The following is a 144179-nucleotide window of genomic DNA, read 5'->3' on the forward strand; positions in this document are numbered from 1 at the left end:
AATGTGTAGGCCTAGGTTGGCTTGACATGAAGCGAAACAAAATGGGGTCTAGAATGTTGTCGACACCAATGACCAAGGCATACTTGTCTGAAGACATACCGCTGTGCTGTAAGGTTGCGACGGATGACAACCAAAGGTCCTGCTATGAAAACAAGTGGCACCACAGGTCAGAACTCCACGTTGTCGGGCTGTATGGTGGGTGACAGTCAGGCTGGTATATCACGGCTCGCGAACCGCCAGACAATATATTATGTAAAACAAAGCCGGTATCGGCATCAGTGCACGCAACATAGCTACGAACTCGTAAACACTCTGAGCGGCTGAGTGTATAGGTTTGTTACATACGCTCTTGCGGATACTGGTTCGCTTTTATATGATATTTTGTCTGGCAGTATAAGCTCAACTACAATGTTACCATAGAGGACCTGCTCATGGCATAACTTAATGTTGAAACTGGGTGCAACTGAAACAAATGAGAGATGAAAATACAGCTGTTGGTTTTTTGTTGCTGCTTACACTTCCTTTTTTCCTTTTTCCTGTTCCAGACGATGAACTCTTGCACTCCCCGTTGTTTCTTTGCGACGTAGGCGACAACAGCACTCAAGTTGTTCTGCGTGTTACATTCAGACGATAGCGTGCTGTGCATTACGGAGACGGGCAGTACTAAGCTACAGCATTCAGGATTTATGGCAGAGCGCTGGTCGCTAGCCTTGTATCGGCCTAATTCCATTGTACATGATTTCCATTCTGCCAGATATGTTCTCTTTGTATGAGCGAAGTCGGCCGCTGTGGCCGAGCGGTTCTAGGTGCTTCCCACCGGAACCGCACTGTTGCTACGGTCGAAGGATCGAATACTGCCTCGGTATGGATGGGTGTCATGTCCTTAGGTTAGTTAGGTTTAAGTAGTTCTAAGTCTAGGGGACTGATGACCTCAGATGTTAAGTCCCATAGTGCTTAGAGCCATTTGAACCATATGTAGGCGCGATTATGTGTAAGTGACCCAGTCGAGTCTTCGTTCACAGTACAAGGATCAATATCGACTTTTCATAAATACATCCATGAATATAGATAGTGTGTCACGTTACTTTTCCGCTCGTTTAACAGTATTATGTACTCCGTGCCCTGCACTCGCTAGTGACACACTGCGTCCTGTATTCTTCCCCCGCGACGCTAAGGGTCACAGCAAGTTATTACACCTGATGTTGGGAATATGAGTCAAAACCGGTCGGATGTAAAAAAATGAACCCTACAACATAACTGGCCTTTTTAATCTATGCAATATTGTGGACATTCGAAAATATATGGGGGTCCTTTTCGGTTTTTCGAATATGTCATATTGTACAAGGTGAACAAAAAGTTCGATAAAAATTGAAAATTCAATACATCAGGGAACAGCGTAGTAAGAGAGGTAAAAATTGCCACTTATACTTCAGATGAGGTGGGTTGCAGTGACACAGAAAAAGAGCACGAAGTGACCAACAGGCGCTCCATGTGTTACAGAAGCAATCTACATCTACATCTACATGGATAATCTGCAAATCACATTTAAGTGTCTGACAGAGGTTCGTCGAACCACGCTCACAATTGTCTATTATTCCAATCTCGTATTGGGCGCGGAAAAACGAACATCTATATCTTTTCGTACGAGCTCTGGTTTTCTATTTTATCATGGTAATCGTTTCTCCCTATATAGGTCGGCGCCAACAAAATATTTTCGAGTTCGGAATAGAAAGTTGGTGACTGGAATTTCGTGAGAAGATTCCTCCGCAACGAAGAACGCCTTTGTTTTGATGATGACCATCCAAATCCTGTATCATTTCAGTGACACTCTCTCCCCTATTCCGCGATAATACAAAACGTGCTGCCCTTCTTTGAACTTTTTCGATGTACTCCTTCAATCCTGTCTGGTAATGATCCCACACCACGCAGCAGTATTCTGAAAGAGGAGGGAAAAGCGTAGTGTAGGAGGTCTAGTTAGTAGATCTGTTGCATTTTCTAAGTGTCCTGCCAATAAAACGCAGTCTTTGGTATTCTTTCCCCACAACATTTTCTATGTGTTCCTTCCAATTTAAGTTGTTCGTAATTTTAATTCCTAGGTACATAGTTGACTTAACGGCCTTTAGATTTGACTGATTTATCATGTAACCGAAGTTCAACGGATTCCTATTAGCACTCATGTGGATGGCCTCACACTTTTCGTTGTTTAGGGTCAACTGCCAATTTTTGCATCATACAAGTGTTTTTTTCTCAATATTTTTGAAATTAGCTTTTATTTTCTGATACCTTTACCAGTCGATAAACGACAGCATCATCTGCAAACAACCCAAGACGGCTGCTCAGATTGTCTCCCAAATCGTTTATATAGATAAGGAACAGCAAAAGGCCTATAACACTACCTTGGGAAACGCCAGAAATCACTTGTGTTTTATAAATTATAGAGCGCAGCAATCAGTCGTCGTTTTTTTTTTTTTTAGGTTTTATTTGGAAAATCCTGATTTTGGCTAGTGCCTAACCATTATCAATGCACTATTTTCTAGTCTCGATGCTTGTCACTTCCCTGTTGTTCTGACATGCATGGAGACTAGAAAATAGTGCACTGATAATGTCTAGGCACTAGCCGAAATCTAGATTTGCCAAATAAAACGTGCAAACAAAAAAGGACGGCTGATTGCTGCGCTCTATAATTTATAAGTCATATAACAGTCGCTGGGGGCACCCACTTTCCTAATGGAAGGTAACCTGACTTCTGTTTTACTCGATGATTTTCCCTCAATTACCAACTACGAACTTTGACCTCTCTGACAGGAACTAACGAATCTAGTCACATACTTGAAATGGTATTCCGATATGCACGCAATTTTACTACAAGCCGCTTGTGTGGTAGAGTGTAAGAAGCCTTCAGGAAATCCAGAAATACGCAATCAATTTGATATCCCTTGTCAATAGCACTCAACACTTCATATGAATAAAGAGCTAGTTGTGTTTCACAGGAACAATGTTTTTTAAATCCGTGTTGACTGTGTGCCAATAGACTGTTTACTTCGAGGTAATTCATAATGTTCGAACAGAATATACACTCCTGGAAATTGAAATAAGAACACCTTGAATTCATTGTCCCAGGAAGGGGAAACTTTATTGACACATTCCTGGGGTCAGATACATCACATGATCACACTGACAGAACCACAGACACATAGACACAGGCAACAGAGCATGCACAATGTCGGCACTAGTACAGTGTATATCCAGCTTTCGCAGCAATGCAGGCTGCTATTCTCCCATGGAGACGATCGTAGAGATGCTGGATGTAGTCCTGTGGAACGGCTTGCCATGCCATATCCACCTGGCGCCTCAGTTGGACCAGCGTTCGTGCTGGACGTGCAGACCGCGTGAGACGACGCTTCATCCAGTCCCAAACATGCTCAATGGGGGACAGATCCGGAGATCTTGCTGGCAAGGGTAGTTGACTTACACCTTCTAGAGCACGTTGGGTGGCACGGGATACATGCGGACGTGCATTGTCCTGTTGGAACAGCAAGTTCCCTTGCCGGTCTAGGAATGGTAGAACGATGGGTTCGATGACGGTTTGGATGTACCGTGCACTATTCAGTGTCCCCTCGACGATCACCAGTGGTGTACGGCCAGTGTAGGGGATCGCTCCCCACACCATGATGCCGGGTGTTGGCCCTGTGTGCCTCGGTCATATGCAGTCCTGATTGTGGCGCTCACCTGCACGACGCCAAACACGCATACGACCATCATTGGCACCAAGGCAGAAGCGACTCTCATCGCTGAAGACGACACGTCTCCATTCGTCCCTCCATTCACGCCTGTCGCGACACCACTGGAGGCGGGCTGCACGATGTTGGGGCGTGAACGGAAGACGGCCTAACGGTGTGCGGGACCGTAGCCCAGCTTCATGGAGACGGTTGCGAATGGTCCTCGCCGATACCCCAGGAGCAACAGTGTCCCTAATTTGCTGGGAAGTGGCGGTGCGGTCCCCTACGGCACTGCGTAGGATCCTACGGTCTTGGCGTGCATCCGTGCGTCGCTGCGGTCCGGTCCCAGGTCGACGGGCACGTGCACCTTCCGCGGACCACTGGCGACAACATCGATGTACTGTGGAGACCTCACGCCCCACGTGTTGAGCAATTCGGCGGTAAGTCCACCCGGCCTCCCGCATGCCCACTATACGCCCTCGCTCAAAGTCCGTCAACTGCACATACGGTTCACGTCCACGCTGTCGCGGCATGCTACCAGTGTTAAAGACTGCGATGGAGCTCCGTATGCCACGGCAAACTGGCTGACACTGACGGCGGCGGTGCACAAATGCTGCGCAGCTAGCGCCATTCGACGGCCAACACCGCGGTTCCTGGTGTGTCTGCTGTGCCGTGCGTGTGATCATTGCTTGTACAGCCCTCTCGCAGTGTCCGGAGCAAGTATGGTGGGTCTGACACACCGGTGTCAATGTGTTCTTTTTTCCATTTCCAGGAGTGTATGTTCCAAAATCCTGCTGCATATCGACATTAATGATATGGGCATATAATTTAGTGGATTGGTGTGACCTGTGCAACTTTTCAGTCTTTGGTACGAATCTTTCGTCGAGCGAAGACACATTCAAGTTTCTTTTTTATTTTTGTACTCAGCGAGCATCATAATTGTAAGCTTAGGCACATTTCATAAGCGTGCGCATTCATTCACACATTGATCGCCATTCAGATTTATTGTGACTACTAAAGGCTATTCACCTGTGATTCATTTTCCATTACGCGTTTTTGCGGATATGCTGCAGTAAAAATAATTATTTCATTAATAACTCAAGATAAAAAACGAATTGCGAAATTCAACTCATCCAGGTTAAACATTACGTTGCACTAATAACACTAAAAAAAATTTTAATGCTCAGTATACGAAATAGTTTCATAAATTGTTCCGGTACAATATCTGAAACATACAGCCTAGCGGTAACTTAAAGGCAGGGTCGGGATATATTTTCTTAGCGACTTTCCTACAAACGAATTACAATGAACACAAATTCTTGATTGTCTGTGTGGTAAGGTTGTTTCAAGTACATTCACCCATAAATAAAGCATTGCCTTAGCACTTACCTGGTAACTGTAGTTCTTCTGCCACGTGCACAGAAAGTTAGATGAGTTAGTTGAAAACTGAAACAAAACGAACGCTGTCTTTTGGCTCTCTGTTCCCCGACACACAGAACTTATAGCTGACAATCTCGCTACAAGTAGCACTTAGTTCACGCTGACATTCCTAAATGTTGGAAATACAAGAGACAGTAATTTTTTAAAGTGCTACAAATTAGGAGCCTGTGAGGTATAGGCAGCTCTCCCCTACTAAGAATGCACATCTGTATCAGGCTATACTTATTATACTCATAAGTGACTCACTTTCGAAACAGTGTCACTATTATACATATTACAACAAAACGATACTGAGCAACTTCGCAATATTGTAGAAGGCGTCATGAGAAACAAACTGTGAGGTTAACCCATGTCCGGAAACGCTATCCCATCCCCTCCATCCCCCCTCCCCCCGCCACTATCATCCCCTGGCAATAAACGTTCGTTTGCTCAACAGCGTTGTTGTGACAAGTGAGGGCGTGTTCCGCGCCGTTTAACCTTTGACGACTGTTGCGAGAGGTGTGTTTGCAGTCCGTCACATTTGTTGCCATAGGAGTACTCTGGCTGAAGGCAGTTCGCCGCTATAATTGAAATGCTTTGTATCGCCGTTAGGTGACGTTTCTATTCTCAGTTTGTTCCTGAAATATCTCTCGCAGAATATCGATGTCAATACGTCACTAGGAACTTCATAATTCTCGAGTACAAAACTAATAACTGAATAAACTACTCCCAGAAGGAACAGTGGATGTTAATACAACAGTATCTGACCAGAAGAACGGATTCATAATTGTGAAACGTTAGGAGTGTATCCAGTTGTGGCTGAAAAACATATCTCGACCATTAAACTTTGTATTTCTAACGTTTCGTCCGGAGATTCGCGGGACATTACCAGAGGTTCCGATGCCTTGCAGACTAACGGGGCCGGCCGAAGTGGCCGTGCGGTTAAAGGTGCTACAGTCTGGAACCGCAAGACCGCTACGGTCGCAGATTCGAATCCTGCCTCGGGCATGCATGTTTGTGATGTCCTTAGGTTAGTTAGATTTAACTAGTTCTAAGTTCTAGGGGACTAATGACCTCAGCAGTTGAGTCCCATAGTGCTCCGAGCCATTTTTAGACTAACGGGTCGGACGTCACGAGCGACATAAATATTGTGAACAAATAGGCGTGGTAGAAGTGTACATGTGACCGGAAGACTTAATTCATGTCAGAAACAAAACTAAACTAACGATTGTCATCTATCATATATAAAATTCAATTATCTATGGATTCTGTAGAGCTACTGTCCCTACATTAGAAAATAAGGTTTCTTTCACAGTACTTATGTGATTCACCAACGTGCGACTCGTCAGTCGGGAGGACTCACAGTAACCAGATTCACGTTTGATGATGTTCAGTGTAGCTCTAGGCGAGACGTCAGGAGTGGAAACATTTCATGTGCCACGACCGTACAACCTGGAAGACTCAGTAGCAACTAAGACAGCTGGTCTTGAAATCTTCATTGCACGATGGTACCAACAAGCCTAGAAAAGGCAGCTTCCCACACGCATTTTATGAATATTTCCTTATAAGAACTATTAACATGGTCAGCTGTAAGGATAGTCAAAGTCGTCAGCAAGTGGAAGACAGGGCATGAAATCTTATAGGCCTGCTTTTGCCATTGGAGGGTAGCAGCTGTTTATAAGCGGCCCCTTCTGGTTACTATACTTGCTAGTGATAGAGTTACATGCCTGCACGACACGTGCATCTAACGGCTAGGCAATGTGTGCCAGGTATGGCATATAATCACTTGTTATTAAAAATAGCTCAGCAGTAGATCACAAATGAAGCGAACTTTGAAAAAAAAGGGAGTGAGAGAGAGAGAGAGAGAATTCCTCTAGCTAGATGCTGATAAAGGTTTATTGGAACTCTTGCCCTAGGTTACGGTATTATTTTTAAATTCTCTTCTTTAGAAGCTGTAATGGACATTGTTATATTACATGTTGATTGAGTGCGTTGGATAAAGCCAAACAACTCTTCTCTCATACGACAAGGGTCGTTTCACTTTATTCGCTGTAATGTAACAAGGTTCATTATACGTTCTGAAGATGACATGAAGATGACAATTAGCAAATTGTCGAAACCTAGATCAAGGACTCCAATTAATCTTTAGCTGCAACTGGTTGACTAATTTTTTTCGACCTTACCCAAGTTTACTGTTATACACTTGCCGAAGTTACAGCCATGTTTACGATTTCCACATACTAAGTTATCTATTCCACAACCGTAACACAACTTAAATGGGCAACAATAGATCTGACTGTAATTTTACCCAGCCTCTCATAAGACACATCTAGTGGCTCTCGTTTGCAAACTCCACTCCAAGCAGCTAACACTGAGAGAGAAAGATTACACCAACTCTACGTATGTTAATTACAGATGGACCTGTGCTCTACCCACGTTTTGCCAGTTTATTCTTAAACTTGACTGGTATGAAGTATACTTTGCATTTATCATCTGGCTATCATCTCATACCTGCAGCCTGTACAATTTTATAAACTACCCTCATTTCCTCCCTCATTTCGATTACCTTCGCCATAGCAAGGTGTCCAAAATTCTTGAGCACACCATTTTACTGTATACCTCGCCTAAAGGAATCTTGTACTGCTGCGATGTCTTTATCAGCAGATCTCACAATCCTTACATCTCCCAATCTACCATATTCTTTCCCTGCACATGTTTATCAGTCACCTTTTCCTAGACCTGAGATCCATCCATCCTCCTACATAAAGTGTCCTGTCCCTTTAATGTGACCATCTGTCAAAAGACTGAATAACCACCCTTTGCAGCGCGGACGGCTGCAACACGTGCAGAAAGAGAATCAGTGAGGTTCTGGAAGGTACCAGCAGATATGTGCATTCATACCGACTCCATTGCCTTGGCCAGCTAGATTTCTCGGTTGAGGTGCCACGGCCGGAACAACCGGATCGAGGTGGTCTGTCCTCCTGGTAATTTTCATCCTGCCGAGGAAGAAACCAAACTGTTCATAAGGATAAACATTATCCCCCAGGACAGATGCATACTTGTGTTGTTCTACTGTGCCTTCCAGAATCACGAGATAATCTAGGAAATGCCTCCACCCTGGCCTCTTCTGGCGATGGTTGTAGAATGTTTGCTTTCAAACATTTCACACCGTACACGACAACGGCCATCTGCCCTATGGAGCATAAAACATGATTCAGTTGCGGTATTGGCGTGCTATTTCCAGCGTTCGTCACGTGTGAACAGCAGTCAGCAAGGATGCAGGAAGAGAGCGCCTCTGCAGAGGACAATACAGAGCAACGTTCGTTGAGGAGACACGGTTGGTAGCTCCTAGGCACATCGGGCTTGTCAGTTCCTCAACAGTTACACGTCTATTCGATTGTATTCGTCTCCGCAGCCGTCGTTCATCTTATCGTCTATGACCCGTGGTGCACCACTGTTACCTCGACAACGATTGTGTGAAGTGCCATATTGCCAAGCATTGTATACTTTAACCACTGTAGCACGTGAACAGTTTACAAGATTATCCATTTCGGAAATGGTTCCACCCTTGCCCGAAAGCAAATTATCCGGCACTTTTGGACGTTAAACAAATCGTTCCGTTTCCTTATCACAACTACGGCACAGTTTTCCTCGTATCCTTTATACAACTCTCGTCTATGTGTGGTTATTCCATGTTGACGTAATACATAGGTGGTGGTCACATTCATGTGACTGGACCGTGTATAAACAGTCCAGTAAGTCCTATCTGAATTGAGTCTCCATCCAAAATTATCCTGCTTAAGTGAAATACTAGCTTCTTTAAATAACGATTCTCATTAACATCACATCTGAGTTTGAAACAAATTACTTCATTTGAAACTATTCGAATGACTTGGGAAGGAAACTTGTGGCACGATAAGTATGAATTGAAAAAGTATTAAAAAGAATGGGATAGGGAAGAAAGAGTTCCATTGAAGATACTTGTCAAAAGAAGGGATAGGTTATCAATACTTATTCTGCGGCGTCATGGAATGATTAAACTCAGTTCCTGAAGAAGGAGTAGAGGGTAAAATAAGAAGACGATATATGAAGAATAGAATACGCAAAACAGATTGTAGAGGTTGTTATTTGTACTAGTGATGTAGAGATGCGAAGACTAGCTCATGAAAAAATTGCAGGATGGTAATAAAATAGTTCCAAGATCGTCGTTGCATTGAGAGTTCAAGCTTGTGACGTACTGTTGCAAAACGTAACGAAGGTTTTATATCGTATGAGTCTATATACTTAATAGTATTGTCGATGGACGATCGTAGAGAACTGCAGAAAGACTTGAACAAAATTTTCACTTCTGTAGTAAGTGACGATTCCCTTTAAATGTGGCTAAATGTAATATACCAAAGAGGAATGAAGTATAAATATAACGCCAAACTAGTGCTGAATAATGTGAAGACATCATGTCTTATAAGTACTTAGGGTAACGCTAAGAAGTGAGGGGAAATGAAAGAATGACGTAAATTCAGTGTTGGCACGGCCATTTGTTTACTTACATTTCTTTGAAGGCTTCTGGGAAGGTGCAATGCATCTATAAAGGCAACAGCATACAGAAATATTCTAGAATATTGTTCCAGTATTTAGAGCCCTTATCAAGTAAGCACGACGTGCTGTTTCCATGGCCCATTGCCCATACGAATGTACATCAGAACTGCTTGTGGAACTTAAGGAGACAGTCTTCGCGAAAATTTCAAAACAACTATTTTCTCTTTTTGCGCTTAAAAGGTTCTCTGACTTGTCCACTCTGTTGCAGCGTTCATTTCAAGTTCGCCAGCAGCTCCATTATCGAGATACAATGCGATATCTGGGAAAGCGTCTTCGAAAACCATTCACAGCGGGAACAACATTGCTGAGGTACAATTTAACGACGGCCTTTGAGGCGTTACATGTATTATGCTTGTGCACGAACTTGAGATCGGACCACCTGGTTACTGCTTCTACACAAACGCCGACGAAAAGTGTATCGAGTTAGCTGAGCAGCGAATGACACAAGCTGCCGTACACGCAGGCGAGACTGCCACGGTCGCAAAGAAGACTTCCTATCGGACCTGGAAAAATTGCTGTATTGTCCATGGATTGTTGTTTAGGGGTATGTTTCACATAATCAGTGGTAAAGTATAGGATTGGTAAGCAGGTACATGGGCTAATGGAGTGGAATTCTGACCTCATTTGAGGACACTAAAATTGATTTTCACCGCGTTAATTAAAACAGAGCACTGGTAACAACACAATGATTAATTAGAATTTGTAAATTGCAGTGATCTACACCGATTATTCAGTTATATAGAAGCACTGAGATAATTCAAAAAATTGTAAATGGATAACAGCCTTATGGCCCCAACTTTAAATTAATAATACGTTACTTGACACAAATATAACTTTAACATAACTGCAGAAATTAAGTCAATTATCAGGCCTTATTCAATATGAAAAATAACAATTTGTAAATGCTAAGGGTTTCAAAAAATACTCAAATAGCAAGATCTCATAATACGTGATTGAACTGTTACGAGAAACGTTCGGCAATATGATGTCATGATAGCCTGAAAGATCTACGCAGCAATCACCACATTCTCGAAGTTTGGTTTTCACATTGGCCGCACGTCTGAATTCTGTGTTCGAGAGCTCAATTGACAACAGGCAGGAGGGCCTGCGCACTCCAATAACGGCTTCTAGAACACACAAACTCAGTATTTATACTCAGTTTAGTAAAATACTAAAACCAATAGCCAAGCACTGGGTAGCGCCAAATGCAGGAAGAGATGTTAAATGTTATAGTGTGACAACCGCAGTTACTACTAAAGCAGTAGTTGATTAAACAATCTCCAACGACGTGAAAGTTCACTTGATAATTTTATAAACCACAGCTCTCTCAGGGTGATAATGACCAGACAATCTGCACACAAAATTAAATAACAAAGCCCCGTTTGACGGCGCAAAGTTTTTAATGTTATAGTTGCCAACAAGGAAGAAGTTGGCAATTCCACTTTAAATTAGGGTCTAAAGTTTTATACAGAAAATAAACTTTGATTCATAAAATTGAACAGTTAACAGATTAGCAATAATAATAATAAAAAGGAATCACCGAATATCGGCCACCCCTGTAATTCAAGATAAATGCAACGGAACCAGGCTACAGCGCAGTTAAATGGACTTGCAATACCAAGTATCCGGACTCTTGTCCAAGTGGTTTAAGGAATGACTAGCGAAAATCAAAGTGGCTGCACGGAGCAATCACATCCAAAAGTTCCACCACAAAATGGCCCACCATTTCTACATCTACATCTACATCCATACTCCGCAAGCCACCTGACGGTGTGTGGCGGAGGGTACCTTGAGTACCTCTGTCGGTTCTCCCTTCTATTCCAGTCTCGTATTGTTCGTGGAAAGAAAGACTGTCGGTATGCCTCTGTGTGGGCTCTAATCTCTCTGATTTTATCCTCATGGTCTCTTCGCGAGATATACGTAGGAGGGAGCCATATACTGCTTGACTCCTCGGTGAAGGTGTGTTCTCGAAACTTCAACAGAAGCCCGTACCGAGCTACTGAATGTCTCTCCTGCAGAGTTTTCCACTGGAGTTTATCTATCATCTCCGTAACGCTTTCGCGATTACTAAATGTCCTGTAACGAAACGCGCTGCTCTCCGTTGGATCTTCTCTATCTCTTCTATCAACCCTATCTGGTACGGATCCCACACTTGTGAGCAATATTCAAGCAGTGGGCGAATAAGTGTACTGTAACCTACTTCCTTTGTTTTCGGACTGCATTTCCTTAGGATTCTTCCAATGAATCTCAGTCTGGCATCTGCTTTACCGTCGACCAACTTTGTATGATCATTCCGTTTTAAATCACTCCTAATGCCTACTCCCAGATAATGTAACTGCTTCCAATTGCTGACCTGCTATATTGTAGCTAAGTGATAAAGGATCTTTCTTTCTATATATTCGCAGCACATTACACTTGTCTACATTGAGATTCAATTGGCATTCCCTGCACAATGCGCCAATTCGTTGCAGATCCTCCTGCATTTCAGTACAATTTTCCATTGTTACAACCTCTCGATATACTACAGCATCATCCGCAAAAAGCCTCAGTGAACTTCCGATGTTATCCACAATGTCATTTATGTATATCGTGAATAGCAACGGTCCTACGACACTCCCCTGCGGCACACCTGAAATCACTCTTACTTCGGAAGACTTCTCTCCATTGAGAATGACATGCTGCGTTCTGAATCTAAGAACTCTTCTATCCAATCACACAATTGGTCTGATAGTCCATATGCTCTTACTTTGGTCTTTAAACGACTGTGGGGAACTGTATCGAACGCCTTGCGGAAGTCAAGAAACACGGCATCTACCTGGGAACCCGTGTCTTTGGCCCTCCGAGTCTCGTGGACGAATAGCGCGAGCTGGGTTTCAAACGATCTTTTTCGAAACCTGTGCTGATTCGTACAGAGTAGATTTCTAGTCTCCAGAAAAGTCATTATACTCGAACATAATACGTGTCCCAAAATTCTACAGTCTGTCATCCTCTGTTTCAGTACCATTTTGGTCACAGAGTGTCTGGACATTTTGTTTTGCTCCACCTATCGCTTTGATATAAGACCAAAATTTCTTAAGATTTTCTGCCAAGTCAGTGCATAGAACTTTACTTTCGAGTTCACTGAACGCCTCTCGCATAGCCCTCCTCTCACTACATATCGCTTCACGTAGTTTTTGTTTGTCTGCAAGGCTTTGGCTATGTTTATGTTTGCTGTGAAGTTCCCTTTGCTTCCGCAACAGTTTTCTAACTCGGTTGATTTTGTCACTTTTGCTAAACAGAACAATCTTCCTACCTTTTTTAATATTTCTATATACGGCTGAAATCATCGATGCAGTAACCGCTTTATGATAGCTGACTGATTCCGTGTTCTGCGTTAACTGTTTCAAATAGTTCGGGTCTGTTTGTCACGAGAAGGTCTAATATGCTATCGTCACGAGTCGGTTCTCTGCTTAACTGCTCAAGTTAGTTTTCAGATAATGCACTTTAAAAAATTCATTGGATACTTTGTCCCTGTCACCCGTTATAAACGTTTGAGTCTCCCAATCTATATCCGGCAAATTAAAATCTCCACCTAGAACTGTAACATGGTCGGGAAATCTACTCGAAATATTTTCCAAATTTTCCTTCAGGTGCTCTGCCATAACAGCCGCTGAGCCAGGGGCCTATAGAGACATCCAATTACCATGTTTGAGCCTGTTTTAACCGTGACCTTCACCCAAATTATTTCACATTTCGGACCTCCGTCAATTTCCTTCGATACTATTGCACTTTTTATCGCTATGAACGCGCCTCCCCCTCCACTGTCCAGCCTGTCTCTGCGGTATACATTCAAATCTGAGTTTAGAATTTCATTACTGTTTACATCTGGTTTCAGCCAACTTTCAGTCCCTAGTACTATGTGAGCACTGTGACCGTTTATTAATGAGAGCAGTTCTGGGACTTTTCTATAGACGCTCCTGCAGTTTACTATTACCACATTAATATTGTTATTCCCTTTTGATTTTTGCCTAATACTACCTTGTCGCGTCTCAGGAGGTGTCTTGTCGGGCCTAGGGAGGAAATTCTCTAACCTAAAAAACCCACATATGCACTCCACACGTACTCCGCTACCCTTGTACTCGCTTCCTGCGTGTAGTGCACGGGTGACCTATTAAGGGCGCCTGTACATTTCTCCACCCGATAGCAGAGGTTGAGAAATTTGCACCCCAGAACGCCGCAGAATCGTCTGAGCCTCTGGTTTAAGCCTTCCACTTGGCTCTAAACCAGAGGACCACGATCGTTTCTGGGAACGATACTACAAATAGTTAGCTCAGATTCCACCCCGCGAGCGATGCTTTCCGCCTTCACCAACTCCGCCAACCGCCTGTATGAACTAAGGATGATCTCTGATCCCAGACGCCAGGAGTCGGCCACATGTCCACTCACAGGCAGAGCGGGCGATGCCACCCGGCCAGGTTTCAGATTGACCCTCCGCCTCGTGCGCCGCGAACGCCGCTGAACCCGCCACTCCCCTTGGGGAGAGGGTGGCCCATTCGCGCCCGCTACCCGCGAAGATGTCTCGACAGCAGGGATCGTGGCTGAAGCATGTAACACCTAAGGTGTACCATGCGACGCACCAGACTCCCCACTGCCGCTACGCTCCGAGGCAGCAGCCTGAAGACGGCTGACCGCGGTCATCAACACTTTCAGCTGTTCGCGAGCAGTGGCCAGCTTCTCCTGCGTCCGTACACAGCAGTCACAGACCCTGTCCATCCTAAGAATTCAACTGTTTACTGTAGAGAGTTGATAAAAAAATGGTTCAAATGGCTCTGAGCTCAAATGGCTCTCAGCACTATGGGACTTAACATCTTAGGTCATCAGTCCCCTTGAACTCAGAACTACTTAAACCTATCTAACCTAAGGACATCACACACATCCATGCCCGAGGCAGGATTCGAACCTGCGACCGTAGCGGTCACGCGGTTCCAAACTGAATCGCCTAGAACCGTACGGCCACACCGGCCGGCTAGAGAGTTAATCAACTTTTAACTAGACTGCTAATTCACTAAAGGCGGCTGATAGCTGACTAAACTGTGGTTACTAGACGCTCCTTGTTGAAAACAATGAAAATACGCACTACCTGTCTCTATACTGTATTCAAAACAAACACTAGCACTACTGGCACTACATCCGCCTAAAGGGACTCTCTCTGACTGTATTAAAAACAAACACGAAATCTATAGAACACTATTACTAGTACTGGAAAATCAAAGCTTCCTAAAAGCAAAAAGACACGGAAGAGGAAGTGACAAGTAAGAAAAATGCAGGTAATACTTAAATTAACGTAGCTCGCTGCACAGCAGATGTGAAGGAGACGGCAGTTACGACGACCATGTTAGTCCAGGAGCTCGCTGATAACATGCACGCCAGGGTAAACTTCCGCGTTATCCTCAGGATTCGAGGTAGGCACGACTCTTGAAAAGAGCCTATGTTGACCGGTGACTGTTTCCGCACTCCAGTTGGTTCAAATGGTTCAAATGGCCCTGAGCACTATGGGACTCAACTTCTGAGGTCATTAGTCCCCTAGAACTTAGAACTAGTTAAACCTAACCAACCTAAGGACATCACACACATTCATGCCCGAGGCAGGATTCGAACCTGCGACCGTAGCGGTCTCGCGTTTCCAGACTGCAGCGCCTAGAACCGCACGGCCACTTCGGCCGGCCCGCTCTCCAGTTTCACTCGCCGCCAGACCCAGGCGCCAGAATGTCGACACCGTGCGTCCTCGCAGTACGCCAAGCGCCGACTGACTACTCGCGATGCTGCGTCCGCTGTCTTCCCTCTGTCACTGCAGCCTACCGAGTCCCCGTCACTGAACCCCCACCGACTCTCCGTCACTTCCCCGAGCTGGTCTCCCGTCAACTCGCGAGTCGCGGCCGTCCTAAATAGAGGGCTCTAGTCAACCAGAACGTCGCAAAGACGCTTAACTTCTACAGAGAAACTATCCTGTCAACAGCATCGCAGGAAGTCACGGCGCAATCACACTAATGTAACCTAAAAGTTTAAATACCGTTTTTCTCACCAAACAGCATTTTGCAATTGGCGTGAAACAATCTTGAGAACAGTACGTAGGAGTTTGAGAGGACTGTGATGCCGGAATTGCAAACTGAATTCCCTACAGCGTACTTAGTCAACTGCGAGATCTTAAAAAGTCCATTTCCGGTTCACGCTTTTGTCTCGATTTCGTGGGGCAAGAAAGTGACATTAATTTGTGTCACCACACGCACCATTTTGATAGTACTTAATTTTTTTTCTGTTATCCTATGTAGGACCCTAGAAAATGTATTTAAAATGATTTACACAAAATTACTTTATTACAGGCCCATTAGGAGGGCTTCGGGAATTCCTGACGGCGACCAGTGTCCGTCCGCAAGAAATCACTCTATCTGGTGCAGTGGTTACAGATAGCGTCCGACATGGACACACAAATGATTTCTTAAAGAAAAAAAGTATGAGGGATGAAACGATATCATCAAATTTAGCATTACTTCTTATTTAATTTAAAACAAAAGTCACGAAAATCACCTATTTTTCATGCCTTCGAGGAGGGTTACCACCTCAATAGGAAGCATTTGAAGAAAGACGACGCAGTAGGTGCTAAATACACTGGGGTAATTTTAAAGCTGTATTCGGAGATGACCCTGTGATCATTATGCTTGCAACAAAGCAAATGTCCCGTAGGTATCTCGAAGAAAAGATAAGAGATTTGGGCGTGTACAGGGTAATTTAGCATCAGCGAAATCAGCAATGGAACTGGAAAGAGAATGAACAATATCGGTGCCGTCTATCCTACCTCTTGCGGTGTACTTGTGTGCATGTAGCAATAGCTCTTGGTTGCTGGTGCGTACTTGCAGCTTGTCCACCAGACCGAGACTAGAAGCTGCTTTCCCGTGAGGGGAGGATGCGCTCCCTGGCCGGTGGTCATAGGAGCTGAGCATTCAGCCTGAATCAAGGTGGTTCCCGGCCGTCCCCAGAGACTGGCCTTGAGGTTTACTAGCCGGCCCCAGCCGCGCCGCCGCCCCGGCCTAGATGACGTGCGGACTGTCGCTGCGCTCTGTACTAAAACTTTGCAGCAGTCCCCCGGGAAATTAGGCCACCGCGACGCTCCACGCCAGCGCGGGCGGCCGTGGAGGCGGAGGTGGAGGCGGATGCGCCCGGCAGGCCGGTGGAGCCGCCTCACCCCCGCATCCAGCTCCGCCGTCCATTCAGGCGGGGCGGCGGCGACGGCGGCTGTCCGCCCGGATGACGCGCTGTCTTGCCGCAGGTAACACGTGTGGGCGCACCAGCCAATCTCCACCTCACCGCCGTCCTTTATCTGCCTGCAGTCTTATTCTTTTTCGTATTAGGAACGCTGTCAGTTCTTCAGCAAGACGCGGATTATCCATCAGCTCAATCTCTTTAGCCAAGAAGAATGCCAGACAGTATTGTTCATGTACAAACTAATTAGAAAAAGTATAGAATTACACTCTTAGACAAGAAAAAACGGTGCACCATGAAGCAATTATCTGGATGGGGCGGATATCAGTAAATGTGAGGTACGTGTACAGACAAACAAATAAAGAATTTCAGACAAATTTGAATGATTTGTTCAAGAGAAAGTTTCACAAATTGAGCAAACAATAACGCGCTGGTCCACCTTTGGCCGTTAAGCAACCAGTTATTCGGCTTGGCATTGACTGACACATATGGTTCCTTGCCTCATGCCAAATTCTGTCCTACTGCCGTGATAGATCCACAAAATCGGAAGGTGCTTGAAGGACCCGGCCAGTAATGCTCCGAAATTTCTCAAATAGGGAGAGATCTGATGATTTTGCTGGCCAAGGTAGTGTTTGGCAAGAACGAAGGTAAGCAGTGGAAAGACTCGCCGTGCGCTGGCGGACGTTATCTCGCTGAAATGTAAGCCCAGGATGGCTTGCCATTCAGGGAGAGAAACCAGGGTACAGGACATCGTCGATGTACTGCAGAGCTGTAAGGGTGCCGTGGAACCCTGCTATGAAATGAAATGTCACCCCAGACCTTCACTCTTGGTTGTTCGTATGGCGGGCGATATCCAGCCACATCTTCGGCCTGGAATCTCATTGACTGGAGTAGTATTCAGTGATGTGTCCCGCTCCGGATTCAATCCGGATGACCAATATTCTGAAACTGTGTACATCTGTATCTCTGTAAATGTACATCACTTCTACCAGTTCCCGTTCCATTCGTACAATTCCATGGTTTTTCTTTTGTTTATGTATTTATTTCAGTATTTCATCTATTTGTGTTTGTGCATGTGATATCTTCCACGCATCCGTCACTGACCACTACGATACATGAATTTTGGTGCAGAGTTGGAGTAGCGTAGAATGACTGCCATATCATTCATCAAGTTCATTACGATTCGACTGACCCGGTTTGCGTCATTGTCGCTCCCACTGTCTCGGCATCCCAAGACCAAAAATTTAATGCATGAATGATCTGGAGAACATGGTGTCCAGCGAAAAAGTCGATCTCTCTACGTAACGAAAGCATTGGCAGCATGTAGTCTTACATTATCTTGTTGATAGATGTCACGTACAACAGAACGCAGGCCACAGCCACTGGCCTTAATATGGAGCAGATGTGAGGTCCGTTTTCAAAACTACCAGCTGTGGGTCGGTCGCTGTGGCCGAGCGGTTCTAGGCGCTTCACTCCGGAACCGCGCTGCTGCTACTGTCGCAGTTTCGAATCCTGCTTCGGGTATGTATTTGTGTGATTTTCTTAGATTAGTTAGGTTTAAGTAGTTCTAAGTTCTAGGGGACTGGTGACCTCAGATGTTAAGTCCCATAGTGCTTTGAGCCAATTGAACCAGCTGTGGAAACCGGAGAGGACTTTGTTGCCAGTGCAACCATAAATCATACTGTAAACCTGTACAACAATGATGAATGCAGTCTGGCAACATTCGTTATCCATGGAGCCTGCACACTCGGATAGATCTAAGTCCATCGTGATGCTGTATGGATAACTGGGTTCAAATGGTTCAAATGGCTCTGAGCACTATGGGACTCAACTGCTGTGGTCATAAGTCCCCTAGAACTTAGAACTACTTAAACCTAACTAACCTAAGGACAGCACACAACACCCAGCCATCACGAGGCAGAGAAAATCCCTTACCCCGCCGGGAATCGAACCCGGGAACCCGGGCGTGGGAAGCGAGAACGCTACCGCACGACCACGAGATGCGGGCATAACTGGGACGACACGTGGTCACTCCTCTATCTTTTCTTGTCTTCAGGCGTACCGTAGTCCTAGCAGCTTTCTCTGCTGCCGTGTCATGAGAAACCCGCACCAATGAAAAGTTATGCACAATTACTTCTTTTGCTAATCAAATCCAATACGTTTATTTACTCCGGAAGGATCCGGATGAAATTAGTTGTTAAGAATTCAGGAAATTCGTGACAATTGACTGCAATAGTTTATCACTTTGCATCTGCTTCGAACATTGACCATTATTTGGCACCTGAAGATGGTGAAACCTTCCCGTCTCCTCTATATCTCTTTTGTTACCCAACCTTCCTTTCCACAACAACCTATGAAACCTTCCCTTAGGATTTCTATCTCTTGCTTAATGATAACAAATGTAATCTTCCCTTTGAAATTAATTCTCTTTGCCGGCCGCGGTGGTCTAGCGGTTCTAGGCGCGCAGTCGGGAACCGCGCGACTGCTACGGCCGCAGGTTCGAATCCTGCCTCGGGCATGGATGTGTGTGATATCCTTAGGTTAGGTAGGTTTAAGTAGTTCTAAGTTCTAGGGGACTGATGACCACAGATGTTAAGTCCCATAGTGCTCAGAGCCATTTGAACCATTTTTAATTCTCTTTCTCAATAATAACAAGTGGAATCTTCGCATAAAATTTAATTGCTGCTTATTAAAAGTGATTTTCTGATTATTTCGACGAAACATAGAATATGTGGTCGTCGTGGCCCTCAGTCGTTACCTGCAACAACCCAAAACTGTTCCTCACCTGTTTTACTGTTACTGGATCGCCGTCTGACTGCTACATCTAACAGCGACATGAATATACTTACTCTGTTTTACTATACTCTATTAGCTGCTAGTGGGCTGTCATAACAAGTGGCTATATTTATCACCAAAAAAAGCACTCCGTCTTCAGGCCACAAGTGGCCCACGGGGACCATCCGACCGCCGTGTCATCCTCAGATGAGGATGCGAATAGGAGGGGCGTGTGGTCAGCACACCGCTCTCCCGGTCGTTATGATGGTTTTCTTTGACCGGAGCCGCTACCATTCGGTCGAGTAGCTCCTTCATTGGCATCACGAGGCTGATTGCACCCCGAAAAATGGCAACAGCGCATGGCGGCCCGGATGATCACCCATCCAAGTCCCGGCCACGCCCGACAGCGCTTAACTTCGGTGATATAACAGGAACCGGTGTATCCACTGCGGCAAGGCCGTTGCCTATTTATTACCAAAGCCGACGTTATTCTTTAATAGCAAATCTGACGTTATTCTTTAATTAGTTTGACTGAAGTTACGTAATTCATAGTTAAATTTTTTCTTGACATCAATAAAATTTTGCGAAGTTTTACGTTGATGGTTTTTGAGATGGATTGTAATCAGTAATGCAATATTGCTGACAAAAATTAATTATATTCTGAAAACGATTCTTCAAATATTTACTGTTGGTAATGAAATGATTTCACAAACGTTCAGATGGGACTTACTTTTTACAATAATCTTACAACTAGCATTGCGCAAACATACCTTCAGTAGTCTTGAGTTTCTCAAAAAAAATTATTTCATTAATATTAGTTCCTCTTATCATAATAGATAGCCGATGTCTCTGTACATCCGTTTATGATCTCTTCTAAATCATAGCTGGTGGCTTGCAGGCACACCGCTCCTCTCAACCTCTCGCTTCAGACCTGCTACCGACTCGCTTCACATCTCGCTTACTAGTGACTTCCTACGAACGCTAAAGTGCGGTCTCTCCCGCCAACAATGCTTTCTGTGCAGACAATCCCTGCTACCATTACAAAATGTATCAATGCGAGGTCTTTCCCGCTCTTTTCTTAAAATGTATCCATACGCGGTCTCTCCCGCCAACAATGCTTTGGTGCAGACATTCCCTGCTGCCACAATTATTTCCAGAATGACAAATATTAATTATGCCTACTTAATCCTATTAATAAAATATAAAAATCTTTTATAAACTGTGGTTTGACAATAGACAATAGAAATATACACGTCTTACAATGGTCAATAGATTGTAGTTACTATACAGCCTCTGTAGTGAGCGACGCTGACCCTGGAATCCAGTCGGATAGATGTATGGCGAATACTGTCCTCGGTTACGACATTCCACGCCTTCGCCACTTGTTCACGTAGTTCTGTAAGGGTTTCTGGTTGACGAATCGCACGACTCACTTCTATCATATCCCATACATGCTGCATTGGAGACAAGTCCGCAGATATCTCTGGCCAGGCAAGTTGCTGCACGTCTTGCAGATTACGTCCAGGTTCATGAACAGTGCATAGACGAGCATTATCCTGTTGGTACAACACATCACCTACCTGTTGCAAGGACAGCAAAAGAACGGGTTTTAACAACATCTTGCACGTAGCGATTGCTGGTTAGCGACCCCTCCAGAAACACCCTATACCACAAGGCTTGGGATGGGGCCAGTGTGTCTTACCAGGTCTACGTCACAACGCAAACAGACATCGTTTTAATGCATTCAGAATCTGTTTTCATCGCTGAAGACCATCTTCCAAGTGATCCTCTGAAGGCTCCAGTCGAACTATGCCCATCGATGCTGTGTTGTGAGTGGAACACGGGTTAGAGATGTGTGTGCCCGTAGTCCCACAGTCAATAACCGTTTCGCAACAGTTCGTGTTGTCACATCTCGGCTCACACGACTTCTTATTTGTGCTGCGGTAGCTGTACTACTGTGTCCAGACTACGCGCCTGCAACTCGCGCTACCCGCGAAGCAGACCGGTACAGCGGGCCCCGGACCGAGTAGAGGTCAGCCTGGCCGGTCGTCCCGGAAACATAGACGCTTCCCAGAGACCACCAGGAGGCGTCCACGGCGCCGCAAGAGGTCGCTACAGCCGCGGACCTCTTTCCTTCCGCTCGACACGTGACTGCAAATAGAGCCAGCCATATCCATGCCCCGAGCAGTATTTAGGCTGGCGCAGGAGCCTGCAGAGGTGCCTTTGGCTCGGGAGTCTCAGCTTTATGCCGCCATTTTGGTGCAGTGTTTTACAGTGAGTGTTCCGTGTTTTGTCTTTTGGGAAGTGTTGTGAACGGCCATCATACTGTCGCTGGGTGTGATTTTTTACCTCTTGGGAACAGAAACCAGACTGCCGCCATGTTTTTTAATTGTGTGTCTACTATGTTACTTGTCTGATTCCTGTGTATTTTATTAACATTGCCAACCCCTTTGCTTTCTGTTTTAACTTTCCGCATTTTTCCGCCATTTTACACTTTAAGTCACCGTTTTATCGCCTGTTTTTCTTGTTTCTCTTTTTCTTCCGTTTTTAACAAAGTCTGTAGGCTGTAGAGCAGCATAGTAAGTTGCTGCCAGCCCGCCACCTTCGGGGGGAAATTGAAAATCAATAAAGAAGAAAAACCTGCAGAGGCAGTTCACGCCGAGCGAGCCCACTGGTGTCATCGTAGCCGCCGCGTCGTCGTCCACCGCCGCCAGCGTACCGGAGCCATCCTCACAGGACCTCTACTCGACCTCGGACTCAGGTGACGGCAACGTGGACTGCGCGCTGCTCTTCACGAGACGCCCGGGGCTTGGTTTGGTGAAGTTGCATGGTTACTACAGACAGTTTATGTTTGGAAGGATCTCTGATTTAGTTATTGGTAGGCTTGGAGGATCAGTCCTACCTCACGAATATTGTTTTGTAAATTTTGAAAGAAAACTTCAGTGTAATAAAAACTCTATAACTCACACTCTGAGATTTTCCTATCCGCAGACGGCGGATATGTTATGTACAATGTTCCATTGCTGCCCTTAAAATACGACGAACCTGGCGGGCATCTGCGCTGCGTGGACTTCCAGAAACTCGTCTACAGGTGACAGAATGTTCACACGACCACAGAAACCAGCATCGTTGCGCAACTGATGCAGTTCGTCCAACCTTTTTCGGTAATTCCCCGAAAGGAATATCCCGCCACTTGGAAGGCCACAGTCCGACCCTTTCAAAATTTCTCAGTTGACTATACGAATTACGAATCCATCTCACTGGCAAGGTTACCTGCTTCCTTCACATATCTGCATCACACTGAGCCTGATGGCTGAGAGCATTCCCTGTTAATGGGTAAATACAAACGGGGCTCTGATAGCTATGCCACTAAGATATCAGTTGATGGACGAGATAAAGCCATTATCAGTAGATGTACTAACCTCCTGGCATACGCTATCATCGGATTAAAAATCGACGTCGTCTTTCCAGGTGTTCCAGCTTTCTTGTGATCTTATGGGTGACTTCCTTGCATAGCACTGTCCTTTATCTAAATTCCATAGCCTGCCACCAACTGCCCTTTTGCATGAAAACTTGTCCCAAAAAATTATTTTGCTCGTTATAGCTAGGCCAGTCCTTTTGTAGCTGCGCTCGTCTATTTAATACGGTCGTTAAATGAAAGTGGAATTTTCCTTGTTAGTGCTCTGACAGCAAAGAACAAACCATCAACTTAATTGGACGGACTGTGACTTCCTCATTTAACGAATGTCTTTCTACGTTTTGTTGGAATGGATTTACCAGTCCCTATCTTTACCACTAGACGTCGACGGGTGAGAATACGTGGGAAAGGAACCTATGGTAGCGCATTGACATCTGCTGGAGAGATAAAGGCAAATGAATCTCCAGTCTTTGAGGGTCTCCTATTTTTAGCACCAAGTGGAAATATTATTGAACCGCTTACTATATCTTTTTGATTTTTCCGATCTAAGGAATGTTGTAAGGGTATAAATATCAAACTTTTACCTCTCTTTCAGGAAAAGGAAAGGAATATTGGTGGTTAACGCCACATCGACAGTGAATTTGGTAGAAATTTTAATTAGAAAAGGGTTGGTAAGGGAATATGCAGTGTCTTTTATAATGTAACTATCTCGTCATTCATATTAATTGGTTTACGTAAACCATGGCAGTCGTCGAAAATATGTGATATTTGTGGTTTCTTCTTTCAAGTTAAATAAGATGTAACACTAAATCCGACGATATTGTTTTAGCTCTTGCACTTTTATCTTCAGAAAGCATTTTTGTGTCCACATCTGACAATCAATGAAAAATCTACGCCAAGTAACCTGAACAATGTTGTTCGGCGGGGAATTCCGAAGCTCTCCAATTTCACTTGTAACAAAATAATTTTGTGAACGCAGTTTTCAATGTATTTTATATCGATATACATAGGATAACTGGTAAATACTATGATGTGACATAAAAGGTGACGTGTTGAAAGAAATGTCATCTTCTTCGACAAAAAGATCGACACAAAAGCTTGCACCGAAAACAATCATTAGAAAATACCAGAAAAATTCTACGAACAGGTACTCTGACAGAATTCAATCTAATTTGCGTCAAATTCCGATCAGAAATACATTTTCCTGAAATTTGAAAAATCCCTTTCGACAAAAATACGTTCAAAACCTTGGTTACACTTTTGTAGTTAAGTTAAACATACTTCCATTCAGCGATCCCTGGACCGTGCAGCAGTCCTTCCAGATCCAAAATAGATCCACCTCCTTCTTCTGGTGGCCATGCGGGCCTTTTTTGGAGCTTAAGTCTCCTGCCTCTCTGTCCACTCTATACGTTTTCTGCCCAATCTTGAGCAGAGTTTGTAATAGGCTGGTCCGATCTCAAGTTCGAGCACGTTCATAATTTCCATAACGCCTGTTGGTCCGTCGTTAAATTTATTTGCTATCAAATTGGCAAATATGTCGACTACTCTTTTCCTCGATGTAAACTGATTTTGGAGATACTTTTTCACAAATCACCAACGGAAATTCTGGCAAACTAGGTATAAACAATACAATGACGCAGACATCCCAGAGAACATATTAACGAAAAAAATCAATTTTGAAATTTTCAGAGAGGAGTACCTCCTTAATCAGTGCCCGTCCTCGGGCTCTTCAGCGTGCTATACATTTATCCTAAAGTAATTATAGCGTCAAAGCAATCACTCGTCATATGGAGAGAATTATTTGTTCAGTACAAGAGACTGGAAAATGTAGGAGTAGTATCAACAGGGATCTAATCTGGTGGTGTTGCTAATCTAGAATTAATTATTCATGTTAATGAATTTGAGAAGCTATGGTAAAGACGAATTTAGTATTGATCAAGAGGTACCGACTGCCTTCTGCAGCGAAATACTCTAGTATTGATCTCAGCGCGAAAGAGCAACACTTATACAGACGAAATGCATAGTTCAGTGCTGGGAAATACCGTAACAAGTGTTATTAAACAATCCAGTGCAGCTGTTGAATCACTTTTTACATGGTAGATCTGTTAATTATTAATCGCAAATATTTTAATAATGGAGTTTTCGAGTAGCGTAAGTTTTTTTTTTGTTAATAATAATTACATATTCTGTGCCTACATACTAAATCAAATAGTCCTGAAACAGAATACCATATCTCACTCACTCGGCGAGAACTAACGCCTTTCAAAATCCAGTAACAGTTATCTGAAGCTCCTTATGGTTTTCTATAAAAAATTCACTGAATTAAGTGTGAATGAATGACATGCAAAAGTTATTATAATCAGAACAGCGCATTCTTGCCTGTTTCATGACATTTGGTATGGCTGCGACTCCTCTTTCCTTGCACACTGTTTCTTCGTGCAAAAGCGTTTAACTAAGTAACTTTCAAAGTCCGCTGGCTCAGTATGTGTCCAAAGGACACGTGTCGTGTTACTTTGTTATCATTCACTCAACTTCCCATAACTTGATGAAACTGCATGAAGGGTTATGGATGGCGAAATGCGTGAATGTCCTTAACAGAAACTAAAATGTTTAATGAAACTGTGCTTAACTCTATGAGTGCATCAACAGATTATATCACATACTCGACCAAGACTGCAATATGTACGGCTCACCATGATACAGTTCAAAGTCAAATTAAAAAGAAAGAAGTCGGTTACGGATATCTTTCCAAGGTCACCCAACCTTTAGTGATAATTTGCAAGTTTATAAACATGACGCGGCCAAGCAGAGATTAACCGATGAAACTCTTCAGAAATTTCACAAAACACGAGTCTGTAGCTCAGAATTAAAGTTACGGACCTAAGCAGTATTTTTCCAAGACTAACACTACTCTGTTTTTCAGAGCTGAAGTCCACATGGGCAACTGTCGAAAATTTCTCTAAGTTCCTGAAGTCCTGAAGAAAATCTACACGTCCGTAGACTTCTTGCTCGAGTAATTTTAAGTTCTGTAATATTGAGAGTGATACAATGTTCATCAGCGAACAAGTTTTCACTCGCCGATCTGTAAAATCGAACTGATCCCCGGCTAACGTAACCAGTTTCCTTACAAAGTGTCGGTCTGTTGTTCCAAAACCCACGATAAAACCAGAAAAACTGCACACCTAAGCATTTCGCATGACACATGCTCGAGCAGTGATTCCTTTCAACAGTTAAATACCCCAGTTTTATTGTTTTTATATCAGAAAAACTAGCATAATATCTTTCTCTGTATGAACGTGAACCATATGACAAATAGTATTACACATAAATATTATACACGGATTTGTGCATTCATGAGGTATTCCGTGCTGAAGCTATAGAATTGTGTTTTGGGTTATTTTATCCTATTCTGTGAAATGTCAAAATTAGGTTTATATATACTATTCTTGAAGAATGAAGTGTGCCAAGATCGCTAGCAATTCTTTTCATTATTGTGACCCGTTTAAAAAGATCTACGCTGTCATCATTGGATCTTGCAACGTCACTAGCTGTGCACGGTATACTTCACTGTTGTAACAAGCATGTACAATTAGATGTACAATCTTTTGCTATGAAACTTCATTATTGTAATGAGCATGTACATCTAATAATGTTACATGACCTAATGATGACAGCGTAGATCTGTCAAGCCCGCTAATAGTAAAAACAAGAATTGCTAGCGATCTTGGCAAACTTGATTTTTCAAGAATAATGTGACTTTCAGACCGCCTCCAACGACTGACGCAAGTTTTATCTAGTATTATATTTTTTAAACATAATGAGAGTCGAACTCCTGCAGATAATTGTTGTATAGCCTTTTATGGAAAATTTACGTTACACTTCGTGTTTTGTAGTTTGTTTTTTAACACAATTTGTATTGCTTTTTTGGAAATTTTGAGGTCGTTTTTCGAGAGAGCTGTTCAAGCACTTCCAGTAAACATTTTAGATGTACATTTACTCTGAGTTGACTAGTGATGGTTTAGTGATATTCACATATACATATGACTACAGTATAGCGTACACAAGATATAAAAGTGCAGTCCACTGGCGGAGCAGTCATTTTTCCTCATATGATTCATCTGAAAAGGTTTCCGTCGTGATTATGGCTGCACGATGGAAATTAATAGACTTTGAACGCGGAATAGTAGCAGGGGCTAGAAGGATGAATAGTGTCATTTCTGATATCGTCAGGGATTCCATTTACCGAGCTCTACAGTGTCAGGGGTATGCCACAAAGGCAAATTTCATGCATTACCTCTTAGCACGGACAACACAGGTCCGAGAGAAACGGGTTTTACATAGAGTTGCCATTGCTAACAGACAAGCAACACTGCGTAAAATGACCGCAAAAATCAATGTAGGATGTACGACGAACGCATCCGTTAGGACAGTGCTGCGAAATCCTGTGTAATGCGCTATGACATCAGACTGACAGACGCCAAGTGCCTGTGCTGACACAACGACATCGCCTGCAGCGCCTCTCCTGGTTTCGTGACCATATAGGTTGGACTCTTCACAACTGGAAATCCGCGGCCTGGTCATATGACACCGATTTTATTTGGTAAGAGCTGATGGTAGTATTGGAGTGTGGTGCAGATCACACTAACTCAACGATGCAACTTGTCAACAAGACACTATGGAAGCCGGTCGTGTCTCCAAATTGGACTATGTTTGCACCGAATATGGCCTGGAAACAGTTATGTTCGTCTACCTGGAGACCATTTGCAGCCATCCATTGGCTTAATATTCCCAAACAACGATGGAATTTTTATGAATGACGATACTTCATGCCACCAGGCCACAAATGTTCACCACTGGTTTAAAGAACATTCTGGACAATGATTTGTATAATGCATCAGTTAAGTGTGCGACGCATGCTGCAGGCTGATGTTTAAACTTATGAAATTAGTCTTAACATATTCTTGAAGACGGAAGATGAGAAAAAAAAACAAATAATAATACTTTAACCTTTACTTTCATAGAGTATCAAATTTGGTGTGCCTTGAGCAGGAACATTCCACGTCCAAAAACAATCAATATGAGGCAGTATGTTACACTGCAGACACTACCAAGTTAAAACGCGTTGTTAGATCCTATATTACAGTATTTGGGCTGTTTTTTGTGAGCAATAGTGAAATTTCTACAGTTAAAGTCCTTTGTAAACGATAAAAGAATGTTATTGTTTCACTGAAATGATAAAGACAACTGCGATGTATCGGATCTGTACCTATAGTGAGAATACAGTTGCAAATGAAAGAAAATTAAGATTGAACCTTCTCAAAAAGCTATGCGAAGAAGAAAATTTCATTACTGCATATACATTATTTCAAAATGTAATCGACACAGTCAAGACAGAAGAGATATAATATCGTGACTATGAGGAGACGTTCGAGGAATTTTCCGCATTTGCGAAGCTAAACTCACAGTCCAATAGACTGGTAAGAAAATACGAAAATCTTTACATACGTTTAGTAAAATACGCAGGTTCCAAAATAGACTCAGGAATCACTTGTAATGAATTTTGTAACATGGGTCTGACTTTGCGAGATCAGTCTCACCGTTGTACCGCTATCTACACTGAATAATTACAGTAGACTCAAGCCTGTGTGTAACAGGACCTGTATAAAATTCTAATTATTTGCGATTTATTGGAATCATGCTATAGTTTTGACTTCGTAAACATAACATTGTGGGAACATAATTTTCCAAAACAGATCAAATGTACATGTACTGATGCCAATAATTTTTCATTTCATGAAAAACTTTTCGATGTATAAACGGAATATATTCATGTGACACGAAGAATCTTGGGAAAGTATAGATAGTTAAAGAATAAACAAGACATCCACGGGGAACTACATTGACGAACGTACTCCTCTTTGGATTACGTGAGTAAAAAGTCTGTTAATAACATCAACTGAATCTTACTAGGCACATTTGCATCAAATTTGTACAATTATTTTGAAAGTCTATTTTTATTACTTCTAGAAAACATTTTTTATTTCTTCGTACAGACAGTATCTGTTCATGTTATAGTTACATACCAGGTGTTAACAGAAACCATCCTGCCAGTAAACTACTCATATCCACAGTAACAAGTAGTTGTAAACATAGACATATCTGACAGAATTTTGCTGTGGAGAAGAGCTATATTACTGAAAAACCGGACGAAATAATGCTCTTCGACTAAACAAATGTACCCGCAGTTGATAACGAGTCGCCAATGGAAATTGCGGCGACTCCAAAAAGCACTCAAAGTAGGACAGACGAAAAATGAAAACTAGTGGTTTGTTAAAAACAGATGACGACTTACGATAAGCGGCCTTGTGGATCGACGCCCACAAGCACGTTCTCTCGCAATAGTTTGTATCATAATGATTATTGTGAATCACGTGTCTTTCTTAGTCCAGAAATAGGGGGACTAGAAATAACCACTGAAAAGGAACAGCAGCACACAGTACGAAATCGTGTGTTATCAACATGTGGGGATGACAATCATGCCCTACAATATCGTGAGCAGATACATAATCAGTTCCAACAAATATCGCCAAAGCAGATGGAACAAACGTCAGGCAACTTCAAAACAGAATTTTCGAGTTTTTAGAAAAAGTCAGAGCACAAGTTAATGAAAATTTTTGAGAACTTGTAAATGAACGTATGAAAAGAATCACAACTTTGAGAAGGTTATCCTGAAATAAAATAGTTTATAGAGAGAACGTGATATTATAGCAATAGCGGTAACTGTGTTGTAAGCCAGCATGTCAGATTTACACAATATATACATTTATTTACCGTATCAAATATAAAAAATATCTGAAGATATGGGACTTCTTAAATTAGAACAAGTTCACTTCAGTATCGCCCTACAAAAATTAAAGGATTTTGCTCATGATGAGTTACTTGACAGCGATAGTGCACTTGCAGAAAACGTGGTGAAGCAACATAGCACTCATCTTGAAGAAGTGGAAGGGATAGTAACCCAAAGGGAGAATACGTTTATTAAAAAACTTGATGCCGATCTGAAGAAAGCTGTTCACTAAGTACGTAATGAAACAGGCGTAGGAAGCATGAGTTCAAGAGAACCGTTTGTTATAAATAGCCGGCCGCTGTGGTCTGAGCGGTTCTAGGCGCTTCAGTCTGGGACCGCACGACCGCTATGGTCGCAGGTTCGAATCCTGCCTCGGGCATGGATGTGTGTGATGTCCTTAGGTTAGTTAGGTTTAAGTAGTTCTACGTTCTAGGGGACTGATGACCTCAGACGTTATGTCCCAAAGTGCTCACAGCCATTTTAGCCATTTTTTGTTATTAATAACCAAAAGACAACTGGTAAAACAGTAAATAATAATATTTCACACGATCTACACGAAGGAGGGTGTGTGGCATATGGGCAGTTAGCAGTACTTTATGTACAGCATGGAAACCATCCATACGTGAGGCTGATAACTATACCGCATACACATGACAATACTTCTCGCTCATCGACTATCTGCGGAAGCAAAGAAGGTACATCTCGCATTATTCATCAGATATTTTCGAGATATTCTACCGCGTAGCTGGAGTGAACAGCAAAAGATACGTTACGTAGTGGGACACACAAGTGGATCCCTTGCCAAGGGTAGTGGACAGAGCTGAGAATTAGGAAACCTATGATCACTGTGGACAGGCTTTTATTGCTAAATTTTGATCACCTGTAGTACAAGAATGCGTCAGACGAGAAGTTTTTGACCCAGCACCATGTAATAATACACAATATGGACTAAGAAATTATTATGAAAAATATCTAGTTGCGACCAGTTATTGGAGTAAACCTGTATTACATGCAGATGTTCATAAAATTTTAAACGGTAGTCTACCTGCATGCATTAACGACAAGTTAGTCACCGCATAAGAAAACGATTTAGAGTATTTCCAATCCACAGTTGATCTCATTGACCTCATTTATGAGGAGGGACGTACATAAACAAGAAACAAAATTCACCATATGGTTCTGATAATAGTACAGTGGCAGGTCAAATCAATAACTAACCACCAACAAGGTAAACTCTACCATCTGGTGAGCAAGATGTATGAAACAGGCGAAGTACCCTCAGACTTCAAGAAGAATATAGTAATTCCAATCCCAAAGAAATCAGTTTAAAAAGCCACAGCTGCAAAATACTAACACGAATTCTTTACAGTCGAATGGACAAACTGATAGAAGCCGACCTCGGGGAAGATCAGTTTGGATTCCGTAGAAATACTAGAACACGTGAGGCAACACTGACCTTACGACTTATCTTAGAAGAAAGATTAAGGAAAGGCAAACCTACGTTTCTAGCATTTGTAGACTTAGAGAAAGCTTTTGACAATGATGATTGGAATACTCTCTTTCAAATTCTAAAGATGGCAGGGGTAAAATACAGGGAGCGAAAGGCTATTTACAATTTGTACAGAAACCAGATGGCAGTTATAAGAGTCGAGGGACATAAAAGGGAAGCAGTGGTTGGGAAGGGAGTAAGACAGGGTTGTAGCCTCTCCCCGGTGTTATTCAATCTGTATATTGAGCAAACAGTAAAGGAAATAAAAGAAAAATTCGGAGTAGGTATTAAAATCCATGGAGAAGGAATAAAAACTTTGAGGTTCGCCGATGACATTGTAATTCTGTCAGAGACAGCAAAGGACTTGGAAGAGCAGTTGAACGGAATGGACAGTATCTTGAAGGGAGGATATAAGATGAACATCAACAAAAGCAAAACGAGTATAATGGAATGTAGTCGAATTAAGTCGGGTGATGTTGAGAATATTAGATTTGGAAATAAGACACTTAAAATAGTAAAGGAGTTTTGCTACTTGGGGAGCAAAATAACTGATGATGATCGAAGTAGAGAGGATATAAAATGTAGACTGGCAATGGCAAGGAAAGCGTTTCTGAAGAAGAGAAATTTGTTATCTTGGAGTACAGATTTAAGTGTCAAGAAGTCATTTCTGAAAGTATATGTATGGAGTGTAGCCATGTATGGAAGTGAAACATGGACGGTAAATAGTTTGGACAAGAAGAGAATAGAAGCTTTCGAAATGTAGTGCTACAGAAGAATGCTTAAGATTAGATGGGTAGATCACATAACTAATGAGGAAGTATTGAATAGGATTGGGGAGAAGAGAAGCTTGTGGCACAACTTGAACAGTAGAAGGGATCGGTTGGTAGGACATTTTCTGAGGCATGAAGGGATCACCAATTTAGTACTGGAGGGCAGCGTGGAGGGTAAAAATCGTAGGGGGAGACCAAGAGATGAATACACTAAACAGATACAGAAGGATGTAGGTTGCAGTAGGTACTGGGAGATGAAGAAGCTTGCACAGGATAGAGTAGCATGGAGAGCTGCATCAAACCAGTCTCAGGACTGAAGACCACAACAACAACAACATTGGAGTAAACCTGTATTACATGCAGATGTTCATAAAATTTTAAACGGTAGTCTACCTGCATACATTAACGACAAGTTAGTCACCGCATAAGAAAACGATTTAGAGTATTTCCAATCCACAGTTGATGCCATTGACCTCATTTATGGGGAGGGACGTACATAAACAAGAAACAAAATTCACCGTATGGATCTGATAATAGTACAGTGGCAGGTCAAAGCAATAACTAACCACCAACAAGGGTGGCGACAGCTAGTAGCATTTGATAGCAGACCCGACAGTCGTAATTTTAAAGCAACGCACAGAAAAGCGGATGCAATACATTGAATATTAAACACTGCTTACCCAAACATGCAAGGTAACAGTATCAAACCAAATAAATAAAACTGGTATGGTACAACCTCTAAGGGGTACCTAAACAATGGCAATGTTTATTATGAAATTTAAATGGTCACACGAATCCCGCTTTGAAGTATAGCGTTGGAAAAGGGGAACCAACTTTTAGTAGGAATCGAAACAAGCAGTGGCGTTGTCATGAACATCCAATTCAAATAATCGAGATAATTAATAGTATTGGGAGTATTTCGACGCTGCCATGGTAGAACCTGGATTTAGGGAGGGGGATGCATTCAGTACTTATTCATTTTTTGATATATGATAAGGAACTTGACGTGAGGAGTTATGTTCCGAGAAAGCGGTACAACAATAAAACACGCGAATGTAGACAATATAACAGTACACATAATTATGGATACTGGTGCTTCTGCGATCGTTTCATCCAAGAGTTATTTTAATGTGACGGCATAGGACATTCATGAATCCACTTTTCCTACGCAGAACTACAAATTATTAACAGCTATAGCAAAGAAAACACAAAGTGTCAAGCTGCAAGCTTGCATTTCTATTACCTTAGACAGTACTATGAAAACCCAATTTTCTTGTGGTTAAGAAATTAATAGTAAGTTTTATTCTAGCGATGGAGCTTTTCAGACAACTTAAGGCTAAACTCGTCGTGGCTATTAGTAAATTTTGCTTGCTCGTTGGTGAACAGATTTTATCAATCCTGAAATACCTTTAATAAACGAGCAACGCAGTGACGAGGTGTCGGATATCCCAGTACTGTACCACATCATGTTATCAATGAAAAGGCTGGTGAGTCTGGTTAATTAGCTGCGACATAAAGAAGGCAGCGGTGTAAATTACTCATACATTGCGGAAACAGTTGTGTTGTAAGAAACCAAGGATTATAAAAGATGACAGTAACAAAATGGACGTATATTCACATTAAACTTTCTGTCGTAATTCTTACGCCTTCCCTTGGGTGAAGAAAGAAGCCGTGAATAGGGAAATAGGAAGAATGTTACGTTGGCAAGTAACAGAAGCTTCGAATTCTTCGTACTGCAGGCAGTTGCTAGTTGTCATTTTGACAAGAGATAGGACTCGATTTGTACTTGGGTCCACACACAGATATGACGTAGTTTTTCAGTGAACTAGTGAACAAATGAAGCCTGGTATTAGATGGTTGAAGAGTACAGATATGTCAATAGTTGGTAGCGACTTTAAATATAGTTAGTAACCAGTTTAGATGATGAGAATTATCCTGAAGGAAGGCACGTGGATAAAGATCCATTTTGCATCATTACTAGGGAACATACCTGACAATTACGTACATAGTACATAACTTCGCTACAACTTTACATTATCTCAGGGTGCCTGCTAAAGACAGTAGTATGTTATGACAATGAGAGGTAGGAATATTTTATGAGAGGCAGTCGATGCACTTAAATTGTGGACATACTTGTAGGATATGGTACAGTGGATAGCATTACGTTAAGACTACAATATATATACAAGTACATATACACAACTATATTTGTGTTGAAATTTTTATTTTTGATTGTAATTATTGTATATGATATACTGTAATGCGCTCATGCAAAATTAATGTTCAAGGATAAAGAAAAGTGTGAGTGATCAAAAGCTGTAAGCAAAGGCTACGTCAAAAACCAATAGGTAAATGCCGTAGTGCTACATCAAGTGAAAAGTGAGGTGTCGTTAGAAAAAAAAAATTACTGACTGGCGCATCAGCGACGAACGAATGCACATTTTACGAGAATTCAGGAACACAGAAGACAATGATCAAAAAAGGAGAGGATAATTTGGGTACTTGCCAGACAGAGTTCTGCGGCTGATGTGCTCTGCGTTGGGTGCTCTTCGGCTTTGTAATTCCACAGAAGCCGCCGTTCGTAATTGGACGGAAAGTTTCCACTCGATGCTAACAAGGCACCTAGCTGTACAAGCTGCTCATGATTGTTAACCGTTTGCATCGATGAGGCCACCGACACTGAGAGTGGAGACATCGAACTCAAAAGTGTGAGTCGGGTAAGCAGATCGAGCAACAATAAATCACAAAGCGCTTCCGAGAATGAAAGTAGAGAAACCTGTAACAGATGAACATATGACTCAGCATACTATGTTCACTGTATGATATGAGTGTTTAAACTTGGTAACAATAACAAATGTTCAGACTTTCTGTTGTAATTCCCTTCATTTTTCTTTGACTTTGTTTCGTGTATGTAAGTTAGTTATAAGAAATTTCTGAAAACATACGTACCTTAAGAGAAATTGTGCCTAATAAAGGATTTTCCTATCCTTCGACCAAATGATAAAGAAATATTTCATATATAAATAAAATTTTAAAACACACAAAATAACCTCATAAATTTAACTGTTCAGAACTCTGTGATTTACATGTTCGTTACAGATATACCTGCCGTCTGTTGTAATCCATAAGAACATTTGCAATTCATACGGCACACATGGGGTGAATATAGTGTATCTTTTGAGTGTGGGACCCCCGCCAAAGGCTGAGGTTTAAAGTTATGAAATTCGTCCGGACCAAAGCTAAAAGATCCAAAATGAGAAACAAAAACCAAAAGGAGTATTTTAACCTTTACTTTCAGAGTTACTAGCAGGTAAAGGGTACTCACCTTTCGAACCGAAAGAGGCGGGAAGAACTGCAAGATTATACGATATAGGCGCCTTGGATGTGAAAGCAGTTCGGTTTCTTATTAATGGCATATTTTCATTAGCTCTGTAGTATGAAAAAACGATGCTAAAAAGAGAATTTTCAGAGGCTGTTTCACTGGAAGAGCCATGGATACTTTTGCTGCCTTGTTTGAATAACACAGGAAATGGACACTGCCACCACTTTCATCTCAAATTATCAGTTGGGGTACAGCATAGCTGGATGGACCAGTTATGTGGTTTCGTTTCCAGTAATAGCTTTGTGTTCTGTAAACTTTTTGTTGAGCCATTGCATTTTATCGTTAGTCGTTTACCTGGACCCAGTCCTATCCAAAATTCTACGATAAATCCGAGCATTCTAATTTATTAAACTGAAAAGAAACTATTTTCCTTAACAAAAATTTATAAATTTTTTTGGCTTGTAAAGCACATAATTATTTAGTAACCATAAGTTTTCAAACAATCCACTTAGTTTTCATTAATGGACAGTTGAAATGTATTTAAAGTACAAGTACTACGAGAAGATTCAAAGTATTTATTTCAGAGATTCTTCTTACTGAAAAAGTAGTGACTTCAATCTCGTGTGTTACATAGTTAACAGTGCTCCCCATAATCTGTTGTGACTAAAGTCTTCAGCCTCGACCTGAGCCCACCAATATATTATCTTCTGGATGACCAAGCTAATAGCTGAGATATAAATGTCATATTACAATAACACCAATCAAAAATAAGCTACTGGCTACAAATGTTCAAACAGTACTACATCCTGGTATCGTGTTCCACTTGAGGTAAATAATATAAGAGGGTGAATGTTCCCTGAGAACGCAGATAATAAGAGGTACAAAAGATACAATTACTTCATATCTATTTTAATAATAGTAATTTCCTGTAACTAAACTGATGAAGGAACCTCTTGTGTAAGTCAGTAGTGCTCCATCATTAGTAATCGTTTACCTATAGTTATCATTATTGTCCTAACGCAACGTCCATATAATAAGTGTTATGGAGGATTAGCTGTTGCCTAAACGCATCAGTACCTTACCTGCAAAATTGTGCTACTGTCTTGTATCTTGTTAGCAAAATAGAAGTTTCGTATCAAGTAACGTCAACGCCAAGAGGCGTTTGTAAGAACAATGCAAGTAGTGGGTACAAGTTTGCCCAGTTGGGCTGGCGTCCGCTTCCTTTTACATAATAACAGTTTACTTGATTCTTAATAGAGCCTTGGTTCGATTGTCGTTTGTCTTGCTACCGCCACCGTTCGATGGATATTTTTAGGGAAACAAAATTAGTAAGACACCTTTCCGTTGCACACAGTCACGAACACAACAATAAAAATCCTATCACAGGAGTTACATTATCGGTAGATTACTAATTTAATAGAAACCGGTAGTGTTATAAGGCGTCCAACGCGATACCACCAGCCTCTTTAGTAACTGGCTCATTACCCTGAGAAACCCGTGGGACTCAATTTGTGAGAGAAGCAGTTGTACCTGGCCGCCTCCACATTCTTTTAGAAGACCATCAGGCGTCGGACAAGTTCTGCACTAGACGGTGAAGAGAACCCAAAACCGTTGATTCAGGCTCCATTCCAGGTGTGCTCTTGTTGTTTCCGCTCATCGTAGCGATGAAGGTTAGCACTGCTTTTCTGTTCGTAATGGACGCTTAGAGGCGAGGTTGATGAGCAGACGATCGCCTCCTTTTTGGGTCAACGTAGGTCTCGCACTTCCCTCCTGATGGACAGTGTGCAGCACTGTTGCATTCTCTATTCCTGTCAACGAGTAATACGTAAGAATATGGGACCAGGAGATATTGTCCGCTGGCGACCTCAATGAGGCAGATCTGACAAAAAATAAAAATAAAAAATACATTTGGATATAAGCAAGTAGGTGTCGTACACCGAGGTTTCCGTACAGACGTAGTTACGTATACAACAAATAAATCCATGTCTGGAATCTAGACTATCGAAGAGTTTTTCGGTTATCAATGTCGATACTGCGAATATATCAAAATATTTGACATTAACGAACATATACCTCGACTGCATCTATGTAGAAGCTAAAAGTCTTTACACCGCCAAGGAACCGTAGACGTTGTGACATAAATGTTAGCTCTATCCGTCTACCTGTTCCTGGGAAAGTGAGGTCTTCACTGTCGGGCAGACACACAGATGGATAACAAATGACAAAAAATAATATTGTTTCATCTTATCGAGTTTTAAGGAGTGTTCTGTAATAATTACTTGAGAGAAGGTGAACTTCTTGGCCAATATCGCTTGTAAATAAATTTTACTGTCGATTAGCGATTTCGGTAAGCATGGGTACTATTTTCAGATATCTGGATACAATAATAAAGTGTACAGAGATATAATTAAATAAAAAATAGCATGTCCATTTCAATACCATATCAATGTAACATCAATTTTTCTCCTTTACTGTAATTTCAATCCCCTGCCCAATAGGGGCAGGGGAGGGCTGGCAGCACCACAGTCCACCGCTCTTCATCCAAATGGCTTTAACAAAAATACAAGGGGAACTCTTACATAAAAAATGAGGGTAAAAAGGGGACATAAAATGTAGTAAATCTAGACGATGAGAATTAAAATATACACTGATATGGCGACAGTGGGGGACAATTAAAAAGTCGACATAGAGTTAAAAGAACACAGTTGGCAGTTCGTTGCGTACTTAAAATCACTTGAGTCAAAGTTAAAAGTTGACCACCGTATAAAAATCACCCAGAGTGAGGCACTTAAGAAAACAAAACCACGGGAACTGACGGAACACTCACAAAGAATAAAAACTGCTGGTAGGGACATGACGAAGGACTGAAGGTTGGAGAGGAGGAAAAAAGAGGGGAGGGAGGATGCGGGAGGGTGGAAGAGGAGAAGGGGGGACAGGGGGCGCACCAAGAGGCAGGAGACGGGCAGGGAGGGAGATGAAGAGGGAAGGCAAGGAAGGAGGGAGTTCAGAGACACTGAAGGGATGTATATGTACTTGTATATATATTGTAGTGGGCTGTGGAAGCAGTAGTAGTTGCAGCGAGGTGGCTGTGGAAGGGGTAAAAGTCGTCTTGGCAGGCAACAGTAGTGGGGGGGCAGGAGCAGGGGCTGCAGAAGGGGAAGGAGCACAGGGGAAGGAGAGTGGGAGGAGGAGAAGACAGAAGGGGAGACCTTGAGTATGGGAGGTGGGTGAGACAGGTTAAGCCCAGAGGAAGCACTCCACAAGACTACTGTGGGGGCGGGTGAAGGGGAGGTGTAGATGATGGTGCTAGTGGGGGTGTCCATGATTGAAGACGGCTCCACTGGCGACAGGAGCCACCAAAGTGCGAAAGGGACTAAAATGGGGGTCGTCGTCGGCGGTGGCGGCAGCGAGCACCGGAAGGCGGCGGCGGCGGCGAGCACCGGGCGGCGGTGAACCCCGGCGGCGGCGGCGACTGGGCGGCGGCGGCGAACACCGGGATGCAGCGGCGGCGTCCGGGCGGCTGCGGCGACATACAGACGGACGAGAGGACGACAGCGGCTGGCAGGCGGACAGACGGCAATGGCAGGGGGCTCTTCCGAAGCGACGAGTACACAGTCAGTGTATGTCCTCGGGTGGAACTAAGGGGATCCAACCATCGAATGTGCATGTTATGGCATCCATCGATAAAAGGTTACAACATCTATTGCAGGTGGACGAGTACCCTTTCTAAATCATTACCAGCTATGTTAGGGACGAGATGAACAATCATTGGCCCCTCAAAGTTTGAAACCACAGTTCACAGAATAATTCGATAAATGACCGTTTCCCACACTGCCCACTACTGTGTATTTTGTTGCAGCCAAGGCTTCGCTAGAGCAGGTTTGGGCTAGTACTGCCCGGAAAATTGACAATTGGCACCGACAGGTGTCGCTAGTGTATCATGCACCTGTATCAGTGCGCGGAGTTTGCATAAATTTGTAAAGCGGCTTCTACATAGGCGCACAATAAAAGTAATAAGAATAATTATTTTTAATAGCTGTTTTATAATAATTTTAAAAAAGGTATTTGGGAATCTTTTATCGACACGTAACAGGAATCATGCTGTAATTAAAATGCATTAAATATTTTAGCCACGCGACTTTGGTGTGGCTCATGCTACCCGACTGACACTCCACATTAACACACGGCAGAAACAGAAATATGATTCTGTGAGCGGAAATTCATTATTAAATTACAATATGCATTAGCCTATGGTGTTGTAAAAGTATTACTTTTCACCTTCATTATTCTCTAAAGTGCTGGAGGGGACTAGGAAATGTCGTCAAGATCTTAGACCCAATGAAGGGAACCTCCTGATCTACACCTCCACGTGGTAGAGAGTGGGCAACGTCACTTCATATGATGGATAACGTAGACAGGGACCGAGGGGTGACACTCTTGCCCTGGAAATGAGAAATCATTTCCAAATGCGAAAGAACTAGCTGATGGTCAATGGCATAGGATGTGGAAAGCAGCGGGAAACCACCACATTAATGAACTACGGGTGTCCCAGGCACCAGCAGTAAACCATGGCAGTATCTCCGTAAAATTTTCCGGAGATAAAATAGTCCCCCAATCGGATCTCCAGGTGATGAATGCTAAAGATACCGATAAGGTGAAGGAAACCTATGTGAATTTTAACATTGAAACTTGGAATGTGAGAACACTGCTTCAGTCTAGCAAACTAGGAAACCTGAAACTTGAAATAGCACGACAGGATACCGATATCGTAAGTATATCACAGATGAAATGGTCCCAACCAGGTGATTTCGGATCTGATGAATACAGTCATTCACGCCAGAACTGACCAAGCTAGACCAGGAATCGGAGGAGTTGGAGGAATTTTGAGGAAAATCTATGGCTCACTTGTCAAGCGATATGTGCAATATAGCTCTCGAATAATACTAGTCAAACTTGAAACTAAACCCAAAGGAAACTGTGATAATACAAGTATACATGCCAACATCCAAAGAAGAAGATGCAGTCGTTGACGAAATATACAAGTTATTAAGTAATGCAATGAGAAATATTAAGGAAGATGAGAACTTGATAGCCATGGGGGACTGGAATGAGGTTGTGGGTGAAGAACCGGAGGAAGTGATCGTTGGAAGAAGAAATGGAAGAGGAGATCGACTAATCGAGCTCAGCTCGAAGCACCAGTTAGTTTCAAACACTTTTTCAACATCACAAACGAAGAAGATACACATGGAAGGCCCCTGGAGACCTAAGGAGACAGTCGACTGAATACATTCTAGTGAAACCACGTTTTAGGAACCAGGCAAAAGACTGCAAGAGCTATCCATGTGCAGACATAGAGAGTGACAATAACATGGTCCTGAAGAAAAGTTGACTCAGCTTCAAATGTATGAAGAAGACAGAAAACTTAAATGGAAACTAGAAAAACTGAAAACCGGGGGACTGGCAAAGCGCTATGCTCACCAAACAAACAACCTAGCTAAAAATTTTCAACATGGTGGAGTAAATGAAGACTGGGACCTAATTAAATCTGGTATATACAAAGCAACAGCAAAGATAGTTGGAAAAACTAAACCCAAAAACAAGAGTAAACGGATTACGGCAGATGTTATTGAGCTTATAGCAAACAGGAGATCACACAAAAACGCAACTGATGAACAAGAAATATCAGAAGACTAAGGAATTTAGACAATAGAAAAACTAGGAGAGCAAAAAAAAATTTTCTTGAGGAAATGTGTGGGGAAGTGGAAGAAAATATGCAAACCGGAAGAACTGATTTATCCTACTGAACAGCAAACAAATTTTTCAACAAACGTAAAACAACACTCTGTGCCACAATAGAAAATAAAGAGGGGATGATGCTGTTTGGTGAGGACATGGTGAAGAGTAGGAAGGAGTACATTGAGGAGTTCTATGCCTCTTTCGGAGGAAGTAACAGGAAAATAGCAGAAAGTAGATGAAGATGACAAGGGAGATGACATTCGGCTGGAAGAATTTGACAAAGAATGGCTCTGAGCACTATGGGACTTAACATCTGAGGTCATCAGTCCCCTAGAACTTAGAACTACTTAAACCTAACTAACCTAAGGACTTCACATACATCCATGCCGGAGGCAGGATTCGAACCTGCAACCGTAGCGGTCGCGCGGTTCCAAACTGAAGCGCCTATAACCGCTCGGCCACACCAGCAGGCGAATTTGACAAAGGTCTAAAAAAAATACAGGACAACAAAGCGACGCCTATTGATGGCATCTCTGCAGAACTAATAAAGAATGGAAAAGGAATTTGATAACGTCATCTGGCATGAGATGTTCAGAGTGCTGAGGGAAAGTGGAATGAATCTGTGTGATATACAGTTTATATAAGAATGAGGCGGCACTGATTAGGAACTGTCACCAGGAACAAGAAGCAAAAATTAGAAAGGGGTAAGACAAGGATGCGCTCTCTCTCCTCTCATATTCGACGCAAACATCCAGGAAGCTAAAGACCAAGTTCGAGAAACTACTGACGCGGCGATCAAAATTAATGGGCAGGAGATAGACATGCTACGTTATGCAGCTGATATTGCTATAGTCACGGAAACAAAAGAAGATCTAGAGGAAATCTTCAGAACAATGGAAAGGATTCTATGCAGTCAGTATGGAATAGGAATAAACAAGAAAAAGGCTAAACTGATGGTGTGCAGTACAGAAGCAGAATATGAACCTCTGAGAATGCGAATTGGAAGAGAGGAGCTGGAAGTGACAGAGGAATTCATCTACCTGGGAATGAAAATCACAAGGGATGGTAGAAGCTGGATAGAAATTGCGAATAGAATACAACAGGACAAAATTACATTTAATCTGAGGAGGAACTTACTCACCAGAAAAAATACGTCTGAAAATAAGTAAACGTATCACTAAAGCTTTCGTTTGTACTGTAGCCCTGTTCGGATGTCAAACTTGGACAATGGGAAGAGAAGAGAGAAGACGGCCAGAGGCCCTGGAGATGTGGTGCTATAGAAGGATGATAAACATCAGCAGGAGAGAGAAAGTAACGAAGGGTACAGAAAACCAGATCTCTGTGGAGCTACAACTAAACAAGAAGAGACCGAATTGCCGAGCACATCCTACGACTCAACAACATCATTGGAACAATAGTAGAAGGAGCTACTGACGGAGGGAATCGGTGGGGGTGATCAGGGAATCATAAATGCAACAGATCATGAATGACGTTGGATGTAACACATACGTGAAAATGAAGAGGAAGGCAGACAGAAGAGACGAATAGGGCTCTGCTGCAAACCAACTTCAGGGTTGAACACTGAAACAGGAAGACCTTCAATACTGTATCCTGTAACGCCGGAAATGCATATCCTCCTATTTCCATCTATTGTACTATAATTTGTTTTCCTTATTTCTGTTGCCTGAATATATGACATTTCTGTGTCTTTACATATTGTAATTGTTTTACTATTTGTATATATATATTTATGCATTTATGTCGATGTATAATTGGTTTGTTTCGTAAATATTATTTGTATTTTTACGCTGGGTCTTGCCTAGGGAAAACTGCTATCGAACGATTACATCGATAGGTCGTGTGAAGAATCAAAGTGTGTAGGATCTTTGGTAGAGTTAACTCTGCCGCGTGGAGCGCGGGCAGAACAGTAGGAGTCTGGCTGGAGTAGCGAGTGGAGCAGGTGTGTTGTGTGACGCTCCCGCGAGTTGCCGCGCTTTCGGGGTTTGGCAGCATGTAATTGCGCTCGACTCGCGATGATAGTTTCTGACATGGTGTCGCGGACGGGAAGCATTAGCTGGCGCACATCAAGAGCCCGTTTCGCCTGGTGACCGTGTCGAGAAGAAGGCGCGCCAACATCCAGCTTCTGCAACAGCGACGGCCGACAATGAGTGACTGTCGCCACCTCCTCGATCGACGGCTTAAAACCTTCAATCAACCAACAAGGAAGACTAAAAGCACGTAAAGTTTCAGAACTGTATGGCAGACCTCAGCTTTTCAAATTGTTCCATTTGCCTCGCAAAATTACAGCAACTTAGCATGAACCTTTGTTGCTCACTGTCCCAATTGCATTGCCAAGCAGGGTCCCTTCCTTTTCCGAAATGAACCCGAGTGTCGTTGAAATTCAAACGCCAGCATAATTTCATTTCACTGCTTTAATTTCAAAGTTCAATTTAAGTATTCATAGCTGGCTACAATAGTTAGATTACACAAGCACAAATTAAGAGTGCGAGTTTTGTTACCGTATTTTAGCTTACCTGTGACTGCAGCTCAGCTTGATACGTACTAAATTTTACTATTGTTAATTGTTCAGAATCGTTTAATTCAAGTTCAAAGTTAAATCTCTTCTTTCTAAATTGCGTAGATTCAAGTAGCTTTAGAAATGATTGTTGAGGTAGTCCAAGACTAACTGTATTTCGATGTGCTTCAGAAAGAAAGCTCACTATTAACTTCAGTCACTAAATTAACTTTCGATTTTCCAGTTTCATTAATTCTTTTGCTAAATTAAGTGTAGCGAAATTTATTACTTCTGACAAATTTTCAGTTTTCATACTACACGTGTCAACCTTCAGTTGCCACGCTTCTAGTGCTAATTATATGTGTAATAACCTTTCTTTTTCAGTTATTATAGTAATTGTCCATAGGACTGGCGACCGTAATTTCCCCCAAATCTCAAATATCTAATTAGCGCTAGTTGATTGTTAACGTAACGGCCGCACATTTACTTTCTTTATTAACTTTATCCCTATTTCAAAATTAATTTCCACCAGTTTCACTTGCATTTTTCCTTTCATTAAGATGTAACCCTTTCCTCCCTATTTACCGACAGGTTAACTTCGGTGACGATTGCTTTTCCAAAATTCCCATTAGGTACACGCGGTTTCATTTTTCACTGTCATTAAGGTCGATAAGTGAGGGGGAGGTTACAATCCATATGGTGAAAATTACACTGTTCAAGAATTTCAAGACTGCAAAACAAATAAAATACATTTGTGACACAGGCTGAACAGTTGCCTCACTCAAGTTGTAGCCAGTGGCGTAGCGGTGTCTGCGCCTTGTTCCAAGCACGGCATGCGTCCACTGTTTTTCGTCAAACTCGAAAAACACGAAGTGACGCACACTAGCCGCCGACCCACACAAACGGTCGTTCCCGTAGATGCTACGAAATGTAGATAACGTTGAAGAAATTGCAGAAAGATCAAAATTAGTAAACTTTTTAGGATGAGATGTATCAACCGGATTATGCTGAGCGTTTGAAAGGTAATGTTAAATGTGGACCGAAACAGGCAAAAGAAATGAAACAGAAGGTGAATGATTCGCTTGGAGACGTGAAATGATGAAGACAAGAAGAACACAGCTGGACAAAAGGACAATGCTCAGTAGGAATCCTTGAATAAGAATTAAGATATTAAATATAGTTTTTGGAAGGAACGAATTTTAATAATGTCACCGTATGAAGCTGTGAAACGGTAATGTGGACGCCTAAAAAGTGTGATTGACGGAAACCGTAAAACGGCAGAACAGGAACGGCTAGGGGAGAAATGCAGTGTTGTAGAAGTAAGCATGATTAAGAGGAAAAAGATGCCGCATACTGGAACTTAAAGAAGCGTATGGCGAAAATAGCTGCCTCTGTTTCAAAATCAAGGGCTCGACCCAGAAAATATTAGATACAGGCTCCCAGGTAGATGCTATTTTTCTTGACTTCCGGAAGGCGTTCGATACAGTTCCGCACTGTCGCCTGATAAACAAAGTAAGAGCCTACGGAATATCAGACCAGCTGTGTGGCTGGATTGAAGAGTTTTTAGCAAACAGAACACAGCATGCTGTTATCAATGGAGAGACGTCTACAGACGTTAAAGTAACCTCTGGCGTGCCACAGGGGAGTGTTATGGGACCATTGCTTTTCGCAATATATATAAATGACCTAGTAGATAGTGTCGGAAGTTCCATGCGGCTTTTCGCGGATGATGCTGTAGTATACAGAGAAGTTGCAGCATTAGAAATTTGTAGCGAAATGCAGGAAGATCTGCAACGGATAGGCACTTGGTGCAGGGAGTGGCAACTGACCCTTAACATAGACAAATGTAATGTATTGCGAATACATAGAAAGAAAGATCCTTTATCGTATGACTATATGATAGCGGAACAAACACTGGTAGCAGTTACTTCTGTAAAATATCTGGGAGTATGCGTGCGGAACGATTTGAAGTGGAATGATCATATAAAATTAATTGTTGGTAAGGCGGGTACCAGGTTGAGATTCATTGGGAGAGTGCTTAGAAAAAGTAGTCCATCAACAAAGGAGGTGGCTTACAAAACACTCGTTCGACCTATACTTGAGTATTGCTCATCAGTGTGGGATCCGTACCAGATCGGTCTGACGGAGGAGATAGAGAAGATCCAAAGAAGAGCGGCGCGTTTCGTCACACTGTTATTTGGTAACCGTGATAGCGTTACGGAGATGTTTAATAAACTCAAGTGGCAGACTCTGCAAGAGAGGCGCTCTGCATCGCGGTGTAGCTTGCTCGCCAGGTTTCGAGAGGGTGCGTTTCTGGATGAGGTATCGAATATATTGCTTCCCCCTACTTATACCTCCCGAGGAGATCACGAATGTAAAATTAGAGAGATTAGAGCGCGCACGGAGGCTTTCAGACAGTTGTTCTTCCCGCGAACCATACGCGACTGGAACAGGAAAGGGAGGTAATGACAGTGGCACGTAAAGTGCCCTCCGCCACACACCGTTGGGTGGCTTGCGGAGTATAAATGTAGATGTAGATGTAGATGGCAAGAAGGTGAAAGACTGATGGAAAATATACAGAGTCGACATAGAGAGAAGTGCGAAGACAGTATTATGGAAAAGGAAGAGGATGTCGATGAAGATAAATCGGTAGATGCAATACTGCGGGAACAATATGACAGAGCCCAAACAGCGAACCTATGGTACATATTGCCTGACTATCGAAGGAGAGACTCACTCCAGCCGCAATCGGACATCGAAGTAATTCGGTGGCGTTAGTTTGTATCGGACCATGACTCGAAACCGGAACTCCCGCTTAACGCGAGCGGTTGCCTTAGCCACGTCGGTCATCCGGACACCCAAATTCTCAGTTTGTGACACGCTACTAGCGACTACTGTCCATTGACCTGCTTCCTCGGAGGGAATCCTGTACACTTGCAAGAGGCACGGACCTTCTTGTGTATCTGCACCGCAGTTATCAAGGCAGTTATGTTTGAGTCTCGTAAGAAATTAACACACATTTTATTTCGTGATCGAATACGCATAAGAGAAGAGGTTTTCGGCAAGTGGTAGAGCGCCGAGGGGCACGTATTTTGTTTATTGGTTAATGTTTTTAGGGCTGGTATCAACGGAGATACTGAAGTAAGTACTTTTCTTTTTTTTACGGAACCCTCTACTTTTTATGGCTGCTATCGATAGAGCTTGAGAAGACAATTACAGTGATATAGCTTTTGTTAATGTTTACGTCGAAACCTGTTATAAAAGATTCGAGAGATGTCCTAGAACATGGTGACCGGCAACGGCAGTGGCGGCGCAAACACCGCCAAACTGAGCTCTCGTGCTACGCTGTGTTCAAATCAAATGGCTCTGTGCACTATGGGACTTAACTGCTGAGGTCATCAGTCCCCTAGAACTTAGATCTACTTAAACCTAACTAACCTAAGGACATCACACACATCCATGCCAGAGGCTGGATTCGAACCTGCGACCGTAGCGGTAGCGCGGTTCTAGACTGTAGCGCCTAGAACTGCTCGGCCATATAGGCCGGCGCTACGCTGTATCACAATGACAACAAATTTGCCTCTTAACTTGACCGCACTGCAGGGCGCTCAATTCTGCTTCTGTATTCGTTGCGTGCAGTTTTTTACACCAATGAGGAGAAGTTGGATATTTTACTTTTATATGGTGACCGTAAAATAAATGCCGTAAAACAGTACAGCGGTATAGGACTATCTATCCAGATCGCCAGTTTCCGACGCGCCACGCAATTCCACGAATTATTTAAAAGCTAGTGGAGACAGACTACTTTAACGTGATAAGAGGGTAAGAAAGAATACTGCAACTGGCAGACTCTGAGCACTATGGGACTCAACTGCTGAGGTCATTAGTCCCCTAGAACTAAGAACCAGTTAAACCTAACTAACCTGAGGACGTCACAAACATCCATGCCCGAGGCAGGATTCGAACCTGCGACCGTAGCGGTCTTGCGGTTCCAGACTGCAGCGCCTTTAACCGCACGGCCACTTCGGCCGGCGCAACTGGCTGAGACCCTAATGAATCCTCACAGTTGTACGATAAATAGTGCCAAGTAATGTGGAATCAGCCAGACGAGTGTCATTCGCATGCTGTATCGACAGAATTTTCATCCCAATCATCTGTCACAATACCGGGCTTTCTACGACCATCATTTCGATCGTCGTTCATAATTTTCTCGGTTAACCCTTCAGCAACTGGGAGACGGCCCTTCGTTGTTCCAGCTTATACTCATTACCGATGAAGCAATGTTTACTAACCATACTACTGTAAATTTGTATACCATGCACTACTGGGCGCCCGAAAATCCATGCTGCTTCGCCAAGTGCATCATCATCGGCCGTGGAGCGTAAACGTTTGGAGAGGCATCATAAGAAATTACATTCAGGAAGCTTACTTAATATCAGGCGTTCTAAATGGACATCCGACGCGAAATAAATAGCATTGGCAAGGTAACAACCAATTGAATACTGAAGTTACAATGAAATCCAGACCATTAGCTGCTTACATGCGTTGATAAATATCAACGGGGACAGTTCAAAATGTGTACCCCGTATGGGACTCGAACCGGGGCTTTCCTCCTTACAGGGCAGACGCTCTATCCGACTGACCCATCGAGGACACAGAAAATAATGCGACTGCAAGGACTTATCTCTGGCACGCTCCTCGTGAAATCCACATTTCCAGCTTACAGTCCAACCACTGCATTTGTAGTGCCCCTGCCCACTGTACCCATTACTTGCGGCAGTGAATCAACCGATTCCCGTGAGAGTTTGAGCAATGTGAGTGCATCCGCACTGAAGAAGATCATTGGCCGGTAAGCCTTATCTGTATGAAGATGGTATCTGTTCTTTCTTTGTATTGACAGCAGACTACAATCATAGTAGTGGAAAGATGGGACTGAGAGATATTTGCAGCTCACCCGTGCTGCATTTAATCCGTACATGGAATAAGCAGTACAGGAAACCAGGAAATGTTTTGGATAAGAAATTAAAGTTCAGCAAGAATAAACAGAAGGTTTATGGTTTTTTGATGACGTAAGTGTGTCAAAGACGGCAAATGAATAAGAACGTCAAGTGAAAGAAATGAATGGTACCTTGACAGACGTTATGAGGTGAACATTAACATAAGTGAAACAAGGATAATGTAATGTAGTAGTTTTAAATTATAGGCTGATGAAAGAGTTAAGTTACGAAATGAGACTGTAAGTAGTAGAATTTGGGTAGAAGCCAACTGATGACCGAAGCAGAGGAACATAAAGGGCAGACTGAAAATAGTAGGAACAGAATATCTGACGACATAAATTTGTTAACACTATATAAATGTAAATGGTAGATCTTTCCGAAACCATTTATTTGGAGTGTAGCTTTGTACGGAAGTGAGATGGCGTCATTATTAATAAAGGCAAAATAAAAGAGTGGCTTCTGAAATGTTGAGCTAGAGGAGACTGCCGAAGATCTGATCGATAGATTGAGTAACTTATTATGAGGTCCCGATTAGAATTAGAGGAAAGAGATTTTTTAAGTGAACTACACCGTAATAAGAGATAGGTTGTCAGGGCAAATTCTGAGGCATCTAAGAGAAGTGATGGTAATTTAGGGAAGTATATGTAATAAAAACAGAAGAAGCAAGCGAAGGCTTTACACCACTGAAAAATAAATAGAGCAATAGATTCATTTTGTGGACTAGAAAATTACATTATCCTTCGTGATTCACGACCGTATATAGGCGGGAACCAATGTTTCACACTGTCCAGTGAATGGTAAGAAATAATTAAAATTTTTATACGATAAATTGAAAATCCTCTAAGTCAAGATTGCGAATACATTTTCATTTCTGTTATTAGTACCAGTTACACACGAGCCGTTTTCAGACCATAAAAGCATTCTTGTTTAATGTAGTTATTACTGTTATTAAAATGACAGCTTCCGAATAGAACGTGTAAGTAAAATAACTTTATATCGTTCATTACCAATCATATAGAACGAAGGTCATAAAACTAAGGCGTTATGCCGTTAACACTTAATAATGGATTCAATTTAATCAGTATTTGTATTGTGTCAGTTACTAAATTATAACAGCGTTAACGCCTTAGTTTTATCAACGTCTGCATGACTGGTTATGAACGACGTAAAGTTATTTTACCTATATGTTCTGTATGTAGGTTGTTATTTTAAAAAAGATTTTAACGAATGTTAAACCATACGGCAATCTCACTGATCAAAAATGTTTTCGTGATTTCAATATGGCTCCTATGTCGCCGAGACGTGCAATAAAAATGAAAATCTATTTGCTGTCTTAAGCCAGGCAGAGTGGCTGTGCAGACCCCTTCCGCCAGAGGTTCGACTCCTCCCTGGGGAAAGGGTGTGTGTGTGTTGTTCTTGGTGTGTGTGTTGTTCTTAGCATAAGTTAGTTTATGTTAGTTCAAGTAGTGTGTAAGTCTAGGGACCAATGACCTTAGCAGTTTGGTCCGTTAAGATTTCACACACATTTGAACATTGTTTTTACTGTCTTAGCTTCGAGGATTTTCGACACTGAAAATAAAAATTACGACAGATACCTTGACAATGTCAACGAATATGACAATGATTGAAATCATTGATTGATCATAGTGAGGTCGTATTCGTCTTTAATAACACGGACGACGTCAGGCTGTTAAACTTTATCCTTTCTTCGATTTACATTTTCAGCGTCTTTTTGCTGCGTTATTAGTTATTGCAACACCACGCCAGACCATTTGGCACGAAACAGGCAGGAATTTGATGTATGTTGAACCATTATTAGCTGACCATCTGCATAATAGCTCTAGTACTCCTCCACCATTATCCAAGCCCAGCCGCATTGTAGGATGGGTCAGCATTTGGCAACACCGCTGTGGCAGAGGAGGTCGACCGGGCCGCCATGAATTTTCATGGCGGCTGGCCGGCGTCCAGCGCGCGGGCGCGCCCGCTCGCCCGCATCATCAGTCACGTGGCCGGCGGGGCTTCCCCGCTCGCTGACAGCGGCGCACCACTTATCTTGGTCCGACGCTGCGCACAACAGCTCACTCGTTAGAATGCCGATGCCACGTCAACACGGACGCAGCTGCTACCGTTTGTTGACGCGAGGCGGTACCGCATTTCGCCTCGTTGCCTTACACATCAAAAGCCAGACCAGTTCAACATATGTTAGCCACTAGTGACCAAATAGGAGCCACTTTGTCATCCTTCTTTCAGAACAGTTCAATATATCAAAATCGGGTTTGCCTCAACTTACGTCAAATTGCAGGAGGAGTCTGTTGTTAATTTTCCTCCCTACTTATTTATCGTTAGTTCAAAGCAGTTGTGCAAACTATAGTTTCACTCAGCCCCTCTTGGAATACTATCTTGATTCAGTGCATCAGTTTCATCAAACTGTCGAAGGATTAGCACTTGCTCGGCGTCGTGATGTTTGTATTTGTATGACAAACTATGTGGTTCAAATGGCTCTGAGCACTATGGGACTCAACTGCTGTGGTCATAAGTCCCCTAGAACTTAGAACTACTTAAACCTAACTAACCTAAGGACAACACACAACACCCAGCCATCACGAGGCAGAGAAAATCCCTGACCCCGCCGGGAATCGAACCCGGGAACCCGGGCGTGGGAAGCGAGAACGCTACCGCACGACCACGAGATGCGGGCACAAACAATGTGGAATGCGGTTTTTGCACTATTATACGGAAATTACAATATTGACTTACATTAAGTAATCTGCACTGTGACTTCGCTGAATTCGTTAAAACTTTCACTTTTTCAGTTCTTTCTCCTATTAGCGGACAAAACAATGGTTGTTTTAAATTATTTCAGTTACGTTTTCATGAACTTACACCACTGTCGTTTATCTTTCTTAAAGACAACATTAGTAATTATATGTAGGTACCTCTCGACTATTATTTTAAAACCTGCCTCCTTTTAATGCATTACAATTTTCAGTTTGAGTTAATTAGTTGCCTAGTTTCGATTTGGTGTATCAGTATAGGAAACGATGCAATCCTTATTTTATTAAGATGAGTCTAATTCCTTATAGCTAGTTAACTGACTGCAAACATCTGCAATATCTGTGCCAACGTTATTTTACATGATAATTTTAACATAACATTGACAAATAATTTTAAATGTGTCACATTAATAATTGTCTATCTGAAGTAAGATTCTTGTTGCTAGTAATTTACTTATTAACCTAGTTTCAGTCATTGATACATCATTGGTAGTATCTGTATTACAGAATACAAATATTTTTTATGTCATTTATAGTATTAAGTGTTTTGTGAGTAGGATAGTATGGTTTTTTGAATTCTAATAGTGTAACTTATCTTACATGTACAGCTTTAGCAGATGCCAAAGACGGTGGTTCATAACAGTCTTAACCTAACAATGTGCTTATGTGATTTGCTACATACGTCTATGCTTCTATATCCAGTCAGGATAGGGAATTTTTTCTGGGACAAATACTGCACATGTCGTGCAAACATCATTATTTACAACAAGTTTTCTGTAATGTTGCTTCTAATTTGCATTATCTCCACCTCAAAAAGTAAATTTACTGCATGCTAAAGGAAACTAGGGCAGTTTTCGTTTCTTTATTCTTAGATGTGTCTGCTTGTTTGAAATAAAGTCAGGAAATTTTATTATATATGCGAAAATACCATATTCCTTCAAAATATTTTTAGCAGGTGTGTCATTAAACTGGGCATGTACTTTGGTTCTTATGTCTGAACTTAATGAAGATAGTTTGGTGCCAGTCAGATTCCTGTATTCTTTCATTTGTAAACTGAAATTTCTTCCAGTTGCTCCAATGTAAATTTACTCATAGTTGCTGCTGTTTCCATTATAAAAACCTGAACGAGCCAGTTTATGAGAGTGCTGTTTGCTATGACAATAGTGGATATTGTATTTTTGCTATAATATGTCCCTGTTTAGAGTATTGGAGTCTTTTAATTCCTTTCATTTGTGTTTACTTTCCTGGTACTAATTTTGTTAACTAAGAGTGATTGTAATCATTTTGCCTTTCTTGCTAGTGTCTTGACCTAAGATGGTATATTCCATTCAGTCAATGGATACCTCCATGCAAGCTCAAAGAATGCTTCTTTGTATGCTTTTGGGTGACCAGAGCTATTGTGTATTACACAGCCCACGGTTGTCTGCTTTCGGAAGATGAAATTATACATCATTCAATTTCTTGTGATTTCAAGATCCAGAACGTTTATTTTATTATTCTGTTCATGCTATATTGTGAACATGTAATTTTTATGTGTGTTAATCACCTATCATTGAAAGACATCCATTTCTTTTTCTGTATCTTCTAATAAAATTAATGTATCACCTACCCATCCTCAGTATCACTGAACTTTATTATTTCATTCTGGATGATTATTTAAAAAATGTTTTCAGGGTGGCAAAGAAAAATATTGTCTAGTGAACGAACAAGTCTATTTCCCAGACCATGTATTGGTATGATTGTTGTTGAACCTAAAACAGTGACGGGAGAAAGTCATATTTAGTAAAGTAATAAGTTATTCTATTTCAGTTAGACATTGCATCTTTGAATTCAACTTGAACTCACCTAGGTCAATACTAAGTGTTACAGAAGACATTGTTGTCGTCGCAGATGTGGACAGATATGTACTAGTAATTAAAAAACCTGTTGAAAGAATAAATATTGAAACAGAAATAATAAAACAATCTGCATACTGCCCATGTGTCATCAGCATGAGTTGTTCTGGATGCAAACAACTTACCGGTGCCCCACACCGATGTGGTGCTGTGGACTTTGGTGTGTGAGCAATGCAGTCATAGAATGTTGCTGGGATCCTCAAGTGGCAGATACATGTATTTCCGGCCATTATTGTTTCGAACTAATATGAGTGACCGTTTCATTTTCGTTGTGTTGTCATATTCAACAGTCACAGTACAACCTTAAGTAGCTGTACCTTGTTTTAGTATTCTGTTGAGGCAATTTTGTTAGTTACCTGTTTGTTCCATAACTTCTATCCATAAATAACGTTATGATGTGAAATGTGCCCACAGGACAGTCATAAGCCACAAAAGATGCTGGCAGTTTAGAATTTTGTGAAAGAGTGTTCTATCCTATGACAGTTTTATAATTGTAATGTTTTGTGCTTGTTGAAGCATATTTTTATGTTTGTCTTCTGAGGTAAAAATTTGATTTTGTCTGAAGTTTTGGTTTAAAGGACATGATAGTACATTCTGTATTTCTGTTGTACTTTGTCCCTTTTAAGGTTATTGGAGTCTTTCAGTTCCTTTTTATTTGAGTTTAATTTCCTGGTATAGAGGCATTCTCAACAATGGTTTTTGTTATTTTCTTTAGTGTCCACAATAAGAGGTTACTTTCCCTTCAGTCAGAGAATACCTTGTTAGTCCCTCCACATAGGTCTGAGAAATTTTCCTTTGTGTGCTTTCGGTTGAAAAGACGTATTGTGTATGATGTAGATTAATTTATGGAGTGCGCAATTTCTTGTGATTATTAAAAGTTTCTATTCAATAATTCCACATAGTTGAAAGAATTGGTGAGGAGAAACATCTATAATCTACCTTAGAAAACATATCAGTCTGACATTTTTATTTCTGTAGATAGATTGTCACAGTGTTTGTAACTAATTTTGTAAGTGAATAAATGTACTATGCAAACGTGGCTTATTAACCTGGAAGTTGGAGATGCGTACAAGCTTTACATGTGTATACCACACATGTAATCCTAATTTCTTTCTTTTGTGGAATGATTATTTTCCGCCTAAGTGAGAGGTTACGTGAGAATGTTATCCGTAAAGACATCAGTGGGTTGAAATATCCCAAATGTGTTAACTAACATACTTGTTCATTCCCAAAGTTGGCTATTATTTTTATGGCAAACGTATACAAACCCAAACGTTTTAGCAGGTGTATTATATCATTTTTTCATTTACAGTGTTCATCAATGTCCACACCTTATTACTGAAACCCTTCCAACCTTTTTATTAATTCTTATTGGTGTGCTAGGTAAATAGGAGGTGGGATATTTTTCAGAGCACAATGTAGATGATATATGTTCTCTCAAAGTTTAAAACTAGCCCATTTGTGCAAAACAAGTTGTTAACCTTCATACAAACATTATTTGCTATTTTCTCTGTCGATACTTCTTTCCTCACCTCCACTACAATGCTATTAACATATGCCAACATAGTTAATTCTCCCTCATGGTCCCTATTAAATACTAAAACACTAACATTAAGTATGGTAAGTAGTGCACCCATGACCGAACCTTATGGAACTCCCACTGTAATTTCTCCCCATACAAATGATGTCGCTTCCCTGTCTATTTTATTTGAACACACATAGATAAAGCTCTTCATTCGGTTTCTTAAATGGGAACTACATCAGACATGTGCTGAACTATGTATTCCATAAAGACTTGGACTACTATGTGTCACACAGTCAAAGGCTTTCAATAAGTCACTGAAGATCCCAGCTTGTGGTGTTTTATCATTTAAAGATTTTATAGCTTACTCAGTAGACTGGCCCTTTTAAAGCCCAAACTATGATTGGCTAAGTATATTATCACTATATTTATGAAAAATATATCTAATTTCCCCCATGAATCATGGACCTTGCCGTTGGTGGGGAGGCTTGCGTGCCTCATCAATACAGATAGCCGTACCACAGGTGCAACCACAACGGAGGGGTATCTGTTGAGAGGCCAGACAAACGCGTGGTTCCTGAAGAGGGGCAGCAGCCTTTTCAGTAGTTGCAAGTGCAACAGTCTGGATGATTGACTGATCTGGCCTTGTAACTCTAATCAAAATAGCCTTGCTGTTCTGGTACTGCAAACGGCTGAAAGCAAGGGGAAACTACGGCCGTAATTTTTCCCGAGGGCATGCAGCTTTACTGTATGGTTAAATGATGATGGCGTCCTCTTGGGTAAAATATTCCGGAGGTAAAATAGTCCCCCATTCGGATCTCTGGGCGGGGACTACTCAAGAGGACGTTGTTATCAGGAGAAAGAAAACTGGCGTTCTACGGATCGGAGAGTGGAATGACAGATCCCTTAATTGGGCAGGTAGGTTAGAAAATTTAAAAAGGGAAATGGATAGGTTAAAGTTGGATATAGTGGGAATTAGTGCAGTTCGGTGGCAGGAGTAACAAGACTTCTGGTCAGGTAAATACAGGGTTATAAATACAAAATTAAATAGGGGTAATGCAGGAGTGGGTTTAATAATGAATAAAAAAGTAGGTGTACGGGTAAGCTACTACAAACAGCATAGTGAACGCATTATTGTGGCCAAGATAGATACGAAGCCCACACCTACTACAGTAGTACAAGTTTATATGCCAACTAGCTCTGCAGATGACGAAGAAATTGATGAAATGTTGGATGAGATAAAAGAAATTATTCAGGTCGTGAAGGGAGACGAAAATTTAATGGTCATGGGTGACTGGAATTCATCAGTAGGAAAAGGGAGAGAGGGAAAAATAGTAAGTGAACATGGATTGGGGCTAAGAAATGAAAGAGGAAGCCACCTGGTAGAATTTTGCGCAGAGCATAACTTAATCATAGCTAATACTTGGTTTAAGAATCATAAAAGAAGGTTGTATACATGGAAGAACCCTGGAGATACTAAAAGGTATCAGATAGATTATATTACGGTAAGAAAGAGATTTAGGAACCAGGTTTTTAATTGTACGACATTTCCAGGGGCAGATGTGGACTCTGACCACAATCTGTTGGTTATGAACTGTAGATTAAAACTGAAGAAACTGCAAAAAGGTGGCAATTTAAGGAGATGAGACCCGGATAAACTGAAAGAACCAGAAATAGTACAGAGTTTCAGGGAGAGAATAAGGGAACAATTGACAGGAATAGGGGAAATAAATACAGTAGAAGAAGAATGGGTAGCTTTGAGGGATGAAATAGTGAAGGCAGCAGAGGATCATATAGGTAAAAAGACGAGGACTAGTAGAAACCCTTGGGTAACAGAAGAAATATTGAATTTAATTGATGAAAGAAGAAAATATGAAAATGCAGTAAATGAAGCAGGCAAAAAGGAATACAAACGTCTCAAAAATGATATTGACAGGAAGTGCAAAATGGCTAAGCAGGAATGGCTAGAGGCCAAATGTAAGGATGAAGAGGCTTGTCTCACTAGGGGTAAGATAGGTACTGCCTACAGCGAAATTAAAGAGACCCTTGTAGAAAGGAGAACCACTTGCATGAATATCAAGAGCCTTGATGGAAACCCAGTTCTAAGCAAAGAAGGGAAAGCAGAAAGGTGGAAGGAGTATATAGAGTGCCTATACGAGGGCGATGTACTTGAGGACAATATTATGGAAATGGAAGAGGATGTAGATGAAGATGAAATGGGAGATATGATATTGCGTAAAGAGTTTGACATAGCACTGAAAGAAATGAGACGAAACAAGGCTCTCGGAGTAGACAACATTCCATTAGAACTACTGGCAACCTTGGGAGAGCCAGTCCTGACAAAACTCTACCGCCTGGTGAGCAAGATGTATGAGACAGGCGAAATACCCTCAGACTTCAAGAAGAATATAATAATCCCAATCCCAAAGAAAGCAGGCGTTGACAGATGTGAAAATTACCGAACTATCAGTTTAATAAGTCGCAGCTGCAAAATACTAACGCGAATTATTTACAGACGAATGGACAAACTGATAGAAGCCGACTTCGGGGAAGATCAGTTTGGATTCCGTAGAAATGTTGGAACATGTGAGGCAATACTGACCCTACGACTTATCTTAGAAGAAATATTAAGGAAAGGCAAACCTACGTTTCTAGCATTTGTAGACTTAGATAAAGCTTTTGACAATGTTGCCTGGAATACTCTCTTTCAAATTCTAAAGGTGGCAGGGGTAAAATACAGGGAGCGAAAGGCTATTTACAATTTGTACAGAAACCAGATGGCAGTTATAAGAGTCGAGGGACATGAAAAGGAAGCAGTGGTTGGATGGGAGTGAGAAAGGGTTGTAGTCTTTCCCTGATGTTATTCAATCTGTATATTGAGCAAGCAGTAAAGGAAACAAAAGAAAAATTCGGAGTAGGTATTAAAATCCATGGAGAAGAAATAAAAACTTTGAGGTTCGCCGATGACATTGTAGTTCTGTCAGAAACAGCAAAGGACTTGGAAGAGCAATTGAACAGAATGGATAGTGTCTTGAAAGGAGGATATAAGATAAATATCAACAAATGGAAAACGAGGATAACGGATTGTAGTCGAATTAAGTCGGGTGATGCTGAGGGAATTAGATTAGGAAATGAGACACTTGAAGTAGTAAAGGGGTTTTGCTATTTGGGGAGCAAAATAACTGATGATGGTCGAAGTAGAGAGGATATAAAATGTAGACTGGCAATGGCAAGGAAAGCGTTTCTTAAGGAGAGAAATTTGTTAACATCGAGTATAGAATTAAATGTCAGGAAGTCGATTCTGAAAGTATTTGTATGGAGTGTAGCCATGTATGGAAGTGAAACATGGACGATAAATAGTTTAGTCAAGAAGAGAATAGAAGCTTTCGAAATGTGGTGCTACAGAAGAATGCTAAATGTTAAATGGGTTGATCACATAACTAATGAGGAGGTATTGAATAGAATTGGGGAGAAGTGGAGCTTGTGGCACAACTTGACTAGAAGAAGGGATCGGTTGGTAGGACATGTTCTGAGACATCGAGGGATCACCAATTTAGTATTGGAGGGCAGCGTGGAGGGTAGAAATCGTAAAGGGGGACCAAGAGATGAATACACTAAACAGATTCAGAAGGATGTAGATTGCAGTAGGTACTGGGAGATGAAGAAGCTTGCACAGGATAGAGTAGCATGAAGAGCTGCATCAAACCAGTCTCAGGACTGAAGACCAGAACAACAACAACAACAACATATCTAATTTTACAGTTACTGTGATCTATCTTGCATGCAATCAGCCTTGTAACATTTTCACTTTTCTTCTTCAAACTATAAATATTACCTTTCACCAAATTTGTTATTTACATTTTCAGAAAGCAATATACCACATAATGAATAAAGTTAGAACTGTTTTAGCAGTTGCCGCGTACGTGATGTTTGAGAAAGAATATCTAGTTTTAAGTACAAATTTAATTTGGAAATTAATGAAAATTTATATCAATGAGTACATATAATGAAAGAGAATGCCTTCAAGTGTTGTTGAATGGTCGTTGATGTCAACGTGGGATCCATTTGTTGCCCTGCACACATCGAGACGATATTCCACTTCTCGCCACATATTCACCAACATTTCAGGTGTAGCTGTCCCTACCGCCTTGACGATTCTTTCCCGTAAATGATTCATGTCTCTGATCTTTTCATTGTACACAACATTTTTTATGTGGCCCGAAAAGAAAAAGTCCAGTGGTGTTATGTCTTGGCTTCGTGGTGGCTAAGATATAGGGCTAGCCCTGCCTATCCACCTTCCTGGAAAGCGAGTGTCAAGAGCCGCAAGCATATGGTTACTGTAATGAGGTGGGGATCCATCTGGGGAAAACACGAGTCCCTTTTCCGCCTCAATATCGTCTATTTGGGTAAAGATGTACTCTGTCAACATGTCACAGTAAACGTCCCCGTTTATTGTTTCTTCTACAGAAATGAAAGGACCAATCACACGATCGTCTATAAAACCGCACCAGGCACTAACTTTGGAAGAGTCACGTTGATACTGAATAACTTCATGTTGTGGTGTCACCGCCAGACACCACACTTGCTAGGTGGTAGCCTTTAAATCGGCCGCGGTCCATTAATATACGTCGGACCATCATGTCGCTACTGTCAGTGATTGCAGACCGAGCGCCACCACACGGCAGGTCTAAAGAGTCTTCATAGCACTCGCCCCAGTTGTACAGCCGACTTTGCTAGCGAAGCTACACTGACAAATTACGCTCTCATTTGCCGAGACGATAGTTAGCATAGCCTTCAGCTACGTCATTTGCTACGACCTAGCAAGGCGCCATATCATTTGATATTTATCTTATAAAACATGTATCAACAAGAGCGATGTACACCACCTATGGATTAAAGTTAAGTATTACATCAACTACGTACTTTATTTGCTACTATTAATTCCCTTAACTGTTCCTGACCTCACGCCAGTCAGCGTGTAATTAAACGCGTGCATTTCGGCCTCCTCTAGCAACACGGTGTTGGCTCTTCTGCCAACACTTCACATGTGAATGCTCTGCCCCCGAAATTTTGCAGTAATGACGATTAACTGTTGCACTGACATGCAATGTAGCCTCTTCACTGCATGCATGCCTAGACTGAACTGAGGGAACTGAGGAAAAAAACAGCACTGGTGCCGTCTCAAGGTCAAGAAAATCTGTCAACTGCAGGGGAGCCAAACTTTGAGACTTAATGAATTAACCACCAAAAAACTAGAATAGTGTATGTCACTTTATACAGATTCTAGACACATTAAAGCTAGGGGGTTCTTTTTCAAACACCCTGTATGATAAAGTGAAATAGCATAGCAACTCAAAAGGTACACAGCACAACTAATAGTGAATACATTGCATTCAAATCGTATAGTTTTGATAACAGTAACTTAATAATGTCTGCTCATCATGGAATCGGACGAAGCCAACTTGTTGTTGACGCAGAGTCGCACCCAGTGTTGGTATAACAGCCAGATCCGCGCACTGTCGTCTATTTACGCAGCATGGACTTCATTCCAGCACAATGGATGCGCAGGAAATTTAAGGAAGTAGTGTGAGGAATTAGTTTTTATACGTTACAGGAACTATTAAAATGCACTATACTTATAAGTTTTCGATCTCGTGTGTTGCTGAGGGGGGTGGAATATGAGAGCTGAAGTCAATGTTTTGTGACACTACAGAACGTACTAATGTACTTCATTATTCAGTTATGCTGAAGAATCCTGAAACAGTGCAGTCTACAACTCTTGTTAACTGTTCTAATCAAATGGTTCGTAAAAAGAGCCAGGTAGAATGAAGTGCACATGGCTTGTATCTATCGTTTTGTTCATTCACGACCGATCTTGCCAAATGATGCATTGTGAACATTTTCGAGATTTATTTCACGGTACTTTGATTATGAAAAACGTTTCACTGATTTCAAACACAGCACTTTCTCCCGTTAAAAATTATAATTTCTTCACATATAGTAATAATACGATACGAGTACTACTCATGATCTAATTAGTCTCCGATTTCCTAAATACCACTGGTCTAAGACTTTCTATGGATATGCAGAACAATTTACCATGTATAATGTATATAAAATCTAACTCTCGCATTCTGTTACCAGCTTCCAAAGCCTGCTGGGATGACTGCCCTTGAATGTATAATATTAAGGTCGTCATAAGACTCTAAAACAATGTAAGCAACCGAAATATGATATAACCTTAGCTGATTTGAGCGTAGCAAGGCGCTTCTGACTTGTGACCACCTGAAACGACTCCTACTACACAAGAGAGCATCAATAAATATTTCTTTTTCCTCATTTCGTAAATGACATGCGGAATCGACTCCGCACTGCACTATGTCGCAGCCGGGGAAGGCCTTGATTACGATTTAAAAGTTTTTTTGCACACACAGGAAAATTTAAATTTAACAGTTTTCAGCTTTATAGCCGAACCTTCGTTTATTCCATTCTTCGTGCTAAGTACCCTTTGTTCAGTTAACTGTCTTACGTTGCATACATACTGTTATACTCGAAACTAACATCACACAACAAATATCACAGTGAAACTGGCGATTTAACTTGGAAATAGCACGTTACGTTAAGAGTCAGAAAACGGCAGTGGTGTCATCTGTCAATGGACAGATGTTGAGTCGAGATGACGTCGTGGACCAATAAACAACGCGCTACTACCTCAGAGCCGTTTTAGAAAAGCTTTAGCTACGTGGTCGGACAGCGTGTATTTCGTGCTCATTGCAACCTCGCACGTCATGCCCGAGTGCCGTCCGCACATCCGATCGAAGCGGGTACAGAACTTCGAGGATACGGGTGATACGGTTGTGCAGACCAGAACATGTTGTAAGAGTAGAAGATGTCTTCAGCCGAAGTTCCTGACGATCTGCACGCAAACATGCATTGAGGCTGGACATACCGGATCGCAATATACGGCGAATGTTACACAAGGAACAGCAATACCACCCTTATAAAATTCAGATAGTGTGAAAACTGAATGCGGTTAACCTTCCAAAGACACAACGCTTTGCCAGCAATTCTTGTAACTCATGAATGGCAACCGAGGCCTGTGCGACAATGTGATCTTGAGGTCAATTTTTATGTGTCAACCTTTCTTTACAAGCAAAATTTTCGATACTGGTCGTGTAAAAATCCTGAAAAGCATCAACAAACGCCACTTCACAGTCAAAAAGTCGTAGTGCGATGCGGTTTTTGTTTTCTTGTTTTTTTTTTCTTTTTTCAGACGATCCCTGCAGTGCCGTTTGTGCTATCGATAGCTACGATTCCACGGCCTAGGTGCAAGTTCTTAGGTTGGCACCACGACAGCGCCCACAGCCGGCGCTGTGGAGCTCTACGAGCTCCGCTCCAGATTCAGCCCATTTGATCAAGAGCAGACGGCCGGGACTTTGCTTCAGTTTTGCGTCGTATAGAGCCTTTGCTCTACTTACGACGGGTCTAAGGCTTCGCACCTACGTGCTCATCTGTACAAAGTTATGTACGCGTCTGTATATATTTATGCACCAGTAAACCACTTTTACTTACTTGCAGTACTGACGTGTTTTACCTCACCTGCTGCTACTCGCTGCCTTCATTCGCCCAACCTTTCATTTTTCGGGAGCAGACCCACGCGCCGCCTTCCAGGCGGGATACAAAACCCTTAATGTGAATACAAAACGTATAATGTTCACTTGTTGAACCATTTTCTAGTGTGACAGCCTCTGACCTTCCCGTAACTTCACATTCCTCCAACAAGACGGGCCGATATGCCATACCTCGCGGCATTCAGTTAACGAGCTACGGAACATGTTTCCTGGTCATCCCACCTCCAAGAACGAGGGCATTTCCTAGTATCCACGTTCCCCTGATTTTTCAGCGTGTACTTTATTCCTTTGGGGTCACTTGAAATCTCACATCTTCCGGTGTTTCTCACCGCACACCATCGGGGAACGGGCAATATCAAATTCGGGAGAATGTTAATCAATTTCCAGCGACTGTCCTGCAAGACGTGATGATTAACTTCCGTAAAAGACTTTAAATAGGTGTGAAGTAATATGGTTGCCAAGTACGTGATGGCAGTTGCGAGTGATGGGCTCTTCAAATTGCAAAGATTGTACTTGATGTAGTATTTCTTTTATATCGCTATGAATAAATTTGTGTCACTGGTGGATGTTTCAAAACCGTCCGCTTCACTGCCGTACCTTATATACTACTGGCCATTAAAATTGTTACACCAAGAAGAACTGACGCTTAGGTGCCTTCTGTAGTGATTCCATTAAAAATTGCGTTATCCGTTGTGTTCAAATTTTTACCGGTTGGTTAAAGCCACCCGCTGGAAATTATTTATACCCCAGCAGTAACTCTCAGGGGCCTGTAATTTCGTGGACCACACCAGTTTGTTTAAGCATTACTACGAGGGTAGCCTGAAGGAGCTGTGGGACATGACAAGCGACGGTAATCTTCGTGCCAGGTTGAGTTATAACTATACCACCACGAGTACAAAGGTTAAGTTGCAATAGAAACAAAGTGGTGATGATTAATAACTCGTAGTTCGTGTTTTTCTATACCTGTTGGATCCAATGTCCGCAGTGATCCTAATAAATACCAGGGAGGCCCTCACCCGGGACACAGACCTCGTAACCGACCTATAATAGTGGTATTAGAATGTGGATCAATCATGGAAAGCCAACAGTCCTGTGGAGGTGCAGTGATGCGTGAACTTCCGAGAACTTCTAGTTTCTGTCATATCTCCATGTTAATCATCACCACCGTCATCATGATCATCATCATCAGCAGTATCAGCAGCTTGGACGTCATCCGACAACACGGGGTCACCCAACGCTGGAATTCAGGTTAGTCAACTTAAGTTTGGCTACAGTACCGAAATGCAGTCATGGATTTGTAAAACTTTGGCAGCAATAGAGCGATTTTGTTGGCGTGCATAAACCAGTGTGGCAGAATCTAACCCGATCTGTAGACTGTTATAAACGATTTGCGAAAAAAGATCCAGCGGTCAAAAACAGACAGAAGCGAGCGCATTATTCCACACGGCTTGCCAAATAATAGCTTTTGCAGTGGTGGCCCCATAATAATTTCTCATTATTGCCATCCGTACCAGTGTTTAGCGGTAAAACCGAGGAATACATAAAATTATTCTTTCGTAAACTCGACGGAGCTCCCTTGTTGGGTTCATGGACTGATTCACGTAAATTATCAGTTGCTAAGTTAATTATTCAGGCAGCAGCACAAGATTTCATCAGCGCAGAGTCCACTCGCGTGAAATCAGATTACAATGAATTCAAAGCTACAGTTGTTCATTGATTCAAATGCAATACTGCCCTCAGACTCTACAGAGAGCAACTCCATAGCCTGCGTGTGCGGCGGGACGAATGTAATGTCTAGTTTGCCCAAGAGTTTTCGAAACAATAACGTTCAAACATACCAAGCTGTAGATGACGAGAATGAGAATCGCATTCAGCTGTTCGAAGCCGATCAGAGAGCTTTATACACATTCATCCACGGGTTGTACGGCGAGGAAGTAAGCAAAGCAGTCACATTGGCACGATATAAGACCTTTCAGAAAGCAGTTGAAGTAGCTGTTGGCTTCGTGGAAGCATTAAGACGGCCGAATGATATAAGAAAAGAAGAGCGTCACGAAGCCAACACAAATGCAGAATGTCACTGATGTAACAACCCTAGTCATAAACGAAAGACTGTGAGGAGAAACAAATTTGCTGCAGTTGCGGGATTCAGTGCTACATATCGAGAGATTGCCGCAATAAAAGAAAAAGTAATGCGGGCAACAGACAACTTAGACTCATCGTTAAACGAGTACGGGGACGTATGTGCCACCACATCGTCCACCCACATGGTCTTCCTCCTGCCCGCGACAGCGATTCCTGTTAGCTCCACCGAAAACCATATCGAGAATGACTTCGTTACACATCTTGTAAATCGTGGACGACACATGAAGCTAGTTACTGATTCAGGAGCGCTGACCTCACTGATGTGGTGATACATTGACAAAAGGGATTAGTTCAGACTACCAAAGTTAAATGAGCGCGGATTAGACGGCGAGAAGTTACGTAACCAAGCATATGTTCAGGTAGAATCATGCTTAGGCTAATAAAAATACACACTGAGGGTGGAAGTAGTTACAGACAATGAAAGGCGCTACGAAGGTGTACTTGGATTTTATTTCTTGTTCCCTAACGAGGCAGAGGTATTTTTGGCAGATCAGACCAGGCAGTAGAAACTACGATCCAAGAAATCATTCTTCAGATCTACTCAAAGGAGGAGGAGCACTTACCTCTTTGGATCGACCAATCTGACCGACGCATGAATGTAAACCCTCCTAGTTGATGTACAGATTTATCATCATCATCAAATTACCCAGGGACCTGGAAAGAAATCTACGTCGAAATGATGTCACCCCGATGCAGAGGTGGAATTCTGTTATTGACCGTGCGGTCGGATAAGTGTGAGTAACTGGACAAAATGCATTGTTATGTTGCGAGGAGATTAGGCGTAGCTACGATGGTGAGAAAGAAAGTAGCTAGTGTCGCAATAACAATATCTAACATGAGCAACGCAGACATTGTGTAAGTAGGCTGTTTATGTTTTCTTACTGGCAACGTTACGTAGCGCTCTGTATGAAAATCACTGGCTGTGCTGTGTGCATTCTGTGGCTAGTTTGCATTGTTGTCTGCCATTGTAGTGTTGGGCAGCGGCAGCTGGATGTTAACAGCGCGTAGCGTTGCGCAGTTGGAGGTGAGCCGCCAGCAGTGATGGATGTGGGGAGAGAGATGGCGGAGTTTTGAAATTTGTAAGACTGGAAAATCATGAACTGACATATATATATATTATGGCTATTAAGGTAAATACATCGTTTGTTCTCTATTAGAATCTTTCATTTGCTAAGCCTATCAGTAGTCAGTGCCTTCCTTAGTTTGAATCTTTTATTTAGCTGGCAGTAGTGGCGCTCGCTGTATTGCAGTAGTTCGAGTAACGAAGATTTTTCTGAGGTAAGTGATTTGTGAAACGTATAGGTTAATATTAGACAGGGCCATTCTTTTGTAGGGATTATTGAAAGTCAGATTGCGTTGCGCTAAAAAAATATTGTGTGTCAGTTAAAGCACAGTCTTGTATAATTCTTCAAAAAGGGGACGTTTCATATGTCGACCCTTAGCCGAGGATACCTCACTGGAATCTTCTGATTTTTTCCTTGTAGTTTGTGTAATTAGCGTAGATTTAGTTTATCGCTAGCGCGTAATTGTAGAGAGAATCTCCGTTGTAGTTGCAGTCTTTCATTGTTGTACAGTAAAACAGTTGTGACATGCATGTAGATTTGCACCAAGTATTTAAGTAGACATTATTTCCATTTCTATTTTAATGTGTTATCTTATTTTGCTCTTCAAATTGTGCTTTTCTGTGCTATCGTGAGAAATATTGTGACAATAATGGCGTGTGAAAAACGTAACACTAGGCTCAAAAGTAAACTGAGAAATAATAGTGACGACGAGCGTAGCTTATCAGCGCCGCCGAGTAATGAATTTACTAATGTTCAAAGTAGTAATTTGGTGCATAGGGAGATGGAGCGGGCGTCAAATAATGGTGTAGACAGTGAAACAGGTAGTGAACAGGGAAGCATTACCGATCGATCGGTCGGCAACAGCTCGCCTCAGGAATCGGGAATGACAGAACACAATATTGCAAATACTGTAGACTCAGGTTTTGGATTCTCACCGTTTTCTCAAATGAGTCATGATACATTTTCCGCTTGTCAAAATGTGAATGTTGCCGGTGCAAATTCACTGCCGAAAAGCACTGAGGAACATGTTTCAGATACCAATGCATTGTTATTACAATTAATACAACAAATGGGACAAACACAGCAAAAGCTTCAAAAGTTAGACACGATGGAACAAAATCAGAGACAAACACAGCAACAGCTTCAAAAGTTAGACTCATTGGAACAAACTCTTGAACAAACACGTGAAGATTTAACTACTGAGTTACATAACATTGAATCGAAATGTCAAAAAGTCTGTAATGACGTAAAAACACAAATTTGTGACCATTTTCAACCTATTTTTTCGCGGCATGAAAATGCATTACAGAATCACGAAACAGCCATAAAAGAACTGCAAACTATTGTTCATGAAAATCATGAGACCTTGCAAGCTAAATTTGACTCAGTTGCATCTACCGATTCGGTTACGCAACTTGCAAAAACTCAGGAAAACTTAAAGGACACAGTAGATACTCTGAAACTTGGTTCAGAAAAACACACTGAGGAAATAAGTACACTATCGGAGAAAGTAGCCGAAAATTCGGATCAGTTCACTAATTTATCTACGAAGGTAGATGATAATCTGAATGACACAAAACCGGTAGTCTTTAATGACACAGAAGAGTGCGAACAAATTAGGAAATTCAATCAAAATCAAATCAATATACAGTACAAAAGAGAAATCCGGGAAGTACAAAATCAGTTGGCACAAGTAATACAAAAATTACAAATTTCAGAGGACACTCGCGCTCCAACACGGGAAGAGGGACTTAGAAATACGGAAAAGCCGCAAAATAATAACACAGGGCATTTCGGAAGTTATGAAGGAAATAGGCAATGGAACCGCCGACACGACGTAACAATGACCGATATGCTACTCGCCGACACGATGATTTTGACTATAAGCTATTCATTGTTGTTGTTGTTGTGGTCTTCAGTCCTGAGACTGGTTTGATGCAGCTCTCCGTGCTACTCTATCCTGTGCAAGCTTTTTCATCTCCCAGTACCTACTGCAACCTACATCCTTCTGAATCTGCTTAGTGTATTCATCTCTTGGTCTCCCTCTACGATTTTTACCCTCCACGCTGCCCTCCAATACTAAATTGGTGATCCCTTGATGCCTCAGAACATGTCCTACCAACCGATCCCTTCTTCTGGTCAAGTTGCGCCACAAACTTCTCTTCTCCCCAATCCTATTCAATACTTCCTCATTAGTTATGTGATCTACCCATCTAATCTTCAGCATTCTTCTGTAGCACCACATTTCGAAAGCTTCTATTCTCTTCTTGTCCAAACTAGTTATCGTCCATGTTTCACTTCCATACATGGCTACACTCCATACAAATACTTTCAGAAATGACTTCCTGACACTTAAATCAATACTGGATGTTAACAAATTTCTCTTCTTCAGACACGCTTTCCTTGCCATTGCCAGCCTACATTTTATATCCTCTCTACTTCGACCATCATCAGTTATTTTGCTCCCCAAATAGCAAAACTCCTTTACTACTTTAAGTGCCTCATTTCCTAATCTAATTCCCTCAGCATCACCCGACTTAATTAGACTACATTCCATTATCCTTGTTTTGCTTTTGTTGATGTTCATCTTATATCCTCCTTTCAAGACACTGTCCACTCCATTCAACTGCTCTTCCAAGTCCTTTGTTGTCTCTGACAGAATTACAATGTCATCGGCGAACCTCAAAGTTTTTATTTCTTCTCCATGAATTTTAATACCTACTCCGAATTTTTCTTTTGTTTCCTTTACTGCTTGCTCAATATACAGATTGAACAACATCGGGGAGAGGCTACAACCCGGTCTTACTCCCTTCCCAACCACTGCTTCCCTTTCATGTCCCTCGACTCTTATAACTGCCATCTGGTTTCTGTACAAATTGTAAATAGCCTTTCGCTCCCTGTATTTTACCCCTGCCACCTTTAGAATTTGAAAGAGAGTATTCCAGTCAACATTGTCAAAAGCTTTCTCTAAGTCTACAAATGCTAGAAACGTAGGTTTGCCTTTCCTTAACCTTTCTTCTAAGATAAGTCGTAAGGCCAGTATTGCCTCACGTGTTCCAGTGTTTCTACGGAATCCAAACTGATCTTCCCCGAGGTTGGCTTCTACTAGTTTTTCCATTTGTCTGTAAAGAATTCGTGTTAGTATTTTGCAGCTGTGACTTATTAAGCTGATAGTTCGGTAATTTTCACATCTGTCAACACCTGCTTTCTTTGGGATTGGAATTGTTATATTCTTCTTGAAGTCTGAGGGTATTTCGCCTGTCTCATACATCTTCCTTACCAGATGGTAGAGTTTTGTCAGGACTGGCTCTCCCACGGCCGTCAGTAGTTCCAATGGAATATTGTCTACTCCGGGGGCTTTGTTTCGACTCAGGTCTTTCAGTGCTCTGTCAAACTCTTCACACAGTATCATATCTCCCATTTCATCTTCATCTACATCCTCTTCCATTTCCATAATATTGTCCTCAAGTACATCGCCCTTGTATAGACCCTCTATATACTCCTTCAACCTTTCTGCTTTCCCTTCTTTGCTTAGAACTGAGTTTCCATCTGAGCTCTTGATATTCATACAAGTCGTTCTCTTATCTCCAAAGGTCTCTTTAATTTTCCTGTAGGCGGTATCTATCTTACCCCTAGTGAGATAGGCCTCTACATCCTTACATTTGTCCTCTAGCCATCCCTGCTTAGCCATTTTGCACTTCCTGTCGATCTCATTTTTGAGACGTTTGTATTCCTTTTTGCCTGTTTCACTTACTGCATTTTTATATTTTCTCCTTTCATCAATTAAATTCAATATTTCTTCTGTTACCCAAGGATTTCTACTAGCCCTCGTCTTTTTATCTACTTGATCCTCTGCTGCCCTCACTACTTCATCCCTCAAAGCTACCCATTCTTCTTCTACTGTATTTATTTCCCCCATTCCTGTCAATTGCTCCCTTATGCTCTCTCTGAATCTCTGTACAACCTCTGGTTCTTTTAGTTTATCCAGGTCCCATCTCCTTAAATTCCCACCTGTTCATTACTACACGTAAATTAAAAACATTTAAGAATTCTGGCAATGACATTCATCCACAAGCATGGCTCCATCAATTCTCTCATTGTTTTCCTCCCAACTGGTCGTTAGAACACAGATTAGAATTTATGTGTGACTATTTAGAGAATGAATCAGCTGTAAGAATGCGATCGGTCATTCACGATTGTCACAGTGAAGGAAAATTTTACCATGCCTTCCTCTCAGCATATTGGTCTCAAGCTACACAAGACTGAGTAAAACATAGCATCATGATGATGAAACACTTTGAACAATCTGAATTTTCCAGTTTTGTCAAATATTTTGAAGACATGTTACATAAGAATCAATATCTTTCAAACCCATACAGCCCTTCAGAACTCATCCGCATTTGCTTAATGAAATTGCCTGAACATTTAAGAAATATTATTTTGGCAGGACGTTGCAAAGACGACATTGAAGCTTTTCAGGGACTCCTACAAGAATTAGAAATTGACACAGACAGTCGCCGGATGCGAAAACAGGAAAACAATCACTACAGGTCACATACGTCACAATTCCGTGACGACAGAAACAATAACTGGACACGACAAGGCTATTCTTACAACGGAAATCGTTACCAAAACAGACACCATTCATATGACAACCACTGGCAGAGTAATAATAGTTACAGAGAAAGATCGCATTTCCGTAGTAATGAATATGACAGAGATTACCTTAGAAACAGACAATATGGGAACCAAAACAATTATTATCAAGGGAGACAGAATAACTTCAGACGCAACAGTTCAGCACGCAGGTACGATTCAGGAAGAAGTCCTCCACCACATGACCGACAAGAAAGAAATTATGAAATCTACCGACATGACGACAGACGAGATAATCATAACGACAGACCTGAATTTCATCAGAACTGGTGGGATTCAAACAGAGCTGGGCACTTTCGACAACGTGAATTTGTAGAAGCTAGGTCTCCTAATCCCAATAACGACGCGCGCCAACAAAGGAACAGACAATGACTCGCACCGCAGGCAGCCGCTTGCGCCGTCTGGCTCAGAGAAAAATAACATTGATGCTAACCTTGAAAAAAATTTTAGCATTCCTCACCGACGTATACCGCATGATAATTCCGTTCAAGTTGAAACTCTGCGTACTAGGAAGAGTAAAGGTTTACACCACATTTCACATGTAAAACCATCTATTGAGAGATAATCAGCTTTTTAACTTTGTCTTTGCCATAAAACTTTTCACTTCACATTACTAGTATACTTTGTCAGACTTAGAAGCTGTTAATATGCAACAATGTTTGAAGTTAAATATCCAGTCAAGAACCAAGAGAACTTATTTCAACAGAAATTATGAATGCATTGTTATAGTGAACAAACGACACAATGTTGTTATTTGTACATTCTTGCTTGTTAGTTGCACGATTACATAACGACTATAAGGCTCACATACATAGAACATTTACCAGTACTGCTAATGAGATTTTAATGCATCATTTTGGTTTACTTGAAAGTATATTCTGGATTTAAAGTACTTTCTGTGAGATACCAGACGACACAGTGGTTAGTTTATGTGACAACTACACGGTTTTATCACGACGCTACTAATGAGTGACAATTTACAATGTTGCTTTTTCAGTGTTTCTGTTTTATATCTGCACAGTTTTTCTGCATTATTCTGGAAAGTAAAACATGTTTTAGTAGCAACTTATGTGGTATAGCAACAATGAGACAGCCTTTTTCGTGGCACAACAATACATTACAGTGTAGTACTTTCTTGATCACAGTACTGTACGTAATAACTACGATATCTATACACAAAGCATTTCACTTTTGTTTATCATGAGGTAAGTACATTGGCTTTTGCAGAACTTAGCTTTCGGAGGAAAATAACTACGACACTTCCACAGAGATTATCTTACACCAAGACGCACATTTAGCGCTACAGTACACGTATTTGAGTGATTAATTTTGTACTTAAATCATTTATTTTTAAAGATATTTGAAGTACAATGATACATAGATTTTCCGTAATACATTTCATTCCATTGCTGTAATCTGTAACAGCTGAGGGTATAATTACATTAATCCTCAGGGGGGTACACGATTACTTTGTGTATCATGTGTTTGGCAAGCACAAGGAGCCCTAGCTAATATGGTATTTGCTTATGCAACTTTACACATCGGTACCATATTTCTCTAACACACAAATTACACAGCTATCTGATCATTTAACTGAGAGATAAACATTTTTTTTATTACATCAGTGACAGATGTTTATGCAATTACGCAGCTGGATAACTTCACACTTATGAAATTGTATTTTGTCTGTACTTTGTGAAATGCTTATATTTTTTCGGAACCATTGTGATACTATGAGAGCCGCGAATGATGTATTAGGTATGGGATCATGATTTTTGAAGTGTGTTTGAGGCAGATGACACTTTTGACATGAACAGTGAATTTTTTTAGGTTTTGAAATTATTGGAGGAAGCTACGACGATTTTGAGAGTTGACTGAGGTGTTATGATGTTATTATTACCATGACTATGTGTATTATGCTGTTGCGGTATGTTTATGATCAGTAAGCTGATGCTATATGAGTTATTTGATTATGCTACATATCTGTAATGATGAAATATTGAAGAAGTGTCGACGAATAAGGTAAGGAATAATGAGTAGTGGTTAGGGACCCTGGTTTGTGAAAAAGGTTGTTGGAAACCAAGAATTGTACTGTAAGAGTTATGAAATGTGTGTATGTGCGTGAAGGTATCACAATGCTGGCGAAAATTTTTTGGACGCTGTTATATTTATAGGATTTTGTTTCTACAGATGTGTAACCCAAATTCTTGACCTGTGAAATATTTTTATATGTTACTGTCGCTGTGGCGGAAACTGCCATCGTAAATATTTCAGCAAGAAAGGTAAGTGACCTTGGCGTAATGCGTTTTGGGCACCCAGCTGAGAGGTAGACGTCTGACAAAAGAAAGCCATTAGGTGCAAAAAAAAAAAAAAAAAAGGGAGGCCATTATCCTCGCTATTGACATTCCTTTGTAGAAAGCATCGCAAATACGACACGCTCGAACTTGAAAACATATGACTACACTGTGGAGCTCTTAATTTATGATATTTACTAAAATGCCTAATGAAATGATGAGAAACATTTTACATCCATTGTCTTTCTAGTTGAGAGATTGCTCATTTTGTTTAATATCTAGTTTCTAGCGGCACTACAGCATTGGTTAAAATAAAATTTTATAGATGTACTAATATAAATATTTTCTGTCTGCAGATCGAGTAAATAATAATTTTTTCAAAAAAATGAGGGAGCACCAAAAAACATTTACCTTCACAGGAACAGCATTCATAATTTTCTTTTCAAGTACTTGGTAACTTCGTTGGTAGAATAACTTCTTGTGGTGCACCACTTTAATTACTTAGACATTAAGATGTGAATATACATTTCCCTTATCTGCATTGTTATCTTTAGTGTACTATTTTTCTGCTTGAACTATGTCATGTTTAGGTATAAGTTATTTCATTATCTGCTGCTGTTTGCCAGGCATAGTGCTACTGAATTTTAATTTGTGTTACTCTGCTAAGCCACATTTATTTTTCTTGCTGGCTGCACATTGCCTTATATTAGTTGTAATATTGCAATTGCTTTGCTAATTTCTGTAATGCTGCTTCCATTGCAGATCTGCATTTTTTTGTCATTGCTGTTTGTGTTAATTGTTTTGTGCTGCTGCATTGCCTTGCCCCTTAGTTTAGCATCTGAGCTCAGTAGATTTAAGTTAGCTTAAGATGGGGTAGGCTATATGTGAGAACGAGTTGTGATGAATTGGAAGAAATGTATTGAGAAGCTATAAGAAAATGGTTTGGCCAAAAAAGTATTTTGAAAGAGGTTATGAACAAAAAAGTAGGGTTTAGGGACAACAGGTTTAGGTAGGATTTTCTTGGAAATAAATGATGAGGTAAGATAATGCAAAATAAATAATGAGGTAAGAAATATGTGAACATATAAATACAGAAAGCATGCTTGGATAGGATTTGTTTGGTGGAAACAAATGTTGAAATAAGAGGAAAGATCTATGGAATGAAGTTTTGGGTTGGACTGCAGTACCAAATGTTACACTGAAAACGAACCCGATTTTTCCTTTTGTATTATTCCGCTATGTGTTTATGTACCCCTGTGTATTTGTCTTTTTCCTGTCTTTACGTGTTTAGCTAATAAGATTTATGTTGTAGAATTTTTCAAATATTATGTTATTTTCTTTGTAAAGATGTTAGACATGATTATTTCTGTTCTGTTTTAATGCTCATGTGTGAAGTCGATGTTTCAATAATTATTCTGATCTTTTATGTATGTACTTATGTCATAATTCCTGTAACACTGATGTATATGTTATTTCGATTCTTTTGTAAAGCCCATATTACTACAAATGTTATCTGTACTATTATGTTCTTTAATGATGTATTTTGTACCTTTGTAATTGTATTATCATGTTGTAAATTTATAATTGTATAGACACCAGTTCTTCAAATTAAGTTACATTTCACTGCACACGTTTCTGTTGGTCATAGTATATGGCCAATATGTGAGAAGTAGGGACTGATAGTGTTTGCACGTGTGTTAATGATACAGCAAGGGACTGGATAACAGCATTGCTGGTTCTAAGGACAATTCCAGAAACTTTGTGAATGCACATGTGGTGGTTTATGGACTTGCTATATTGTCCGCAAGACTCTGCGATGGTGATTGTGCACCTGCCCATTTGCAACAGATGGCTGCTGGCCGTCTCTACAAGGACTACAGTGGGTCTGCGTCTTTGCTGACTCACCAGTACCATTATTTCTACAAGGACTGCAGTGGGTTTGCGCCTCTGGTGGCCCACCAATACCGTAATCTCTACCAGGACTACAGTGGGTCTGCTCTGTGATGACCTACCAATACTCTTCAAAACTTCGATTGACTCTGCTGTGGGTTTGCTCTGTTGTGGCCCATTACTTGTCTGCATGTCAAGAGTCAGCACTGTCTTTCCATTGGAAGGACAACACTACTTCTTCAAGACAGCATGGAAATCCACTACTTCTGTGTGCATTTTCTTTTACTGCTCAGACTTTGAGAAAAACACTGCTATTTTACTGTGATGAACGATTAGGACTGTCTTTATGGACTGTGAGAAAATATTAGCTTTTGACCAACAGTGTATCAATAAGTGTGTGCATTTGATATCTTTGTTATTGTAATTATGAAAAATTTTATCAAATCATTATTGGCCACTGCCCAAAACAATTTGTAAAATTTTTTGTGGGGAGCATGGGGGCTATGTAAGTAGGCTGTTTATGTTTTCTTATTGGCAACGTTACGTAGCGCTCTGTATGAAAATCACTGGCTGTGCTGTGTGCAGTCTGTGGCTAGTTTGCATTGTTGTCTGCCATTGTAGTGTTGGGCAGCGGCAGCTGGATGTTAACAGCCCGTAGCGTTGTGCAGTTGGAGGTGAGCCGCCAGCAGTGATGGATGTGGGGAGAGAGATGGCGGAGTTTTGAAATTTGTAAGACTGGAAAATCATGAACTGACATATATATATATATTATGGCTATTAAGGTAAATACATTGTTTGTTCTCTATTAGAATCTTTCATTTGCTAAGCCTATCAGTAGTCAGCGCCTTCCTTAGTTTGAATCTTTTATTTAGCTGGCAGTAGTGGCGCTCGCTGTATTGCAGTAGTTTGAGTAACGAAGATTTTTCTGAGGTAAGTGATTTGTGAAACGTATAGGTTAATATTAGACAGGGCCATTCTTTTGTAGGGATTATTGAAAGTCAGATTGCGTTGCGCTAAAAAAATATTGTGTGTCAGTTAAAGCACAGTCTTGTATAATTCTTCAAAAAGGGGACGTTTCGTATGTCGACCCTTAGCCGAGGATACCTCACTGGAATCTTCTGATTTTTTCCTTGTAGTTTGTGTAATTAGCGTAGATTTTGTTTATTGCTAGCGCGTAATTGTAGAGAGAATCTCCTTTGTAGTTGCAGTCTTTCATTGCAGCGCTTCAATTGCATTGCCACGATGAACAAAGTTCAGAAGTGTCGAGCGTAAGTAAAAGTGATGTCATACGGATTCCAAATTAATTTTCTAATGTTGAAGTACGAAGACACGTCTTTGTAACGGCACCGAAAAATTGCAGTCAGGAGTCTAAATTAAGAATGAACTACAGAACAAGTTTTGGCATAAGATAAATATTTGACAGTTGAAGAACAGAAGACTTTGCGTTTGTTATATTGGAATACGCAGATCCTTCCCGAGATCGTTCACATATACCTGTCACTCATTTGATTCAGCGTCTGCCTGCTTAGCTGGGTGATAACGTGCTCGCCTTACATGCAAGCGGGCCCGGGTTCTATTCCCACAGGGGTTAGAGACTTTCTCCTCTCGCGGACTGGGTGTTGTCCTCATCATCATTTCATCCTTATTACCGGCACGTAAGTCGCCCAATGTGCCATCGGCTGAAATAAGACTGGCATTTGTCGGCCGGACTTCCCCAGATGGGACCTCCCGGCCAACGATGCCATCCGCTCATTTACGTTTATCTGATTCAGCATGGTATACACACTAGAAATGCTGCACAGACCTTACAGAATACAATTCAGTCAAAAAGAGATAATAGAATATATGGTTTAGGAATAACTAGAAGCCGGAATTACAGAACACAGATACATGATGGTGTTCATCGCTTGTCGACGTTAGTAAGAAATCTGTTTCCGGGGTGCCTGAGTTCCATTTTTGGGCCGATTAATGGCCTCTGAAAACAGTAATCATTCATTTACCTCTTACCAAACCTAGTGTAAATCTTGAATTACTTTGGGAAGCATCGAATTTTTTCTGTTTGTGATCAAACAAGCGGATGTCATCAGCTGACGGTGCAGTCAGATAATCGAGCGAAAACTTCGTATGTTACAACAACAGGGGTGTATGAATAACGCCATTTGAACTTCGAATGCGACAGGCACCTTTTAGCACCTGATGGATTTCGTTTTACGAGGACTCAAGCTCTTGTATACCTCGATGACGTAATAATTTTCGGTGAAAACATGAAGCAGCATACTGAGAGACTTCAAGCAGTTTTCGAGTGTATAAGAAATGAAGATCTGTCTTTGTCAGTAGATACATGTCACTTTGCACAGAATCAAATTAACTGCTTGGGCATGTTATAACCAGTGAAAGCATCTGTCCTGATCAAAAATTAATTGAAGTTGTCAAGAACTTTCCGGAACCACAGAATTTAAAGGAATTATAATCATTTTTGGGATTATCAATTTTCTGCAGGCGTTTCATAGCCGATTATGCAAATAAAGCACGTCCAGTGACATGGCTACTGGAAAGGGAATTTACATTCAGCTGGTCAACAGAATGCACAAAGGCAGTGGAACAACTTAAAACTGTCCTAGCCACAGCTCCAATGGTAGCCTGTTCAGATTTCAACAAGCCCTTCATTTTTTCAACAGATGCTTCTAATTTTGCTTTTGGTGCTGTTTTGTCTCAGCATATTGATAACCATAAACATCCAATAACTTTCGCTTTCAAACAATTAAACAGAGCAGAATGTAGTTATACCACAACAGAAAGGAAGCTTTGCGCTTTTGTTAATGGCATAATACACCGCAGATGTTTTTTTTTTTTTCACAGGAAGTAAGTTAACAGTGTTTACAGACCACACCGCACTTAAATGGCTATTGAACGTAAGGGACCCATCTTCCAGAGAAACAAGGTAGGCTTTCAATTTAAAGTTATTCATCGGAACGGCAAATTACACGTAAATGCTGAGGCGATTAGACGATAGGTGCTTGTTTGTGTCACAATAAATCGTGAGGAAGAGTTAAAAGCAGCTGAGGAGGAGGATACACAAAGCAGAAATTGGAAAAATGATCTAAGTTTTATCGAAATAGATGGATTGCTGTACCAGATCAGTAGTAAAGGAGACCACCTAATTATTCCGAAAAGTATGAGAGAGCAAATGATGTCAGAACAACATATTTCTTTGTTATCTGGACACTGAGGTAAAAAAGCAACAAACATTAATGTAGCCGAGGCACATTGGTGGCCAAGATGGAAAACTGACGTTTTGAGTCTGTTTCGTGAATGTCATTCCTGTAGCAGACCGAATAATTTGGGGAAAACTAAGACACCATTACAAGAACTACAAGAGACTAGTGAACCATTCGAAATAGTAGAATTTGATTATGTTGGATCTTTGCCTAAGACTAAATAAGTGAATAAAAATACATATTGACCATGTTAGATCGTTTTTTTAGATATCTTCTCATGATACCATTGTCTAATCAGAGAGCCGAAACTATGACTAAGGTCTCTGTAAAAGAATGGCTTCTAAATCTTGGCTCACCATTAAGCATACTCAATGACCCAAGAATCAAATTTCATGAGTCGATTGCTTAACCAGAATTGTAAGGTGATGCAAACAACGCAACTCAGAATTACACCATCACACGCTAAAGGAAATGGAAGCGTTGAGCGAGTTCATAGAAGAGTAAAAAAAAATGGCTCTGAGTACTATGGGACTTAACATCTATGGTCATCAGTCCCCTAGAACTTAGAACTACTTAAACCTAACTAACCTAAGGACATCACACAACACCCAGCCATCACGAGGCAGAGAAAATCCCTGACCCCGCCGTGAATCGAACCCGGGAACCCGGGCGTGGGAAGCGAGAACGCTACCGCACGACCACGAGATGCGGGCATAGAAAAGTCATTAAGATGGTTAGCCACTACGTAAGCAGTATGCATGACAATTGGGATGTGTGTCTCCCACATGTCGTGACCGCTTACATTACAAAAATCAAAGTGCCAGCTGGACTAAGTCCATATGAAATTGTATATAGAAGAAAGATCCATTCACCCTTGGACTTTGTACGATCGTCTGCTGAAATCTGCAATGAACATGTAAAGGTACTAGCGCTCCAGCTAAAAGAGACATGGAAGAGAGTGAAACGGCGGAATCATCAATCCTTCCTGCAGCAAGCGAAACAACACGATCGCCAAGCAGTTGCGCCATAGTGTCGAATAAGAGATCTTGTCTACCTGAGATCGTAGAGTTGAAAAAGAGTCAGGTGAAAAAGTTCAAGAAGTTTTGGAAAGGACCGTATCCGAGTTTGGTGATGTTGTCGCCAGTCACTCTTAAGCTCCAAATGCCTTTTCTTTCGATTGTCGTTCAGGTCAAATGTGTAAAGTTATTTCTGGGTAGACTTCCTGTAGCATCGCTAGACGACAACGAGGAGCGATAAGCTGTTCCTAAACCCTCGACACAAGCAGTGCGAGGTCGCAGTCCAGACTTCGAGCCCGGAGTTGCTATGCGCCGAGTGATCCAGTCCCAGACACCCCTATAATATTAGTAGACGCTTGTAGTATGAGTGAAGGTAAAACGTCTGTCCATTTCTCAGCCATGTATATGTGTGATTGTATTGTGCAAATACAGCTTGCAGCAATTACATAAAGTGCGCAAATGTAACTAAAGCTTATTCCACAGATTACCACAAGAGACGTTTTTGTATTACATTCATTTTTTAACTCTAGTGTTTAGAACTAATCAACCGTGGGTACTATAATTCTAATTTTTACAAGGACGATGTGTTCCATCAATGCTATAGTAGAAGTTCATATGGCTCTGAGCACTATGGGACTTCACATCTATGGTCATCAGTCCCGTAGAACTTAGAACTACTTAAACCTAACTAACCTAAGGACATCACACAACACCCAGTCATCACTATAGTAGAAGTACCACACACAATAGGTGTTTTGTTTGAACCACAAACAGACATGGTAGTGTAAACAGATAATGCTACAAAAATGGTTCAAATGGCTCTGAGCACTATGGGACTTAACATCTGAGGTCATCAGTCCCCTAGAACTTAGAACTACTTAAACCTAACTAACCTAAAGCCATCACACAGATCCATGACCGAGGCAGGATTCGAACTTGCGACCGTAGTGGTCGCGCGGTTCCGGACTGAAGCACCTAGAACCGCTCGGCCACACGGGCCGGCTGATAATGCTACATTTGTAATTAAGTAAGCCTTGAATGGGATTCAACTACAATTCAATCCTGTTAAGAATCAAATTGGTTTGATTCGTTCAGTCAAAGATAATGATACAGTTTCAGAAATGGGAACGTCGTGGTATATCTAGTTTTACGGTACGGTATACCGTCTTTCACGACGAACTGTCGCTGCGAGGTAAATCGTTAACAATCTGTGTCGGCGGTTTGTCCCTCCTCCCATTCGTTCTCATTTATCCGTGTACATTCCATGGCGCGTACTTTACGACTCAGACCATCCACGTTTCCGTGCGATTTACCCGGTCGATGAATCACTTCAAAATAGTACTCAGTAAGACGCAAAGCCCACTTAGTTAATCTACTCGTTGGGCCTTTAAGCCCTAACAACCACTTAAGTGCTGCATGGTCAGTAATCACCTTGAAACGTCGTCCATACAAATAACACCGGAAATAGGCTATACCGAAAATTAATGCCAATAACTCCTTCTCGGTTGCTGAATAACTTTTTTCTGCATTGTTTAGCTGTCTGGAAGCATATGCTATCGGGTATTCCTGCCCATCTATTTCGTGAGGTAATACAATACCCAAAGCAGAATTGCTAGAGTCACAAGATAATATAAAGTATTTACTAAAATCTGGAAAGGCCAAAACCGGACTAGATGTTAAGATATTTTTTAACTTTTGAAAAGCCTCTTCGCATTCTGCTGACCAGTGAAATTTTGCTCCCTTCTTTTACAACTGCGTAAGGGGCCTTGCAATTTCCACAAATTTTGGAATAAACCCCTGCAAAAACTGGCGAGACCTAAATAAGACTACAACTATTTTACTTTAGTAGGTGTCGGAAAATTCATTACCACCTCTAAAAGTTTTGGATCCGTGCGGTCACCCTCCTGTCCTATAATACGACCTAAATAACGGACTTCTTGCAACAAAAAATGACATTTTTCCATACGAAGAGTTAACCGCGCTGCTTTCAGACGATCTAAAACTTCGCGCAAACGGCGCACATTTTCTTGCACTTCCTTTGAGAAAACAATTATGTCGTTCAAATATACCATACACTGATTAGGTTTCAGCCCTCGTAACAGGCTATCTAGTAACCGTTGAAAGGTTGACGGAGCATTTTTGGGTTCGAAAGGCATTCGCCGATACTGAAAATGACCTTTAGGTGTTGAGGTGTTGTAAAAGCTGTCTTCGGTCGGTCTTCCGGGGCGACCTCCAACTGGTGGTAGCCGCTTCGAAGACCAAGGTCGTGACGTAACGACACTGTCCCAAATTATCCAGAGTTTCAGTGATATTAGGCATTGGGTATGCATCCGATACAGTTTTTTGATTCAGGAAACGATAATCACAACAAAAACGATATGCCTTGCCCCCATCAAGTGATTTTTTACCCACTATTACGACAAGAGAGGACCAGCGACTACTACCGGTTTCTGTTATCCTATTCCTAAGCTGTTGATTAATAAATTCTTCCATGACAGGCTGTAAACTTTTTTGGAACACAATATGGACGTTTATACACAGGTGCTTCATTCCCAGTGGGGATGTGGTGCTGAACTAACGGTGTGGCGGGCAGTGGACCATGAGAATTAAATAATTCTTTATATTCCGTCAAAAGGTTCTCCATGACTTCTCTGTCTTGCCCTTTTAAATGTGCTACTTTACCCCTCAATGCGGACTAGCTGACAGACTCTCCCGGCGTTGTGTAATCTGCTGCGAAATGCTTATCCAGTTCATCTTCCCCTATTATATCCAGATTCACGATTACGGTACCCCGTGCTAACTGCACATCTTCCAGGCCAAAATTATCAACACTGACAGGCACAACCTTTTTTGCTTCTATCACCCGCACGTAGGACACGCTACGGCGCGTAAAACACTTCATTTTATCCGGCGGCTCACTCTCAGACAAAATTCAACGACACGCAACGAATTTACCGGCACGCTAGCTCCACCAACTGCCTAGATTATTTTCCCTGTACCCTTCGGTATAGTATCCCGTAAGTTAACCCTAAGGGACCTTGTACGCAGTTTCGGCGGCCCACCCGACGTCTGGGCGGTTCCTTGCGACAGTAATGGTTTTTCGGCCGCAGAACCTAAGCGAAATTGTATTCCGTCCAGTTCTACTGTAGGTCATTCCAGGTTAACTTTGGCGTGATGCGCAACCAGGAAATCCAATCCGAGTATGACATCATAGCTGCTGCCAACAACTGGAAGAACTACCTTCACCTTGATGTTCCTCATTTCCACTCGGAAGTTTAACATCGCTGATCCGAGTGACTTCACCTGTCCCCCACCCACGCCACTTAACGCCCAGCTTGGTGGTTTTAATTCTACTTTACCGAGTACATTTCTACTCGCCACGGATACCTGAGACTCGGTATCCAATAAAAATTTGCACGGTTTGCCCCTCACCAAGCCGGTCAGAAAAAAGTCGGCCACTGACTCTGCGCTAGAATTAATCCATACCGGGGGTGTTGCTTAGTGGACACATCACCCCCTGCCCCTTTAACTGGGGGGGGGGGGGTGAGGCCCACCTTGCGGTTTCCTATCATGTTTCTGCCAGGACCCATTGCAATTAGGCTCCCGATGACCTCCAACGTCTGAATTTCCTGCATTGTACTTCCTTGTAATCGTGTCTAATGTGTCCCATCCGACCACATCTGAAACATTTTATTTCTGCTTTAAACACTGCTTTCCTGTCCCGTGTCTTTGTTACTCCTTCCACTTCCTCTAACGCCACAGCGATTCCGACTGTCTCATTGAGACTCTTAGGGAATTCCATCCTAATCTTGCGGGAGGTTTCGGGTTGTGTTCCCTGTAAAAACGCGTCTAGTGCCCTCTGCTCAGCTTCCTGCAGAATGGCTTCATTAACCTTATCAGAATCTATTAGCTAATAGGTATTAACATTAATTTTTCGAATTCGATTTATAAAAGCTTCTATTTATTCCCCATTCCTTTGATACATTCTATTCAATTGTTCCCGATAATATCTAGAAGTATTTCTCCTCTGATACCTTTCCAGCAACCCTTTTTTGAATACTTCAAATGTCCGAGCATCCCTTAATTCTTCATGGCATGGCATGGCATGGCATCCCCAGTTACTTTCAGCTTAGCCACATGCAAAAGTGTTTCTGCACCCCAATTTCCCAATTTATCGGCCGTGCTAAGGTTCTCAAAAAAATCATAACATCCTCCCCAGGTTTTCACGAGAATGGGGTGACCAAAGACGCAGAGTTAGTGTCAAGAATTACTGCATAACAGGAAACCATTCCTCGCACGCTTCTTTAGACTGAGCAAGAACTATCTCAAATTCCAACACTTTCTCAAGTAGCTGTTAAATAGTCACTTCGGCTGACACAGACTGCTCCATCACTACCAGCTATCGAATTAAGACTACAGTAAGCCCAGAAAGAAGAACAGGAAGGAAAGACAGACTATGCTACAGGTTCAGACAAACCACCAAACGAAAAATTGGCACTTACGTGTCATGTTGCAGGAGTTGCTGATCCATTGTTGCCCTTCTCAGGTGCCACATATCCTCGTCGATTACCAGCCACAATTTCCTCCAAATCCAGGAGGGAGAAAACCACTACTGTCACCAATTGTAACAGGAGTGTGTGATGCACAGGTTGCCCGACCGACACCACTTGTTATAGGATAACCGGAGCGGGTGATGTTCAAATGGCTCTGAGCACTATGGGACTCAACTGCTGAGGTCATTATTCCCCTAGAACTTAGAACTAGTTAAACCTAACTAACCTAAGGACATCACAAACATCCATGCCAGAGGCAGGATTCGAACCTGCGACCGTAGCGGTCTCGCGGTTCCAGACTGCAGCGCCTTTAACCGCACGGCCACTTCGGATGTTCTCGATGAGTTGGCTAATGCGGCGCGCGCCTGCGTAATTCTGCTAATGCTGCGTTCTGGCTGTTGATGGCTGCCACGCACGTACACACATGCCGACGCTCGTTGTAAAACTGTGTCACCTGCATAACGCGCTGGCCAGCCTTCGTCCGCCATCTACCGTGAGGCTGGCGCATCGCGCACCAACACACAGTAAATCACAATTTCGCACAATATTTCCTAAAAATAACCCCTTGTCCTCCATAATAAGTTAACTACAGCACTCACAGTAGTGACTGAAGATGAATTAAATGTTTGTGTTTCTACATGCATTGCCGCATCAAAGTATAATTTTGAAATGTATAAAATTTATCTTACCCTGTCACATTGCAACAAGCAGGCCTTCACGTCATGTATCGGCTAAAGGACTATTTACTGATCAGTAAGGATCAAGGTATTTCTTATCTTTAAATGAGAATGGTCTGTATATAAGTAAATTTAGTCATAAGTTAATTTGCGTAGAATTGGCAGTAATTTTAGATAGTAGAATGAATACCTGTGAGAAACAATTGTTTGTGAATAATTATCCAAGAGATGATTGCCCTTGGAAGTTAATGCATCTGTATGAGCCATTTCTGAAGGTACAATTTACTCTTTCAATTCGACTTTCCATGTCAGATTTAGAGTATAATTTCTGGCAACCCCCATCAAATTTTCACTCTCAAATTAAATGGTGGTGGATTAATTTTAAATGCCACCCACTCTGATTTATCATGTGATGTGTTTGATACGCCTTCTGCATTGCCAATTACTTTTCATGCAGCTGGAAAGCTCCCATTAACAAAAAATGCTACAAGTTTATTATAACTAATAAAATATACAAATATATGCAAACCATTCGCTGTTCAGCTTTTCCAATAACAATAATTTAGTAGTGGATATCCAATATAGCCGGCCAGAGTGGCCGTGCGGGTCTAGGCGCTACAGTCTGGAGCCGAGCGACCGCTACGGTCGCAGGTTTGAATCCTGCCTCGGGCACGGATGTGTGTGATGTCCTTAGGTTAGTTAGGTTTAATTAGTTCTAAGTTCTAGGCTACTGATGACCTAAGAAGTTAAGTCGCATAGTGCTCAGAGCCATTTTTTTTATATCCAATATAATGACTACTAACAATGAACTAAATTTCTTTCGAGCAGTAAATAAGATTAAGTCTTTTGAATCTTCATGTAATATCAATCCGTACTTAATTCTCAGTATTTTGTTCTGTGATTTTAAAAGCCAGCTCGTCATTATGAATCGTTACTGGGTCTGCAAATGAGATAACGTTGCAATGCCTTCTGAGTCCACAACTGGCGAAACGGATTCATGACGCCCACATGGTAATCTTGAGGTACATTCGGTAGATCATATTCTTTGTTGGAGTGGGGAGAGGGGCAGGGGGTGATGTTGGGGCACAGGCTTGGACGCAGCCACCACGTGCGAGTAGGAGTGCGCTCTGGGGTTATCGTGGAATGCTGACGAACTGCGGTGTCAGAGTAGACCAGCCGCAGAGCACCTATAAGCACACAGTAGTCGCCGTCGCTGGCCAACTGCAGAGCCAGAATTGTTTCCAACGTGCGTATTTTCGACGCGGAAATTGTGTCCGTTTCACCTCACATTATTCCTATTTGTTCGTGGTAGGACGTCAGAAACAATTATGATGTATCGGCGTAGCGAGCAATTTATTATAAACGTCCTCATAGAAATTAAGTGGTGATATTTAACAACTCGTAGTAAATACACTCCTGGAAATGGAAAAAAGAACACATTGACACCGGTGTGTCAGACCCACCATACTTGCTCCAGACACTGCGAGAGGGCTGTACAAGCAATGATCACACGCACGGCACAGTGGACACACCAGGAACCGCGGTGTTGGCCGTCGAATGGCGCTAGCTGCGCAGCATTTGTGCACCGCCGCCGTCAGTGTCAGCCAGTTTGCCGTGGCATACGGAGCTCCATCGCAGTCTTTAACACTGGTAGCATGCCGCGACAGCGTGGACGTGAACCGTATGTGCAGTTGACGGACTTTGAGCGAGGGCGTATAGGGGGCATGTGGGAGGCCGGGTGGACGTACCGCCGAATTGCTCAACACGTGGGGCGTGAGGTCTCCACAGTACATCGATGTTGTCGCCAGTGGTCGGCGGAAGGTGCACGTGCCCGTCGACCTGGGACCGGACCGCAGCGACGCACGGATGCACGCCAAGACCGTAGGATTCTACGCAATGCCGTAGGGGACCGCACCGCCACTTCCCAGCAAATTAGGGACACTGTTGCTCCTGGGGTATCGGCGAGGACCATTCGCAACCGTCTCCATGAAGCTGGGCTACGGTCCCGCACACCGTTAGGCCGTCTTCCGCTCACGCCCCAACATCGTGCAGCCCGCCTCCAGTGGTGTCGCGACAGGCGTGAATGGAGGGACGAATGGAGACGTGTCGTCGTCAGCGATGAGAGTCGCTTCTGCCTTGGTGCCAATGATGGTCGTATGCGTGTTTGGCGCCGTGCAGGTGAGCGCCACAATCAGGACTGCATACTACCGAGGCACAAAGGGCCAACACCCGGCATCATGGTGTGGGGAGCGATCTCCTACACTGGCCGTACACCACTGGTGATCGTCGAGGGGACACTGAATAGTGCACGGTACATCCAAACCGTCATCGAACCCATCGTTCTACCATTCCTAGACCGGCAAGGGAACTTGCTGTTCCAACAGGACAATGCACGTCCGCATGTATCCCGTGCCACCCAACGTGCTCTAGAAGGTGTAAGTCAACTACCCTGGCCAGCAAGATCTCCGGATCTGTCCCCCATTGAGCATGTTTGGGACTGGATGAAGCGTCGTCTCACGCGGTCTCCACGTCCAGCACGAACGCTGGTCCAACTGAGGCGCCAGGTGGAAATGGCATGGCAAGCCGTTCCACAGGACTACATCCAGCATCTCTAAGATCGTCTCCATGGGAGAATAGCAGCCTGCATTGCTGCGAAAGGTGGATATACACAGTACTAGTGCCGACATTGTGCATGCTCTGTTGCCTGTGTCTATGTGCCTGTGGTTCTGTCAGTGTGATCATGTGATGTATCTGACCCCAGGAATGTGTCAATAAAGTTTCCCCTTCCTGGGACAATGAATTCACGGTGTTCTTATTTCAATTTCCAGGAGTGTATATTTGTGTGCCTCAGTGCCTGCAGTAATCCTGACAGATACCAAGAGCGGCCGTCAGCCGAGGACAAAAAGCTCATAACCGCCTTATAGAACTGGTGTCAGCATGGGAGATCAATTATGGAAAGCCAATAGTCCTGTTGAGCTGCAGGGATGTGTGAACTTCCGAGCGTTCACGAGTGTCTGGCATAACTCCATGGCGTATCAGCAGCAGCAGCACCAGAAGCATGCACGTCATCCGACAAAACACGGTCATCCAGTGCCGCAATTTAGGTTAGTCTGCTCAAATGAGGCTTTAATGCGAAATCCAGTGATGGATTTGTATAAGTCTTGCTGTAATAGAGCGATTGTGTTGGCGTACATAAATCAGTACGGCAGAATCAAGCCCAGCTAACACATTCGATCTCCAAACTGTTGTAAACGATTTCCAAAAGAGATTCAGCTGTTAAAACAGACTGAAGTGAGTGCACACGACTTGTCAAATGACAACTCTTGCAGTGTTGGTCCCATAACGAATTTCTCATTATTACCATCAGTACCAGCGTTTAGCGATAAACCAGAGAAAGACGTAAAAGTATTCTTCTGCAAACTTGAAGTAGCTGTTTTACTTTCGACGCGGAATGTATGTCTCTTTGGCTCACAATAGAGTCTTCAAAACCCTGTGTCTGATCTTGGTAGGACGTCAGACACAGTTATGATGGGTCGTCGTGGCGAGCGCGTTATTATAAATGTCTTTATAGAAATAAAGTGGTGATGGTTAATAACCCATACGTCTGTCCAGTCCCAAGAAAAAAAAAACAAATTAATAATGATTTTATTAACCAATACTTGCCAGATGAAATGAGCGGAGAACAATTGTCACTTCAAGAAGTTAGAGGTCTCAGAGTTTAAGCACTGAGAAACCCTAGTGGAGGATATTTGTGAAGGGGAGAGAGATAAGACGCATACTATCAAAATACACACATTAAGACATTATTTGAATCGCAGTTGGACGACAACAGAAGTTTTCTATATGTTATGTAAAGAAGAACCTCCAATAGCCCGTCAGATCACGGACTAAACACGTGATGGAACTATTTCAGACTGCGCCAAGGGATACAAGCCCTCACGTCAACGGAAGCTTTCCAGTATACGTAAGTGGTATCATCGAGCGGAAACCTCTAGGAGAAATCCGACATTAAAGTATTTACATGTCAAGGGAGCCAGCCAATGGAAATATTCCGAGAGGCTATTATCGAGGGTCAGTCGCAACTTAGACAGTATATAAGCAAAAGGTAAAATGAGAAGAGTCAGTCTGATGGGGAAGTCTGATGGAGAATTCTGATGGAGTAGTCTGACGGAGGAGTCCGAAAATAGTAATAAGCCAGTCTGCAGCCCAACCTGAGTATGCAGAAGTAATATTCGCACCGAGAAGTCGGTGATCAGATCTGGAGACACTCACAGCAACTGCAAGATAAGTAACCATTATCTATCCTGGGGAATAGCTCTGAACAGAGACGATCTGTCTTTGTCTCAAGGAGCAGCTAGCATTTGCGGCTTGGTAATTAAAAAAACCATTTGCGGGATAGTAATTGTCTCTTGTAAGCTTAGGCGAGTGGCCTGCTGATAAGAGTAAACTGAGTCTGGCAAGTAATACAGAAAGGGATTAGGAAATGGCACCTCTTTTATAAGTTATCGAACAGAATAAAGATATTACTTAAATAAATACCGAATTCTTCAGCACACCCAGTCTGCCATTAATCCCAAAAGATTACCACTGTAACCCAGTCTACCTCGGAGAGCTTTCTTCCTCTCATCTCCGACAATAAAAGTGGACTCTCAAACAACCCTCAGATTGTCGTCAACGTTCCGATCGCACTTCAAAACTGTGCTGGGACGTAACACGTCACGTAATTCTGTATTTCATGTACCCAATGCCTGCAATAATCCTGACAAACACCACGAAAGGCTCTCAGTTGAGGACACATACCTCATAACAGCATTGTAATGACGCTATATCGTGCACTGGGCAGCACATACACCGCCGGAAAAAATTAGGACATCTGGAAAGATGACGTCGACTTTTATCCGATGATGGCATGCGCCACCTGGAGGATCGCAGAAGCACTAATAATGGTTTCAACTTCGTCCGTCAACAGATTAGTTGCATATCGACCAGGGCGCCATCTCTATCTACACTTACACAGTCAGAAGGCTCAATGTGGTGCCAACGTGTGAAGCAAGCAGGCAACCATGTTACAGAATGCACTTGTGCTTCGTACAGCCAACTGAACGAGTTTGAAAGGGGTCAAATGTGGCGCTCCGAAATCCAGATCAGTATTTTCGGTAAATTGCCACACTAGTTCGATGTCTACCTGGAAAAAGCAATGGACATTGTAAAATGGCGCAAGATGTTCGAAATTCTGAGAAAAATAGGGGTAAGTTATAGGGAGAGATGGGTAACATACAATATGTACAAGAACTAAGAGGGAATAATAAGGGTAAACTACCAAAAACGAAGTGCTCGGATTAATAGGGTGTAAGACGGAGATGTAGCCTTTCGATCCTACTCTTCAATCTGTCCATAGAAGAAGCAATGATGGAAATAAATGAAAGGCTCAGAACTGAAAGTAAAATTAACGGTGAAAGTGTATCAATGACGCGATTCGCTGATGACATTGCTATCCCGAATAAAAGCGAAGAAGAACTACATGATCTGCTGAATCCCATGGACAGTCTAATGAATACATAATATGGAAGAAAGTAAATCGAAGAAACACGAAAGTAATGAGGAATAGCAGAAATGAGAACTGCGGGAAACTTAACTTCAGGATTGATGATCACGAAGTTCAGGAATTCTGCTACCTAGGCAGCAAAATAGACAATGCCGGACGGAGGAATGAGTACATCAAAAGCAGAATAGCACTGGCAAAAAGGGCTTTCCTGGCCAAGAGAAATCTACTAGTATCAAATATTGGACTTAAACTGAGGAAGATATTTCTGTGAATGTACGTTTAGAGCACAGTATTGAATGAATGTGAAACATTTACTGTGCGAAAGTCAGAACAAAAGAGACTTGAGGCATTTGAGAATGCTGAATACTGAAAATTAGGTGGACTGATACTGTAAGGTATGGGGGCGTTCTGGGCAGAATTGGAAAGGAATATGAGGGAAACACTGACAAGGAGAAGGGATAGGATGGTACGACATCTGTTAAGACAGCAGGGGATAACTTCCATGGCACTAGAAGGAGCTGTAGAGGGCAAAAGCTGTAGAGGAAGAATACATCTAGCAAGTAAATGAGGACGTAGGTTGCAAGTGCGAATCTGAGATGAAGAGGTTGGCACAGGAGAGAAATTCGTGGCTTGCCGCATCAAACAATCATAAGATCGATGACTCAAAAAAAAAAAAAAAAAAAAAAAAAAAAAAAGTAGGAAGTGTTGCATCAGTTGCCCAACGATGCTGGTATCAGTTGTCATGTGAACATTCTCGCACTCGTCGATGAGATTCTGGACGTCCGTCCAGCATAGACTCTCTACGAGGATCATCGTATTGCTAGGGCAGTAGTGGCAGATCATACAACTACCATGACAGAAATAAGAGGGCTTGCAGGCCCAGATGTGTCAATACGAACTGTTCCGAACCAGTTTTTAGCTGCGGAACAACAGGCACGCACATCTCTAGCACTTGTTCCACTCATGCCACAGCATTGACGTGCACTGTTAGACTGGTGCCCTTGGAAGACAGGATGGTGCACCGTGGTCTTCGGCGGCGAAAGCAGATTCTGCCTGCATATATGTTAAAGTAATTTGTGCTTATGAAGTAGACCGGGTAATGCTGTGTCTTCGAGTGCATTCGTCCAAGATCAACCGGCTCCACGCCAGGGCTCTCGTTCACCTCTGGTGCTCCTGGAGGGGATGCCAAAGAGCGTCCAGTATGCGCAGAACGTTGTTGGACCTCTTCTTTTGTCGTTCTTGCAACAGGAAGATAATATGTTGTACTAACAGCATAATGCTAGCCAAAAAATTGCGGACTAAATTCATCGTTCTCTGCAAAACGTGTAGCAACTTCCCTGACCAGCGTGAACTCCGGACTTGTCTCCAGTTGAGCACATGTGGGATATGATGGGACGACAAGTGACTCGTGCGACTTGACAACCAACAACTCTCACATAGCTGCATGGGCAGATCGAGCAAATGGTTGAAATGGCTCTGAGCACCATGGGACTTAACATCTGAGGTCAGCAGTCCCCCAGAGCTTAGAACTACTTAAACCTAACTAACCTAAGGACATCACACACATCCTTGCCCGAGGCAGGATTCCAACCTGCGACCGTAGCGGTCGCGCGGTTCTAGACTGAAGCGCCTAGAACAGCTCGGCCACACCGGCCGGCTGACAGATCGAGCAGGCGTGGCATAAAGTATCCCAGAACATTATTCACTCTCTCTATGATCTGCTGGATGTATGCATTAGCACCTGCATTGAATCCCGTGGAGGCTACACCAAGTACTAATATGGGAGTTTGAGCAAGGGTCGATGCCCAGTACCCCAGAATCACTTTTTTAACGATCTGTAAATGTATTCATTTCATCTACTCATGATTCAAATGGCTCTAAGCACCATGGGACTTAACATCAGAGGTCATCAGTCCCCTATACATAGAACTACTTAAACCTAACTAACCTAAGGACATAACACACATCCATGCCCGAGGCAGGATTCAAACCTGTGGCCGTAGCAGTTGCGCGGTTCCGGACTGAAGCGCCTAGAACCGCTCGGACACCACGGCCGGCTTCATCTACTCATGTTCTATAGCAATAACACCGGGTGATCAAAAGATCAGTATAAATTTGATAACTGAATAAATCACGGAATAATGTAGATAGAGAGGTACAAATTGACACACATGCTTGGAATGACATGGGGTTTTATTAGAACCAAAAAAATACAGACGTTCAAAACATGTCCGACAGATGGCACTTCATCTGATCAGAATAGCAATAATTAGCATAACAAAGTAAGACAAAGCAAAGATGATGTTCTTTAGAGGACATGCTCAATATGTCCACCATCATTCCTCAACAATAGCTGTACTCGAGGAATAATGTCGTTAACAGCACTGTAAAGCATGTCCGGAGTTATGGTGAGGCATTGGCGTCGGATGTTGTCTTTCAGCATCCCTAGAGCAATCGGTCGATCGCGATACATTTGCGACTTCAGGTAACCCTAAAACCAATAATCGCACGGACTGAGGTCTGGGGACCTGGGAGGCCAAGCATGACGAAAGTGGCGGCTGAGCACACGATCATCACCAAACGACGCGCGCAAGATATCTTTCACGTGTCTAGCAGTATGGGGTGTTTTTTTTTTTTTTTTTTTGTTCTAATAAAACCCCATGTCATTCCAAGCATGTGTGTCAATTTTTGCCTGCCGGAGTGGCCGTGCGGTTCTAGGCGCTACAGTCCGGAGCCGAGCGACCACCACGGTCGCAGGTTCGAATCCTGCCTTGGGCATGGATGTGCGTGTTAGGTTTAATTAGTTCTAAGTTCTAGCCCACTGATGACCTCAGAAGTAAAGTCGCATAGTGCTCAGAGCCATTTGTCAATTTTTACCTCTCTATCTACATTATTCCGTGGTTTATTAAGTTTTCAAATTTGTACCGACTTCTTGATCCCCCGGTAAATCTTGAGTGTATTGGAAACCTCTAAAACTGTGTACTATCTTTTTTTTTCGGCGGTGTACGTAAATATTACTCATGTTGGCTGCTGCTCTAAATTCAGCTTCTAATGTCTGTCAGTCTCACAACTCCACCATCTCATTTCGTGTCGATACAAGACAAAGTACGGTTTTGCCGTGCAACACTTCAGTCATATTTCCGGGAGTCGTGGTAGTAGCTTGCGGATGACAGCGGTGTAGTTGTAGCGGCGGAAGACGTCTGCTGCGAGTCGCTGCTGGCGGCTGGCGTCCTGTGTCGCCACGGCTGTTTGCACAAGTAGTTCGCCCTTTGCCAAGTCGGCAGCGGCGTGCCCACCCCCGCTCCCCCCCCCCCCCCGCTCCTTCCAACCCCGCATTCACCCTCTCTCCTACCCGTTCCCCCTCATCCCAAGCTGAGCCAATCCGGCGCTCGGCAACGCACCCTGTCACTAGCACCCTGAGGAACACACACACACACACACACACACTCACACACACACACCAAACAGGAGTCGGTCTCCAGCCAGACCGTGCAGGAGCAGTACCAAGTGGGTCACGATTTCCATCTCATTTCACAAACAAACACACCCCCGCCGCTGCCGCTGCCGCCTCCGCCGGCCCCGCTACCGCCATGCTTGGCTGGGGCGCTAGCTCCACCGGTCGCCCCATCCCCCTCCTTCACCCCTCCTCCCACCCACAGCACCACTCTACTTGGGTGCGCTCACAAAGAAGATTGTTAATAAAATATCGCGCCTGGAAATTGGCGGTGTTCCCCGCAGCGGCGGCTGCGTCGGTGGGGACCAGAGGGCGCGGTGTCTCGCGCCAGACCGCTTCCATTGGTGGAAATTGATGCCGATGAGCTCCTTCTCTGAGGAGCTCGACTCAGCTAATACGAGTTTCACTGCACTTCTTCGCATTATTATAATTTTCCACGCTAGATAGAACAATTATATTTGGTCTCCTATCATATTGCAACACTCTGTCACGTAAGCTACTACTGAATAAGTTAAAAAATCCCTTTACTCACGTTTCTTTGTTACGCGACTGTGAAATCCTTTCACGGCATTGCTTAGTATAATGCAGTAAAAGAGACACAAACATATAAGTAAACAGATGTTCATTTCCTAGAGCTGTGAAAACGAAGCAGAAGAAAAACAGCTGCGAAACTGGAAACATTATGCAGATCAGAATCTACGAAATTTGCCTTGAGGATGCCGTGCAAATAATATAGGCGAAACACTCACGTGTTGAAGAATTCGTTCTATTACGTTGTGAGTAAACGGATCTGTGGTACGAATTATCAACATATAACGCATATACTTTCATCCGAGCTCAAGCTCCCATCAAATTACAGAAAGGTAGAAACACAACTGATTGGCCCGACGCCACTGTTAAAGAAACAACGAAAGCAAATCTCGACCAGCAGATTTAGATTAGATAGCTCTGGCAGTGGCAAGGAAAGCGTTTCTGAAGAAGAGAAATTTGTTAATATCGATATAGATTTAAGCGTTAGGAAGTCGTTTCTGAAAGTATTTGTATGGAGTGTAGCCATGTATGGAAGTGAAACATGGATGATAAATAGTTTAGACAAGAAGAGAATAGAAGCTTTCGAAATGTGGTGCTACAGAAGAATGCTGAAGATTAGATGGGTAGATCACATAACTAATGGGGAGGTATTGAATAGAAATGGAGAGAAGAGAAATTTGTGGCACAACTTGACTAGATGAAAGGATCAGTTGGTAGGGCATATTCTGAGGCATCAAGGGATCACCAATTTAGTACTGGAGAGCAGCGTGGAGGGTTAAAATCGTAGAGGGAGACTACGAGATGAATACACTAAACAGATGTAGATTGCCTTAGGTACTGAGAGATGGAGAACCTTGCACAGGATAGAGTAGCATGCAGAGCTGCATCAAACCAGTCTCTGGACTGAAGACCACAACAACAACAGCTGCCGGCCGGAGTGTCCGAGCGGTTCTAGGCGCTACAGTCTGGAACCGCGCCACCACTACGGTCGCAGCTTCGAATACTGCCTCGGGCATGGATGTGTGTAATGTCCTTAGGTTACTTAGGTTTAAGTAGTTCTAAGTTCTAGGGGACTGATGACCACCGCAGTTAAGTCCCATAGTGCTCAGAGCCATTTGAACAAACAACAACAGCTCTTACTTTTTGTTATATAGTATGCCAGCAGTGGCGAGATCCGCAAGGATGTCATAAAGCAAGAAAACGAGTGGTAATTTTCTGTCCACAGTCCTGAAATGGTCCTCGTGGATGTAAAATAAATGTAAAACATCTGAAACATAGTTTCGTTTAAGATGTAATAGCGAACTTGGCACTAGACGTGTCAATGTACACCGGGTATCCCTGGGGGAAACTTGGAGGAAACATAGCATGTTGTAATGTTACCGGTGAAAAGTCGTTAGTAAACATAAGACGGAACCCGCGTGGGATATTACATGTATGCAGTTCCCAGCAAGCTGATGACTGATTCTTTAATACAGGGCTCATTCCCCTTGACAGCCTTTGTATCGTGTCAATTAGATAATGTGTGAACCGCTTCTCAGCCCCTCCTATTACGTTAAAATATTCTGTTTTACTTAAAAGAGTGTTTTGACGAGCATAGTAAAATGTGTTTCATAGATCACGAGATATACCAATATTAGGTATTTTATTGTAAAACGAATTAAGTAGGTACTTGTAGTATGTGTAAAAGGTGTTCTAATATCGGGACTTTTTTAGAAATCGAAGGTGTGACTTTTTTGTCGTGTGTTTAAGAAGCTATTTGATAATTAACTAATCTTTCGCAAATTTTCTGGAAAGGAGGTATCTTACTAGCTCCTGTTTTATAAAAGGGAGTAACTTCAGCATATTTCAGCAAATTGGGAAATATTCCAGTGATATATTAGTCACACTGAAAATTAATATGTTGCTGAAATTAGGTAATTCACTTTAATTAACGTTGTTGATATTTTCTGATACAACAATTTTTTTTAGATTTTACGACGATTACTACTTTGGGTAAAACGTGACTCGTACTCACACAACTGAAGTTATTTGTAATGTTTGGCCTTGCATATTCCACCCCTTCATTTACTGAACATGAAGTACCATACCTTTGAGTAAGCCATGATGTTAAAACATTAACTTGATAGCACGTAACATGTCTTTAATTGTGCAGTCCAGACAACCAATAATGTTTTTATCAGTGTATGATTTAATAACTGGTTGGAACCTAGCCAAGGTACGCTTGCTTGCATGACTTACACTGTACTACAAAGTGCTTTGAAAACGAGTTTTGACTGAAACGTGTCAGGCTTTAGCCAGCTTCGTATTTCATTCTTCGTTCACTCAGCACACTTAATGCAAACGCCTCTTCTACAACAGAAAGTTTCTCCAACACTGGGGCTGCAGCCCGTCCGTCTTCACCGTTCGCCCCTCTAACTATGAAATGCTTTTTCCGCGCCTGACCAACCGCGCACGATCTGACATGGGACTCTCTTCCCGATTGCGCAAACTCTTCTTTCTGGTTCCTTTTAGAACGCCAAAGATATAGTATCCACCCGAAATAGGTGGTCGTGATCAGTTGTTAGTGACAGTACCCTTAAAACTGATCTTTATTTGTTGACACTTGGGAAAAGCCACAAGGCTCTGCTTCACGTTAACCTATCTGCTCCAGCTACAGCAAGCACATTAGACATATGTCCTTGCCGCCTTGCAACCGCATGTCACAAGCGATAACATAGCGGCAGTCGATTTCCGTGACAACATTGCATAGCTTCAACAGGCCTCACGTGGTTTCGGCTGTTGGAATTTGAATACTAGCTTCCTACATGGCCCAAAACCTAAAAACGAAATGCTACTCAAATGGGAGCAAATTATCTTAAGGGGCTCCGGAACGCCCTATACTTGCAATGTTAAAATAACGCTTATAAATTACATCTTTCCTCACAAAGTATTTGAGGTAGGAAGGTGAACTATTTACAGATTATTTAGTGGAATATGGGCTACAACCTAACACAGGGATTTTACAAAATTTTAATTCAGTTATTAAAGATGATTTTTTTCAATTGTAATGAAAATTCACAACATTTTTTTGCAATTTTTTATTTATATATTCAAAAATATACAGTTTTTTGGAAAAAGGCTGTGTTAAATTATGCAGAAGGTACTGTGTAACATTTACTGAAAGTTTGAAACAAATATGTGTGGAAGATCCTTAGAAAACATGTAATTAGTATGAGAAAATAAAAGTTTTGGGACTCGAGCGACAAAGATTGGATTAACTTTTTAGTGCATTCCAGGTCCATAGGATGGATTATCTTCGTCCTCTGCAAACTCCTCCTCCAGCTTCCTCTTGTTCCTCCTCCTGTTTACTCTTGCTTGTATTTCTAGACTCTTTACAGCCCTGTCTGCAGCCCGAAGGCGTTCCTTATCTAAAGCAAGCATCGCTCGCTGTTGTGTTCGTAGATTTTGCTACCATTTTCTTCAGTTGCAGTTACTGCAACACTGTTCCAAAATGTGGTCATGTATGAACACTTATCACATTTCAGTTGTATTTCACTAGCAAGTCCTACGTGCTTTATTATGGAGAGTTCCAGACCAACTTCACTACAATGAATACATCTTACACAGTTTGAAAAAATTCCTTTGAGAACCGACATATCAAATATTTCATTCACATCCGATTCGCCCATAAAAAATTCATAGTTTTCACTCATTGAACCAAGCTTCTTCTGTGAAGTATTTTCTTTCCCACTTTGACTGCTATGGGCAGGTGTACTTGAGAGGTTAGGTTCACTCACTTGGTTATCGTCTTTATTGTTTACAGTAATAACACATACCTTTGGCTCTCCAACATTTCTCCTTTTCTTAAAAGCCTTCAGAGGATTTCTAATAACTTTACTTTTACTCATTATTATACTTCAACAAAACAGAGACTCAAGAAACAGAATTAATTACGAATATCTTCGAGATAACGACAGAGTAAATAGACATGAAACAATCGACAATCACACCAGCGATATATATTGAACCATCACAGGTTAGCCACAACACATACTTTATCTCACATCACTAAAATGTACCTGAAGAACACGGACGTTAATAATAACACCATTTGACAGCAGTTTAACAGCGCCACAGTGGGTCACGCCCATGTAGAACACATTTTTAAAAAAATTTAAAAATAGTTGTAGTCTTCGGAATTGAATGAATTATATATCTATCAAAAGGTAATAGTCTGCAGATTCAGAAAACGTAAAAAAGTAAAAATTGAACTTTTCATGATTTTGAGCCTTTCCAGAGCCCCTTAAATAGGCCCCACCAGCGGGACGCTGTGAACTGGTGGATTTGCTCTGCAAAGCCTAGATATCAATTTATGGTGATGGAAATGTTTCTGTAAAAGTCGAGCATAGAGTTTCGTTACCAATGCATCAGAGACCTGTACGAGAGAACTACTGTCTTTGGCACTGTGACATATGCAAAGCTCAAGCATTGCAAAGTTGAAATGGGACATGTAAAACAACGCACTGGAGTCTTTGTTCTGTCTCGACCAAGAGGGGTAGTGTCTGAAGCAGGGATATCGCTACTCCACGTTTTACGCCCGGCACGCGGACTAAATGCTCAGCTAATAATCACTGAAACTGTGAACAATTCTACCCAGGGAGTTGATACCATGAGGGATATTATGGAGTGTTCCATGCGTTTTGCAGTACCCCGTATGGCAGAGATGTCACTGACGATCAGGTTTATCACACAGTACTCAGCTACATCTAGGAACACCTGCAAGATTCACTCTCAAAGCCTCATTCACGTTGAACGAAACTGAGCAAACAATCTTCCCAGCAGATAAGGGGAAGTCGCCAGGGACCGACGGCTTTCGAGCAGAACTACCAATGTTTTTAGGGTTTCCCCAATTACGCCCTTCAAGCTATTGCTAATGACGAGTGGCACTGGACCACTGTACGTGAAGCTGTGAAGAAATGGATTGTACATGGCTCTGCAAATCTGATGAAAGAAGAAGATAAAATAACTAACACATTAACAACTGGGTGCGGGAGCATGTTGCCAGAGGTAGGACTATTGAAATCATGCACAGGAATTGAAAGCCACATGACGTGAGACCAGTGTGGCTGTACCGCCAACACGGGGCAGTTGAGAAAAGAACGGGAAGTGGCATTCAGTCAGCGAGCAGATACTGCAAACTATGGCGGTGTTCTTCACTAGAAAATGGTGGGGTGATCATAATTAGAAGATTTCAAAGAGTAGAAACGTCGAGAAACTGGTTGATGTGACAAGCGTAGTAGAGGAGTTTGGTATTGCTCACGGCATAGTTTCAAGTACATTGGGAGCGTTTCGAATAACAGGCACTTCTGCTCAAAGTCGAGGAGATGGTCGACAACGGTCAACTGCGGCAGCGTATGCAAGGAGCATAGGAACTGGCAAAAATAGAAGTGTCGTCTGGTGCACTTCTTGGATGAGAGCAGGATCCCTCTGTGTAGCGATCCTGGACTAACTCTCATAAAACGACAGTTATGGATACTCAATGTACCCAGAAACACGGTCGTAAATGATAGTTTTGGGTTTCAGGTGTTACGGTGCAGAGTGGAAAAATGTTGCATTAGCGTAGCGACCTCCAAAAATTTGAATACGGTAGACTCATCGGCCAACGCTGTTGTAACACTGTACTTATTCCCCATGTGCACCCTTTCCGGGTGCAATCGACCCTTACTTCATTTTTATGGAAGTCAATGCGCTGCGCGGCCATATCAAATAGCGCTGATGAAGGAGTTCTTAGAGTGAGATGACGTTCGGCGAAAGACTGGCTTGCTTGTTCCCCCGACTTAAATACGGTGAAATGCGGTACGGAGACGTACTGGAGCTCGTCCACACACACCAATGACCATTCGGCAGCTGTCAACCACACTGATGGAGGTGCGGAACGCCCTACCACAACAACTCCTTATTAGACCTCGTGGCCAGCATAGGAGTAAATGTACTGTAGTCGGTGGTGACCGCACACCCTATTAACAACCATGTTTTGCCTTTTGTATTGTCCAGTGAACCGTCATAAATCGCTGTGAGGTCAGTGTGATAATTGTCTTTGCATATAAGTCTTATTTCATTTCGTCTCATTGCAAACTTCCTTCAGTTACCCTTCGTACTACACTGTAGGACCTCTTTCAGTTTGTAGCCAATGTTTCTTCGTGCTATGTCACCTGGCAGTGACTCATCATGCGAAAGTTACAAAAGTTTTGCGTATCAGTGGGTTATTCTCCCGAAAACTGGCCGGAGCACTTGCGTCTACAACTTCCTGGCTGTCAGGCTGCTTAATGTAGATTCTAGCACCACTAAGCTTACAGCAAAAGCTCTCATACAGTCCGTCGTACAGTAGTGGAAATTAGCATAAAGGCACAGTTCCTACTAAAGTTATAGAACAGTATCTGAAGCACATATGTATCGAATTTATTATTAAAGTAGTATAAGACGTAAGCAATCCTGACGGAATTACATAGTTTCTTAACATCAGTAACAAAATAAGGCGTTTGACGTTACTGAATTGTAATCGGTATAAAGCCACTTGCTGTCTTGTTGTCTTATGGCATTGTTAGAACTTAGTCTCACCTCAGTTCTTCCTTCACCATTGATTCTGTTGGGGTTTGTAGTCTTGAAGTGAAACTGTCGCCGATCGCCTATTCTTCCCGTGTCGCTCTTTTCGGCTCACATGTAATCCCAAATTGTCTCTCATTGCGTTAATACACCTGGCAAGTTTTCCCCAAAGGTTTCCACCTGGTTCAAATCCGGGCCTACGTGCAGGCCAGGGCAAGACATCGTTATACTTACCCTCAAACAACATTTCGTTTGTAGCAGAAACATGTTCAGATGCACTATCTTTTTAAAACACTAGACTTTCACCCCCTAGGTTCTCACACATTTTAATGACTTCTCTCTCTAGCATCTCGTTGTACATGTTAGAGCTTATTCTAGTAGTCAACCAGATAACGCGTGATTTTCCTTTAGTGCAGAAAGCAGCCAAAATCCTAAGACTCCCAGTAGCAAAATTTCTGCTCATTCTTACCTACTGATCTGTTCTTAACTCATGCCAATAACACTGAAAGCCATCTACACTCATACTAATAAATTAAGGATTATGCTGATACATGCTGAAACAACGCTCTGGTGGGTGGTTTGCTGGTTTAAATCACTTTGGGGTATGACCATGCGGTGCATCTGACCTGCGGTCGTCACACGGTGGCGCTGACAGCAGTCCACTTACGCAGAGGTGTGTTGGTGCATGTCAGAGAACGGTGCAGCGATTAAGTGTGCAGACGTTTTCAGACGTGCTAATGCTGACTGTGTGTTGAATATGGCTCAAAGAACACATATTCATGACGTTACAAGGGGTAGAATACTAGGGCGACTTGAGGCTGGTCAAACACAGCAAGTCGTAGCAAGGGGCTCTCCGTGCCCCACGAAGTGTAATGTCAAGATTATGGCAACAATTCTAGCAGAGAGGAAACGTGTCCAGGCGCTACAGTACGGGACGTCCACAGTGTACAACAACACAAGAACACGCTGGTCACAGCAGAGATCGTAAAGCCTGGTGTCAGGAACACAGTACATGGTCATTGGAACAGTGGTCCCAGGTTATGTTCACGAACGAGTCCAGGTACAGTCTGAACAGCGATTCTCGCCTGATTTTCATCTAGCGTGAACCAAGAACTAGATACCAACCCCTTAATGTCCATGAAAGGGACCTGTATGGAGATCGTAGTTTGATGGTGTGGGGTGGTGTACGTACATCCCTTCATGTCTATGACAGAGGCACTGTAACAGGTCAGGTGTATCGGAACGTCATTTTGCACCAGTATGTCCGCCTTTTCAGGGGTGCAGTGGGTCCCAACTTCCTCATGATGGATGATAACGCACAGCCCCTCCGAGCTGCCGTCTTGGAGGAGTACCTTGAAACAGAAGATATCATGCGAATGGAGTGGTCTGCCTGTTCTCCAGACCTAAACCCCATCGAGCACGTCTGGGACGCTCTCAGTCGACGTAGCACTGCACATCTTCACACCCCTAGGACACTTCAGGAACTCCGACAGGCACTGGTGCAAGAATGGGAGGCTACACCCCAGCAGCTGCTCGACCACCTGATCCAGAGTATGCCAATCCGTTGTGCGGCCTGTGTACGTGTGCATGGTGACCATATCCCACATTGATGTCGGAGTACATGCGCAGGAAACAGTGGAGTTTTGTAGCACATGTGTTTCGGTACGGTTTTCTCAACCTATTACTAATACTGTGGACTTATAGATCTGTGTCGTGTGTGTTCCCTATGCCTATGCTATTAGCGCCAGTTTTGTGTAGAGCCACGTTTTATGGCACCACATTCTGCAATTATCCGTTGTTTATGAGCATGAGTGTACATTAAACTTCTTCGCATCACTGAACATCACTTTACCCCATTTTGCAGTCCGTGACATATGGTTATCAGCAAACTTTTTTATGTTTGGGTGTTAGAGAAGGTTTCTGCCGCCGCTTCTTGAATGAAAGGTGTTTCTCAAGTGACACAAATTGACGTACACGTCGCGCAGTTACTGGCAACCATATATTAACAAGACGTTGAGAATAATTGCTGTCTGTGTCGCATATTTTCTATGTTTATGTGCTTGAGATCTGCATTGCTCTTATTTTCCGTTCTGTCGATATCCTACGCCCAGTCTAACGAAATTATCCACCACTCTGCTTCAACGCTTCACCTTCCTGGGGATTTGACGAATACAAGGCGCCATTTCCTCGTACGCATTGAATTTTGCTTTTTCATCACATTACAGTATTTTTCCGCGTCGCACTGCCATAATCGTGGTTTATGTACACAACATACTTTCACTAATGGTGTTTGTTTGGTGTCTGTTTCCTATATGGAGCAAAGGCACGCACACCCAAATTAACACTGCACAGAGAAGAACTGCCATCACACCGAGTTCCACTCTCTACCACCTGAATAATATATGTTGTAATATAATTTACGGATGACATCAAATGCAATGCCATTTGATTGCATTTGTCGACATACTGGACCTAATATTACTGCACTGTGCACAACTACTACAACCGAAAATATTAATTTTCCACAAATATGCACACCTTCATACTGATTTTCATTGTTGTAGCAACATTCTTTCTGCAGCCTGTTGACTAAGGGATGTGATACGCTCCGCAGCAGCGAAAGCATTTTACCGTAAGACCGGTGAGATTTTTAACAGAAGCAATGAAGCGGATGGGATGTGGAGATCGTGTCACAACAGATCTCTTTGGCAGACTATCGCACACTTCCTCTCGGATTTTAATCAATGGTCACCTTAAAAAAAAGGACTTCGTATTGGTCAGTTTGTCCACCAAGGATGTCTACCATCGATGACCCTCCACACCATAGGCATTGAACAACTGCAGCATCTCATCGAAAGCAGAATTGGTGGATTACTGGTTCTGAACGAGAGGATCCGCCGTTCGACATGCACCGTGGATGTGTCTGTAGTTGAATGTTCCCAACAAGACATGACTTTCCAGGAAGGCGTCATTAAAATCTGTATGAAGGCATCTGGCGGTCAGTGCCGTCTTAGTGGGGCCTTTTGCGAAACACCTAAAGTGACATGGTCCAAAGAACACCAATCTCGTTGTTCTCTCGGCTCAACTGAGAGGCTACACCTGGCCGCAAGGTAATTAATAACTGAGAGTACCTCTTAAACAGCACCATTGGCACTCTGAATGCGCATCCCGACAGAAACCGGAACCTCCTGGGTGAAATGTGTTCATATTGCTGCTGGCGCTATACACAGACTTCAAAATGGCGTCTGTAGCGGACATGCGTTCCAAGCAGAGGGTACCATCGGGTTTCTTTTGGCGGAAAGCAAGGGCGTCACATAAATTCATATGCGCTTGCAGAAGTCTGCGGACACCTGACAGTGAACACTGAATCGATGGGCAAGGCACCCACCCGCCAGCATCGCGACAAGGTTGCTCATATCTGTTCGATCTCTCGCGTGCCGGCTGGCCGCACACAGCTGTAGACTCCTGCACTGTCGAAAAGTGCGGACACTCTCATTAGAGGTGATCGACGGATGACAATCACGAACCTCTCTGCTCAACTGGATGGCTCTTTTGGTCATAGTGACACACTCGCACACTCTCACACCATCCCTCCTCCGAACAAAAAGTTCAAAGCCGCATCATCAGCTGGCGAAGTGGTAACGACGTTTTTCTGGGACTCTGAAGGTTTATTCTGTTTTATATCTCTCACACGGTGCAACGATCAACTCTGAAGTATGTTGTCTATCGTCAGGAAATTGAAGAAAGAACACAAACGCTACAAACGGACATCTACTTCCCCATGACAACGCATCGCCTCACAGAAGTTCCCGCACCAAGAAGAGCTCACAAAACTTCTTTGAACTTCCATCCAGAATCTTGCACTTTGCGATTTCGATCTGCCTGGGGCAATGAAGGATACGTGTGGATGATATATGGAGGTTATTGATGTAACAAGACATTGGCACTGACGTCGACAATTAGATTCGTCCCATGTAGGCAAACAGGCCCTCCCTGTAAAGTGGCATAAGGCCGTCACTACCAACGGAGATTTTTGAAAAATAAGGCTTTGTAGCCAAAAGAGTGGGTATTAATATGGGGTATTGGAATCCTGAATAAACCTAACCTGCTTTCAGAAAAAAAATGTGTTACATTACTTATTGAGCGCTCCTCGTGCATGGCCCAAATACTTCCACTCTCGGAAGCTATAGTGGCGAATATTCAGCAGGCAATTGACTGATTTCTTTTCTGACGTAACATCATTATAGTGCAGTTCAGGCCACCCCTTCTCCTTCGCTTGCAAAGTGGCCTTGAGCTAATCAGCGTCCTACACTATTGGGCGAAAGTCCTTATCATCGAGATATGAAAAGAGGCACAATGGCAGAGTACATGCATCTTCACAGTCTCGTAAACAGCATGAGTTATACGAGCCTAGGACCACCTCATAATGATTCCTTCTGTACACAAGCACATCACGAAATGTTTCATTGAGCTTTTTTTATATGTACACATGTACAGCAATCACCACACGTACGACGACAATAAGACAATAATATACATCACACCTAGAAATTTCACTGAAGAACGAGAACCACACGTTAACTTGGCAGCATTGTGGTGTAATACTATTCAGACATTCCTGCTCTCACAGATTCATCCATAATGTTACCTGATTGTCAATGACAAAATCGCTATGAATGACTAACTGCACTGAATCCATGTGAGTACAACAGCCACGTGCCACAAATGCGAAAACTTCGATTCGCTAGTGCACTGATTTGTTTGTGAAACAGTGGTAAACACAGATTTCTTAGCCTCCGACAAGCCACCACTGATATAATAATGTCGTGTGACTAGGGCCTCCCGTCGGGCAGACCGTTCGCTGGGTGTAAGTCTTCCGATTTGACGCCACTTCGGCGACTTGCGCGTCGATGGGGATGAAATGATGATAATTAGGACAACACACACCCAGTCCCTGACTGAATGAAACCTCTAACCCAGCTGGGAATCCAACCCGGGCCCAAAGGATTGACATTCTGTCACGCTGAGCACTCAGCCAACAGGGCCGTACTACTGATATGATGAACGCATACTGGCTGAAGGCTCGAGAGCTAATGTGGCCTGAGTACACATGATACCCAATCACTAAACAAATTCGAGCTGTGTGGACAATTATGCATGCAGCCATCTACATTACTGGGAAAAGGGACACAACATTGTCAGAAAACTTACCCTCTATAATCGAGTTCCACGGGACAACAGTCATATGAAAAGATTCAGCAAAGATAAGATACAGTGGCACTATGGCGCTGCACAAGCTCCTGCTTGTGATCATGCAGAATCTGAGGACTGTCAGATGGGTTGCCTGCGAGCAAGGTGCTTGAGACTTTCGTTACATTTTTAAAGTGCCCAACAAACGTGCGTGGGTGGTACCGAGGGTGTTGCTGAACAAGACGGGTGTGTTATACGGACTTTTGGCCATTTTCGTTTATTTACACATGTGCCTACGGCGCATGACCACTCCACAGGGATGTTGAATAAGCATAAGCACCCTTTGCTACTTTGGATCACGGTCAAATTTCTTCAATTGTGTTTTAAACAATCCCTACTGGTTCCACCCTTTACACGAGAGCAAATATTGTGATCGCGCTTCTTTCAAAAGAGGTACAAACAATGTCCATGTAGTAGCAGGTCCATGGTGTCCTTAGAGAAGGGAGAGTAGTGTGAATGATTGTCAAGTCCGTCGCCTTGTCACACACCGCACTGACTTTTTAAATTGCGAAATGTGTGGGAATCAACACACCAAGGGAAGGGGTGATTTCATTCGCGCCCTTGATGCCACCCTTTGAGGCCTTTTCGTTTTGGTCCTGAGCCGTGGTTTGTCTCTAAGGTTTTCCTCTGCCATCCATAAGGAAATTGATCTTATCGCTGGGCTTCGTGGTTCTGACCCCCATCGCAGGGGCAAGAAAACAAGGGATGAAATGTGGGTATGATGGGGTGTGACGGACTCTCATCGTGTGACACGTTCACGATGTCGTTGGGCAGAATTTTGATGGACGTTGCTGACAATGTGACATCGTGAATTCATCTTACACCTCATGTGCAGTTCTAATCTCGTGTCTTTCTTTCGCATATGTCGACATCTTGTTGTCTGAAGCGTTGCCGTCGCCTTGGATAACGTTGCAGGGCGCCATGCTTTTGCACCATTTAAGAGGAAAATCGTTGGTGCCAATGAGCCACATTTCAAACTTTTGCTTCGGAATGGGAGACAGTTACGCTATTTCGAAAGTAACCCTTCAGTTGTGTTCAGATTTTGTGAAAAGTTTATGAACGATCCCTAGTAGTTCCACCCTTTACACCAGAGCAAATATAGTCGTCGTAGTGCGTTCCAAAGGGTTCCGACCAAATTCAGCGTGGTTCCCGATGTGTAACTTATGGAATCTACACTGGACTGCAGCATTTTCATTTTAGATTAAAAATAATGTATATTTCACGCTCTTTGTACTGCAGTACCTTCCATTACAGGCATGGTTTTGTAATTTTTGAGGATATAATTAGTAATTGATCTGTTCCCTCTTAAACGCCACATAAATTTATGGATATTTTTCTGTCAATAAAACCCATTTGTTATCCTCAGATTAAGTCTCTAAGCTGTTCACCACATCGCTCTTATCAAGTCACAAAACTTAGTGGTTATGCATAACGGATGTACTTTCTCTAACTGTAGTTGGTGCAGCACCGAACCAAAAGCCATTATAAATACAAGACTCATAGAATGTATGCTGTTTAAACACCATCAATAACTCTTCAGGTGCCACGTGCAATTAGGGTGAGCTAAAATCCGGTTCGTGGCTATTCCGCACTTATTCCTTGTAGTGACTGTGGAGATTGTTTTGTTACAGATAATTCTGAGTTAAGTGGTGGTGTATCTGTCGACAACTAACTACACGTGCTGATCTGCATGTTTTTGGTAGATCGTACTTAGTACAGCAGTCTGATATTCAAGCCAATCCGCAGTATGAAGGCCACTATATGTTTTTGTTTGAACTCGGAAAGGAATTTTCGTTCTTTCGTCACTGTCGCTTCGAGCTGCTAAACGTAGCTGCAGCATTCACAAAAATGCATAAATAAGGAGACAAAAGGGGCATTTACGCAATCTAAAGTATTGTGTTGCCTAATTTCATCGATAAGGATCGTTGGTGAGCTGCATCCACATGATTAACTCCTCCCATTCTTGAATTCTGTCAATTTTAGTTACGTTTCTAGTAGTAAGTGATGTAAAATCGTTTGTTATTAGCAATTTACTCTCCAATCCAAGGGTACACATTGTTTCATTTAACTGTCCTCATCCGCTCTTCATGTAACTGATGAGGTTTCCTAATGCATTTTCCTTCTAACTTCTCCTCCAGCAAATCCTTTCAACGATGTGTTTATTGTAACACTATGATTGAACTTAGAAGAGCTGCATGCTAAGAGATAGCTTTTTATTTGAGATTACCTTATCGCCGGATACAAAGGATTAAGGTCCCGAATATAGACAAGTCTGAGCGTGCTTCGCAGACCGATAGCCTGGAAATAAAGGTTGCTCCCTTAGACGGAAACTTTTTATGTGGGTCGTGAAGGCGGAGACCCTTCCTCCGGAGCATATTTATACCGTAAGCCAATCTTGACGACCGCCGTGCGAGCGGGAGTTTCGCTGAGAGGTGCGGTCTTCGGCAGCGTCCAGAACTTTTCGGAGAGGTTGCAGTCGTAAGAGTCGAACTGGAATCCTCGAGAACAATATGGCTTCCGAAACTCGAAGCTCGCCCTGGCTCCACTCGCTGTTATTTGTTTTATCCTCCCGGCGTTTGCTCCCAGTGCAGTAAAATAATAGTAAACAAAGCTTTTTGTGAGATATAAAACGGGCTTATGCATTGCCCCTTCGTAAGTGCTAGAAGCGTGAGGTTCTTTCCTCTCAGCGCATAAACCATTTTGTGGCTGCAATAAAACGGAAACAGTTGAAGAACGCGGTGTGGCTTACTGAGAAGTTGTCGTGTCCCCAGAAAATTATTATTAGATAATTTATACTGTCCTTGGTAATGGAACTGGTCACACAAATGAAAGATGGAAGGGCAATACGAGCAATATGTTGGATAATTTTTTTTTTCTCACACAATATCGAGTGTGAGCAAACCGGGAGAAATTTGTAATTTGCAAGTTTAGCTGCTAATAAAGTACGGTTTAAGAAGAGATTTTACTGGCGAGAATCTCCTACTCCACCGATCAATTCCTTAGCAATGTTAATGAAGGCATGTATCATTAACTATGATACACGACATAACATGAATCCAATGTAATACCTGACCCCAGTGGAAATTATCTATTTTATATACTTGTGTACATATACCTATAATTGCTCGTGGTAAGATTATTAATTCAAGCATAAATGAAAATAAAGACTCATAAAGTTTTCTACCTTTCGCACATCCTTGACGACCATAACACTGTCAGTAGACGTAACATTAACATATCAGTTCTTTTGCAAATATGTCTTATGCAGTTTAATTTTTTGACATTTCCTGTTTGATAAACTCCTCACTATGGGTCTATGGAACGAACAGTAATCAATCTATCTCATTATTTTTCAGAGACACAATGCCATGCTAACGTTTGGCTCTTGCCACAATCATAAAACCCAGCTTCCCAGTAACATCTACTATATCACTATGCTTTGGCTTTCTTTATAGTCAACAATCAATCTTAAATACCACTCCACCTGTTCTTAAGGCGTCACTCACATCGTTCTCTCACTTGAATTACCTAAATTATACTTACTGTAGATATCCTTCCTTGTTTATTTATTTTTGCACTGGGTTCTTCATCTCATACTACTCCTGCTCATGTAACCGGATGCCTCTGCATTACTGAGTTTCAGATACCTGTAGTCCCTCTTGAGGATTCACGCACAAAGTGTTACACTTTCATGCAGCTGTTTGCTACAGACATACATTTCCAGAAATATTTTTCGCAAATCTGGATAGTGTATCCGACATCCGCAAAGATTCATTTCTATAAGAAAACGTTTCTCCTTGCCACTGGCTCTTTCTAAGGTCGCTCCCGTGTCCACTATTTTGTGTAATCTGGTTTCTTAAAACAACGGGTGTGAGGCTGTGAGAAACGCTTATTACCGGAGCTTCTTCACAGGTCACGTCATCATAGGGACGCTGACATCTGCCAGTATCGCAATGGCGTAGCAGCAAGCCGGCATGCGAGAAACCTAACCAGCATCGTGATAGTCGTCGATAAGCGACACCACTCTCAGAAACCGAAAAACGGTCACTAAGGCGATGTTAATGTGTACTCATCCGACCACGACGATATGCCCCTTCTATCCCTGCAGTTCGGCCAAAGTGCGACCATATCATCCTTCCGGTAACCATCTGAGCTGCAGCCATTGTTAGGTGGACAACACATACGTGAGATACAAGGTTCATTTCTCCACTTCTGTCCCTAACTCACGATCACTAGCTGTACAGTGCCTGTAGATACAGGGTGTTTCAAAAATGACCGGTATATTTGAAACGGCAATAAAAACTAAACGAGCAGCGATAGAAATACACCGTTTGTTGCAATATGCTTGGGACAACAGTACATTTTCAGGCGGACAAACTTTCGAAATTACAGTAGTTACAATTTTCAACAACAGATGGCGCTGCAAGTGATGTGAAAGATATAGAAGACAACGCAGTCTGTGGGTGCGCCATTCTGTACGTCGTCTTTCTGCTGTAAGCGTGTGCTGTTCACAACGTGCAAGTGTGCTGTAGACAACATGGTTTATTCCTTAGAACAGAGGATTTTTCTGGTGTTGGAATTCCACCGCCTAGAACACAGTGTTGTTGCAACAAGACGAAGTTTTCAACGGAGGTTTAATGTAACCAAAGGACCGAAAAGCGATACAATAAAGGATCTGTTTGAAAAATTTCAACAGACTGGGAACGTGACGGATGAACGTGCTGGAAAGGTAGAGCGACCGCGTACGGCAACCACAGAGGACAACGCGCAGCTAGTGCAGCAGGTGATCCAACAGTGGCCTCGGGTTTCCGTTCACCGTGTTGCAGCTGCGGTCCAAATGACGCCAACGTCCACGTATCGTCTCATGCGCCAGAGTTTACACCTCTATCCATACAAAATTCAAACGCGGCAACCCCTCAGCGCCGCTACCATTGCTGCACGAGAGACATTCGCTAACGATATAGTGCACAGGATTGATGACGGCGATATGCGTGTGGGCAGCATTTGGTTTACTGACGAAGCTTATTTTTACCTGGACGGCTTCGTCAATAAACAGAACTGGCGCATATGGGGACCGAAAAGCCCCATGTTGCAGTCCCATCGTCCCTGCATCCTCAAAAAGTACTGGTCTGGGCCGCCATTTCTTCCAAAGGAATCATTGGCCCATTTTTCAGATCCGAAACGATTACTGCATCACGCTATCTGGACATTCTTCGTGAATTTGTGGCGGTACAAACTGCCTTAGACGACACTGCGAACACCTCGTGGTTTATGCAAGATGGTGCCCGGCCACATCGCACGGCCGACGTCTTTAATTTCCTGAATGAATATTTCGATGATCGTGTGATTGCTTTGGGCTATCCGAAACATACAGGAGGCGGCGTGGATTGGCCTCCCTATTCGCCAGACATGAACCCCTGTGACTTCTTTCTGTGGGGACACTTGAAAGACCAGGTGTACCGCCAGAATCCAGAAACAATTGAACAGCTGAAGCAGTACATCTCATCTGCATGTGAAGCCATTCCGCCAGACACGTTGTCAAAGGTTTCGGGTAATTTCATTCAGAGACTACGCCATATTATTGCTACGCATGGTGGATATGTGGAAAATATCGTACTATAGAGTTTCCCAGGCCGCAGCGCCATCTGTTGTTGAAAATTGTAACTACTGTAATTTCGAAAGTTTGTCTGCCTGAAAATGTACTGTTGTCCCAAGCATATTGCAACAAACGGTGTATTTCTATCGCTGCTCGTTTAGTTTTTATTGCTGTTTCAAATATACCGGTCTTTTTGAAACACCCTGTAGAATCTCTGAACAGCTTAGGCTGCATGGCCATGTCAACCAGGAGCAGTCAAGTCAGCGGCAGTTGATGTCTGACCTAGTAAAGTACAAAACCCTGCCAAACTAGCGCTGCTGCCCTGGCCTGGTACTTCAGCGTAGCTCTGCAATGCCCAGGCACCGCTTCACTCCATGTTGTCTAGCGGGTGACGTCAGAATGCTCGAAGGATGTGACCGTCTATATATCAGGAAATGTGCTGAATGGCATATTGTTAATAAAAGATTTTGATACGACTGCTGCTGCCTTTCTGACTGGATACCGAATTCCATGACTGCCACTGAAAACAAAATACTTCGGTCTGGAACAGTCAAGCCAATCAGACTATCAGAAGGCCAGCATGCGATCCCACGGGAAGCCACCGCAAAAAATAAAGAATCTGCATAAAGTAGCCGAATAGTTCTTCCACTGTGTTTTTCCGGGAATTTTAAAACTTGCTGGAGATACAGTTTTCTTTTTAAGTGCAAAATGAGGTACAGTATCTAGAACAGAAACTCAACTTAGTAAGCCTGAGCATTACCTTTCTAGAAACTGATTCTTCAGGGAATGGCTAACCATTTCGTACAGCACAACGAATTGTTTCCATTGTATTCATGAGCAGTTAGTGTTCATGATAATAGTGCCGACAAAAATTGCGGCGCTGTAACGTCACGTGTGAATATATATACAAATGGTGTATAGAGTTACTATTTAGATTTCAAAGCAGAAGTAGCGGAAGGTTGTCCATTCGCACGAATGTAAAGTGGGCTATATCTCATTGTAGTGAGAGAAATACACTACAGTATTTGGAAAAAAAGCACTGAAACTTGTGAAAGTTGCGTCTGGTCCATCCCAGCTCAGATTCGAGGATATTTAAGTGCAATGTCTGTAATAAAACAAATCTTGAGTCATACAAGATGAGTATGCTGTTCCTTATAGCTGAATTCTTAACGTTACTCATAGTTGTGATCGGACACTGTACACAACGAAAACACCGCCACAGTGAGAACGAGAAGTTGGGTGTAGGACTGTGAAGGATCTTGAAATGTGAGTCAAGACTGAGATTAATTGTTATTTATTTACTCTAATAACTTAACATAAATAACAGTGAAATTAACTGAGAATGAAGCTCTATAAGTCTCAAATCAAATTACAAAATGCCTCTCACACTGTGCGGCATACCAAAAGGTATGGAAGACTCTATGGAGAAACCACAACATGGCTGCCCGTCTGGGAAGGTCACAAAATCAAAGTCAACGATACAACATGATGCCAATAATTGTAAACAGCTTCAGGAGCAAACGTTGAATGGTACAGTAAACAAGAAACGAGCTGATCAGGTTGCAAAACGTGCAAACAGCACTTTGAGACAATTACATTTCTCCGAATGAGGTAGCATGCACCAATCAGCACCAGACAACAGCAGTCCAGGAGAAATGACCTGGCTCCCCGTCCACAGCCCTACACTTTCAACAATGCTTTTGCCAGTGTGACGGACAAGAATATCGGTTACTTTCCGAAAAAAATTGGGAAACGCTATAGGATCTTCCCACTCTCGACATAGAAAACGTACATTAAAAAACGTGAGGTTGGTACCAGCCTAGAGTAGTGTTTTCTCGAGAGTGCGGATCCTTCGCACCAAATGTGTTTGTGAGCAACTACGTTCGAGTGGATAACCGATTTGTGAAGCGAAAGCGACCATTGTTCTCATGCTGGTCACATTGTATCGGCTTTTGATGAAAGAGCAGGAAAGGAAAAAATGGCAAAGTCAAGTATTCTCTAGGAATACCTGTGGCGGCAAGGCACCTCCTACCCACATCACGCCAGGGATCAGGCTTCGTCCACACTAGCATGAGGCAAGCAGCAGCCTCACTTCCACAAAAACTGGCCATCTGCCTGGGGAGGCACGACTATCCTAATAAGATTCACAAACCGCCTTCTGCCAACAACCGTACCCTGAGGCCACATTGGTAGCGCACTGTCCTATCACAGAAAACGCTAAGCATTTCTCCCAAGTACACAAGTCCAGTACTCACTCCAGATAATGAATCAATATCGCATACTGATATTTGACAGTAATGCTCCACCATGTAAAAAATTAAAAGAATTGATCATAATGAGACTAATGTAAAACAGCAGTGATCTATCCTTCGTTTGACAGCAGTGAGCAAGATTGAAAACAACAAAGCTAAGTGAATCTGCTCAATAGTATTCAGTGGATGAATTGAAGGTTTGCAACCAGAATAACACATCACAGTAGCGATACCATGACGTATTGGGCCTACATCCAAACATCTGAAAGTATTAATCATCTCATTGAGTATTAATGTGAATTCCTGTAAGAAATATAAAATCGCTATCTCTTACTGATTAGTGAGCGTATCAGCTCGTGGGGCTGAACTCAATAGCACTGCGTATTTAAAGACGCTGCGTCGGTTTGGAATTCAACATTTAAACAGGGGCATACGATCTTCGATTGGTCTGATTCCTTCGAGCAACGTATGTTATTGTTCCTGACAGGACGTCTCTAAAACAGAAAATACACAGCATAAAAACGTATGTACGGGATCTGTAGGAGACCACACTAACGGTGGACACTTTTGGTAACTATGCTACGTTATTATACACACCAATATAAAGTACAAGACTTGTCAGTTACAAATACGAGACTGATTAGTGGAAAGTAGCTTCTTCCCTCAACAAACTTCTACTGTTTAACACCAGACAGTTTTTCATATATCGATACCTTTGTCTAAGTTTTCTTCACCTATATAAATAGTCCTTGCCTTTTTGCTATTACTGAAACGTCTACTTTTTTTTCTATCTTATGTGTGGATGGGTATACATTTTATTATGACAGTATGGATAAATAATGAGAAGTCACATTATTTTGTTTCTCACACTTGACAATCTAAAAACACAGTTTTGCAAATTGCTGTATTTGGAGTTAGGTATGGCTCATTGACTTTAATATTAATCTTATAAGATAAAAGCACAAATTTAAATGTGCACGCAGTGTAAGATATGATGAAATGTTCGACAGAGAAAGAGAGAGGAGACGACGGTGTTAATGTAATTTCTGAAATAAAAACTTTTCAATTTAAAAAAATAACGTCTGTATCGGAATTTTTTCATTGTAAAATTAAGCCACGATAACTGGTTTCAGTTGCTTACTACAGCCATCTTCATACTGTCCAAACCTTAATAAATTTTTTGATATGCAGTTATCTTCATTAACTGTAGTAATATAATTATATTCATTGATATTGTGGGCCAACAAGTCTGACATCACGTAACTACAAATTTCAGCGTGAGCAAGCCATAATGTTACAAGAAGGTGGTAATGAAGAAGGCAAATGACCATTTGCGTTAGTAAAAATTGCGTCAATGGCCCATTATGTTGTATAACAGGTTGGTTTATACTTCACGAGATTGATCTTTTAGCACTACACCATCGTAGTCTCAAGAAACCCTCAGTATCATATTATCCAAAAACTACGGTATCTTCGCCTTTTTCTGTATTGTTCAATCTACACGTTTCCACTGGATGCATTGCCTCTTCGTCTCGGAGTTATAGCGAGCGTCTAGTATCTGTCCATAGCGGTTGGGCGCCTAAAGCACCCATCTGAATTGGCTACATGCAGGTGCAAAATATCACTGCTGCCTCAGTTCGAATGTGAACAGTCGCGTAACACATGAGCGAGGACCTTGTCATGATCAAAATGTCGTCTACCGAATTCCACCAAATAAGCATGACTTGTTGCAGCGATGTTCCTCTTCTGTTGCAAATACCAAGTACCGCAAGATACCATGGGCCACTCTTTGTGTTTTCTCTGGAAGTGGATTGGTGCAATTCAGAATTACATACACGTACTCGTCCATTCGCTCGATACAATTTGAAACGAGACTCGTCCGAACAGGCAACAATTTGCCAGTCATCAAAAGTGCAATGTCGGTGTTGACCAGCCCAGGCGATGCGTAAAGCTTTGTGTCGTGCAGTCATCTTCTCCGTAGAAGAGCTTCTGTAGAGTTTGGAAGGTAGGAGTCGAGGTGCTGGCAGAAGTAAAGCTGTGAGGATGGGCCATGACTCGTGTTGGGTAGCTCAGATGAAAATATTGACGACTCTCAAGCCACCGCTGTTGCGCCAGACGGCCATCGTAGGAGGCTGCGACAGAAACCAGGTCTTGTCACGCGTCATCAAGCGAAAGCCACACCAGAGAAGAAAGACGTCAAGAAAAAGAATATTAAATATGAAGTCATCAGGGCCAACACTGACGAGGAGAAAGAGAAAGACCACAGTGACTTATAGCAATGCATTGTCAGGATTTCAGGATAATTTTCTTTTCAAGCACTTTGTTTAAAAGCAGTGAAAATTTCTCTAGGAAGGTAGTACATGTAATGGGCACACAGCTCGTAAAGATCGTGACTTGTAGAGAAGCACGTTGCTGCTATAATCACACCGATCCTCATCCCAAATAGCTTCTTCTGGTGTGTCTGTGATGCAAACTTATAGCATTACTACTATTAACATTAATAAAATACAGTCACCCTCGAAATTGGTAGCACTAAAAGAATTCTTGTACCAGTCTGGGACAGATATCGCGTTGCTACAAGAAGTTACGATAACGGAATTTCGGATCCCAGGCTTTTTTGAACTTGTTAATGTTTCTACGGAAGCCAAAATCGGTACTGCCATTCTTATAAAGAAAGGCATTCCGGTGACTGAAATCGAACGACTAGAATCAGGGAGAGCCGTAGGCGTAAAAAGTTTCGATGTGACCGTCCTTAACCTTTACGCCCCATCAGGAAATTCCCATAAATTGGATAGTGGGAAGTTTTTTCAAGATGAACTAATTTATTTATTGAGAAAAAATCCGTGTTCTCTTATACAAGGTGGAGATTTTAACTGTGTTTTAAACCAGAAAGATCGACAACCCAATTTCAACTACTCGCCACAGTTAAAAAAGTTAGTCAGTTCTTTACAACTTAAGGGTGTGTGGGAACTTCAGCATCCAACGTCAGTCGAGTTCACGTATATAACCAGCCACTCCCGCAGCAGACTAGATAGAATTTACGTGTCACCAAATTTGCAAAATTTTTTATTAAACGTTGAAACTGTTCCCGTGTATTTTAGCGATCACAGTACACTTTTAACTTGCTTTAATTTAAGTGTACAGCCAGCTCGTCGATTCAGAGGCCAATGGAATTTGAATATCTCTGTTTTAACTGACGACGAACTGGAACAGGAAATAAGAGTAGCGTGGACTATGTGCCTCCGCACAGCGGACAAACACCCAACAGTCATTGACTGGTGGACTAGGAGGGCTAAACCAAGGTTGCGGAAAGTTGTCATGCAGTATAGTGCAGCGAGGCACAGGGAGTTGAGGAATACAATGGAGTTTTATTATATAGTTTTAAGAGTCTTATATCAACAGGCACATGATGACGTAATTCGTCTGAATGATATCACCAAAATAAAAGCTAAGTTATTAAGCGTTAAACGGCAACAGACGGAGGGACTAAAAATTAAACCGAAATCCACATCATTAGTAGCAGATGAAACAGCTTCTCTGTATCACTTGGTGCGGCATGCTAAAAACAGACGTCAAACTTTTATTAATGAAGTCCAGACGCATACTGGTACGAGGCTCACATGCCAGAAAGAAATAATCTCCGGGACTTGATGGCCTCCCTGTGGAGTTTTATGCCCGCTACTGGTCTATAATTGGGGGCAAGATCACTTCCATGACGAATGAGGTTCTGAACGGAAAAGCGGTCCCTGCAGAGATTAAGGTAAGTAAAATAGTACTGATTCCTAAGAGTAAAGGCAAAATCAACTTAAGCAATTTTCGGCCTGTTTCGCTACTAAATTCTCATTACAAAATAATTTCGGGTATTATCAACAAAAGACACTCTGCCTTTTCCAACAATATATTGAGTCATCATCAGTCTTGCTCTCCAACCAGAATGATATTCGAAAGTCTATCTGCATACAGAGACGTCATTGCAAATTACATCAGTGAAAAGTATAAAATGTGCTTTAATCTTTATAGATTTCAACAAAGCTTTTGACCGCGTTAGTAATAGATACCTCTTTGCGACGCTGTTAGGAATGGCTTTCCACCCTCAGATTGTCAACATGCTAAGAAATTTAGCAACAGGTATAAATGCGAAAATAGCAATCAATGGCCAAACATCTAAACCCATACAGATAAGGCGAGGGGTTCCACAGGGCAGTCCCTTATCTATGTTTTTATTTTCTGTATCTTTAGAGCCCTTTCTCCTCACTGTCCACGCAAGATTAACAGGCATAACATTGAGTGGTGAGAAAACTGTCATACGAGCTTATGCTGATGACGTGGGAGTTGTAATAAGGAAGAAGGAGGAGACAGTTACACTGGAAAGAGAAATCGAGAAGTATTGTCTAGCGTCGGGAGCGACAACAAATGAAAACAAAAGTAAAATATTGAATCTGCGGGACCTAGAACACCTCCAACTAGCATGGGCAAAACAAGACAACAAACATAAAGCTTTGGGAATAACCTTAATGGCATGTCCGATGTGGATGGCTGCTTTTAACTGGACGGAAACTAGGAGGAAATTTCATGGTGCTGTAATGGAGAACATCCATCGAACTACGGACCAGATGCAAAAAGTCAGATTCGTCAACTCCTGCATTTTGTCTAAAGCGTATTTCACTGCGCAGGTATTTCCAATCCCCAAACTAGTAGCGAAAGGCATCATGTCCACTGTTACCAATTATTTATGGCGAGGAGACATATTCAGGGTTGGTGCGACTACCGTTATACTGGATGTCAGAAACGGGGGCCTCGGTTTGGTGGATATTCGAAATAAAGCGTCTGCTCTGTTGCTCAAACGGACTTTCCATGTACTCAGAGACAATGTATAACAGCAAAGCTTTTTGAGGCTGTGACACCCCATAGCCTGCAAGCACCGATTGATGTGCGAAGGATTAATGCCCGTCTGCAGTATGTGAGGAACTTTTTTCTCGAAGTGACGAAATAAGAAGCAACACATGTATCACAGAGCGCGATGTCATACTTTAAAGGCAGTTAAATGAGGGCAGAAACAAAATTGAAAAGAAATTCCCTAATTGTGACTGGAAAGCTGTATGGCGGAACGTCAACTATGCCGGGCTATCTACAGACGCTATTTCCACATGGTTCAAAACAGTTAACAATGTCATCAGCACCAACGAGAGACTATATGGGATCGGTTTAAACCAGACACGCCTTTGTGGAAAATGCAATCTGGTGGATACACTCATCCACAGATTCACCTGTGGCAGCAATGTGAATAACTGGAATTGGATCAGGCAACAAATTGCCTTTCTCATCAGATCCTCGACGGAATATATAACGCCATCGCTCCTCCTGAGACCAGACATGACGTACTTTCCGAAATTAAAAACCAACGCCATTAGCTGGTTACTAGGAAAATATGTTAGTTACGTCATCACCAAACTTGGGTCGGACAACGAGATAGAATTTCGCGTTTGCATGAAGTGTGAATACGCAAAAATCAGCACGTATCGCAAACACAAGAAGCACTACGGCAACATGCTGAAGATCATTTTTGAAAGAATGGGTGTCGGTTAAATATGTGGAACCACTACAACACCTTTAACGAGAACGAACAGAAGAAAATTAAAAGTAACTTGTGTCTTATTATTATCTACTATTACCTTGTTTCCGAAACTTCTATGTTACACGAAGATTTTTTATTTTTTCAAAACATTTTGTTCAGAATTACTCGTGTTCGACTTCCAAAGTATTTGTGCGATTCAAGAAGAATTGTTAAGTTTTATCAGTGTTCAGTTTCTACTCAGGAAAAAAACGCTGGTAGAGCACTTGCCCGCAAAAGGCAAAGGTACCGAGTTCGAGGATAGGTCCGGCAAACAGTTTTAATTTGCCAGGAAGTTTCATATCAGCGGACACTCCGCTGCAGAGTGAAAACCTCATTCTTGGATGTACATTACGTTTCGAAAGATTTCTGGAAGCCTTCAGCTACCATTCTCTTTATTTCCTGTACGATTGTACAAGTTCAGCCTTAAGCCATTTTCAAGTATTTTATGGACGATTTTTTAGTTGCAGACTATGTCATATACGTCGTTGCTCCTATGACATCATGTTATGCTCATAAAATAATTCGAGGTGTTCAAGCTGTGTTAGGAGCATGTTACTTTCGAACAGACATTACTTACCACAATTTGTGGTCTGTTTAGCCAGCGCTTTCTTCAACAGACGTCCGTGATGAGCACTTAGTTGCGTGTGGCCTCCTAGTTGTTTGGATGTTAATACAGACCCAAACCGCTGTTGTTCTGTAATATATTAGTGTTCGACGATTATAGAAATAAAGATCCACCCAGTTAAGGCCACATTTCCCTGGGTAAGTTTTATACAACTGAACCATACACAGAGTTTAGGGTCATGGAGGCCTGGCTCAGAGTGCTCAGTAGTCTATAGTCCAGGAACATTATGTTCACAGAGTAAGTGGCCAGAAGAAAAGGAGCTCCATTCTTGCTCGATCCAGGAGGCACATGAGGTCATAACAGAGAGTATCACCTCACTCACTGTTATGAGAAAGTATTAAAACCCCCACTCAAGGATTAATCATTAGTAACCAAAATATTTAGTAGCTGCTTACACTGCAGATAACGTTGCTTATATCTTGAACTGTGATATATGGAATACCTTACCCTACTGTCTCGTGTACTGCTGATACAATCTTTTCATTTGAAAATGGTTTCTCCTGCTGAAGTGATCGTGTGTTTTAGAGACACATATTGTGCGGTATCCCATCTGATTATATACAGAGATCACTAGACTTCGAAAGAGTATCAGTTTGTAATACGTACTACAGTAATACCTGGTGTAGTGGGACGCGAAATTGAAGCGTCACCCATCCCCCACTGTCAGCCCAGTTTGCAGGTGAATATAAGTTTAATTTAGTGTTTTGGTTATGTTTTTTTGTAATATTGGTAATGGTTGTGAATAGTCTAAAGTTTTGTATTTATTTTTTATGTTTCATGTTCGGAGAGGGCGGCGCAACGAACGGAGACAGCGTCTTCGCTGCCGGGACCAGAGAGAAAGTTGGTGGCCACTGTACGTCGCGGGTCGACAGCCAAAGAGCAACAGAAGATCCTGAAACCGAGTTGTTGCGTCGTGCTTCTAAGAAATTGAAAAATTAAGAATTTGTAATGTTTCTACAACAATGACGTCATAGAAAGTTTAATCATGTTGTAAATGTTCTGTCCTGTCTTCTCAAGGTTCAGGTTCACGTCTATATGTAGGAAGGTAATAAACTAGTGTATCCTACAAAAGTTTAAATACGTGTTCCGAGGAATTATTTATGAAGAATTATGTTAAGTAATTTATTTGACAAGATCATTAATTTTTGACAGCGTTCATCGCGGGTGTGATTCTTGAAAGTTTATTCAATGTGGTTCTAATATTTATTAAAGCAGATCACTTGCATTGATGTAATTTCTGAGGAGAAACAAACGACATCTAAATTGAAATAAGTTTGTGCAAACCAATTAGCCTGAGTGACGTAACTCTGCGCATACGACTCAAATGATGATGTTTTAACTACAGTTTTGTTTCGTTCAAGAACCATTCAGAGACAATTTAAAAAAAGAAATTAAATAATTTTGAAGTGTGTTGTAACTGACGTAGGTGACGAAGTCTGCACATGGTCATATGTCAAAAGAAAATCATTTATACAAAACGTACGTCGTTACACTACACTGGTCAGCGGCCAGTGCTACAAATGCCTCTAGATATTTTCTCTACGATAAGTAAAGAAGAACAGCGCACATTTCGTTCTAGTGAGACGCCGAGCTTCCCTCTTTATCGTACAGGTGCGCTGCTGTGATTCAGTTGTTTAAGAAGATGTGATCTGCTTGATAGGAGGAAATTGTAGCCAATGTAACACCGTTCTTCTTCTTCATGTGCCGTCTCCTCTAAGAAGGTTGGCTGTCATCATGGCAATTTCTGATCTTGATTTGGCTGATCTAAGGAGTTCTGACGTTGAACAGTTGTACCAATTTTTTAAATTGTCAATCCAGGATGTCCGTCTTCTACCCCTCGTTCTCTTCCCACAAATTTTCCCTTCTAGTATTATTTGCAATATTTTGTAATTTACTCCCCTAATAACATGGCCTAAATATTGTAGCTTCCTTACTTTAATAGTTTTAATTAATTCTTTTTCCTTTCCCATTCTTCTTAGGACATCTTGATTAGTAATCCTCGACACCCAACTAATTCTAAGTATTCTTCTATATGCCCACATTTCAAAAGCTTCTAAACTGTTCATGTCCTTCTTTTTCAATGTCCACGCTTCCATTCCGTATGATAATTTTGAGAATACATAGCATCTTAGCAACCTCATTTTTGTGTTTAAACAAATGTCTCTCGAACAGAATGCATTTTTCATCTTATTAAAGATACTTCTGGCCTGTCCTATTCTCGATTTAATTTCTTCTGAGCTTTCAATCTCCTCATTTACAATTGTTCCGAGATATTTAAATTTACGTACTTGATCGACTCTTTCCCTATTGATTGTAAGATTTTCTTGTTGGTGTGTTTTAGATATCACCATGAACTTAGTCTTGCTTACGTTAAGAGTCAAGCCAAATTCTTCACTTTTTTCTGCGACTTTGTCAAGAAGTAATTGTAGATCTTTGAGGTTTCCAGCTAGTAGTGCAGTGTCATCAGCAAACCTAACATTGAATGTTTAGCCCATTCACTTTAATGCCAGCTATTTCATCTGATAGAGCTGCCTGGATTATGTCTTCTGAATACATATTAAACAATAAGGGTGAGAGAACGCAACCTTGTCTCACACCCCTCTTTATTTCTATATCATTCGATAACTAATTTTCTACCTTCACGGTTGCGGTTTGATTGTAGTAGAGGTTATACATAATGCGGATGTCTTTCTTATCAAGTGTTTTCTTTTCTAACAATTCTATGAGATGATCATGACGAACTTTGTCAAATGCTTTATTATAATCCAGGAAGCACACATATAGTGGCTGGTTAACCTCCATACATCGTTGCGCTAATATGTTAAAAGCAAACAATGCTTCTCTTGTACCGAGGGAACTTCTAAAACCGAATTGTGTTTCACTTATACCTTCTTCTACTTTTTTGTATATTCGTTGGTGTATAACTTTTAGAAATATCTTTAAGGTGTGACTCATTAAGCTTATTGTACGGTGATCATTACAAGTTTTGGCATTAGCCTTTTTGGGTAATGTAACAAAGGTAGATGTCAACCAATCCCTAGGAATAATTCAAGAATTATAAATATCATTAAACAATTGTACAAATGTATCTATATGGTCTATTCCTATGATTTTCAGGATGTCATTTGGTATCTTATCCGGTCCAGGGGCTTTTCCTGTCTTTGATTTGTTGATAACATGTAATATTTCTTCTTTCTATAAGCTTGGTCCTCGTTCTCCGATCATGTTATCATAAAATTTTTGATCTTTTCTTGTATCTTCAAATAGTTCTTTGACATATTCTGTCCACCTGTCCAGTTTACCTTTAACATCAGGAATTATTTTGCCATTTTTATCTAACAATAAACTTGTACTTTTCTTTTTATTAAGTCCAGCTAAATCTTTAACTTTTTTGTGTAAGTTGAAACTATCATGTCTTGTTTCATAACTCTCAATTTCAGAGCATTGTTCCTTGTACCATTCTTCTTTTGCTCGCCGTGTTTCTTTTCGTATTTCTGCATGTAATCTTTTATACTCACTTTCATCTCTATTTTTAAGTATTCTTCTTTGTTCCATCAATTGTAATATCTTCTCTGTCATCCACTTCTTTTTCATGTTGTCGTGTTTGGTCGCCATTGTGTTTTTACATGCATTATTTAATGTGTCTTTTATAAGATCCCATTGGCCATCAATGTCTTCTGTTTGATTATTCTTTATCCTAACTAATTCCTTATTAATCTCTTCAGAAATCTTTTGTTTAGTCAAGGGGTCTCTTAGAATAGTTGTATTTATATAGTCCTTCTTTTGTTTCTTTTGTATGGCTTTCAGTTTCACATGGAACTTTGCTACTAAAAGGTTATGATCAGAAAATATATCAGCTCCTGGATATGTTTTCACACCATGAATAGAATTTTTGTACCTCTTGTTTATAAGTATGAAATCAATTTGATTTCTGCAAACTTCTTCATTGCAGTCTCTTGGTGATTTCCAAGTATAAAGTCTTCGTTTAGGGAGTTTAAAAAATGTGTTTGTAATAGACAGATTGTTTTCCTGGCAAAATTGTGACAGCAAATCTCCTCTTTCATTTCTTGTTCCTAAACCAAAAGGTCCAATAAGATCACCTTCACTTCCTTCACCTATTTTGGCATTAAAATCTCTCATGATGATAATAATGTCTCTGCTTTTTGAGGTTCCTATTGCTTGTGTTAATTCTTCATAAAATTTTCCTATTTCTTCTTGGTCTTTGTCGGCTGTTGGAGCATAGATTTGGATTAAATTAATATTTGTTTGTTTCGTTTGTAAATGTAGACTGATTACTCTATCTGAGATTGGTAAAATGCTTTTGACAGATTTACTAGCATACTCATCTAAAATTATTCCTACCCCATTCCTGTGCTGGCTATCAGAATTTCCTGAGTAATATACTTTCATGTTGTCAATGGTCATTTCTCCTGAGTCAGGCCATCTTGTTTCACTTACACCCAAAATGTTAATTTTTAGGCGTTTCATTTCTTGTATAACATTATTTACTTTGCCTGGTTGGTATAATGATCTTACACTCCAAGTTGCTATTGTTGCATTATTTTTGTATTTACTTGTGGCATTGTTCAAGGCTCTTCCCCCCGGAGATCCGAGTGGGGGAGTTGAAACTCTGGATAATTTGACATTGAACCCTGCCATGATGAGTTTTCCTGGGGATTTCCATTGGATCTTTAATGCTGTGGTTTCCCGTTGCCTTCAGCATCCTATGCCGTTGACCACCCTTGGTGATTCTTCCGTCTTTAGGAGTGATTTCTCACTCCAAGGACAAGAGGGTGCCCTTGCTCTACCAGCTCATCCGCCCTCTAGAAGGTCGTTGGCTTAGTAGAGGGTTCTCCTTATCCCGGGAGAAACTCGGTCGCCAGAGCCTCGTTAGCGTAGCAGGGGATACCACGTGCCGGAGAGGTTGACATTTGTGTGGGAGAGGCTATTGGTGACGCATCCCACACCTTAATAACCCATAAGTAAAGCTAAATCGCAATAGAAGAAACACTATTCCCGTATCTGTCGAGCTCTAGTTAAGGACGATAGCTCAGTTTCATTAAACTATTCATTGTTTTGTTAATAAATATACGGTAAGTCCAAACTGGGAAAGTGCTCGCCGGTACTCCAATTTTGTCCCCTTTTCACGTCCTGGAAGTAGATTATTAGAATCGCTGACTCCGCCAATAGGCCTCCAATCTCTGTATGATAAAAGGCGGGTTCTGGATGCTCTCCGAGACTGTAGTATCCTACAACGTTTATAACTTTGCTACGAAAGTTCGTGATTTCGCAGGGTAATACTTAGTTCAATAAATATTTCATCGTGGCTGCTGATTTTGACGCGATACTCTAGAAGTTTTGTGTTTAGTTTGCTTCCATGCAAATGCATTTATATTTCCGATCAATTCCGCATGCCACACAGTGGTAGCCTTACATCGTCACGTTCATTCACATTACATTTTTCCTCAAGGAAGCAGTCCTCAGCGTCAGGGATATCGAAGCGAACAACAAACGTATCTCTCATAACAAAAGCGAAGTAAAGGTAACTGTAACTTCAGGAAACAACTTCAAGACTTACTCCTCCGGTAATGAAGAGCTTTCCTGAACTAGCTTAGAAAGCCTTAGAGAATATAATAATTAATTAATGAATCATACAGGATCATTAGCAAATTGTATTTTTTTCTCAGCAACTTTTATTGCTTTCCTGAAATTTTTTTCACATCTATCACTGCTGATTTCACGTACAACAGCTTTTATAAGCTGAATCCAAAATACTTTGTTTCTTGATTTTCCGATTTTACCACTTCTAACGAGAAAAGAAACATAATAACCGTAATAATCATGACTAATTCTTGTAAAACAAGCTGAGTCAGACGATAGCGCCAAACGTTTTCCGTCATGAAATGATGTGGTGATCCCATTTTTTTCTTTTTTTTTTTTTTTTTTTTTTTTTTTTTTTTTTTTTTTTTTTTTTTTTTTTTTTTGGTTTGTCAATCGTTGGTGGGTAGCACAGTCACGATACTATGGAACTGTCAGGAAACTTCTGCTAGGAAGGTATCTGGGGTTCTCGTTATGGACTATGCACCTTTCTCTCTTGGCTGTTGCAGGGAGAAGAAATTCTTAAGTGGTTCATAGGGACGCAAAAAAATTTTCTAAGTTGCTTTTATCAAAGACTCTTAAGTAGCCGATTTATTTCTTAGGTTCAGCCTATAACGGAGATCCAACAGCCGTTTTCAGGTGCGGGGTCAGCGTCGAACTCACGGCTCTCACCAGCAGTGCGTTGTCGTATACTCGCATCCTGCCACCAAGACTCATAAGGGAATGGTCCCACCGACATCTCGAAACCCATCCTGTAATTTTTTATGCAAGAGTAATACAGCGAAAGAAATGCAGTGTCAAAATTTTATCTGCTAAGACGCGCTGCAAGTATTCTTAAAAAATTGTTGAATTTACTTATTATGATTGCATGAAAAACCTCTTATGACAGCGGTTTCTACAGCCCTTCCCGCCTAGTGCGCGATCCACTGAGACGATCAGAAGCACCTAACCTAAACTACACAAAAATGTTACCTATCGTCAGTGTTTTAAATAAGAGGCAGTTCATACCGACTGCTAAATTTTTGGATTTATAATTCTTACAAAGGTAACTAGCAGTGGAATATAAATCAGTGCAGAGTTTAGTGTTAGATTACACACGACTTCAATTAATTTTTTATTTTGATTTATTGAGGTGCACTATTTTTAACACATGCATAATCTTACGACAATTCCTGTAGCACAATGCTTATGATAATTTTTAACATAATTTTTATTTTAGTACCAGTGAAACAGTTTCTTGTTAGTTCGTCATATTCGTCACAATAAAACGAAGAGTCATGTGAATGATAAAACAGAAGCTTCCCTTACACCAGACACGACTAACCGGAAAAAATTAATTCTTTCAGGCTCGTCACAGTACTTACTAGTTTTATTTTGATGGGATTACGATGTAGTAAGAAGTGGCCTTGGTCGTCGCTCTGCTTATTGTGGTGCATACTTGGCATACTTAAAGCACCTCGTAAAATATGCCGATGCTAACTGATAATGCACAAGTCCCTGAAATTTAAGAATACTGTTCTGATGAACCTCAAATGACACAAGAGCTATGGGAAATTATATTGTCCGACAATTTCCTTACAAATACTTCTCAAAATCGGAAAACTCGTTTGTCGAGAGACACCCTCAATGTCCGAGTGGAATAAGGAATACAAAAACAGTCTTTTCGTCGTCCTGATGAAACACAGAAGTATCATTACGTCCAGGCCAAGATTCCAATAAAACCAATTAATTAATTTCAGCAGCTGGTTAGGGACCGTTTCCAATGAAATAATGAAAAATAATTGTTTCCTGTTTTCCAGGTTTTGATAGATTGACTATAAGATTTTGCCACTAAATTTATTGTCCTAACATGCCATGAGTTTCCTGAAGACAGATATGAAGCCGTGAAAACAGTAGTCCAGTCACACTTAATCACTGTCATTGTTGTATATGAACGTGTCATTGGATTAATCGACTGCACAACAGTCTCTTGTCTTTTTCCGTATCGAAATGTTAAAGTGAGTTTTGCTCGTTGTTCTTTCATGAAACCTCAGTGATCGGCGTTAACACAGCAGATGTGGGGATAAGCAAGCTTTGTCTTCACGTCAGTTGTAAATTAAAAGCGACTCCTCTATACTTTTCCTTGAATTATACCTCTTTGTTTTGCTACTTCCTATATGATATGATTTCTTGGATCTGCTTAAACATTAGAGAATCAGCAATGTTGATCTCAGTTGTGATTTGGACGGCCTGGGCTCGTAAATCGCAGTCCTTAACTGTGCACTGCGTCTCAAGGGCAGCACTAGGTGGTTAATATCTAAAGAACACTTTTCTAATGAACTGTTGTTCATGCTATTTATTAAAGTTCCGGTCCTTGTTGGTTATTAACGGGGAACGACGGGACTTGTGGTAACAGTGCACAATAAATCTTTCAAGTAATTTTCCGTTCACAGTTTTGCAAGTCATCTTGGTGCTTATTTATTACTCTGAGTAAGTCTTTCTTCAGTTTCTACAGTTCACGTTCAGAATTCACGAAGCCAAAGCTAGTTCGTGCAATGCTTCAAATTAAGCGTTAAACAGAATGGTTATTAATTCAGTTCTAACTCCATTGTTAATACTTACTCTACCGCAAAAGCAACTGGTAATTCGATGGGCATTAAATGAACTGGAAATTTCGGTGAACAGCGGCTGCGGACAGTTGTTTCAGAATAACTATCAACGATAACTGAAATTTGCTATACAAATTACGAACACACCGAGTCGTGTTATCTGTTTTCCGATGCGCTGTTAGCAAAGGATATTCACCTACCATTTTGCACATACGAGGTCCGCTACTGCCCCGGTAGCTGTGTGCAGTTCTCCAGTAACCCTGCGAGCTAAGAATTTGGCAAATTTCAGCAGTTTTTTAAATACTTGCAGTACGACTTAGCAGCTAGAATTTTGACAGGGGATACTATTCGGTGAATTCTTACTGGATAAAAATTTCTGGACATGTTTTGGCATGTCAGAGCGGACAAGTCAGAGGTACTCAGTAGCAGCGCGACTTGTCCCACATAACATAATACTGCTCCCACCAGCCTGCGTCTATAGCATAGTGAATGTTTTTAGCAGCCGTTCACCTGGATGGCGGCGTTTAAGGACACGACCATCGACCTGTTGTAGCAACAAACCTGGTTCATTCGATTTTCATTGATCTACGATACAAACTTGATGCTGTGCTCCGTGTACGTTACATGGTGCACTCTGACGCAGTCGCATCTGCGTCTGCCTTGTATTCTATCGTCGGATCTTCCACAGATAGACGCCTGCGTTACAGAGCGGGCAAGTGCCTGACCTCCAGTTCAGTGATGTTTTGACATCGAACACTTGTCAACTAGCCGCTTCACCGACCTTCAACCACATTTCGTAGATGCTCACGACTACTGCACCGTAACAACCGACCACCTTTGCTGTTTCCGAAATGTTCATTCCCAGAAGCCGAATTATAACATTTTGGTATTTTCCAAAGTTCCTTCCGTCAATAGGCTTCACCATTTCCGGCCCGTATCATTTCCTCCACTAGTCTGCTCTACTTTCATACTTATCTTACCGCATCACGTTCTTGTTACGTAACCAACCGAAGAAGTTCCTCTCATTGAGCAGCAGTTATAATTTCTTGTCTCATCAGCGTATTACCTATGTAATAGTAAACATTACTGTTCTACCTCTGCTGTAACTGTCAACTGTGGAAAACCTTTGGAACTGTTTATCTTTATAGCATTTCATGTGCCCTATACCTCTCTTCCAAGCGAAATGCCTCCACGCCATCACCAAGGTGGAAAGGCATGACAGCTGGAATGGTTCTGATGTGTACTGCGGTTTCTGCCTGGTATGGTGCTGTGGTCTAAGTTGCAAAGGCACATCCTCAAACAATACTCGCTCCCACATCATTCACAACGCAAGATGCACTAGGTATCACGTCGTCGTTCACAATCTTGCTACTTCGATGATACTGTAGAAAATAGGCGGCTTTATGTAATCTTATATTCTAACATATTTCACTTTTTCATATCTGCAAATGGTGTTAACAAGATTGTTTATTGGCTTTCAACATCTACCATTCATGTACGGGTCGGTTAATCTCTATGGATTTCCCAGTGTCAGTACAGGTGTCACAGTCGAACGTGATGTGGTCAGAGCACACTGTCAGAAAGGGGGGAATCACCTCGGTTCCGAGAGTTCCGGAATCTCTACAGAAAATTGGAATAGAGATCAACATAATCATCATGTCCACCCTTTTTATTGCTCATGAAAACCACACACTGCATGTTGTACCACCATTTAGCGAGACCTTCAGAGGCGGTGTTCCACTTTGTTGTAGACACCGGTACCTGCAGTACCCAGTAGCAAGTCCTCTTGCATTGAAGTATGCCTTTATTCATCGTGGCGTACTATACACAAGTTCATCAATCCACTGGTGGCCCAGATTGTCCCACTCCTCAATGGTGATTCGGCCTAGATACCTCGGAGAGGTTAGTGGGTCACGTCGTCCGTAAAACAGCCCTTCTAAATCAATCCCAGGCATGTTCGATACGGTTCATGTCTGGTGAATATGCTGGCCACACTAGTTGAGCGATGTCGCTACTGGCCACACTAGTTGAGCGATGTCGTTATCCTGAAGGAAATTCACAAGATGTGCACGATGGTGACGCGAATTGTCATCCATGAAGATTGCCTCGCCAATATGCTGCCGATATGGTTGCACTATCGGTCGGAGGATTGCGTTCACATATCGTACAACCGTTAAGGCGCCTTCTATGACCACTAGCGGTGTACGTCGACCCCACATAATGCCACCTCAAAACAGCAGGTAACCTCCACCTTGCTGCACTCGCTGGACAGTATGTCTAAGGCGTTCAGCCTCAGCCGGCCGAAGTGGCCGTGCGCTTAAAGGCGCTGCAGTCTGGAACCGCAAGACCGCTACGGTCGCAGGATCGAATACTGCCTTCGGCATGGATGTTTGTGATGTCCTTAGGTTAGTTAGGTTTAACTAGTTCTAAGTTCTAGGGGACTAATGACCTCAGCAGTTGAGTCCCATAGTGATCAGAGCCATTTTTTTCGTTCAGCCTCACCGGGTTGCCTCCAAACACGTCTCGGACGATTGTCTGGTATAAGGCATATGCGACACACATCAGTGAAGAGAACGTGATGCCAATTCATCGCGTTCCATTAGGCATATTGTAGGGCCTATCTGTACCACGCTGCATGATGTCGTGGTTGCAAAGATTGACCTCTCCATCGACGTCGGGAGTGAAGTTGCGCATCATGCAGCCAATTGCGCACAGTTTGAGTCGTAACACGACGTCCCGTAGCTGCACGAAAAGCATTATTCAACATGGTGGCGATACCGTCGTGGTTCCTCCGAACGATATACCGTTGGTAGTGGTCCTTGGGCGTTCTGAGCGAGGGATGTCATCGACAGTTCCTGTTTCTCTGTATCTCCTCCATGTCCGAACAACATCGCTTTGAAACTTCCTGGCAGATTAAAACTGTGTGCCGGACCGAGACTCGAACTCGGGACATTTGCCTTTCGGGGGCAAGTGCTCTACCAACTGAGCTACCCAAGCACGACTCACGCCCCGTCCTCACAGCTTTACTGGCAGAAGTAAAGCTGTGAGGACGGGGCGTGAGTCGTGCTTGGGTAGCTCAGTTGGTAGAGCACGTGCCCGCGAAAGGCAAAGGTCCCGAGTTGGAGTCTCGGTCCGGCACACAGTTTTAATCTGCCAGGAAGTTTCATATCAGCGCACACTCCGCTGTAGAGTGAAAATTTCATTCTAGAAACATCGCTTTGGTTCACTCCGATACGCCTGAACACTTCCCTTGTTGAGAGACGTTCCTGGCACAAAGTAACGATGTTGACGCGAGCTAACAGCGGTATTGACCGTCTAGGCATGTTTGAACTACAGACAATACGAGCCGTGTACCTCCTTCCTGATGGAATGACTGTAACTGACCGGCTGTCGGACCCCCTGCGTCTAATAGGCGCTGCTCATGCATGGTTGTGTAACTCTTTCGGCGGGTTTAGTGACATATCTGAACAGTCAGAGGGGCAATATCCACAGGCAACGCTTATCTTCAGGTGTTCTGGGAATTGTGGTAATGCAAAACTTTTTTTGATGTGTGTATATCTTCAGTTAATATTGTCAAACTGTTAATAACTAACAAAGGACGATTGGTCCATGAAATTCTCAGATAGCACTCGCATGACATCACAGATGCTTACCCTGTATTGGATGTCCCTTTTTACCTCCAGTGAGCCGGCTGGTGTGGCCGAGCGGTTCTAGGCGCTTCTGTCTGGAACCGCGCGACCGCTACGGTCGCAGGTTCGACTCCTGCCTTGGGCTTGGATGTGTGTGATGTCCTTAGGTTAGTTAGGTTTAAGTAGTTCTAGGGGACTGATGACCTCAGATGTTAAGTCCCATAGTGCTCAGAGCCATTTGAACCAGTTTTGAAGTGAGAAGAGCATCTGTCCGACATGCTGGCGATCGGTGGCCAGGATAGGTCATTGAAAAACTATTGAGCATGGGATCGCTCTCCGCTCTGTGCCTCTATGAGGGGTATGTGTGTGCTTTTGGAGAAACAAGTCGACACCGAATGAGTGTCACAGCTGATAGTGCGTCTCAAATCAGTATGCAGACCAGTGATTAGTGACGTCAGGTTATTAAGTACTAATAAGCTAGACATATTAACAGTTCAAACTACTACAGGCTGCATCATCAGGAACACCATTTCCCTTCCGTATTGGTTCCTAGGCCACAATTAACATCTTAAAGTCGTTCTAGCTTTCCATGTCCTCCCATTTCACGACAGACGGTCTTCTGCCTCCAGAGTTAGTTCGATCTTATCGGGGCATCTAAAAGAACAACCCATGTGTGTCGGTTCTTAGGCGCCACTTAACTTGATCTACAGATAAAATGGCCTGCTTCCGGAGCCCTCATTAAATTGTGCCCATCGTCTGATATCTTCGCAAGCTCAAAGCAGTTGTCAAATGAAGAGGATTGCACATATTGTACTGTTTCTCCTGGGTCGGACTTGGGTTTAAAAAAATGTAAACTAAATATTACGATAAATTTTATAAATAATCGACAAGTAAGCCAAAGAAGAAGAGATAGAACTACAATGGACATTTTATTCCAGTGACTCCTGCACTTCTATGCATTAAATATCTTTCCTTTGTCATTCGCTCTGCTTGGATTCGGACCTAAGAGGACGTTCTTGTGTAAAGCTCATCTTGCTGTACCAGCTTATAATGTAAGTTGTACTTAGAACCCGAAAAATATAATGGTTATTTTGTCAAAAGAATTTGTGTATGTGGTCAATCTCTTGTTAGTCTCGTACCTAGACTGCCTTAAGTACATATGGGGCTTAACAAAGAATTTTCATTGTTAGGCGCCATCTTGGAAAAATCTTTAACATTTTTCTTTTAGCTCATCTGCGAGACATGCCGTCGTTTAGGACAATTAACTTTATTTCAGATCCCATGAGACCGAACGCAGCTACTAACAATTTAACAATTTTATTTACAGATTTTCATTATACGAGATAACATCCCAGGCAGAAAAGGTCTGGTCAGACCCATTATAGGATTTCATTTGTAGAGGCTACGCTTGTTATCTTATATTGGGGAATCGAGACGAAACCACGACAAGTTACGTATTACAGTAGTGTTCATCGAAAAGACCTGGCAGATATTCTCTGGTGTTGGGAAATAAGAAAAGGACAATTAATTACCGACGATTACGTCACTACCTTGAGAACTGAGCTAGTTACTGAGTGCTTACACACGTAGGACTAAATTAAACAACATATTACACTGTCAATAATATTCCTACATTAGTTATTTCTCTTTTATGCTGAGTCATTGCATTAATGTGTGTTTCTTTTTTATATAAGTCATGGCTCATATTTTATTTCATTACATTACACTAATAGTCACAAATAAATGAAATTTTTATTTTATTACATTACAATATTTGCTACGGTCCTTCTCTGCAAAGGGTCAGGGGTTTAGCAGGTACCGAGCAAGTAACCTGGGATTGAATTCAGGGTTGCCATGCCGAAGGTCTTATAATTACCTAGCCAACAGTAAGCCTCTCACAACAGGGTTGTCATCACGATGTAAACAAACTCTGTGCTCCACGACCTTACATTATATCTGTATAGTTGTTGGGAACATAATCACAATCAAACACAATGTTAGTAGTAATTATTCATGTAAAATAAGTAATTTCGAAGTCAAGAAAACATACCACCCTTCTAATTTCCTGCCAACTTTATGACACAAACATGAAATTGCTTGTACTGGCAGAAAAACCCAGTGTTTATTCAGCCAGACATGTATTTCATTTCCATAAGGTTTCAGTTAATATTAAAACCCTTCCTAATTTTCTTTCAGTGAATCGCTTGCCGCTCGGAAATTATTTTCTTGACGATCTACGTTACAGGCTTACACAGTTCCGCTAACCTCTTCATTGTCTACTATACTTTTTCCCACGCACTAATACCTTTAGACGAAGAAATAAATTAAATTTGAGAGCACCGAATCTAATTGTAGTTCCACCAGTTGATGCTTAAATGTCTCTCAATTTGTCTCTGCCGTAGCTCCGTTCTAGTAGATATATTATTGTGTTTAAATTCATTCTCTCTTTAAAATGCAAGTTTGTCTTCACATTTTGCTCCACACACTTGTTCCTAAAGAGGTAAGCAGTAATTATATCTTACTATGCTACCATTGCCTACGATAACAACATGGCCATTGCTACTTGCGAGTGGAACAGGGATGGGAATGACTACTGGTGGCACGTGTTACGCTTCGCCACGAGCCGTGAGGTGGATTGCGGAATACCGCTGTAGGTGTAGATATCTTTACTACAGATGTAATCGTCTTCGCGTTCTTTATTTCAGGATAGGTCGTCCACGTCCGGAGATCGGCGCCTTGGTGCTTATAAAGCCCAGTGCTGCTTCTCTGATGTAAAGGGTTTAATTTAGCTCATTAGTGATTGTTGTGCATTGCAGCTGTTCTCCTAGACATGTCTCAATGTGTATGAGGTCTGTGTTCCTATTAGAAAATAAGGCGGTGTATTGCTCTATAAGGAAAGGTTTTCGCAGCACTTTCCACACTCAGATAGTGAGACGCTGCTGCGACTGTCAGGGAGAGTCGGATTTAAATAACCAGTCCTATTAATTATAAAAATACTCATATTTTTTGTTGCTCTTCTTTCTTATGTAATGATGGCTCGTTACGCATTTTTTTCGGTGGTTTATCTTTCCATAATCGTCTAGAGGACGATCAGGTTAATGTTTCAATAATAATATGAATTTTGGTGGACTTTCTGCAGAATTACACTTATATTTTCAGCCATTTCACTTTACAGTACAGATCAATGAAACACACATAACTCGTTCTCCATCCTCGCACTTCAAACTCCTACAACCAACTTCACAAAAGAAACAAAGACATACCTCTAACCACATGTAGCAAAGAAATTACTATCATACATCGATGTGTTTATGCAAAACAATCTTTGGAATATACATTTTATAAATTAAATACAATTAATTGTCTATCTTTCTTGAGAAGTTCATAATCATCGTTGTAATTATGTTAAGTATTTATAAACGTTGACATTTAAACATTTTTCCATAGTTACGTAGTACTGTATTTTTCTGACGTTGCTGAGCAAGAGTCATAAAATAATTTTAAATGATCACACCGCCATTTGACAGGATTGTTGTTTATTTAATAACGGCCCAGATTTCTGCCTTTTGTGCCATTTCGAAGTGCTTGAGTCCATGTCATTGAGATATACTGCAGGACACGAAGTACAAAATTGGCCATAAATTAAGAAAAATATTCACTCTCCACGAAATGCCATTACAAGATGATGATTTTACGCCTGTTATTTGGTGCAGAGCGAATATCTTTCTTAATTTATGACCAATGTTGAGTTTCATGTCCTGCAATATATGTTAATGAATAAACTCTATCACGTGAAAATTGCATAAAAGGCCAAAAACCTGGTTAGTATTAAATGAACAACAACAATACATTGGAATGGCGGTGTTTTCATTTAAAATATGGTATTGGATTTTAGGTTATTATGTCTTAGGTGCGATATCGTTCACTTCATATGATCCAAAATCGGTCAGTACATTTATCACACCATAATCAGTTTTATTACAAGCCTTCGCGCAGTATTGGGTGCCCACGTCATTGCGTGTAGTTGTCATTAAGTGAGAGCGGACCCGCCGCGGCTCTTCAATCACGTGATGAATGGATGAGGGGGTTTAAATACGGGTAGCCTAGTCCCGAGAAAGAGCTGTGAAACCAGCGGAAATTTGCCGTACTACGATATTGACACCCGCTTTAATCCGTTCCACGGCGAACATATTTTACACAGAACGTACAGATTCAGAATATTCCTGCCGCAGCGCCAAAAAATAATATTCATTAGTCGTTTTATTTAATCATTCTCGATTGATTGCGTAGGTTTTCAAACAGTTTTATAATTTTTATTAGCGTATCTGATCCATCGAAGTATTCTAGACTGAAATTTTGGTCTCGCATTCAACGCCAGTCGCCATATTTTCTGGACTTGGGCTTCCAACAACGTGGTTAAGTGTATTTTTTTTGTGTAGGAAGGAAATATTTTCATTGATGTTTGTAAAGAGCCAGTCTCCTGTGAACATGCCTGTTTTTCTTTTTTTCCTTCAATAGAGTGTGTACAGCGCAGGAGAAGAGATCTCACACAATTTCTAGTTGCCCCATGTAATGTAACAGCAATTGTATTCTGTGATGTAGTGGAAATTTGTCTACCGCCAGAGATGTTAAAATGACCTATCGCTAAAATAGATACGAGGTACTGATAGGTTTTTGTTTTATTTTATTTTATTTTATTTTATTTTGTTGTTTTTGTCAGAGCAAGCTTTCACACTCACTCTCCGTTGTCTTTTTCTGTAGACTCTCGTAGCGAACAGACATGCTATGTTAAGTTCTAATTAAACTGTTTGCTAGCTTATAGTAATTAAAAATTATATCTGTTAAGAGCTAATGTAATTATTTTTACTCTACCTTCTGATAGTGCGATAATTACATGACTTTTTGTGCTTTGTTATATTTTTCAGACTGTAACCAGCGGATATGGCAGATCATTCTGAATAAACGTAATGACGGAGCGTGTACTGCGTTCAATCATTAATTTGTCTTTGCTGAGAGCACTCAGTGGCCCTGAGATTAAATGACGATCAATTTAACGTACCTTGCGTTCAACTCATACAAGACAAGAGATGTTACGAATGTTTCACTCATTCGTCTCTGAACGATGACATTACTGGACTTTTCTCATGTCAGATAATGGCCCTAGTTTTAGTAATTAGAGTATAGTTTGAAATAAAATCAGCTCATTTAGCTGTTTTTAATGTTATTTTACTGAACTTCTGTCTTTCTTTAGCGTATATTACATCTACGTGGAACACATTATCCACATTTCATTTTTTCCGCATCTTAAATGGTATGTTATCCCCTTGGGCGATCATGGTTGCAGTAAAAATGTACGGAATACTTTTTATTTCTCAAGCTGATTATCTCGTTGAAAGACTTTCTCAACGTTCACTTGAAATTGTACATAAAAAGACTGCATGGTAGTAGCTAACACATCAGCTTTTACTAGAGTGCTGCAGTTCAGGTACCACAGCTTTCAACCACTATACACTCCCTGAATCATGTGTCCTAGCGACATGTGGAAAGCAGTGTGATGTGAAAAACAGACAGGGCACATCTCGCGGTCAACGAAATGAAATTTGGCAGAAGTTCTCTCTGCGTGTAGAATGTGCAAGACGGCTGGTTGGTTGGTTGATACGGGGAGGGAGACTAAACAGCGAGGTCATCGTTCCCAACGGATTAGGTAAGGATGGGGAAGGAAGTTGGCCGTGCCCTTTCAAAGGAAGCATCCCGTCATTTGCCTGGAGTGATTTAGGGAAATCACGGAAAACCTAAATCAGGATGGCCGGACGCGGATATGAACCGTCGTACTCCCGAATGCGAGTCCAGTGTGCCAACCAATGCGCCACCTCGGTCGGTAAGACGGCTGGCTAAATTATATATATATATATATATATATATATATATATATATATATATATATGTGTTTGTGTGTGTGTGTGTGTGTGTGTGTGTGCGTGTGTGTGGGCGACGATATTCGGTATCAATCTCCGTCATTTGTACTACCAACGTACTAAGTTACTCCACATAATTCTAGCCTGGGGTTTTATCGTCTTTAGATATAATACAATTGAAACCTCCACCTCCCTGTTACCGGCGCTCACAATGATGTGAAAGGTTGAGTTTTTCGGCTGTGTTAGAAGTCACCCCTTTTCGCTTTGTAATTAGTTGCCGATGGAGCATAAATGTTTATTAGTTGTTGGTCGTGCAACCGAGTGGCTGTGCGTCTCCCGAAGGGGAGCAGCGTATGTGGGGTAGAGGGTATTCCTTGCTTGAACATGAGAATAGTGCCTGCGTCGGGTCCAACGCTGCTAAACGCCTTGTGGCCTGTCGCAGCTGCTGGTCTGCTAATGGTGGTTTCTTGAAGAAAGATGACACCTATGTCAGCAGCGTACAAATATTGATGGGAGCTTAACAGGTCGGTATCAGACGCTATCCGACTGAAATTTTAAGGTGGCAGAATTGAGGATTTGCGTGTGATATCTTCAGACCATAAAATGTGTGCCGTTGTTCAAGACTCACTGAACTCCATTGGTTCCGCGCCCTGCTTTTGAGGGACGTTACTGTTTATCAGTTGCATCGGAACGGAAGACACTGTCACGCGCTCCTCGCCATCTGTGTCCATTTTGTTGGAATTTCCTCTTTCTTTTGCGTGTGCGTCATTTACTTTAGCCATCTGTGGGCTCCGCCTTCCCGCTGCGCGCGTTTAAGTGTTTTTTTCTTTTTTTCAAGTATTTTTCGGCATCAGCTGCTTCAAGCTGGAACTCTAAATACGGATCACGAATCCTCTGCCACGCAGAGGATTGTGTTAATAAGGACTGCTTGTTACGTAACTTGAACGTAGCATTATTCATTCCTTTTTTTTCCCACACTTTTTGAGAGAAATTTCAAATAATAAAGCTACATTTGTATCGGGAGAACCCATAACAGCTAGGAAGTGACATCATACCGCATATTTAAATGCATATATGCCCTGCAATAAGTGTTAGTACCATTAACTTTATTTGAATTGTCATTTAAAGTGATTAGTAACGTAATAACGTTTTCGGTCAAGTTGAAAAATAATTCTGTATTACTAGCGAGTATGCTACAAGTAACGTAATCTTAGCAGAATCTTTGAGATTTCAGAAATACCCACAAATTTCAGTAAAAATATAATAATTTTCTTTAAAGAAAGGAACTAAAATAAATTCAAGTTCAAAACTTTACTTACTTTCACGTTCCTCCTCAAACCAAAATAAAAATTGAAACAAATGAGCCCTTGCTCAAAATTACTTTTCGTCTAAAAAATGGTTCAAGTGGCTCTGAGCACTATGGGACTCAACTGCAGTGGTCACCAGTCCCCTAGAACTTAGAACTACTTAAACCTAACTAACCTAAGGACATCACACACATCCATGCCCGAGGCAGGATTCGAACCTGCGACCGTAGCGGTCGCACGGCTCCGGACTGCGGGCCTAGAACCTCGAGACCACCGCGGCTGGCTTACTTTTCGTCTTATTGACCAGGCTTCACCACTTCTAAGAGTGCGTTCATTAAAAGTAAAACAATTAAAGTGGCCTATAACATAGTTACAAATTTATTGGAAAAGTTCTATTTTATCGTTAGTCAGTACTTATACTTTTTATATAAAAATGTCTTTTCCTATAAATTTGTAGCTATGTTATATGCCCTTTTACTTGTTTTAATTCTGATGAAGGTACTCTTAGAAGTGCTGAAACTTGGTCAATAAGACTAAAAACAGTAGTGACCGAGGACTCACTTGTTTCAATTCTAATTTAGAAACGGCACTGAACCAAACAGCCATGTTTAAGACTTTGCAGTCCTCCACAAACGTTGAATAATATTTGCTCCTACAGAGCTGCGCCAAAACTCCTGTAGTTAGAATTTCAGGGGATTGATCATGGTGGTGTTCTTCGCTCTCGTCGAGCCTCGATGAGACTGTCTGCTGTTCGGGAGACTGGTTGGAACCGTAACGCACTGAGGTAGTGCGTAAGTTAGGTAGCGTGTTGTTTCGTGCGTCGATTAAAACAGTGCTCTATCGGGGATCAAATCATATCGGCTGATGACAACTTCGATAGTATAAAGTGCCTCATTAAATTAGAAAAACACGTTAGGAATACCAGTCAAAAGTTCGCTTAATATTTTGTAGTTAAAGGGGGGGGGGGGGGTATACTACGTTCTGTTAGGTAAATAAATACGTATAGGCAGTACTGGGTGCATAACGGAGTAAGTTTCAGGGCGGTGACACGCACAAGGCAGGGCAGGTGGCTAAAGCTTTTTGTAGCAGTCGTTTAGCAGTCGGTATCGGAGGTCGCGCGGAGTGGCCGCGTGGTTAGAGGCGCCATGTCACGGATTGCGCGGCCCCTACCGCCGGAATTTCGAGTCTCCCTTGGACATGGGTGTCTGTGTTGTTCTTAGCATAACTTACTTTAAGTTAGTTTAACGTGTCTGTAAGTCTAGGGACCGATGACCTCAGATGTTTGGTCCCTTAGAAATTCACACACATTTGAACGGTAGCGGTAAAAAAACAGACGCACGCGCCGACCAAGGAGACAGCGCAAGGAAGCAGAGCCAGCAAAACCTTCCTCCAAGAAAACAGTTTCCTCACGTAATACAGTCCTGCCAGCCGGAGTGGCCGAGCAGTTCTAGGCGCTACAGTCTGGAACCGCGCGACCGCTACGGTCGCAGGTTCGAATCCTGCCTCGGGCATGGATATGTGTGATGTCCTTAGGTTAGTTAGGTTTAAGTGGTTCTAAGTTCTAGGGGACTGATGACCTCAGCGTTAAGTCCCATAGTGCTTAGAGCCATTTTTTTTCTCCTGCAAGGTGTACCGTTACGGAGAAGTGGCGATCGACGCAAATGGAGAAAAGACTGGGTTGTGGCAAAGGAGGATGGCTAAGGAGGCCTGTAGACTTGGCAGCGTGTTTGGTTCCTGATGTGGCTGCGACCCATTGCTGTGGGTCAACCGCCGCTGATGATAACAGGGCGAACTATAACCAAATATTCTGCACCGGAGTCTCACTGCGGAGTTTGATTTCGTACGCCCTCGCGAAAACAGTGTGCTTGCTAGCTCGTCTGGCTTCAATGGTAGTCGGGCACTGGGTGCAGAGATGGCCTAAAGCACGACGCATCACACAGGTGCTGGACTGCCCGTAGTACGTAATCAGAGACTTGCAACCATTTACGGTGAAATAGAGGGGTGTCTGCTTATTCAAATCTATGCACACAGCTCGCACACCGTTGTGTACATTTGTTCGTCAACTATTTTTCCTGCTATATGAGCGGAACAGTTCCCAAGGGAGCTAGAGCCTGTTTCATAGTCTCAGTGGATGTCTTAAATATGAAATTGTACACCTTTACTGCTCGCAGACCCATACCAGCGTATGGCACAGATACTTTATATAGTACATGCAGAGCTGTTTGAAATCATTCACAGTGCTATTCATTTTCCCCAGTCACCACAGTACTTGTTTTCTGTAACGTCACTGTGTGTTTACAATAACAGCGTCGGGAGGCAATGTGCAATAATATCGTGCTCATGTAACACACAAGCGTGTATATACCTTTCAACATAATGCTGTGATGAATCTTTCTGGCAGATAAAAATCATGTACCGAGCCATGATTAGAAAGTGGGAACTTTGCTTTTAGCAAGCAACTGCGCTACCAACTGAGCTATCCAAGCCCGGCACTCCCCCAACCGTCATAACTTCACTTCCATCAGTAACTTATCTGCTACCTTCCAAACTTCACAGAAGTTCTCCTGCGCGTAACTTGCGTTTCTAACTCCCCTGAAAGGAAGGATATTGCGCTGACACGGCTTAGACACAGAATGAACTTTCATTCCACAAAAGGCAAAGGTCCGAGTTTCGAGTCTCGGTCCGGCCCACAGTCTCAATCCGCCAGGAAGTTTCAAATGAGTGCACACTCTGCTGCAGAGTGAAAATTCATTCGAATGCTGACATATTTGTTTCACCATCGTGTTTGGTCAGTATGCAACAAATCTACAGCCTTATTTTACACAGACTTCGAGGTAATTCTATACTCCGTACACTATTGATATTTGATCGTCCAGTATCATATAGCGTATTTTGTCGAGAATTTCCTTCAACTGTGTAATGTCTTTCAAGTGGATCATCCTCGAGGGGAGTCTGTAAATGTATGAACTCATTTCGACGTAATAATTGTTGAAAATGATTAACCTCCCTCAGTTTTCAATGAGATATGCAACATTAATATTTTATAAGACAAAACATATTTTTTTACCGGCAGCATGATTACTGTTCTAGGGAACATATGCCTTGCTAATTTTCTGTTAGGTTTTCTGTATCCTCCAATATTTGTCATACAATATAGGTAACTGTCTTACAAAGCGATACACCAGTTACTTCTAGATTACAACACATTTTCTGTCATTATTTGGTTATTATTTCTTCTGTCGGTACAGTTTCGGAAGGAACTCACACTCACTATACAGAAACAATTTTAATGTGTGTGGTGAGCGTTTCCTAGACCACGACATTGCTAATCCGGGGATGAATAACGCAAAAATTACGAACAGGTTTTGTTAATTACTAACTGTGTAATCAACAGAAATTTGATATTTAAGGCATGTTTGTGTAAAGAGAGAAAACTCTAAATCCCCATTGACAGTTCCCAAACTTCCCTTTCCCTACAGTCACTTGAACAAGAAATTTTAACATCTTTATTAATATGATTACGTACCATATCCTAGAACCAATAAAAACTTACATAAAAGTCCTTAGAGGCATATTTGAAAGTGAATGAATTTTGTATGTGCTAAAATACACCACTTTTATATCTGAGATCAGATTCTGAGATTTAAAATTTAGAACTGTATCTACGTAAATATCTTCTTCTTTTTCACGTTAAGCATAGGTTCCCTAGTCTGTTCCGATTTCAGTTTAATCATTTCGCCTGTGGTCTTCAGAAATCACATTTACCTTGTGGTTTGTAATGCAATACTTATTTTGTTAATCTGCCTTCTGGAATCCTAGAAATATATTCAAGCTAGTTAACACTCCATTGTTTTATTAATTAGTTAACAGAGTAAATTCCCAAATCAGCTCTGAAATCTATCTTACCGGACAACTGGGCTACAGAATTTCATGAGTTTTACGTAATTCCATTTCAGTGGTGTGTACATACAATTTGTACCTATTTCTTGTCGTCTACAACTCTGAGTCCTATTCGTTTTGTTTGTTTCTACGTTTTATTGTTAATTGTTTTTTGAATTGCACTACACATCATCAGATATTCATTTAATTTATTGTCTATGTCATTTTCAAGATGGTACCTTACGTCACAACTTAAGAAGTTAAAATAAGCAACTGGTTCTACAGTACGTCTAATTGGCTCTGTACTCGGACAGACAACGTCTTTTCCTTTATAACCACAGTCTTACTTTTCTGCGAGAAATGTGAAAATTGTAATCCTTGCATATCTGGTCTGTGCGGTGTAGTGTATTATTCGGTCGTCTGCGAACGTGACGATGTTTATTCCGTTATCTGCTTCTGTTTTAATGTCTTGGTTGATGTTCGTTTTCCATTGTCTTCCAATGTCGGCAATGGAGTGGGGAAGTTTGTTATGGTTCCAGTGTTTACTGCACACTTCTTTGTTGTGGTTTCAGTTTCTTGATATAGGCTTTTAGCAACTTGCATTAAGTGCTTGGGATATCTTACTATTTCTAAAGTAATCCATGAAGTATATTGCCTGACCCGTTCTAAAGCTTTCTCGTGGTCTAACAACTAATATGTGTACTGATACTACACACCAAAGTTATTACTAAATCATCGTTTTAAATCACCTGCTCGAACAGCCGTGCCTATTAAAGTCTCGTTCGTAGAACGGGGAGATACGCCGGCCTTCGATCGAACCCGACCGGCCGATTGACGACAAGAGTCGGTGTGCTGACCACCTGGGATGTGTTTTTAGGTGGTTTCCGCATCCAGCTAGGTTAATACTGGGCTGATACCCAAATCCTACCTCAGGTACGCGATTAGCAAACCCTGAGAAAACTTTTTCTCACTTTCACACGAATAACACTAAGCGCAGTCAATTGAGTATACGTATTCTGCCACGGGGTGTTGGGGGAGACAGCATGGCGACAGGAAGTGCATTCGACTGCCTCTTAAATTAACCACGTCAAATATGAAACTTCCTGACAGATTAAAATTGTGTGCCGGACCGAGACTCGAACTCAGTACCTTTGCCTTTTGCGGGCAAGTGCTCTACCAACTGAGCTACCTAAGCACGACTCAGGCCCCATCCTCACAGCTTTAATTCCGCCAGTACCTCGTCTCCTACCTGTGAGGACGGGGCGTGAGTCGTGCTTGGGCAGCTCAATTGGTAGAGCACTGGCCCACGAAAGGCAAAGGTCCCGAGTTCGAGTCTCGGTGCGGCACACAGTTTTCATCTGCCAGGAAGTTTCATATCAGCGAACACTCCGCTGAAGAGTGAAAATTTCATTCACGTCAAATAGGTTAATAACCATGCCCATTCTGCGCAGATACTGTTAGAACGTACACGAAAAAGAAAGGGAAATGACTCTTCTAAATCCTTGCTGCTTATGTGACAGTAGTGAGTCGGCTATTGTTTTATAATGGTTATTGGTTATTCGTGCGCGTAGCTTAAAGCACTTGCAAGAACTTATTCAATCGTAGTTCTCTCTATTATTACGATCTCATTTCTTACAAAGTGG

At 41.9% G+C, this 144179-nt stretch overlaps 1 pseudogene; it reads right to left on the reverse strand.

Annotated features, from left to right (window-relative positions):
• Window positions 1–20092: 20092 nt before the first annotated feature.
• Window positions 20093–20210, reverse strand: LOC126417877 (5S ribosomal RNA; annotated as a pseudogene).
• Window positions 20211–144179: the final 123969 nt, after the last annotated feature.

The sequence above is a fragment of the Schistocerca serialis genome, chromosome 8 (assembly GCF_023864345.2).
Source record: "Schistocerca serialis cubense isolate TAMUIC-IGC-003099 chromosome 8, iqSchSeri2.2, whole genome shotgun sequence".
In the NCBI taxonomy this organism is placed as follows: domain Eukaryota; kingdom Metazoa; phylum Arthropoda; class Insecta; order Orthoptera; family Acrididae; genus Schistocerca; species Schistocerca serialis.